At 42.5% G+C, this 144,179-nt stretch overlaps 4 protein-coding genes and 2 pseudogenes across 11 annotated transcripts; 3 read left to right on the top strand and 3 right to left on the bottom strand.

Annotated features, from left to right (window-relative positions):
• Positions 1-13,886: 13,886 nt before the first annotated feature.
• Positions 13,887-14,538, bottom strand: LOC110534877 (protein MIS12 homolog; annotated as a pseudogene).
• A 19,538-nt stretch (positions 14,539-34,076) lies between these two features.
• On the top strand, positions 34,077-55,499 carry LOC110533569 (derlin-2). 2 transcript variants are annotated; one of them, XM_021617911.3, is made up of 7 exons: positions 34,077-34,261; positions 39,174-39,239; positions 39,413-39,486; positions 39,713-39,806; positions 40,201-40,396; positions 40,786-40,876; positions 54,839-55,499. In XM_021617911.3, the coding sequence occupies exons 1-7, from the start codon at positions 34,169-34,171 to the stop codon at positions 54,942-54,944; spliced, it is 720 nt and encodes a 239-aa protein (XP_021473586.1). In that variant the 5' UTR covers positions 34,077-34,168; the 3' UTR covers positions 54,945-55,499. The 2 variants fall into 2 exon arrangements, with proteins under 2 accessions (XP_021473586.1, XP_090042382.1); XM_090186256.1 differs by lacking the exon at positions 54,839-55,499 and adding an exon at positions 53,639-53,689 and having other exon boundaries at positions 34,106-34,261.
• LOC110533568 (uncharacterized) lies at positions 55,473-63,127 on the bottom strand. 2 transcript variants are annotated; one of them, XM_021617908.3, is made up of 8 exons: positions 61,801-63,127; positions 59,843-59,966; positions 57,686-57,743; positions 57,333-57,415; positions 56,997-57,158; positions 56,816-56,873; positions 56,483-56,565; positions 55,473-56,306 (listed from the first exon to the last, which is right to left on the bottom strand). In XM_021617908.3, exons 1-8 carry the CDS (start codon positions 61,927-61,929, stop codon positions 56,116-56,118), a joined length of 888 nt encoding a protein of 295 aa, XP_021473583.3. In that variant the 5' UTR covers positions 61,930-63,127; the 3' UTR covers positions 55,473-56,115. The 2 variants fall into 2 exon arrangements, with proteins under 2 accessions (XP_021473583.3, XP_021473584.3); XM_021617909.3 differs by having other exon boundaries at positions 61,796-62,686.
• On the top strand, positions 62,900-85,516 carry LOC110533566 (rab GTPase-binding effector protein 1). Of its 4 annotated transcripts, none has more exons than XR_016483632.1 (19): positions 62,900-63,317; positions 69,237-69,365; positions 69,523-69,726; positions 70,105-70,268; positions 70,437-70,556; positions 71,130-71,265; positions 71,865-72,043; positions 72,280-72,387; positions 73,249-73,551; positions 73,650-73,802; positions 74,137-74,241; positions 74,531-74,647; positions 76,535-76,633; positions 76,925-77,164; positions 78,146-78,335; positions 80,282-80,337; positions 81,155-81,253; positions 81,558-81,674; positions 82,243-85,516. XR_016483632.1 is itself a non-coding variant. In XM_021617905.3 (19 exons), exons 1-19 carry the CDS (start codon positions 63,272-63,274, stop codon positions 82,342-82,344), a joined length of 2,568 nt encoding a protein of 855 aa, XP_021473580.2. In that variant the 5' UTR covers positions 62,900-63,271; the 3' UTR covers positions 82,345-85,516. The 4 variants fall into 4 exon arrangements, 2 of the variants coding, with proteins under 2 accessions (XP_021473580.2, XP_090042380.1); XM_021617905.3 differs by having other exon boundaries at positions 77,024-77,164; XM_090186254.1 differs by having other exon boundaries at positions 63,195-64,182; positions 77,024-77,164.
• Positions 85,517-86,341: 825 nt separating this feature from the next.
• LOC110534876 (nucleoporin 88-like) lies at positions 86,342-96,822 on the bottom strand (annotated as a pseudogene). Its single transcript, XR_016484024.1, has 13 exons — positions 96,797-96,822; positions 93,157-93,325; positions 92,811-92,961; positions 92,520-92,618; positions 92,320-92,410; positions 92,041-92,136; positions 88,861-89,049; positions 88,626-88,706; positions 87,992-88,057; positions 87,351-87,447; positions 87,067-87,186; positions 86,861-86,976; positions 86,342-86,689 (listed from the first exon to the last, which is right to left on the bottom strand). The product of XR_016484024.1 is annotated as a nucleoporin 88-like (transcript).
• LOC110533567 (VPS37D subunit of ESCRT-I) lies at positions 96,518-139,394 on the top strand. Of its 2 annotated transcripts, XM_021617907.3 has the most exons (4): positions 96,518-97,631; positions 106,500-106,671; positions 132,591-132,673; positions 138,063-139,394. In XM_021617907.3, exons 1-4 carry the CDS (start codon positions 97,500-97,502, stop codon positions 138,591-138,593), a joined length of 918 nt encoding a protein of 305 aa, XP_021473582.2. In that variant the 5' UTR covers positions 96,518-97,499; the 3' UTR covers positions 138,594-139,394. The 2 variants fall into 2 exon arrangements, with proteins under 2 accessions (XP_021473582.2, XP_090042381.1); XM_090186255.1 differs by lacking the exons at positions 96,518-97,631; positions 106,500-106,671 and adding an exon at positions 130,809-131,198.
• The last annotated feature ends 4,785 nt before the right edge of the window (positions 139,395-144,179 follow it).

The raw sequence follows: 144,179 nt of genomic DNA, 5'->3' as shown, positions 1-144,179 counted from the left end.
TTGCCTTTAAATTGTTTAACTTGGGTCAAACATTTCAGGTAGCCTTCCACAAGCTTCCCACAATAAGTTGGGTGAATTTTGGCCCATTCCTCCTGACAGAGCTGGTGTAACTGAGTCAGGTTTGTAGGCCTCCTTGCTCACTCACACTTTTTCAGTTCAGCCCACAAATGTTCTATAGGATTGAGGTCAGGGCTTTGTGATGGCCACTCCAATACCTTGACTTTGTTGTCCTTCAGCTATTTTGCCAAAACTTTGGAAGTATGCTTGGGGTCATTGCCCATTTGGAAGACCCATTTGCAACCAAGCTTTAACTTCTTGACGGATGTCTTGAGATGTGGCTTCAATATATCCACATATTTTTTCTTCCTCATGATGCCATCTATTTTGTGAAGTGCACCAGTCCCTCCTGCAGCAAATCACCCCCACAACATGATGCTGCCACCCCCGTGCTTCACGGTTGGGATGGTGTTCATTGGCTTGCAAGCCTCCCCTTTAACCTCCAAACATAACAACATAACAATAACATTATGGCCAAACAGTTCTATTTTTGTTTCATCAGACCAGAGGAGATTTCTCCAAAAAGTACGATCTTTGTCCCCATGTGCATTTGCAAACCGTAGTCTGGCTTTTTATATGGCGGTTTAGGAGCAGTGGCTTCTTCCTTGCTGAGCGGCCTTTCAGGTTATGTCGATATAGGACTCGTTTTACTGTGGATATGGATCATTTTGTATCTGTTTCCTCCAGCATCTTCACAAGGTCCTTTGCTGTTGTTCTGAGATTGATTTGCACTTTTCGCACCAAAGAGCGTTCATCTCTAGGAGACAGAATGCGTCTCTTTCCTGAGTAGTATGACAGCTGCGTGGTCCCATGGTTTTTATACTTGTGTACTATTGTTTGTACCTTCAGGCGTTTAAAGGCACAGTCAACTTAGTGCATGTAAACTTCTGACCCACTGGAATTGTGATACAGTGAATTATAAGTGAAATAATCTGTCTGTAAACAATTGTTGGAAAAATTACTTGCACAAAGTAGATGTCCTAACCGACTTGCCAAAACTATAGTTTGTTAACAAGAAATTTGTGGAGTGGTTGAAAAACTCCAAGCTAAGTGTTTGTAAACTTCCGACTTCAACTGTGTGTGTGTGTATATATATATATATATATATATATATATATATATATATATATATATATATTAGACAATAAAATGTCTTTAATTTTGCGACTACATTAGTAACACTGCATCATACCTTTATTTGTCACACACTGGTGAGTAAGCAAAACTGAAATGTTAAATTAAACACTTTCACCACACATTAACCATAACCTATTTTTGCAAACGAAAAATAAATATGTTAATAATGCAATTTTAAGTGGTTAGTTGTTTTGGTAGTCATGTTCCCTCTATGAGCTCTGATTTGTCATTGTGTCATTTTAAATGGTACTGAGAGACTGGTGTGTACAATAGATGTGCTTTTTCACCTGCACCCCTGTCAATTCTTTGCTGTATGAAGAACAGTAGTTTAAAAAAGTTTAAAGCCAATACCAACTTATCTATCAACTAGTATGAAGCAGTACAACATTTATGATTGATTGACTGCCAAGCCTGAATTCAGGATTGGCCAGAGTAAGTTCTCACTGCCACCCACACTCATTACTAACCCTGTATTTTCATCAAAAAACCATTGGGGAATTAAATTCAAGCTTTATATTTTTCTCTTTCAGCACGAGAGAAGGGACATGGGGGGACAGCAGTAGTGGAAAAGGCCCCTTCCTTAGTGGGACGTCCTGCTCTTGAGGCTGGGGAGTGGCCCTGTCCTGCCCTTCTCTGGGCTAGCTGTTGTTCCCCTCCTGGCATTGGGCCAGCAGAGCTGCCATTATGGCGGGTTTGTTGGTTCTGGGAGGATAATTGGCCAGCAGGAGCCATCTCTGCACCCTCTAGGCTTAGTGACAGCCAGGAGAAAGACCCAACTCCCCGTGTCTGCTGTGACAGCTGCCTCACCCAGCCAATCAGGCCTCGCCCATTGTCTGAGGTGTCCTAATAGCTGCCTATGTATAATAAAGAAAAAAACATGCATGTCTTTTCATAATGAGGCATGTTTTTGGAGGGTTTTGCTGTGAGGTGCAAATTTTACATTCTCATTGAAAGGTTGAGGTGCTGTTGAAAATTGAAGTCCCATCAGTCATGCCGACCTCAAAATTGCTAACAGAACATTTTCTTCATCATTTTCTATCGCCCCATTGGACAGTATAATCAAATTAGACCTCCTCAGAGGCTGTATTCTATGTCCATCTCTAGCTGTCCATTGCCTGTCCACAATGTCAAGTGTTGCAAGTTGTGGTAACCATGGAGCTCCACATAGCCCGAGAGAAGCTCGGGGGGGAGGGTTCCTCCTCCACTCCCAGACTGCGGGCCAGGCAGAGCGGGTGGGTGGGTAGGAGGGCTTGTCCTCTCTTCTCCCTGAATCTAATGGACTGCCAGCCAGGAACACTCAATCTGTCACCAGCTGTCTGCCAGTCCCTCCCTGTCACTGCCCACACTCTCTGGCTGAGTCAGGTCACACCCCAAAGGCCAGGGGATGAGCCTCTGTCTACTGGGAAGCCCTACTCCAGGCTAGCTGCCATTACATGGTGGGAAATACACTCTGATCCCACCCAACTAGGATCAGTCATGCCTACTTACTATAGTTAGGGACAGTTTGCTACTCTTTGTTTGTTTACAAGCACGGTGCATTATGGAGTAGAAGTGCTACCTCTTTATTGAAACTGTTGTAATTTAGGCAGTATGTTGAAATGTGTAGTTGCTCCAATAACTCAAATCTAATGAGAATGTTAATGTATCACTTAATCATGCTTGATACTTTATGTGTAAAGTTGTGGTACAGGTATCAGATTTGACTTATTCACCCCCAAAAAATTATGAAAAATAAGAGGCATATTTGAGAGGAAAACATGTCTGAAATGTTCCCTTTTGCCAAATAATTACATGCTTGAAATTGGGGTTTTACAGTTGAGAACAGCAGTCTGTTTTAATGAGGCAAAAGTCTAAAAAGTGATGGTTTTGTAAGCTTTCCAGAATCCCTTAGATGCTGCTAGGAAATGACAAGTCTGCTTGTATTTATGCCAGTCTTCAAATCAAACTTTGTCACATAGGGGCCCTTCCCAACAATGCAGAGAGAAACTTAAAACGAATAGAAAGATAATAAAATTATGAATAAATACACAATGAGTAAAGATAACTTGGCTGTATACACAGGGTACCAGTTCTGAGTCAATGGGCAGGGGTACGAGGTAATTGAGGTAGACATGTACAGATAAAGTGACTAGGCAACAGGATACAGTTGAAGTCGGAAGTTTATATACACATAAGTTGGAGTCATTAAAACTCATTTTTCAACCACTCCACAAATTTCTTGTTAACAAACTATAGTTTTGGCAAGTCGGTTAGGACATCTACTTTGCGCATGACACAAGTAATTTTTCCAACAATTGTTTACAGACAGATTATTTCACTTATAATTCACTGTATCACAATTCCAGTGGGTCAGAAGTTTACATGCACTAAGTTGACTGTGCCTTTAAACAGCTTGGAAAATTCCAGAAAATAATGTAATGACTTTAGAAGCTTCTGATAGGATAATTGACATCAATTGGAGGTGTACCTGTGGATGTATTTCAAGGCCTACCTTCCAACTCAGTGCCTCTTTGCTTGACATCATGGGAAAATGAAAATAAATCAGCCAAGACCTCCGAAAAGAAATTGTAGACCTCCACACGTCTGGTTCATCCTGTTGGAGCAATTTCCAAATGCCTGAAGGTACAAACAATAGTACGCAAGTATAAAAACCATGGGACCACGCAGCTGTCATACTACTCAGGAAGGAGATGCATTCTGTCTCCTAGAGATGAAGTTGACTGTGCCTTTAAACATATTGGAAAATTCCAGAAAATTATGTCATGGCTTTAGAAGCTTCTGATAGGCTAATTGACATCAATTGGAGGTGTACCTGTGGATGTATTTCAAGGCCTACCTTCCAACTCAGTGCCTCTTCATGGGAAAATGAAAAGAAATCAGCCAAGACCTCAGAAAAACAATTGTTGACCTCCACACGTCTGGTTCATCCTGTTGGAGCAATTTTCAAACGCCTGAAGGTACCACGTTCATCTGTACAAACAACAGTACGCAAATATAAACACCATGGGACCACGCAGCCGTCATACCGCTCAGGAAGGAGATGCATTCTGTGTCCTAGAGATGAACATATTTTGGTGCGAAAGTGCAAATCAATCCAAGAAAAACAGCAAACGACCTTGTGAAGATGCTGGAGGTACAAACAGGTATAAGAGTATCTATATCCACAGTAGAGTCCTATATCGACATAACCTGAAAGGCCGCTCAGCAAGGAAGAAGCCACTGCTCCTAAACCGCCATATAAAAAGCCAGACTACGGTTTGCAAATTCACATGGGGACAAAGATTGTACTTTTTTCCTCTGGTCTGATGAAACAAAAATAGAACTGTTTGGCGATAATGACCATCGTCATGCTTGGAGGTTAAAGGGAGAGGCTTGCAAGCCGAAGAACACCATCCCAACCGTGAAGCACGGGGGTGGCAGCATCATGTTGTGGGGGTGCTTTGCTGCAGGAGGGTCTGGTGAAATTCACAAAATAGATGGAATCAAGAGGAAGGAAACGTATGTGGCTATATTGAAGCAACATCTCAAGACATCAGTCAGGAAGTTAAAGCTTGGTTGCAAATGGGTCTTCCAAATGGACAATGACCCCAAGCATACTTCCAAAGTTGTGGCAAAATGGATGAAGGATAACAAAGTCAAGGTATTGGAGTGGCCATCACAAAGCCCTGACCTCAATCCTATAGAACATTTGTGGGCAGTACTGAAAAAGTGTGTGCGAGCAAAGAGGCCTACAAACCTGACTCAGTTACACCAGCTCTGTCAGGAGGAATGGGCCAAAATTCATCAACTTATTGTGGGAAGCTTGTGGAAGGCTAAACAATATAAAGGCAATGCTACCAAATACTAATGGAGTGTATGTAAACTTCTGACCCACTGGGAATGTGATGAAAGAAATAAAAGCTGAAATAAATCGTTCTCTCTACTATTATTCTGACATTTACATTCTTAAAATAAAGTGGTGATCCTAACTGACCTAAGACAGGGTATTTTTACTAGGATTAAATGTTAGTAATTGTGAAAAACTGAGTTCAAATGTATTTGGCTAAGGTGTATGTAAACATCCGACTCAACTGTACTGTAGATAATAAGCAGTAGCAGCAATGTACGTGATGAGTCAAAAGAGTTAGTGCAAAGGGGGGTGAATGCAGATAGTCTGGGAAGCTTTTTGGTTAACTATTTAGCAGTCTTATGGCTTGGGGGTAGAAGCTGTTTAGGGTCCTGTTGGTTCCAGAGCGCTAGCCATACGGTAGCAGAGAGAACAGTTTATGACTTGGGTGGCTGGAGTCTGACAACTTTTAGGGCATTCCTCTGGCCTTTCTCGGTATAGAGGTCCTGGATTGCAGGGAGCTCGGCCCCAGTGATGCGCCTTGCGATCAGATGCCAAGCAGTTGCCATACCAAGCTGTGATGCAGCCAGTGAAGATGCTCTCAACGCTGCAACTGTAGACCTTTTAGAGGATCTGAGGGCCCATGCCAAATCTTTATAGCCTCCTGAGGGGGAAGAGGCATTGTTGTGCCTTCTTCACGACTGTGTTGGTGAGTGTGGATTATGTTAATTCCTTAGTGATGTGGACACCGAGGAACTTCAAGCTCTCGACCCGCTCCACTACAGCTCCGATGGAGGGACCTTACAATTATCTGTATGTGTGTGCTACAGAGACAAGGTTGTCCATTCAAAAATCATGTTAAACACCATTATTCCAAAGACTGAGTCTATTCAATTTAGTGACTTAAGCGCATTTTTACCCCTGAACTTATTCAAGCTTGCCATAACAAAAGGGTTGAATACTTATTGACTCAAGACATTTCAGCTTTTCATTTGTAATTATTTTGTTTAAAAAAATCTAATAACATAATTCCACTTTGACATTATGAGGTATTATGTGTAGGCCAGTTAAACAAAATGACAATTTAATCCATTTTAAATTCAGGCTGTAAGACAACGTTTGGAAAAGGTCAAGGGGTGTGAATACTTTCTGAAGGCACTGTAGATGTTCCTCTTATACAGGTGGGAGAGCGAAATGTGGATTGCAATAGAGATGTGTCATCTGTGGATCTGTTGGGGCGGTATGCGAATTGGAGTGGTTCCAGGGTGTCTGGTACAATGGTATTGATGTGATATGACCAGCCTTTCAAAGCTACAGATGTGAGTGCTGCAGAGCGATAGTCATTTAGACAGGTTACCTTGGCGTTCTTGGGCATAGGGACTTTTGGTGGACTGCTTGAAACATGTAGGTATAACAGACAGGGTCAGTGAGTGGTTGAAAATGTCAGTGAAGCCACTTGCCAGCTGAGCAGCGCATGCTCCGAGTACGTGTTTTGTTATACCATCTGGCACCGTGGCCTTGTGAATGTTGACTTGTTTAAAGGTCTTACTTACGTTGGCTACGGAGAACAAGATCACACAGTTGTCTGGAACAGCTGGTGCTCTCATGCATGGTTCAGTGGTGCTTGCCTCAAAGCAAGCATAGAATGCATTTAGCTTGCCTGGATTTCTTATAAGAGTCTGGATTAGTGTCTTTCAACAGAGACGTTTGAGAGACAAATCAAATTGGATAATTAATCTAATGCATCAACACAATTCTCCCTAAGATGTAAACTGGACATACAGTATAATGGTAGACAGAGACCACCTTGTCTCTACTGTCCTAGCAGTCTCTATTGCTTCAAAAGCAGAAAACCCAGATCATCCAACTAGAACATCAGCGTAATTACAAACTCAAGCTCAATAACAGGCCAGTAAAAACAAATAGTAATGTTATGAGAACGATGATGTATTGTTTACAGTATATGAGGTTAAAGGTTAACCAGTAGCCTTGTTCCATTAGGTGCAGCAGTAGGAAAGCAATGGCCTTTTAGCACCCTGGAGAGCATCCCAGGGTCACGCCAATCCAATGACAGTCTGTCCTCAAATGGCAGCTGCGGATTAACAAAGGCCTCTGATGAACAAAGGCTGGGAGGCTGTTGGGAGGGACAGCCTGGTCTCATAGACTAGACGTAACATAGTACACTTAAATCTGGATAATCTGAAATGAGTATTATATGTTACATTTGGTATGGTTACATAAGACAGATGGTTGCAAGTTTGAATCATATCATGGACAACTTTAGCATTTTAGCAACTTTTCAACTACTTACTACTTTTTAGCTACTTTGCAATGGGATGCACAGGAAAAGAACATAAGGAGCACTGGATTTAATAAATGAGTTTTGCGGCCAACAGAAATTCCCAATACAGTTCTGTAGTTGTAGGCATTTAGTACATTCGGAAAATATTCAGACCCCTTCTTTTTTCCACATTTTGTTACGTTACAACCTAAAAATAGAAAATCCAATTGATTGAAGATGGTTTTGAAAGGCACACATCTGTCTATATAAAAGGTCTCACAGTTGACAGTGCATATCAGAGCAAAAACCAAGGCATGAGGTCGAAGAAATTGTCCATAGAGCTCCGAGACAGGATTGTGTCGAGGCACAGATCTGGGGAAGGGTACCAAAAAATGTCTGCAGCATTGAAGGTGGAACCACCAAGACTCTTACTAGAGCAGGCTGCCCGACCAAACTGAGCAATTGGGGGAGAAGGGCCTTGGTCAGGGAGGTGACCAAGAACCCGATGGCAACTCTAACAAAGCTCCAGAGTACCTCTGTGGAGATGGGAGAACCTTCCAGAAGGACAACCTTCTCTGCTGCACTCCACCAATCAGGCCTTTATGGTAAAGTGGCCAGACAGAAGCCACTCCCCTCAGTAAAAGGCAGTAAAAGGCAAAAGCCCACTTGGAGTTTGCCAAAAGGCACCTAAAGGACTCTCAGACCATGACAAACAAGATTCTCTAGTCTAATGAAACCAAGATTGAACTCTTTGGCCTGAATGCCAAGCATCACGTCTGGAGGAAATCTGGCACCACCCCTACGGTGAAGCATGGTGGTGGCAGGATGATGCTGTGGGGATGTTTTTCAGCGGTAGGGACTGGGAGACTAGTCAGGATCAAGGTAAAGATTAACTGAGTAAAGAGATCTGAGATCCTCGATGAAAACCTGCTCCAGAGCACGTAGGACCTCAGACTGTGGCAAAGGTTCACCTTCCAACAGGACAACGACCCTATGTACACAGCAAAGACAACGCAGGAGTGGCTTCGGGAAATGTTTCTGAATGTCTTTGAGTGACCCAGCCAGAGCCCGGACGTGAACCCGATCGAACATCTCTGGAGAGACTTGAAAATAGTTGTGCAGCGACGCTCCACATCCAACCTGACAGAGCTTGAGAGGATCTGCAGAGAAGAATGGGAGAAACTCCCTAAATACAGGTGTACCAAGCTTGTACCATCATACCCAAGAAGACTCGAGGCTGTAATCACTGCCAAAGGTGCTTCAACAAAGTACTGAGTTAAGGGTCTGAATACTTATGTAAATGTGATATTTCCGGTTTTTATAATTGTAATAAACTTGAAAAAAAAATCTAAACATGTTTTTGCTTTGTCATTATGGGGTAGTGTGTGTGTGTGTGTGTGTAGATTGATGGAAAAACGATTTAATCAATTTTAGAATAAGGATGTAACGTAACAAAATGTGGAAAAAGTCACGGGGTCGGAATACTTTCTGAATGCACTGTATATGTGATTTCTTTATGTTACAACTTCTACAATGGTGAGTGGAGGAGTCAAGCGCAGAGAGCAGGTAATCCAGTTCGTGGATATTTTATTCCATAGACTGTGGAGCGACGACGCGCAAAACACCAGGGCGCATGAAACAACCCGTCCCAAAATAAAACGGACTAAACTGTCCGGAAAAAATACTCTTTACACTCATACACCAGATAACAGAAAACAAGCCAGCACAAATACCCAGCGGGCCTAGTGCCCTTAAATAGCCTACACACAAACACTAACTCAAAACAGGTGTACCCAATTACCCAATAAACAGAAACAAACGGAAAGGGAATCGATGGCAGCTAATAGGCCGGCGACGACGACCGCCGAGCGCCGCCCGAACAGGAAGAGGCACCATCTTCGGCGAGATTCGTGACACTTGAGAATACATTAAAACTATGGTATTCTTCATTTCAGTTCGGGGATCTTATAACAAATGTTTGTTTCAACTCCACCAAAAATGGCACATAGCTGATTAGAGCATGCTACACTTGGCTACTTCAGAATGCAGTTTGAGTGTCTGTAATAAACTAAAATAACCTAAGGTGGATAACAAGCATAGTTTCTGCTGCCTGAATTTTCTGGTTGCTATAGGACCATGCATGTAGTGGAAACCACTGAAAACCTGAACTTGTAATCATTGTGGGGAACTCTTGCCAGGGTTGTTCCCCAAGTGCCATGCTGAATAAAGATTAAATCTCTTTTTACTTCATGTTCTGCAGGTCGCAAGCGTACTGACTTGTTTTTATCAAATCAAATTTATTTATATAGCCCTTCGTACATCAGCTGATATCTCAAAGTGCTGTACAGAAACCCAGCCTAAAACCCCAAACAGCAAGCAATGCAGGTGTAGAAGCACGGTGGCTAGGAAAAACTCCCTAGAAAGGCCAAAACCTAGGAAGAAACCTAGAGAGGAACCAGGCTATGTGGGGTGGCCAGTCCTCTTCTGGCTGTGCCGGGTGGAGATTATAACAGAACATGGCCAAGATGTTCAAATGTTCATAAATGACCAGCATGGTCGAATAATAATAAGGCAGAACAGTTGAAACTGGAGCAGCAGCACGGTCAGGTGGACTGGGGACAGCAAGGAGTCATCATGTCAGGTATTCCTGGGGCATGGTCCTAGGGCTCAGGTCTTCCGAGAGAGAGATGTGCCTTTTATGTTCATATAAGAATAGGACAGAATATATATTTTTATATACATTTATATAAATATAAACTTATAAAATTGTAAGTTTCTCAATGAGGAAAGAAGTTGCTAAAAAAGTAGCAACGCTCAATGAAAATCTCAATCTTATTGATCTGCATGTAAGGACATATGACCATGAAAGGATCACAATTTAGCCTGTTTTGTTTAACCATCTACAAAGTGGAATATGTACGCATAATTGATCAGCTACTTTCTGTTGATTGGCTGCATAATCTGTCCATGTAGGTTTAGCCCAAGGAGAACTTTCCACAAGCCCTATTGATCGTCCACATATGGCCAACCCCTTCTATCGACCATCACTCCCACACTTCTGATTTAATCTCAACATCAAATCAAAATCAAATCAAATGTATTTATATAGCCCTTCGTACATCAGCTGATATCTCAAAGTGCTGTACAGAAACCCAGCCTAAAACCCCAAACAGCAAGCAATGCAGGTGTAGAATTTTCTAAAGGACTTACCAATAGATGGAAACACAATGGAAACGGACAAGATCATAACAGAACTGGTACCACTTAAAAAATTTAATGTTTGCATAATCCACATGACGTTCCTCCTGTAATCACAATTCTACATTGTTTAAAATGCTATTGAGGTCAAATTCTTCCCCTTTATTGCCACGCCCTGACCTTAGAGATCCTTTTTATGTCTCTATTTTGGTTTGGTGAGGGCGTGAGTTGGGGTGGGCAGTCTATGTTTTGTGTTCTATGTTTTCTATTTCTTTGTGTTTGGCTGAGTATGGTTCTCAATCAGGGACAGCTGTCTATCGTTGACTCTGATTGGGAACCATACTTAGGTGCCCTTTTTTACCACTTGTATTTGTGGGAGGTTGACTCTGTTTAGAGCACTTTGCTTTTGAGCTTCACGGTTTGGTTTTGTAGTGTTAAGTTTGGCGTCATTTTGATTCAAATAAAGAAAATGTACGCTCACCACGCTGCACCTTGGTCTTCTCCTTTGTACAGCTGTGACATTTATTTGATCTCCGAATCACATCTTCTAGTTACATTAACACATCTGTATTTACAATATTATGCAATTTAACTGCACATAAAGCCTTAATATCAGTAGCTACTTCAGCATACTACCCACCAGCCTTAGAGAAACCTGACTAGACCCAAAGTATTGATCATACTACCTTCCTTGCATATAATGATTTTCAAGACCAATCGTAGCTGAGTGGCAATATAGATTGGGATGTTAAAATTTCACCCCTAAAGAGTGAATCTCTTTTCACTGACCTACCTGTGCATAACCACACATAGCAAACCTGCATATACTCACATCAGCATTCTCTCTGTATCCCCCATATATGGAGAAAGAGCTCTCTCATTCTATCACTAAACTAATGGGGTCGGTCTCTTCCCCCTCACCCTTCTTAATCACCTCATCCCAGATTGAACCTAATTAATGCTGCCCTCCTGCATCACTCACTGGCTCTCTATCTGACAGAAACACTATTTCAGGCCCATTCATGGATAGCTGCTACTCTACAGCCCTGTCGGGAATGTGTCCTGGCTGAGTGAGAAGGTGGAGAGAGAGATAAGAGTTATTTATCAGTGGAGTTGAGCCCCAGAGTGATCCCAGTGGCAGGGTAAGGAGAGAGGTGGATTGGGGAGAGGAGAAGAGGGATTGGGAAAGTGGATTGAGGAATAAGCAAAGAGAGGGAAAAGGGGCTTACGGGAGACAGCCTGTCCAGTCTTCCTATTCCACCCTCCTGATGGGAGGCTCCATCCCTGCATCCTTGGGCTCATTTGGGCAGCCCCCGCTGCTTTGGCTTTAATGAGAGCGAGAGACAGATGAAAGAGACAGAGCGGTTGAGGCTGCTAACCCAGTCCCCCCTCCCCACTCCGACCCCTCACTGCGCTCCTCATCCCTTTTATTATGCTCAGGCTCACAGTGCTAGCCCTCCAGCAGCACTACATCCAAGAATGTCACTTTTTTAGGGAGCAAAACTACTGTACAGTATACAGTATTGTGCCATAACATTCACAATAGTGCTATGTGAATTAAGCAAAATGGAATGGAATTCATTTTTTCAGACAGTACCAATCATTTGTGCTCTCTCATAAAATGTCAATTTCTATTGTGCTTCCATCTATTGCATTGACAAAATGTTGTGCCTTTTTCCATCATAAACCACAAAAATGGTATGCTTCTACTTGTGAAAAGAAAGGCAGAGTATACCAAGATTTGTAATAGTACTCCCAAGCTCCAGAAAGTAAAAAAGGAATCGGGACATACATGTCTCAGGTTTAATTATGAGCATGAAAAGGTTTGAACCTGGCTTCACAGACATGTTATGCTACTTTGAGATTACCTGACTAGATCCACCACAACAGGCTAAAAACAGTAGGAACAAAAAAAAAAAAAAAAACCTTTGGGAGCAGAAAAACCCTGTTCTTACAAACATGTCCCTTGTTTGGGAGAAAATCTTTACACTTATTTAAATGATCTGCTGGTAAAATGTAGGTCAACATTAAATTAAATGTATTTTTATTAAACATAAATACATTCCCGGTATCCATTAACAGGAAGGACCCTTGTGAAGAGGTAGTCTGGGGTTCCAGCCATGGACATCACACAACAGTCTAATCACTGCAGGATCTCCCACTGAGACCACGGTGTCAGAGCAGCCTACTGTCAAATGAGCTGCTTATCAGTCAGTCAACATCATACAGCATTAAACATCACAGTCCTCACAGACAATCACAGACTGTATCTGACAGACAGACCATGATTGGCAAGGGAAATTATTTACATTTTATCAGATGCAATTGCACAATCACACCTTTATTCATTCAAAATTAGGCAAGTGTTAAATGTTTATAATGATAGTGCCTAAAAGATATTACGGAACAAAGAATCCAAATCATTCACACCGTACAAACGCACTGCTTGGTCAATTGATTTTTGAGATGAAATAACAAAGCAATGGTTCCCCCTTGTGGTGACTATGGCTCCAAAAAAATGCTTTTCATAGATCCAGGGTTAAAGGGGAAGTTCACCCATTTAAACATGTTATTTTCACTCTTTGTGAGCTTGTAGTTGATCCCCCAAACAGTTTTTTGATATTTTGTTTCAGAGAAAATTGTTTGTCACAATTTCATGGGTCATGACTTGCCATTGACTACAATGCACTATATAAATCTGTCTACAATTTGTTATAAAATGCTCCATAACACTTCAAGCCAACTCCTATTACATCAGAATCTCATTATGGATGATGTCCCTGCACAATTGTATTTTCTTTTTTTCTCCCACTGTAGTATAAATGCATGTTTGAATGATGCGGTTTACAACAAAACAATGCAAATATGGATTTATAGGACAAAGGAATGTTTTTCACAACATTTTACAGACATTATCCAGAATAAGATTCTGAAATTAGTTAGTTAAGTGTTTCATAACGCAACGTAGTCTATGGCAAGTGATGACTTACAAAGCGTGTTTTTTTTTTTTTTTTTTACAACTACAAGCACAGAAAGAGTGAAAATAAGGCCCCATGTAAAAATGGGTGAACTTCCTCATTAAGACTGGGAGATTCAAAAAATACTAACAGCTTGAGTCTCTGTTACTATTCAAATGTTGTGGATAATATATTTACAATGTATAGAAAGCCATCAAAAAGGAAATACATCAAAACAAAGATGATTTTTTTTGTTTAAAAAGTGCTCACATTCTTGCCGATAATACTTGGGTCTGACGAATTGTATAATTGTTCATACATCCAAAGGCATAGAATTCTATTTGTATCTTATGTTGAACAGGGGGAGCTATTCCAAGTCAGAATGTAATTACACCTGTGACCCACCCTTCTCAAACAACCACTAAGTATTTTACACCATGTGGGTCCATCCCACTGACGAGTCCTCATCCAGTGCTTTTCTTATTGACCTCTCCAATGACAGCCTGCATTTTCTTGACTGATTACATCATCACATGGAAGCTGTCGTGGAAGCTGGCCATTCCCTCCTGCATCCAAGCTGCCTGTAGTTCTACACTCCACCTCAGGATTCCATCCAGCTGCTCTTGGACTTCTCTTTGCTCCTCCAGTTCAGCCAGCAAGGCCTGCCTGCCACACACCTCTGCCTGGTACACCAGATGCAGCTCCGCCAGGGAAGACTCCAGATTAAGAACCTCCTCTAAACGTTGAAAGTACTTTTTGTGTGGCTGGTCATCAGGTAACAACACATTAGGCGGGACTGAGAGGACATTGTTGACTAAAACAGTTTCCATGAGACAAGTCAGACGTTTGAAGCGTTCCTAAAGGAATATCTGCAACTTTTGGGAGCATTCTCTTGCCCTTGAACATAGTTGCTCTCCATTGGGCTCAGTCCCGCTTAGTTTTCTCATGAACACCGCTTCTACAACAAGCAGTAATTCGTTCAGGAAGTCCTGAAAGGCGCTGTATACCCTCACCATGCAGGTCTGAGGGGTGAAGCCAAAGAACTGTGCCTCGTACAGCTTGAGGGAGAAGGGAGACATTGCTTCCTCTAGAAAAAAGGCAGAATATTCTGTTTACATTCGGATAGCTCTACTCTGTATGTATATTGGTTAATACTGCTGTCTGTCTATTCCTTCAAGGACCACATTGGAAATGTGCTCAGGATGTTAGTGTAGCCTACCCGTAAAAATTCACCCAAAATGAGAAACACATATTATTAGCGTTAATGGATAGGCAACGATTTATACAAATATTTCAAATAAACGAGTTTATACATATACTGGAATTTCTCTTTGTAAACAATGAATAATTGTGTTATAACTTTGCTACTTACCCTCAAATATTCTGTACTCCGCCATTTCCAAATTTCCTGTGCTCTTTTTCTCTTATTTTTGTCTTATTTATATATTTTTTAAAAATGGTCGTCTTCTTCAATGCTGTTTGGATTCCAATAAATTTTGTATTATTGCCACCTACTAGACTGGAGTATTACTTTGATTTATTTTTTTATGTGTGTGTGTGTCTGTGTGTGTGTGTCGTATGTATGTATGTATGTATGTATGTATGTATGTATGTATGTATGTGTGTATGTATGTATGTATGTGTGTGTGTGTGTGTGTGTGTGTGTGTGTGTGTGTGTGTATATACTGTATATACAGTTGAAGTCGGAAGTTTACATACACCTTAGCCAAATACATTTGAACTCAGTTTTTCACAATTCCTGACATTAATCCTAGTAAAACTTCCCTGTCTTAGGTCAGTTAGGATCACCACTTTATTTTAATAATGTGAAATGTCAGAATAATAGTAGAGAGAATGATTTATTTCAGCTTTTATTTCTTTCATCACATTCCCAGTGGGTCAGAAGTTTAAATACACTCAATTAGTATTTGGTAGCATTGCCTTTAAATTGTTTAACTTGGGTCAAACGTTTCAGGAAGTTAAAGCTTGGTTGCAAATGGGTCTTCCTAATGGACAATGACCCCAAGCATACTTCCACAGAAAATGGCTGAATGACAACAAGGTCAAGGTATTGGAGTGGCCATCAAAGCCCTGACCTCAATCCTAAAGAAAATTTGTGGGCAGAACTGAAAAGGCGTGTGCGAGTAAGGATTCCTACAAACCTGCCTCAGTTACACCAGCTCTGTCAGGGGGAATGGGGCAGAATTCACCAACTTATTGTGGGAAGCGTGTGGAAGGCTTTCCAAAATGTTTGACCCAAGTTAGACAATTTAAAGGCAATGCTACCAAATACTAATTGAGTGTATGTGTCACGTTCTGACCATAGTTCTGTTATTTTATTCTTTGTTTTAGTATGGTCAGGTCGTGAGTTGGGGTGGGCAGTCTATGTTTGTTTTTCTATGTTGGTTTTTGAGTTCAGCCTAGTATGGTTCTCAATCAGAGGCAGCTGTCAATTGTTGTCCCTGATTGAGAATCATACTTAGGTAGCCTGGGTTGTGGGTGTTTGTCTTCCGTGTCAGTGTTTGTCGCCACACGGGACTGTTTCGTTGATGCACGTTATTTTGTTTTGTTCCAGTGTTCTGTTGTTTTTATTAAACATTATGGACACTTAGCACGATCCTTCTCGCTACTCCTCCTCAGAGGAGGACGAGATCCATTACAGTATGTAAACTTCTGACCCACTGGGAATGTAATGAAAGAAATAATAGCTGAAATAAATCCTTCTCTCTACTATTAATCTGACATTTCACTTTCTTAAAATAAAGTGGTGATCTTAACTGACCTAAGACAGGGAATTTTTACTAGGATTAAATGTTAGGAATTGTGAAAAACTGAGTTTAAATGTATTTGGTTAAGGTGTATGTAAACCTACCAACTTCAACTGTATATATACAGTGCCTTGCGAAAGTATTCGGCCCCCTTGAACTTTGCGACCTTTTGCCACATTTCAGGCTTCAAACATAAAGATATAAAACTGTATTTTTTTGTGAAGAATCAACAACAAGTGGGACACAATCATGAAGTGGAACGACATTTATTGGATATTTCAAACTTTTTTAACAAATCAAAAACTGAAAAATTGGGCGTGCAAAATTATTCAGCCCCCTTAAGTTAATACTTTGTAGCCCCACCTTTTGCTGCGATTACAGCTGTAAGTCGCTTGGGGTATGTCTCTATTAGTTTTGCACATCGAGAGACTGAATTTTTTTCCCATTCCTCCTTGCAAAACAGCTCGAGCTCAGTGAGGTTGGATGGAGAGCATTTGTGAACAGCAGTTTTCAGTTCTTTCCACAGATTCTCGATTGGATTCAGGTCTGGACTTTGACTTGGCCATTCTAACACCTGGATATGTTTATTTTTGAACCATTCCATTGTAGATTTTGCTTTATGTTTTGGATCATTGTCTTGTTGGAAGACAAATCTCCGTCCCAGTCTCAGGTCTTTTGCAGACTCCATCAGGTTTTCTTCCAGAATGGTCCTGTATTTGGCTCCATCCATCTTCCCATCAATTTTAACCATCTTCCCTGTCCCTGCTGAAGAAAAGCAGGCCCAAACCATGATGCTGCCACCACCATGTTTGACAGTGGGGATGGTGTGTTCAGGCTGATGAGCTGTGTTGCTTTTACGCCAAACATAACATTTTGCATTGTTGCCAAAAAGTTCAATTTTGGTTTCATCTGACCAGAGCACCTTCTTCCACATGTTTGGTGTGTCTCCCAGGTGGCTTGTGGCAAACTTTAAACAACACTTTTTATGGATATCTTTAAGAAATGGCTTTCTTCTTGCCACTCTTCCATAAAGGCCAGATTTGTGCAATATACAACTGATTGTTGTCCTATGGACAGAGTCTCCCATCTCAGCTGTAGATCTCTGCAGTTCATCCAGAGTGATCATGGGCCTCTTGGCTGCATCTCTGATCAGTCTTCTCCTTGTATGAGCTGAAAGTTTAGAGGGACGGCCAGGTCTTGGTATATTTGCAGTGGTCTGATACTCCTTCCATTTCAATATTATCGCTTGCACAGTGCTCCTTGGGATGTTTAAAGCTTGGGAAATCTTTTTGTATCCAAATCCGGCTTTAAACTTCTTCACAACAGTATCTCGGTGCCTGGTGTGTTCCTTGTTCTTCATGATGCTCTCTGCGCTTTTAACGGACCTCTGAGACTATCACAGTGCAGGTGCATTTATACGGAGACTTGATTACACACAGGTGGATTGTATTTATCATCATTAGTCATTTAGGTCAACATTGGATCATTCAGAGATCCTCACTGAACTTCTGGAGAGAGTTTGCTGCACTGAAAGTAAAGGGGCTGAATAATTTTGCACGCCCAATTTTTCAGTTTTTGATTTGTTAAAAAAGTTTGAAATATCAAATAAATGTCGTTCCACTTCATGATTGTGTCCCACTTGTTGTTGATTCTTCACAAAAAAATACAGTTTTATATCTTTATGTTTGAAGCCTGAAATGTGGCAAAAGGTCGCAAAGTTCAAGGGGGCCGAATACTTTCGCAAGGCACTGTATATACACTACACTCAAAAGAATTCAACATACTCCACTATTTAAATATATTTAGTCCTACTTCAGGCAAACAGCCTGAAAGTATGGGACACCACCACTTAACACACCTTGTAACTCTTCTGACGTCAAATCTCGCACACCCAAATACCTTTATTTTCTGCGACTTATGTTCCATCCCTGCAGTACTGGTGATAAGCCTTGCTATAAATGCCAAAAATACAATCTTACTGAAACATACATCACTTGTTGGTTTATCCCTCTGTACTGGTACAGATCTACTACTCACACCACTCCTCTCAGGATCCCTTCCCCTTGACCCATCTTCCTCTACTTTCTTCACTGCCTCAGCATATGACAACTTCTGCACTACTCTAACCCTGAAAACCTCAACCTGCCTCTTTCGCACGGGACATTTCTGATCCCCAGCCCCATGGGCACCCATACAATTAACACATACCACTACTTTCCCCAGTGCTGCACATTCCTTTGTCTCATGCCCTTCTGCACACTTCTCACACATAGGAACCACCCTGCTACACACTGTTGCCACATGTCCGTAAGCTTGACACCTGTAACATCGTAATGTATTCGTACAGGATAACTTATATATCCTAACATCACTTTGTCTGGCAAAGACTAAACATCAAAACTCAAAAGAACATACAAGCTCTTTTTGTCAGTGGTCGTTTTCTTCTTCTATGGTATATTGGCTTTCACACAATTTAGTGTGAATGTTGCCACCTTCTGAAGTCCCAAACACTTTTCTGCCTCAGCCACAATAATTTCCAGTTTCTTTAAGTTCTTTGACACTTGAGCCGTACAGTTTATAACTGTGGCAATGAATGCCACAAAATCTACCTCTAATCTTTTGACTTGCAGCAAACATTTACTACTGGCTGTGGTGCATCCACTACCATATCTTCAAAAGGGTCACTTGTTTTCTCAACTCTTTTAATAGCCTCGGCATAGAAGATTCGATTGACCTCTAACTTTTGCCACCTTTATATTCTTCACCATTACAGGACACTCCAGGAACTCGGGATCATGTTCCCCACCACAATTGCAACACCATTGTCATTCTACACACCGTTCTTCAGTTTCTTTGTCCATTTGTACACACTTGAAACATGTCCAAATCCGTAACAATTTTTACACTGCCGTAGTTTGGAAAAAGTTCTTACAGTGTATTTTACATAACCAAGCTTCACATGCACAGCTAGCTGTTCATTGCCAAAATATAACAGGACTGACAGACTTTCTTATTTTTCTCCATTCACCCAGCGTGTCAGACACCGAGTACCAACCACACGAGGAATTATCTTCAGGTATTCAACCTGAACATCCATCGCCACCCCTGAGATGACTCCTTTGACGGGCGTTCTGTTCCGAATTAGGGCTGTTGCTGTGACCGTATTACCACCACACCGATGGTCACGAGTCATGAAGGCAGTCAAATTCCACGTGACCATTTAGTTACCGTAATTAGGCTTCTCCAAGCTCTGAAGCTGCTGATTGTCATTAGTAGCCTACCAAACTTGCCTGATACTCAGCACTCTAGTTTCTCTAATCACTCTGACATCAATACAAATGTAATCGAAAATCTAATCAAACACTTCATGTGTCACGACTTCCACCGAAGTCGGTTCCTCTCCTTGTTCGGGCGGCGTTCGGCGGTCGGCGTCACCGGTCTTCTAGCCATCGTCGATTCACTTTTCATTTTCCATTTGTTTTGTCTTGTTTTCCTACACACTTTGTTTTAATTTCCCCCATTAATTGTTGTGTATTTAATCTTCTGTTCCCCCCATGTCTTTGTGTGGAATTGTTTGTTGTAAGTGCTTGTGCACATGTTTAATGGTGCATGTCGGGTTTTTGTACCCATGTTGGTTATTTCTTTATGTCGTTGGTTTTGCAATTAAACTGCTCCGGCTATTACCTAGTTCACATCTGACTTCCCTGCCACCAGTTACGTACCCCTTTACAGAATTCCACACCTCTAGATGGAGTCAGCAGGAGCAGGTGCCCCTGGTATAAGGGTCGAGGAGCGCATCCAGGAGCAAGCTGCAATGATCCACCATCTCGGCGCCGCCATGTACCACGTCGTCCAAACCATGGACCTCTGGGAGAGACAGGAAGTTCCTCCAGCGCCTCCACCAGCACAACCAGGGCCTCCACTACTCACCTTCACTTCACCCGGTCCCAGTGGGATTTGTTACGCCCTTCCCCAGGAGTACAATGGGATGCCTGCACGCTGCCAGGTTTTCCTATTGCAGCTAGATCTCTACCTGGCATCCGTCCACCCGGCTCCTTCGGGCCATGAGAGGGTGTCCGCCCTTGTCTCGTGCCTCTCAAGGAAATCCATGAAGTGGGCCAACACCGTGAGTGGAGAAGGAGACGCGGCGCTGGACCATTTCGAGGATTTCACCCGCCGTTACCGGGCAGTCTTCGACCACCTGCCCGAGGGTAGAGCAGCGGGTGAACATCTCTACCATCTGAGGCAGGGGACGAGGAGCGTCCAGGAGTTCGCCATGGACTTACGAACCCTGGCCGCCGGCGCAGGATGGAGCGACAGGGCCCTGATCGACCACTATCGGTGCTTTTTCCGCGAGGATGTCCATCGGGAGTTGGCCTGCAGGGACACCACCCTCACCTTCGACCAGCGGGTGGACCTGTTCCTTCGGTTGGATAACCTGCTGGACGTCCAGAGCGGGGTCTGACGATTCCCTCCCCCAGCACCACCGCTCCAAAGCCCATGGCGCTGGGAGGTTCTGTGCGCAGGGACACCGGAGGAGGTTCCGTCTCGTGCACCATCTGTGGCCGCAGAGGTCACACTGCCGGTCGGTGCCGGGTTGGTTCCTCTGGCGATGGAGGCAGCAGGCAGGGCACTCTGGTGTCACCCCAGGTGAGCCGGCACCATTCTCAGTGGGCCCTCTGTTGCACACGTGTTTTTGTATGTCACTTTTCCTGAATTTTCCCCGCATTCCCAGCATAAGGCGCTCGTCGATTCAGGCGTGGCTGGGAATTTTATAGACAGATCGTTCGCCCATAGTTTAGAGATCCCCATTGTTCCCGTGGCTGTGCCCTTCCCCGTTCATGCCTTAGACAGTCGAACATTAAGGTCAGGGTTGATTAGGGAGGCCACCGCTCCCCTGGGCATGGTGACACAGGGGGATCACAAGGAGAGAATCAGTCTCTTTCTTATTGACTCTCCTGCGTTTCCCGTGGTGCTAGGCCTACCCTGGTTAGCCTGTCATGACCCCACTGTTTCATGGCAACAGAGGGCTCTCATGGGGTGGTCGCGGGAGTGCTCGGGGACTTTTTTAGGGGTTTCCGTTGGTGCTACTACGGTGGAAAGTCCAGACCAGGTTTCCACCGTGCGCATCCCCCCTGAATATTCCGATTTGGCTCTCGCCTTCTCCAAAAAGAAGGCGACTCAATTACCACCTCATCGACGGGGAGATTGTGCGATAAATCTCCTGGTGGACGTCGCACTTCCCAGGAGTCACTTGTATCCCCTGTCACAGGCAGAGACAGCGGCTATGGAAACATATGTCTCCGAATCCCTGCGTCAGGGGTGAATTCGGTCCTCCACTTCACCCGCCTCCTCAAGTTTTTTTTTGTGAAGAAGAAGGAGGGAGGTCTGTGCCCATGTATTGACTATCGATGTCTAAACCAGATCACTGTGAGGTACAGTTACCCGCTATCTCTCATAGCCACATCGATTGAGTCAATGCACAGGATGCGCTTCTTCACCAAACTAGATCTCAGGAGCGCTTACAACCTGGTGCGTATCCAGGAGGGAGACGAGTGGAAGACGGCTTTTAGTACTATCTCAGGGCATTATGAGTACCTTGTCATGCCGTACGGGTTGATGAATGCTCCATCAGTCTTCCAAGCCTTTGTAGACAAGATTTTCAGTGACCTGCACGGGCAGGGTGTAGTGGTGTATATTGATGACATTCTGATATACTCCGCTACACGGGCCGAGCATGTGTCCCTGGTGCGCAGGGTGCTTGGTCGTCTGTTGGAGCATGACCTGTACGTCAAGGTTCTTCCAACAGTCCGTCTCCTTCCTAGGGTACTGCATTTCCACCTCAGGGGTGGAGATGGAGAGTGACCGCATTTCAGCCGTGAATAATTGGCCGACTCCCATCACGGTAAAGGAGGTGCAGCTGTTTCTAGGGCTTGCCAATTACTAACGGAGGTTTATCCGGGGTTTTGTTCAGGTAGTGGCTCCCATTACCTCACTGCTGAAGGGGGGACCGGTACGTTTGCAGTGGTCGGCTGAGGCGGACAGGTCTTTTGGTTACCTGAGGGCTCTGTTTACCTCAGCTCCCGTGCTGGCCCATCCGGTTCCCTCTTTGGCGTTCATAGTGGAGGTGGACGCGTCCGAGGCTGGGATAGGAGCCGTGCTCTCTAAGCGCTTGGGTACGCCACCAAAGCTCCTCCCCTGTGCCTTCTTCTCGAGGAAGCTCAACCCGGTGGAGCAAAACTATGACGTGGGGTACCGGGAGCTGTTGGCTATCATCAAGGCTTTGAAGGCGTGGAGACATTGGCTTGATGGGGCTAAACACCCTTTTCTCATCTGGACTGACCATCGCAATCTGGAGTACATCCGGGCGGCGAGGAGACTGAACCCTCACCAGGCAAAGTGGGCCATGTTTTTCACCCGTTTTGTTTTCACCCTTTCTTACAGACCAGGTTCCTAGAACGCTAAGGCCGACGCACTGTCCCGGCTGTATGACACAGAGGAGTGGCCCATGGATCCCACTGCCATACTCCCGGCCTCCTGCCTGGTGGCGCCGGTAGTGTGGGAGCTGGATGCGGACGTTGAGCAGGCGCTACGTGCAGAGCCCGCTTCACTGCAGTGTCCCGTTGGGTGTCTGTACGTTCCGTCTGCTGTCCATTACCGGCTGATCTCTTGGGCCCACACGTAACCCTCCTCTGGTCATCCAGGCATCGGTCGGACGGTGCGCTGTCTGAGTGGGAAGTACTGGTGGCCCACTTTGGCTAAGGACGTGAGGGTTTATATTTCCTCCTGCTCGGTGTGCGCCCAGTGTAAGGCTCCTAGGCACCTGCCCCTACACCCCTTACCTGTTCCACAGCGGCCGTGGTCGGACCTGTCGGTGGATTTCCTTACTGATCTTCCTCCCTCACAGGGTAACACCATGATCCTAGTCATTGTGGACCGTTTTTCTAAGTCTTGCCGTCTCCTCCCTCTGCCCGGTCTCCCTACGGCCCTACAGACTGTGGAGGCCTTGTTTACACACGTCTTCCGGCACTACGGGGTGCCTGAGGACATAGTGTCTGATCGTGGTCCCCTCAGGTTTTCACCCCGAGAGTAACGGGCAGGTGGAGAGAGTTAACCAGGATGTGGGTAGGTTCCTGAGGTCTTATTGCCAGGACCGGCCGGGGGAGTGGGCAGCGTTCGTGCCCTGGGCAGAGATAGCCCAGAACTCGCTCCGCCACTCCTCCACTAACCTCTCCCCCTTCCAGTGCGTACTGGGGTATCAGCTGGTTCTGGCTCCTTGGCATCAGAGTCAGACCAAGGCTCCTGCGGTGGACGACTGATTCCGACGCATGGAGGAGACATGGGACGCCGCTCATGTTCACCTTCAGCGCGCCGTGCTGCTACAGAAAGCCAATGCAGACCGTCACCGCAGTGATGCCCCGGTGTTTGCACCCGAAACCTGCCTGTATTAACCCCTCGTTCCATGTGTTTCTCCTCAGGCCAGTGGTGGCTGGCCGCTCCAGATGTCTGAGGTGTGGCACGTTCCTCCGCCCCCTCTGGTCATCGAAGGGGCTCCGGCGTACTTCGTTCGATCTGTACTCGATTCGAGGCGTCCGAAGGAGAGATGCTGGGTTCCGGTGGAGAACGTGTTGGACCCCTCAATGCTGCGGGAGTTCCACCATCTATCCTGGTCGTCCCCGAGGCCGGTGTCGGTGCGCTGCTGGAGCCACGCGTCAAGGGGGGGGTACTGTCACGACTTCCACCGAAGTCTGTTCCTCCCCTCTCTCAACTTTCTTAATATTAAGCACATTGCTTATCTTTACAACAGGAGTGTAGTGTACCTGGCTGGCATGAAAATGAACCATGGGAAAAGCGTCCTCCATTTGCTATTTAAGTGCATAGATGACGTGTATTATTTCCCGCTGCCCTTGTTTTGAGATGAGTGCATGATAATGGTTCATTCTAAATCACACATATATTATTTAGTATATGTAAAGACAAGATTAAATCCAAAACAGTCTGATGGGTGACAATATTAGCCTATCACTTGTGAATTATATATTATCATTTGTAAATGATGCCCAGCATAAGAAACAATGCCTTTTTTTGCGACTTTTTCAAATAGTGGCACACCTCATGTAGCCTAGCCCATAGGCATATACAGTGCCTTGCGAAAGTATTCGGCCCCCTTGAACTTTGCGACCTTTTGCCACATTTCAGGCTTCAAACATAAAGATATAAAACTGTATTTTTTTGTGAAGAATCAACAACAAGTGGGACACAATCATGAAGTGGAACGACATTTATTGGATATTTCAAACTTTTTTAACAAATCAAAAACTGAAAAATTGGGCGTGCAAAATTATTCAGCCCCCTTAAGTTAATACTTTGTAGCCCCACCTTTTGCTGCGATTACAGCTGTAAGTCGCTTGGGGTATGTCTCTATCAGTTTTGCACATTGAGAGACTGAAATTTTTTCCCATTCCTCCTTGCAAAACAGCTCGAGCTCAGTGAGGTTGGATGGAGAGCATTTGTGAACAGCAGTTTTCAGTTCTTTCCATAGATTCTCGATTGGATTCAGGTCTGGACTTTGACTTGGCCATTCTAACACCTGGATATGTTTATTTTTGAACCATTCCATTGTAGATTTTGCTTTATGTTTTGGATCATTGTCTTGTTGGAAGACAAATCTCCGTCCCAGTCTCAGGTCTTTTGCAGACTCCATCAGGTTTTCTTCCAGAATGGTCCTGTATTTGGCTCCATCCATCTTCCCATCAATTTTAACCATCTTCCCTGTCCCTGCTGAAGAAAAGCAGGCCCAAACCATGATGCTGCCACCACCATGTTTGACAGTGGGGATGGTGTGTTGCTTTTACGCCAAACTTACGTCTTGCATTGTTGCCAAAAAGTTCAATTTTGGTTTCATCTGACCAGAGCACTTTCTTCCACATGTTTGGTGTGTCTCCCAGGTGGCTTGTGGCAAACTTTAAACAACACTTTTTATGGATATCTTTAAGAAATGGCTTTCTTCTTGCCACTCTTCCATAAAGGCCAGATTTGTGCAATATACAACTGATTGTTGTCCTATGGACAGAGTCTCCCACCTCAGCTGTAGATCTCTGCAGTTCATCCAGAGTGATCATGGGCCTCTTGGCTGCATCTCTGATCAGTCTTCTCCTTGTATGAGCTGAAAGTTTAGAGGGACGGCCAGTTCTTGGTAGATTTGCAGTGGTCTGATACTCCTTCCATTTCAATATTATCGCTTGCACAGTGCTCCTTGGGATGTTTAAAGCTTGGGAAATCTTTTTGTATCCAAATCCGGCTTTAAACTTATTCACAACAGTATCTCGGACCTGCCTGGTGTGTTCCTTGTTCTTCATGATGCTCTCTGCGCTTTTAACGGAGCTCTGAGACTATCACAGTGCAGGTGCATTTATACAGAGACTTGATTACACACAGGTGGATTGTATTTATCATCATTAGTCATTTAGGTCAACATTGGATCATTCAGAGATCCTCACTGAACTTCTGGAGAGAGTTTGCTGCACTGAAAGTAAAGGGGCTGAATAATTTTGCACGCCCAATTTTTCAGTTTTTGATTTGTTAAAAAAGTTTGAAATATCCAATAAATGTCGTTCCAATTCATGATTGTGTCCCACTTGTTGTTGATTCTTCACAAAACAATACAGTTTTATATCTTTATGTTTGAAGCCTGAAATGTGGCAAAAGGTCTCAAAGTTCAAGGGGGCCGAATACTTTCGCAAGGCACTGTATGTTTTGATAAGGTTTGTATCAGAACCAAAGTGGCCAAATAACTTCTTAAAATTTTGCACATTAATCCACTTTACAAGGGGTGTAGAGCGTAACTGGCATACATGAGCAGCGTGTGAGTTTCAAGTTTGGGAAGATAATTTCATCATAAAAATGCACTTTTATAATAAAAGCATTACATGCATAATCACATTTGCGGTCATTTTTAATAATGGTGTTTTCCTGCTAACTGAACATTTGTGCTTATAGCCTACTGCCATGTGCACATTGCTGCGCTGATAGTGTGAAGAAATAGCCTAATAGTTTATCAACATTCAAAGCTAAAAGTTCTGATCTGTTGCATCAGCCACATTGAATAAGTTTTAGTTAATTTGAGATCTATCGCATCCCACAACTGTCTCAGACTATGTTTGGAATATTTATTTCTCACACAGAATAGGCCAACTTTTGTACTATTTGGGATAGTATATTGACATAGGTTTGTGTTTTTGCTGTTCGTTAGACCTACTCATCTTGTCGGCTGATGAAAAGTAAATATGGACAGTGCTTCCAATATCTTCAATATGCACCTTGGAATTGGATAAGTGCAGTTGCATCCCCGATGTGTCTGTCTTCACTTGTAGTCTGTAAGAAAGACCCGATCACATGATGGCATGGATTTTTTTTAGGGTGCATTATGGCTACACAAAGGGAATGCAGCTGTGAAAGTTGAGGCATTATTAAGTGCATGTCAAATTGTGAATGAGGGACTGATAAAGTGTATTCATTCGGTGCAAAAAAATCAAAGCAGAGCTCATGCCTTTCAAGGAACTTTTTTCAAATCATCATTAGAGTCACATCATGCAGCCTTACATTTGTAGAACAACTAAAGTTACATTAATAACTCTAAATTGAGTACATAGGAGTACGTATTTCTTTGTTAAGCGCTCAACACAGAATAGCCTCATGTGCGCACTCCCTCAAATCTTTGGAGAAAATATCCTTTCTGTTTTATTCAGCTTTATTCAATTGTATTCTTCATACTATAAAATAATAGAAAGTAATGCCATGGAATTCTAAGCAAATCTTGTCTGCTAAATGAACTAGTTGGCCCACAGCCATTTGGCACAGCCAGATCAGGGCCTAACATAAGGACAAAAGTATGATATTCTGTTCTTCTGAAATAGACTACATTTTCTTCATATCATGTTTCTTTAGACCTGTCTAAAATAAATAATGGATTTACTGTGAAGGTGTAGGCTATATTACATGGATTTGACTTTTTAAAATGTAGATGTTCCAAAGGTCTGCATCAGTGGCTTGTAGGCTATGTGTGGAAGCCAGGAGATGCTATTTACTTATAACATTTCTATTTAACCTTTATTTAACTAGGCAAGTCAGTTAAGAACAAATTCTTATTACAATGATGACCTACCAAAAGGCAAAAAGAAATAATATATATATAGGACACATTACGACAAGAGAGACAACATAACACTACATAAAAAGTGACCTAAGACAACAACATAGCAAGGCTGCAACACATGACAACACAGCATGGTAGCATCACAACATGACAACAACATGGTAGCAACACAACATGGTAGAAGCACAAAACACGGTACAAACATTATTGGGCATAGACAACAGCACAAAGGGCATTAAGGTAGAGACAACAATACATCACGCACAGCAGCCACAACTGTCAGTAAGACTGTCCATGATTGAGTCTTTGAATGAAGAGATTGAGATAAAACTGTCCAGTTTGAGTGTTTGTTGCAGCTCGTTCCAGTCTAAGCAGTCTAAATTCCAGCTAAGGCTGCAGCGAACTGAAAAGACGAGCAACCCAGGGATGTGTGTGCTTTTGGGACCTTTAACAGAATGTGACTGGCAGAACGGGTGTTGTATGTGGAGGATGAGGGCTGCAGTAGATATCTCAGATAGGGGGGAGTGAGGCCTAAGAGGGTTTTATAAATAAGCATCAACCAGTGGGTCTTGCGACGGGTATACAGAGATGACCAGTTTACAGAGGAGTATAGAGTACAGTGATGTGTCCTATAAGGAGCATTGGTGTTAAATCTGATGGCCGAATGGTAAAGAACATCTAGCCGCTCGAGAGCACCCTTACCTGCCGATCTATAAATGATGTCTCCGTAATCTAGCATGGGTAGGATGGTCATCTGAATCAGGGTTAGTTTGGCAGCTGGGGTGAAAGAGGAGCGATTACGATACAGGAACCCAAGTCTAGATTTAACTTTAGCCTGCAGCTTTGGTGTGTGCTGAGAGAAGGACAGTGTACCGCCTAGACATACTATCAAGCACTTGTATGAGGTGACTACCTCAAGCTCTAAACCCTCAGAGGTAGTAATCACATCTGTGGGGAGAGGGGCATTCTTCTTACCAAACCACATTACCTTTGTTTTGAAGGTGTTCAGAACAAGGAGAAGGGTTGGAGATGCTAAATGTGTTTATGTTAATTAACATAAATTACCGTGAGACCGACAGTTATTTGCTTGACAATCACTGGCTGACGGAATTTCGTGACTGCCACAGCCCAACTCCAAAGTTCAAAGCATTATTCTGGATTATTTTGAGGCCCACTGCAATCTGTCGGTGGTTGTCAACTGGCACTACAAAATGTTGTACGCACAGTATCGCCGCCTACAGATCTGGAGGCGCACATAAAGTGTTTGAACCTCTGGGTTAAACTAAGAAATCTGTGGTTGAACCAGGCTTTGGATCACAAGGCACAAGGACCACTGTGGAGACTGGAGACCCAAGAAGCCCAACAACAAACCATATGACCATTTTCGCACACAAAAAAACATTGAATTACTAACAAATGTCTTTTTTAAAATAAATTTCAAATAGACCACATTTCTTTGGCTGCAAATGTAAGATTTATATCTGAGAATTGAGACCACATCTATAGGCAGCTATAAAGACAAAAATTGAACTAATAAGTACCTATAGCTAGATTTTCTAAATAGAAGGCTAGGTATGACTTTTGTCTAGACATAACACAATTAAAGTCCAAATCAAACTGCCTCAACTCCCACCCTTTCACCCAAAGCCAAACAGAAACATTCAATCTCCATTTCAATATACATTTGTTGTTTGTTTTGCTTTTTATGCATTTTGAGATTAACTGTAATGAAAAGCGCTATTAAAGCTAAATAGATATTATTATTATTAAGAATTTTGTATTATTCTAAAATCTCCAGAATTCTGTGATTTTAGACCAGTAGGCCACATTTCTAATCTCATTACAATGCAACAAAAAGGCTAGAACTACAGAATGAAGAACCAAAGAAAGAACCACTAGCCTGGACCATAGTCATATATTTAGAAAATACATGGCTCTGACCTGGACCATACACATTATAAAACTACAGCATAATTTCTTAAGTGTGTACTTTTTTTAAACTCTTGACATCTGCATGTATACAACCAACAGGCGAGTCAGAAAATAATATGTAGCTAAAAGTGTTTCTGTATCACTTAGAAATGTAGGCCTACTCACTAGTATTAACTAGATTATACCAGATAGCCTGGGGGTAATAATAATATCTCAGATCATTGTCTAACATAAAGTGCATTCGGAAAGTATTCAGACTCCTTCCCCTTTTCCACATTTTGTTACGTTACAGCTTAATTCTAAAATGATTTGGAAAATGTTTAATTTAATCCATTCTACACACAATACCCTACAATGACAAAGCGAAAACAGAAATACCTTATTTACATAAGTATTCAGACCCTTTGCTATGAGACTCAACATTGAGCTCAGGTGCATCCTGTTTGCATTAATCATCCTTGATGTTTCTACACTCCAAAAAGAAAAGGTTCCTGGAGTATCCTTTAGGTGTCCTTCAAATTAAAACTGTGGGGGAACCCCTACATTCTTTGAATAACCCCTCAAAAGGGTTCTTCAAAGAGCTCAGTTGAATGGATCCTCGAATAACCTTTTGGGGTTCGTTTTTGTTATTATTATTATTATTATTATGAATAATAAAACGCATAACAATAACACAATATTTTAGTTCTTAGTGTTTATTATCATTTAGGTGGCAAAGCAGAATAAAATAATTCAAATATGAGGTAAACTCCCAACAGAACACCAAGTCCAACGCATGGGTATACTGTATCATCTGGTGTGTTGATGTTAATGTGTTGATGTTCTCTGTATCCATGGCCAGAATTATTTTGCAGTGCATGGTGATCGAACAGGTTTCCTGTTATATTCATCAGAGGTGTAGGGCAGCTGAAGTCTGTGGATCCAAAAAATAGTAATTATAACTGATGATTAATAAAGCATGCACACAACAGTATTCATACCTTGGTTTTTGTGGTGAATGTGAAACACAAAACGGTTTTGATAATACCTTGTCCATAATATAGAGGCCTATGGGATATTCATTGAATAGGTAAGGGAGGAGAATGGTAAATGTGATCTGCATAACATGCCAATACCAATTGACATACCTCTTGTATGCCTCCTTGTCTGTATACCTGCAGACACAGACACAAATGTGAGCAGTTCAGTCATCTGCACCCTATACAGCTAGACTTCAACACATTCTTATAGCCTCTTTGGTGATTGAAATCCATTGAATTGTGTCCATTTTAGAAAGATTTGCAAAATTATAAAAGATAGATGGTATCATAATAAAACAATATCAATTTAGATCATTCAAGGGACAAACCTTACCTTAAATTGAGGAGTGATTGCACCTGCTGTTCTTTCCTTATTCAAATCCAAATATTTCAGTTGGGCAGTTAGGTTCCTGCCAGAACCCCCACCAACTAAGGAGGTTTCTTGATGAACCTATAGTGTTCTTGGAAGAACCTTTTAGGGGTCATTTTCAGTGCCAAGAACCCTAAGGTTCTTCGAAGAACTTTGAGGATATTAAAAAAAACTTGATAAACCCCTAATTTTTAGTGTACCACTTGATTGGAGTCCACGTGTGGTAAATTCAATTGATTGGACATGATTTGGAAAGGCACACAGCTGTCAATATAAGGTCCTACAGTTGACAGTGCATGTTAGCGCAAAAACCAAGCCATGAGGTTGAAGGAATTGTCTGTAGAGCTTTGAGACAGGATTGTATTGAGGCAAAGATTGGGGGAAGGGGACCATTGTCGCAACCCCTATTACCAGCCTGTTCAACCTCTCTTTCATATCGTCTGAGATCCCCAAGGATTGGAAAGCTGCCGCAGTCATCCCCCTCTTCAAAGGGGGAGACACCCTGGACCCAAACTGTTACAGACCTATATCCATCGTGCCCTGCCTATCTAAGGTCTTCGAAAGCCAAGTCAACAAACAGATCACTGACCATCGAATCCCACCGTACCTTCTCCGCTGTGCAACCTGGTTTCCGAGCCGGTCACGGGTGCACCTCAGCCACGCTCAAGGTACTAAAAGATATCATAACCGCCATCGATAAAAGACTGTGCAGCAGTCTTCATCGACCTGGCCAAGGCTTTCGACTCTGTCAATCACCATATTCTTATCGGCAGACTCAGTAGCCTCTGTTTTTCTAATGACTACCTTGCCTGGTTCACCAACTACTTTGCAGGCAGAGTTCAGTGTGTCAAATCGGAGGGCATGTTGTCCGGTCCTCTGGCAGTCTCTATGGGGGTGCCACAGGGTTCAATTCTCTATAAGTACCTAGGTGTCTGGCTAGACTGTAAACTCTCCTTCCAGACTCATATCAAACATCTCCAATCTAAAATCAAATCTAGAGTCGGGTGTTCTATTCCGCAACAAAGCCTCCTTCACTCACGCCGCCAAACTTACCCTAGTAAAACTGACTATCCTACCGATCCTCGACTTCGGCGATGTCATCTACAAAATAGCTTCCAATACTCTACTCAATAAACTGGATGCAGTTTATCACAGTGCCATCAGTTTTGTTACTAAAGCACCTTATACCACCCACCACTGTGACCTGTATGCTCGTCGGCTGGCCCTCGCTACATATTCGTCGCCAGACCCACTGGCTCCAGGTCATCTACAAGTCCATGCTAGGTAAAGCTCCGCCTTATCTCAGTTCACTGGTCACGATGGCAACACTCACCCGTAGCACGCGCTCCAGCAGGTGTATCTCACTGATCATCCCTAAAGCCAACACCTCATTTGGCCGCCTTTCGTTCCAGTCCTCTGCTGCCTGTGACTGGAACAAATTGCAAAAATTGCTGAAGTTGGAGACTTTTATCTCCCTCACCAACTTCAAACATCTGCTATCTGAGCAGCTAACCGATCGCTGCAGCTGTACATAGTCCATCGGTAAATAGCCCACCCAATTTACCTACCTCATCCCCATACAGTTTTTATTTATTTACTTTTCTGCTCTTTTGCACACCAGTATCTCTACCTGCACATGACCATCTGATCATTTATCACTCCAGTGTTAATCTGCAAAATTGTAATTATTCGCCTCCCTCCTCATGCCTTTTGCACACAATGTATTTAGACTCTTTTTTCTTTTTTTTCTACTGTGTTATTGACTTGTTTATTGTTTACTCCATGTGTAACTCTGTGTTGTTGTCTGTTCACACTGCTATGCTTTGTCTTGGCCAGGTCACAGTTGTAAATGAGAACTTGTTCTCAACTAGCCTACCTGGTTAAATAAAGGTGAAATTAAAAAATTTTAAAAAGAAAAAGAATGTCTGCAGCATTGAAGATACCCAAGAACACAGTGGTCTTCATCAATCTTAAATGGAAGAAGTTTGGAACCACCAAGACTCTTCCTAGAGGCGGCTGTCCGGCCAAACTGAGCAATCGAGGGAGAAGGGCCTTGGTCAGGCAGGTGACCAAGAACCCGATGGTCAGTCTGACAGAGCTCCAGAGTAACTCTGTGGAGATGGGAGAACCTTCCAGAAGGACAACCATCTATGCAGCACTCCACCGATCAAGCCTTCATGGAAGCCACTCCTCAGTAAAAGACACATGACAGCCTGCTTGGAGTTTGACAAAAAAGCATCTAAAGGGCTCTCAGACCATGAGAAACAAGATTCTCTCGTCTGATGAAACCAAGATGGAACTCTTTGGCCTGAATGCCAAGTGTCACGTCTGGAGGAAACGTGGCACCATCCCTACGGTGAAGCATGGTGGTGGCAGCATCATGCTGTGGGGATGTTTTTTCACGGCAGGGAGACTAGTCAGGATCGAGGGAAAGAGGAACGGAGCGAAGTACAGAGAGATCTTTTATGAAAACCTGCTCCAGAGCGCTCAGGACCTCAGACTGGGGCGATGGTTCACCTTCCAACAGGACAACAACTCTAAGCACACAGCCAAGACAATGCAGGAGTTGCTTCGGGACAAGTCTCTGAATGTCCTTGAGTGGCCCAGCCAGAGCCCAGACTTGAACCCGATCAAACATCTCTGGAGAGAACTTTAAAATAGCTGTGCAGCGATGCTCCACATCCAACCTGACAGAGCATTAGAGGATCAACAGAGAAGAATGGGAGAAACACTCCAAATACAGGTGTGCCAAGCTTGTAGTGTCATACCTAAGAAGACTTGAGGCTGTAATCACTGCCAAATGTGCTTCAACAGAGTACTGAGTAAAGGGTCTGAATATTTACCTAAATGTAATTTTTTTTATTGTTATCATTATTTATTTATTTAAACTATTTTTGCTTTGTCATTATGGGGTATTGTGTGTAGATTGATGGGGGGGGGGGGGGGTGATCCATCAATGTAAAGGTATGGAAACTAGAAGTGCCCAGAGAGACAGGGCAAAGCAGGAGAAAAAGGAGAGGAAAGAAAGATGGAGAGATGTTGGATAAGAACAAAGTAAAAGAGCCACTCAGAGCTAAAACAGCAGAGAGAATGGTAGAAGTGAGGAAAAATAAGGAGAGGGTGAAAGCCCACCTTGTGGGTGTGGCGATGAAATATAACGAAAGGAAACAGAGAAAGAAACAGAAAAGGTGTTGAAAAAGACAACAACGAACTTCTTCATGGATGAAAATACATGAAAGAAAAGGCGGTCTTATGTATACAAAATCTCACTCCCCCTTCATCCTATTCGCTGTAGAGACATACGCGGACCAATCAAATATTGCCATTGTTTGTTCTACCATATGATTGACAGGTTTGTGGTTCGCTCAAACAAAATAAACAAACCAATGACAGATAACAGAAACTCCCCTTTATCACACCCTGTGATGACGTGTCAAGAAAGTGCCGGAAGCGTTCAGTTGTGCCAAAATGGCTTATCAGACTGTTCAACAGGAATATTTACAGATTCCTTTTGTGACTCGGGCATACACAACTGCCTGTGTCCTGACTACCGCTGCTGTGGTAAGATATTTTAATTTAATCTGAAACACGTTCTTGTTGGCAATGTAGATGTGGTAAGAGCTTGGCCGTGGATGTCAGTCTGCTAAGGTTAGCTGGTAGCTAACGCCGTCTCGTTGGCAAAACACTAGGAACCAAACGGGGAGGGACCTACCTGGATTTGTCCAATAGAAACTTTAGTTTTCGTTGCCAAATTAAACGTTTGATACCTGCTTGGACTAATGATTACATCCCAACAGTGTACGTCAATTAGCTACTGTAGACAGCTGTGTTAGTGTCGCCAAATTAACGTTCTTGTTTGGACTGTAGTTAGGCTGTCACCGAACTTGATAGAATTGATCAAATTTGCAAGGGTCAGTAACTAGCACAGGTCTGCAACCTTTTTCTAGCATTAATTATACTTTTAAAAAATTAAACACGTCGTGAGCTACTCATTTATTTTCTATCTTTCAAAAGGCATATTGTTCTCTTCACTCCCCTGCAACTCTTCATGTCTTTAGTGTACAAGAGAAAGGAGTGCACTGTTTGTCAATATACCTGGTAAAATAATGGTTAATGAAACAACTATAATGGGGGCCATATAAAATCTGTAATTGTTTTCCCCCATTCTGTTATATTTTCCCAAATTGTTATCTTAGTTTTATTTGATCTGTTTTTAGATTTGAGGGGGGCTTCACTCTCAAAATTAGAATTGTTCATAATGAAACAATGAGGGGGTCAAATAAAATGAGCACATTTTCATTTGAGTGTAATTACTCTTTAATTGCACATCTTGTGTGCTTTCAAATGTGCCAGTCTAGTACTGCTTCTGCTCATTTCATGGCAAAGTTTGCAAATAATATATACAAATGATATACTTTCTCATCATAGACTAATGCCAGGTAAGCCTACTTTGCAGTTAACATTCAATTGAAGGTTTTTGTGAAAGTATTTCTGTCAACCCACCAGACTGTTATCCCGACCCGACAACTTGCTTCTAGTGATGAACATTCTGTCTTCTCTGTGAGGCGGATCATTTGGCTCTGTTCACATAAATGAAACCTTCATTTTGCTCCCAAACGGCTTAGTTCAGTAAATCTTAGAATTTGTTATTTTTATTTAACTAGGAAAGTCGGTTAAGAACAAATTCTTATTTACAATGACAGCCTGTCCCGACCAATCCCGGACGACGCTGGGCCAATTGTGTGCCACCCTATGGGACTCCCAGTCACAGCCAGATGTGATACAGTCTGGATTCGAACCAGGGACTCTTGCACTGAGATGCACTGCCTTAGACCGCTGCACCACTTGGGAGCCCGATTGACCTAAAACCATGAACAAAAAAAAGTAAATTCTAATTGAAAGCCTACAGTTGCCTACCATTGTCAGATCGTGAAATGTGAGTAAAAATACATTTGATGACCTGCAAAAAAAAGGACAATTTAACACACTGAAAAAAGTGACTGGACCAGAATGAGGCTCTCCTCACTACAGTGCAGTCGGGAACTATTAAAAATTAAAATGGGTAAAAATATATAAACACACATACACAGTGAGGGGAAAAAAGTATTTGATCCCCTGCTGATTTTGTACGTTTGCCCACTGACAAAGAAATGATCAGTCTATAATTTTAATGGTAGGTTTATTTGAACAGTGAGACAGAATAACAAAAGCATGTCAAATGTTATAAATTGATTTGCATTTTAATGAGGGAAATAAGTATTTGACCCCCTTCAAATAAACCTACCATTAAAATTATAGACGGATAAAATTAGACGGATTTCTTTGTCAGTGGGCAAACGTACAAAATCAGCAGGGGATCAAATAGTTTTCCCTCATAACAGCCTTGAGTCTTCTTGGGTATGACGTTACAAGCTTGGCACACCTGTATTTGGGGAGTTTCCCCCACTCTTTTCTGCAGATCCTCTTAAGGTTGGAAGGGAAGCGTCGCTGCACAGCGGTTTTCAGGTCTCTCCAGAGATGTTTGATCGGGTTCAAGTCCGAGCTCTGGCTGGGCCAGTCAAGAACATTCAGAGACTGGTCCTGAAGGCACTCCTGCGTTGTCTTGGCTGTGTGCTTATGGTTGTTGTCCTGTTGGAAGATGAACCGTCGCTCCAGTCTGAGGTCCTGAGCGCTCTGGAGCAGGTTTTCTTTAAGGATCTCTGTACTTTGTTCCGTTCATCTTTTCCTTGATCCTGACTAGTCTCCCAGTTCCTGCCGCTGAAAAACATCCCCACAGCATGATGCTGCCACCACCATGCTTCACTGTAGGGATAGTGCCAGGTTTCCTCCAGCTTGGTATTCAGGCCACTGAGTTCAATCTTGGTTTAATCAGTTTCATTCATTCTCCTGGTCTGAGAGTCCTCCAAGAGGGCTGTCGTGCCTTTTTACAGAGGAGTGGCTTCCGTCGGGCCACTCTACCATAAAGGCCTGATTTTGTGGAGAGCTGCAGAGAAGATTGTCCTTCTGGAAGATTCTCCCATCTCCACAGAGTAACTCTGGAGCTCTTTCAGAGTGACCATTGGGTTCTTGGTCACCTCCCTGACCAGGGCCCTTCTCCCCCGATTGCTCAGTTTGGCCGGGCGGCCAACTCTAGGACGAGTCTTGGTGGTTCCAAACTTCTTCCATTTCAGAACGATGGAGGCCACTGTGTTCTTGGGGACCTTCAATGCTGCAGACATTTTTTGGTCCCCTTTCCCAGATCTGTGCCTCGACACAATCCTGTCTGAACTCTACGGGAAATTCCTTCAACCTCATGGCTTGGTTTTTGCTCTGAGATGTACTGTCAACTGTGGGACCTTTTTGTATAGACAGGTGAGTGTCTTTCCAAATCATGTCCAATCAATTCAATTTACCACAGGTGGACTCCAATCAAGTTTTAAAAACCTCTCAAGGATCAATGGAAATGAGATACCTGAGCTCAATTTCAATTTGTCTTTATGGGGTATTGTGTGTAGATTGAGGATTTTTTAATTAATTCATTTTAGAATAAGGCTTGTAACATGACTGTGGGGAAGGGTTCTGAATATTTCTGAATGCACTGAACGTCCATTATCTTTTCTACATACTTTTATAGCTGGTTTTAAGTTAACACTGAAAGCGTTTTTCCATCTCCAATGCCTTAACATAATTGTTAAAAAATGATATTGTTATTTTAAATTTTTTGGCCCGCCCAACGATTTCAGTGGCATAAAAATCTGTTATTTTCTACCTAACTACCATTTTGTACGCCAGATATGTCTTAATTGTGCGTTACATGATAGGTCTATACGCTGCACTGGGGTCGAAGCGCCATCATGGTTAGATTAAGACACTGTGGAGCCGGCGCAAGATATGGGTTTGAAAACATTTAATTGAACAACAATTAAGACAATTGATTGGCTTACACTGCCATTCCAAAATGGCTGCGGTGTCTACTGCTAGCTGGCATGAGGATGAGAAGGGCATTTTTCCAGATACACTAGCAGTATTTCAATCTTCTCAATGTATCAGTTTGGATAAAGGTCAAATTTGGAGTACCGAGGCATATCCCATTGCTGCATCGAGGTACGTTTTCCGCCTCCTCCGTGGCGTATTAATTTAACCATGACGGCGTTCTGACCCCAGTGCAGCTCAGTAGCCCCGAGCTGACAAGGTACAAATCTGTCGATCTGTCGTTCTGCCCCTGAACAGGCAGTTAACCCACTGTTCCTAGGCCGTCATTGAAAATAAGAATTTGTTCTTAACTGACTTGCCTGGTTAAATAAAGGTCAAATAAAAATACATTTAAAAAAGTAAACAAATGTAACGAGTTGGAATTTGCTGGCTATTGTAAGTGCGAAGTATGCATATCATTCTACCAGGTAGGCATAGGCTACTTTGTAGTTAGCATTTATTGAAGGTTTTTGGGAAAGCCTTTCCATCTCTACCAGAAGGTTGTCATAAGCATAATCGCGAACAGCTACACGAAGTGTAGACATGCAGTACGCGCGCACCACACACAGACAAGGGCATTCCTGTGCCGAAAATACTGATGCATATCAAATAAACTTTTATTTGTCACAAGCCGAATTCAACATGAGTATACCTTACCGTGAAATGCTTACTACATGCCCTTAAACAATGACACTTTGTTCTTGTCTTATGATTAATTTGGGCAAGTTAATGCATTTTTTAAAAAGTTCAATACGTGTAATTGATTTCCTACTAAATTCAATAGCAATTAAAAATATATATTGTTGAATTCCGTTTTAATGTTTGGATTCCGTGATTCTGTCCGCGTTCTCTGCAACAGATTCTATAGGGCCCTACTATACAAAACGCCACCATAGATTTTTCAACTACCTTGTTCTTGGCAATTGACTTTCTTTATTCACAATTCCTCGAAAAAAAAGTGTCTTAGAAATGTCAGTGTGCAGGTGGGTCTACAAAAATCTGAAACCTCAAGAGATATTAAATCCATGTTTTGAGAGATGCCTCTTGAATGTGTGTAGATATTTGTTTTGGACGCACTGTGTGGTGCGCTGTCATCTACTGGCAGCTAAAATGACGAGGGAACTCCTCACTCTGAAACTTGGATTTAATATCTTTGAGTTTTTGTAGAGCCACCTACAACTTGAGACTTTTCTAAGATACTTTCTTAGTTCTAGATTCAGTAAAACATTTATCGGCGACTACGGGTTAGTAGAAAAATCTATGGCAGTTTTTGTATAGGGCTTTCCTGTAACACCAGGAAACATGGTTATCACATCAGGCGTACAAACTGGTAGCTACTTTTGACCTTAGTTAACCTCAGCATGCTAACCATAAAGTTGCAGTTTATTAACTGCTATTAAAAGGAATGTCAATAATTCCAAGATTGGTGGTTCATGGTTGACTTTACTTTGAATTTTCAGACGAGGTGTATAATCAGACCAGGTGAACTACTGATTGATGTTTTCTTTGCTCCCACCCTCAGCAATTAGAACTCATCACACCTTTCCAACTATACTTCAATCCTGATTTGATACTAAGGAATTATCAGGTGAGTACATGCAATCATCTGCTGTTTAGCTACTGTATCAGGTATGTTTTTTTGTTGTTGTTTTGTTGTTTAGAGTTTTTTTAATTTTAGGCCTTTTGTGTAAATGTAGCAGTTATTATGTTTTTTGAACTATGAGATGCAAGGTTGACTGATTTCTCTGTTCTGTCTTGTAGGTATGGAGACTCATAACCAACTTTTTATTTTTCGGTCCAGTTGGCTTCAACTTCCTTTTCAATATGATTTTTTTGTATCCTTTTTCCGCTGCACATGTCTTGCTCTGAGTTTACTTGTGAAATTGATGTTTGCATATTTTTTTTCATCCCCTTTGATTGGAAACACTATGCTACTCATAAAATGCTTGTCTTGAACAAGACTAGCCATGTTTCATCAATTTGTAATCATGATGCATCTGTCTAATTTATAGGTTGTGTTTGCTTTGCACTTGCCAGATTTCCTTAACTGTTGGCTTCCAGGTACCGATACTGTCGCATGCTGGAGGAGGGCTCTTTCAGGGGCCGCACCGCTGACTTTGTCTTTATGTTCCTCTTTGGTGGCCTTTTGATGACTGTATCCTTGTTCTGTTACTGTCATGGTCTTAGTTGATACTGCAGGAGTCAAGACATGTTCAATACCACAGACTTCATTTATTTGTCACATTCTTCGCAAGCTTCTGATTGAGCTCTTACTTGGGCCTACTGTTGTACAATGCTGTATGTGTGTACATTAAATATCTACAGGTGCCCTTATGAGAAGCTCTTGAGAAACAGTCACACCTTGCCCGCTGATTTCTTTTCAGCTGTGTTTAGGCTAGTTGTCATAATTATCATTAACTGGTTGGCTGCAGTTAATAGCAACATAACCTAAGTAAAGAGAAAATCAACTAAAATAATTCTGACTGTTTATGGACTGCAAAACACAATTCAATCCACCAATAACTTTTTTTTTCTCAGTAAGTTTATAGATATTTGGCACCTTTGTGAGTCTGGTGTTCTTGGGCCAAGCCTTCACCATCATGCTGGTGTACGTGTGGAGCAGGCGCAACCCCAATGTTCGCATGAACTTCTTTGGTCTGCTGAACTTTCAGGCGCCCTTTCTCCCGTGGGTGCTCATGGGGTTCTCTCTGCTGCTGGGGAACTCCATCATTGTGGATTTACTAGGTACCAGTCACCCTAACCACCATGAATCATTTCTGTAATGCATCAACGTTATTAATGGCTTTAAGATCCAAAAGGGCATTGCCTTATTGACCATTGAGGAGTGGGACCGGTACGATACCAGTATTGCGATACTCGTAAGTATCGTGGCAAGGAAAAAAAACACACAGTGGATTTCACTCCTTCAGGAAAACAGCCCTAATGTTGTCATCCAGAGTCACATTTATTTATTTCCCAAGCTATAGCACACAATATTTTACATACAGCAGTTTTTTAAAGCACCAAAGAGTTTGATTTGCTTTGTCTTCATTTTTGCCATGGAAAGAATATCGCGATACTGATGTTGTCACATCCCTAGTGAATTAACTGGTCAATGTACTCCCTTCCCTAAGGTATCGCTGTGGGTCATGTCTACTTCTTTCTTGAGGATGTATTCCCAAACCAGCCAGGTGGTGGCAGATGGCTCAAGACTCCTTTTTTTCTGTAAGTTTGGCCATTTATAAGTCTGATATGGTTCTAGTACAGTCCAGGAATGAATGTATTATTGTCTTACGTTTGAAACTGCAGTGTTTAGGCCATGAGTCTGCTGAGAGATGGTAATGTTGCTGGAGAGACAGGGGGCATGTTAGAGTAAGCAATAGTTATTCTTATATGGATATTGCCAACATTAACAATGCTTCTACACCTGCATTGCTTGCTGTTTGGGGTTTTAGGCTGGGTTTCTGTACAGCACTTTGAGATATCAGCTGATGTACAAAGGGCTATATAAATACATTTGATTTGATAATAACCAATGTTTTGGCATGGTCTTAAGGTAAGCTGTCCTTGGAAAAGGCCATAAAAATTGGTATGATTCTAGAAAAGGAAAGGCACATCAATAGCTAAAAGTAGAAATATACCATTCATTTATCAGATCAGCAATAGCGATGGGGGAAAAAAATTGATTGGTACATGTCGCAATATTATTTGGATGATTATTTTGGACGATTGGACAATGAAGTATTGATACTTTCACTCCAAGTATTGATTTGTAATAAATCTTATTTTTAAATAGTGAGCCAACATGTTTTCAGCCCTTTTATTTCCATGACTGATCAAAACTAATTTCTCATGATCTCTCTGCAGCAGACATGGTGAGCAAAATGTTTGGAATTTCAAAACACAACAAAATCACAGTATAGAATCGTGATACAAATTGTATTGGCACCTAAGTATCGTGATAATATCATATCGTGAGGTCCATGGCAATTTCCAGCCCTAATGAGCAACATACAGTGCATTTGGAAAGTATTCAGACCCCTTGACGTTTTCCACATTTTATGTTACAGCCTTATTCTGAAATTGATTAAATTGTTTTACTTCCTCATCAATCTACACACAATACCCTAAAATGACAAAGCAAAAACAGGTTTTTAGAAACTGAAATATCACATTTACGTAAGTATTCAGACCCTTTACGCAGTACTTTGTTGAAGCGTCTTTGACAGTGATTACAGCTTTGAGTCTCTTTGGGTATGACACTACAAGCTTGGCACACCTGTATTTGTGGAGTGTCTCCCATTCTTCTCTGCAGATCTTCTCAAGCTCTCTCAGGTTGGATGTGGAGCGACTCTGCACAGCTATTTTCGGGTCTCTCCAGAGATGTTCGATCGGGTTCAAGTCCGGGCTCTGGCTGGGCCACTCCATGACATTCAGACTTCTCCCGAAGCCACTTCTGCTTGTCCTGTTGGAAGGTGAACCCTCATCCCATTCTGAGAACCTGCCCCAGAGTGCTCAGGACTTCAAGGCTTTTACTGTAATTTGCTCTGTCCTGACTGCTTCACCGTAGGGATGGTGCCAGATTTCCTCTAGACGTGACGCTTGGCTTCATCAGACCAGAGAATCTTGTTTCTCATGGTCTGAGAGTCCTTTAGGTGCCTTTTGGCAAACTCCAAATGGGATGATATATGCCTTTTACTTAGGAGTGTCTTCTGTCTAACCACTCTACCATAAAGACCTGATTGGTGGAGTGCTGCAGAGATGATTGTCCTTCTGGGAGCTTCTCTGATCTCCACAGAGGAACTCTGGAACTCTGTCAGAGTGACCATTGGGTTCTTGGTCACCTTCCTGACCAGGGCCCTTCTGCACCGATTGCTCAGTTTGGCCAGGCGGCCAACTCTAGGACGAGTCTTGGTGGTTCCAAACGTCTTCCATTTCAGAATGATGGAGGCCACTGTGTTCTTGGGGACCTTCAATGCTGCAGACATTTTTTGGTACCCTTTCCCAGATCTGTGCCTCGACACAATCCTGTCTGAGCTCTACGGACTATTCCTTCGACCTCGTGGCTTAGTTTTTGCTCTGAGATGCACTGTCAACTGTGGGATCTTTTTGTATAGACAGGTGAGTGCCTTTCCAAATCATCTCCAATCAATTGAATTTACCACAGGTGGACTCCAAGTTGTAGAAACATCTCAAGGATGATCATTGGAAACGGGATGCACCTCGGCTCAATTTTGAATCTCATAGCAAAGGGTCTGAATACTTATGCAACTTATGTGACTTGTTAAGCAACATTTTACCCCTGTTTAGGCTTGCCATAAGGGTTGAATATTTATTGAATCAAGACATTTCAGCTGTTTATTTTGGATAAATTAGCAAACATGTCTAAACTTCATAATTGTGGTATTTTGTGTAAAATTATGTATTTAATATATTTGAGAATAAGAAACTTTTTTTTGTGTGGAAAAAGTCTAGGGAGACCACTTGATTTGTGTCCACATTTTGTCACAGCCTGAATTTAAAATGGATGAAATTGAGATTTTGTGGCATTATGTTTTTAGAAATGTTCACAAATTAATAAAAAATGAAAAGCTGAAATGTCTTGACTCAAGTATTCAACCCTTTTGTTATGGCAAGACTAAATACAGTTGTATGAAACAGTTTGGGCACCCCTGACAATTTCCATGATTTCCATTTATAAATAATTGGGTGTTTGGATCAGCAATTTCATTTTGATCTATCAAATAACTGATGGACACAGTAATATTTCAGTAGTGAAATGAGGTTTATTGGATTAACAGAAAGTGCAATATGCATCAAAACAAAATTAGATCGGTGCATAAATTGGGCACCCCAATAGAAAAATCACATATTTAGTAGAGCCTCCTTTTGCTAAAATAACAGCCTCTAGACGCTTCCCATAGCCTCTAATGAGTGTCTGGATTCTGGATGAAGGTATTTTGGACCATTCCTCCTTACAAAACATCTCCAGTTGAGTTCGGTTTGATGGTTGCCGAGCATGGACAGCCTGCTTCAAATCATCCCACAGATTCTCAATGATATTCAGATCTGGGGACTGGGATGGCCATTCCAGAACATTGTACTTGTTCCTCTGCATAAATGACCGGGTAGATTTTTGAGCAGTGTTTTGGGTCGTTGTCTTGTTGAAATGTCCAGCCCCGGCGTAACTTCAACTTTGTGACTGATTCTTCAACATTATTCCCAAGAATCTGCTGATATTGAGTGGAATCCATGCGACCCTCAACTTTAACAAGATTCCCAGTACTGGCACTGGCCACAGCCCCACAGCATGATGGAACCACCACCAAATTTTACTGTGGGTAGCAACTGTTTTTCTTGGAACGCTGTGTTCTTTTCCCACCATGCATAACGTTCTTTGTTATGACCAAATAACTCAATATTTGTTTCATCAGTCCACAGCACCTTATTCCAAAATGAAGCTGGCTTGTCCAAATGTGCGTTTGCATACCTCAAGCGACTGTTTGTGGCGTGTGTGCAGAAAAGGCTTCTTCCGCATCCCTCTCCCATACAGCTTCTCCTTGTGCAAAGTGCGCTGAATTGTTGAACGATGCACAGTGACACCATCTGCAGCAAGATGATGTTGTCGGTCTTTGGAGGTGGTCTGTGGGCTGTTTGACCGTTCTCACCATCCTTCGCCTTTGCCTCCGATATTTTACTTGGCCTGCCACTTCTGGCCTTAACAAGAACTGTGCCTGTGGTCTTCCATTTCCTCACAGTGGACACTGACAGCTTAAATCTCTGCGATAGCTTTTTGTAGCCTTCCTCTAAACTGTAATGTTGGACTATTTGTTTTCAGGTCATTTGAGAGTTGTTTTGAGGCCCCCATGTTGCCACCCTTCACAGGAGAGTCAAAGAGAACAACTTGCAATTGGCCACCTTAAATACCTTTTCTCGTGATTGGATGCACTTGTCTATGAAGTTCAAGGCTTAATGAGCTCACCAAACCAATTATGTGTTCCAATTAATCAGTGCTAAGTAGTTACAGGTATTCAAATCAACAGAATGACAAGGGTGCCCACATTTTTGCATAGCCTATTTTTCACATCTGATTTTAATTTCATACAACTTAATATTGCTACACTAAAAATCTTTGTCTGGACAATACCCCAGAACTCGGCTTTTATTAGAAAATGAATGGCATGCCACTGGTCATTTTCTGTGACGACAGAGTAAATTATTATGCAGCCTCGGGTGCCCAAACTTTTTCATACGACTAAGTTTAGGAGTGAAAATGTGCTTAAGTCACAAGTTGCATGGACTCACCGTGTGCAATAATGGTGTTTACCATGATTTGTAAATGAGTACCCCATCTCTGTACCCTACACATCAAATAAAATGGTATTTGTCACATGTTCCGAATAGAACGGGTGTAGACCTTACTGTGAAATGCTTACTTACAAGCCCTTAACCAACAATGCAGTTCAAGAAAGAGTTAAGAAAAGATTTCCTAAATAAAGTAACACAATAACGAGGCTATATACAGGGGGTACTGGTACCGAATCAATGTGAGGGGGTACAGGTTAGTCAAGTTATTTTGTACATATAGGTAGGAGTAAAGTGACTATGCATAGATGATAACCAGCGACTAGCAGCTGGGTAAAATCAAAGGGAGGGAGGGCATGTCAATGTAAATATTCCAGGTGGCCATTAGATTAATTGTTCAGCAGTCATATGGCTTGGGGGTAGAAGCTGTTGAGGAGCCTTTTGGTCCTAGACTTGGCGCTCTGGTACCACTTGCCATGCGATAGCATAGAGAACTGCCTATGACTTGGGAAACTGGAGTCTTTGACAACTTTTGGGCCTTCCTCTGACACTGCCTAGTATATAGGTCCTGGATTAGAGGTCGACCGATTATGATTTTAACGCCGATACCGATTATTGGAGGACCAAAAAAGCAATTTGGTTTAAATAATGCAAAAACAAAGTGTGGGAGAAGAAAGTAGAAGTGCAATATGTGCCATGTAAGAAAGCTAACGTTTCAGTTCCTTGTTCAGAACATGAGAACATATGAAAGCTGGTGGTTCCTTTTTAACATGAGACTTCAATATTCCAAGGTAAGAAGTTTTAGGTTGTAGTTATTATAGGAATTATAGGACTATTTGTCTCTATACTGTTTATTTCATATACCTTTGACTATTGGATGTTCTTATAGGCACTTTAGTATTGCCAGTGTAACAGTATAGATTCCGTCCCTCTCCTCGGTCCTACCTGGGCTCGAACCAGGAACACATCAACAACAGCCTACCTCGAAGCAGCGTTACCCATGCAGAGCAAGGGGAACAACTACTCCAAGTCTCAGAGCGAGTGACGTTTGAAACGCTATTAGTGCGCACCCCGCTAACTAGCTAGCCATTTCACATTGGTTACACGAGCCTAATCTCGGGAGTTGATAGGCTTTAAGTCAAAAACCGCTACTAGCAAACGCACGAAAGTGCTGTTTGAATGAATGCTTACGAGCCTGCTGGTGCCTACCATCGCTCAGTCAGATTGCTCTATCAAATCATAGTCTTAATTATAACATAACACACAGAAATACGAGCTTTAGGTCATTAATATGGTAGGATCCAGAAACTATAATCTCGAAAACAAAACGTTTATTCTTTCAGTGAAATACGGAACCGTTCCATATTTTATCTAACAGGTGGCATCCATAAGTCTAAATATTCCTGTTACATTGCACAACCTTCAATGTTATGTCATAATTACGTAAAATTCTGGCAAATTAGGCGTCCCAAACTGTTGCATGTACACTGACTCTGCGTGAAATGAACGCAAGAGAAGTGACACAATTTCACCTGGTTAATATTGCCTGCTAACCTGGATTTCTTTTAGCTAAATATGCTATGCAGGTTTAAAAATATATACTACTGTGTATTGATTTTAAGAAAGGCAATGATGTTTATGGTTAGGTACACATTGGAGCAACGATACGCACCACATCGATTATATGCAACGCAGGACACGCTAGATTAACTAGTAATATCATCAACCATGTGTAGTTAACTAGTGATTATGATTGTTTTTTACAAGATACGTTTAATGCTAGCTAGCAACTTACCTTGGCGTAGTGCATTCGCATAACAGGCAGTCTCCTCGTGGAGTGCAATGTAATCAGGTGGTTAGAGCATTGGACTAGTTAACTGTAAGGTTGCAAGATTGAATCCCCCGAGCTTACAAGGCAGTTAACCCACCGTTCCTAGGCCGTCATTGAAAATAAGAATGTGTTCTTAACTGATTTGCCTAGTTAAATAAAGATTAAATAAACGTGTTTAAAATTTAAAAAAAATCTGTGTCCAAAAATACAGATTTCCGATTGTTATGAAAAGTTGAAATCGGCCCTGATTAATCAGTCGACCTCTATCCTGGATTGTAGGACTCTTGGCCCCAGTGATGTACTGGGCTGTACGCACTACCCTCTGTAGCGCCTTACGGTCAGATGCCGAGCAGTTGCCATACCAGGCGGTGCTGCAACCATGCTCTTGATGGTGCTGCTAGGTGTAGAACCTTTTGAGGATCTGGGGACCCATGCCAAATCTCCTGAGGGTGGAAAAGGTGTGGTCGTGCCCTCTTCACGACTGTCTTGGTGTGTTTGGACCATGATAGTTTGGTGATGTGGACACCAAGGAACTGACCTCTCAACCCACTCCACTACAGCTCCGACACTTAATGGGGGCCTGTTTGGCCCACCTTTTCCTGTAGTCCACGATCAGTTCCCTTTGTCTTGCTCACATTGAGGGAGGGGTTGTTGTCCCGGCACCACACTGCCAGGTCTCTGACGACCTCCCTGTAGGCTGTCTCAATTTGTTGGTGATCAGGCCTACCACTGTTGTCGTAAGCAAACTTAATGATGGTGTTGGAGTCGTGCTTGGCCACGCAGTCGTGGGTGAACAAGGAGTACAGGAGGGGACTAAGCACACACCCCTGAGGGGGCCCCAGTGTTGAGGATCAGCGTAGCAGATGTGTTGTTGCCTACCCTTACCACCTGATGGCGGCCCGTCCGGAGTCCAGGATCCAGTTGCAGAGGGAGGTGTTTAGTCCCAGGATCCTTAGCTTAGTGATGAGCTTTGAGGATACTGTGTTGTTCAACATTGAGCTGTAGTCAATGAACAGCATTCTCTCACATAGGTGTTCCTTTTGTCCAGGTGGGAAAGGGCAGTGTGGAGTGTTTTACACACATCGGCTACGGAGAGCGTGATCACACAAACCAACTCTCTTTCCACCCATGCATTTCCAGGGTCGTTGCGCCATCACCTCGGCTGTTTTACACCTAGGCCTATATCATTAGGATCAAGAATTTAAAAGGTAGCATAAATAGCTTATAATATACCTTTCTCTCGCTTAGAGAAGTGCTTCCGTAAATTTTAATCACTTTCTCCCAGTGTCAACCAGCCTGCGACACACTAGACAACCCTGTGCCAACACCTAATCCATCCATTTTCCGGTGTGTATCGGAAGAATAATCATCCTTTTACATTTTTTATATTGAGATGAATTTTTTTAAATGTAAAAGGTTAATAACACCAATTATTTTAGGATCATATAGGCCTGTTCCAATAGAGAACCTAGGCAGGTATTTAATTATATAATTGTTTATCCTAGCCCCATAAATCTATTAAGTTTTATCTTAAAAGGTAATCGTTCCGATTCACATCGGCGAAAAAGGGCTGCATTTGAACAGCTTTTAAGTCAAAATATACCCGACCTCTACAATTAGGCTATATCATATTAAACAAAAAAAACTACCTTGGTACATTATAAATACCATCTTCAAATTAAATAAAGAAAAAGGGTCAGCCGTACCTATCTTTTCCTTCCCCTAAATCAAAACATATTACGTCCATATAGTCCAAAGTTCCATATTGCCTAAAAAGTATACGTTCATCATACCCATTCTGCATTACCATAAGTCTAACCTCTACCATAAGTCTAACGACATGAATATAAAATGTAAAAGTTGTTAATGCAACAAAAAAATAAGTACAAAACAATGTTTTTGTAAAAAACAAATGGATCCATATTTGTAGTGCGGTGCACATATATATTTATATAGCCCTTCGTACATCAGCTGATATCTCAAAGTACTGTACAGAAACCCAGCCTAAAACCCCAAAAAGCAAGTAATGCAGGTGTTGAAGCACGGTGGCTAGGAAAAACTCCCCAGAAAGGCCAAAACCTAGGAAGAAACCTAGAGAGGAACCAGGCTATGAGGGGTGGCCAGTCCTCTTCTGGCTGTGCCAGGTGGATATTATAACAGAACATGGCCAAGATGTTGAAATGTTCATAAATGACCAGCATGGTCAAATAATAGGTCTGGGACAGGTAGCACGTCCGGTGAACAGGTCAGGATTCCATAGCCGCAGACAGAACAGTTGAAACTGGAGCAGCAGCACGGCCAGGTGGACTGGGGACAGCAAGGAGTCATCATGCCAGGTAGTCCTGAGGCATGCTCCTAGGGCTCCGGTCCTCCTAGAAAGAGAGAATTAGAGAGGGCATACTTAAATTCACACAGGACACTGGATAAGACAGGAGAAGTACTCCATATTTAACAAACTGACCCTAGCCCCCCCTACACAAACTACTGCAGCATAAATACTGGAGGCTGAGATGGGAGGGGTCAGGAGACACTGTGGCCCCATCCGATGATACCCCCGGACAGGGCCAAACAGGAAGGATTACCCCACCCACTTTGCCAAAGCACAGCCTCCACACCACTAGAGGGATATCTTCAACCACCAACTTACCATCCTGAGACAAGGCCGAGTATAGCCCACAAAGATCTCCGCCACAGCACAACACAAGGGGGGGCGCCAACCCAAACAGGAAGATCACATCAATGACTCAACCCACTCAAGTGACGCACCCCTCCTAGGGACGGCATGAAAGAGCACCAGCAAGCCAGTGACTCAGCCCCTGTAATGGGGTTAGAGGCAGAAAATCCCAGTGGAAATAGGGGAACCGGCCAGGCAGAGGCAGCAAGGGCGGTTCATTGCTCCAGAGCCTTTCCGTTCACCTTCACACTCCTGGGCCAGACTACACTCAATCATATGACCCACTGAAGAGATGCGTCTTGAGTAAAGACTTAAAGGTTGAGACCAAGTTTGCGTCTCTCACATGGGTAGGCAGACCATTCCATAAAAATGGAGCTCTATAGGAGAAAGCCCTGCCTCCAGCAATTCTAGGGACAATTAGGAGCCCTGCGTCTTGTGACCGTAGCGTACGTGTAGGTATGTATGGCAGGACCAAATCAGAGAGAGAGGTAGGAGCAAGCCCATGTAATGCTTTGTAGGTTAGCAGTAAAACCTTGAGATCAGCCCTTGCCTTGACAGGAAGCCAGTGTAGGGAGGCTAGCACTGGAGTAATATGATCAAATATTTTGGTTCTAGTCAGGATTCTAGCAGCTGTATTTAGCACTAACTGAAGTTTATTTAGTGCTTTATCCGGGTAGCCGGAAAGTAGAGCATTGCAGTAGTCTAACCCAGAAGTGACAAAAGCATGGATTCATTTTTCTACATCATTTTTGGACAAAGTTTCTGATTTTTGTTACATAGATGGAAAAAAGCGGTCCTTGAAACAGTCTTGATATGTACGTCAAAAGAGACCAGGGTCCAGAGTAACGCCGAGGTCCTTCAGTTTTATTTGAGACGACCATTAAGATTAATTGTCAGATTCAACAGAAGATCTCTTTGTTTCTTGGGACCTAGAACTAGCATCAATGTTTTGTCCGAGTTTAAAAGTAGAATGTTTGCAGCCATCCACTTCCTTATGTCTGAAACACAGGCTTCTAGCGAGGGCAATTTTGGGGCTTCACCATGTTTCATTGAAATGTACAGCTGTGTGTCATCCGCAAAGTAGTAGAAGTTAACATGTTTTTGAATCACATCCCCAAGAGGTAAAATATATAGTGAAAACAATAGTGGTCCTAAAACGGAACCTTGAGGAACACCGAAATTTACAGTTGATCAGAGAACAAACCATACACAGAGGCAAACGGATATCTTTCCGACGGATAAGCTCTAAACCAGGCCAGAACTTGTCCGTGTAGACCAATTTGGGTTTCCAATCTCTCCAAAAGAATGTGGTGATCGATGGTATCAAAAGCAGCACTAAGGTCTAGGAGCACGAGGACAGATGCAGAGCCTTGGTCTGATGCCAATAAAAGGTAATTTACCATCTTCACAAGTGCAGTCTCAGTGCTATGATGGGGTCTAAAACGAGACTGAAGCATTTAGCGTATAAATTGTTTGTCTTAAGGAAGACAGTGAGTTGCTGCGCAACAGCCTTTTCTAAAATTGAGAGGAATGGAAGATTCGATATAGGCCGATAGTTTTTTACATTTTCTGGGTCAAGGTTTGGCTTTTTCAAGAGAGGCTTTATTACTGCCACTTTTAGTACACATCCGGTGAATAGAGAGCCGTTTATTATGTTCAACATAGGAGGGCCAAGCACAGGAAGCAGCTCTTTCAGTAGTTTAGTTGGAATAGGGTCCAGTATGCAGCTTGACGGTTTAGAGGCCATGATTATTTTTATCATTGTGTCAAGAGATATAATCCTAAAACACTTGAGCGTCTCTCTTGATCCTAGGTCCTGGCAGAGTTGTGCATACTCGGGACAACTGAGCTTTGATGGAATACGCAGATTTAAAGAGGAGTCCGTAATTTGCTTTCTAATAAACATGATCTTTTCCTCAAAGAAGTTAATGAATTTATTACTGCTGAAGTGAAAGCCATCCTCACTTGGGGAATGCTGCTTTTTAGTTAGCCTTGCGACAGTATCAAAAATAAATTTCGGATTGTTCTTATTTTCCTCAATTAAGTTGGAAAATAGGATGATGGAGTAGCAGTAAGGGCTCTTCGATAGTACCGTGCAGTGTCTTTCCAAGCTAGTCGGAGGACTTCCAGTTTGGTGTGGCGCCATTTCCGTTCCAATTTTCTGGAGCTTGCTGCAGAGCTCTGGTTTTTTCTTTATACCAGGGAGCTAATTTCTTATGAGAAATGTTTTTAGGGGTGCAACTGCATCTAGGTTATTGCGCAAGGTTAAATTGAGTTCTTCAGTTAGGTGGTTAATTGATTTTTGTCCTCTGATGTCCTTGGGTAGGCATTGGGAGTCTGGAAGGGCATCAAGGAATCTTTGTTGTCTGTGAATTTATAGCATGACTTTTGATGCTCATTGGTTGGGGTCTGAGCAGATTATTTGTTGCTATTGCAAACGTAATAAAATGGTGGTCCGAGAGTCCAGGATTATGAGGAAAAACATTAAGATCCACAACATTTATTCCATGAGACAAAACTAGGTCCAGAGTATGACAGTGAGTAGGTCCAGAGACATGTTGGACAAAACCCACTGAGTCAATGATGGCTCCGAAAGACTTTTGGAGTGGGTCTGTGGACTTTTCCATGTGAATATTAGTCACCAAAAATTAGAATATTATCTGCTATGACTACAAGGTCCGATTAAGAATTCAGGGAACTCAAATGAGGAACGCTGTATATGGCCCAGGAGGCCTGTAAACAGTAGCTATAAAAAGTGATTGAGTAGGCTACATAGATTTCATGACTAAAAGCTCAAAAAACGAAAACGTCTTTTTTTTTTTTTTTTTTTTTAATTGAAATTTGCTATCGTAAATACCTCTGCCTTTGCAGGATGCACGGGGGATATGGTCACTAGTGTAACCAGGAGGTGAGGCCTCATTTAACACAGTAAATTCATTAGGCTTAAGCCATGTTTCAGTCAGGCCAATCACATCAAGATTATGATCATTTGATTAGTTAATTGACTATTATTGCCTTTGAAGTAAGGGATCTAACATTAAGTAGCCCTATTTTGAGATGTGAGGTATCACAATCTCTTTCAATAATGACATGAATGGAGGAGGTCTTTATCCTAGTGAGATTGCTAAGGCGAACACCGCCATGTTTAGTTTTGCCCAACCCAGGTCGAGGCACCGACACGGTCTCAATGGGGATAGCTGAGCTGACTACACTGACTGTGCTAGTGGCAAACTCCACTAAGCTGGCAGGCTGGCTAACAGCCTGCTGCCTGGCCTGCATTCTATTTCATTGTGGAGCTAGAGCCCTGTCTATGTTGGTAGATAAGATGAGAGCACCCCTCCAGCTAGGATGGAGTCCGTCACTCCTCAGCAGACCAGGCTTGGTCCGGTTTGTGGGTGAGTCCCAGAAAGAGGGCCAATTATCTACAAATTCTATCTTTTGGGAGGGGCAGAAAACGGTTTTCAACCAGCAATTGATTTGAGACTCTGCTGTAGAGCTCATCACTCCCCCTAACTGGGAGGGGGCCAGAGACAATTACTCGATGCCGACACATCTTTCTAGCTGATTTACACACTGAAGCTATGTTGCGCTTGGCGACCTCTGACTGTTTCATCCTAACATCGTTGGTGCCGACGTGGACAACAATATCTCTCTACACTCGCCAGTTTTAGCTTTAGCCAGCACCATCTTCAGATTAGCCTTAACGTTGGTAGCCCTGCCCCCTGGTAAACAGTGTGTGTTCGCTGGATGACTCGTTTTAAGTCTAATACTGCGGGTAATGGCGTCACCAATGACTAGGGTTTTCAATTTGTCAGAGCTAATGGTGGGAAGCTTCGGCGTCTCAGACCCCGTAACGGGAGGAGTAGAGACGAGAAGGCTCGGCCTCAGACTCCGACTCGCTGCTTAATGGGGAAAACCGGTTGAAAGTTTCTGTCGGCTGAATGAGCGACACCGGTTGAGCATTCCTACAGCATTTCCCTCCACAAACCATGAGAAAGTTGTCCGGCTGCGGGGACCATGCGAGTGGATTTATACTAACGTTACTATCTGTACTTACTGGTGGCACAGACACTGTTACAGCCGTTCCTACACTATTTCATGAGGAAATTGTTCATTAATAGAGAATGGGGTGTTCAATTCCCTACCCTGTTGTAACAAGGCAATTTTCATTTTGTAGTGGGTTAGCATAACTACGATCGGACGGGGCCATCCCTCTGCTCTGCCACCGAAACGGTGAGCTCTTTGAAAATCAATTGTTTCCACATGTTCGTCTGACATCTTGATTACGTTTCATGAACACCTTGACTTTTTCCCTCTGTTGACTGATAGTTTTTGTTCTCCTTTTATTCCCCTTTATAACATTTTTCATAATTATACATGTTAGATATAGTAATTCAGCTTTCATTGTTTTATCATCATACCGTAGCCTCTCTGAAGTGTCTTTAAGGGAGCCCACGGTAGTTTTCAATATCTTATTTTCAACTCGTATTTCTCCCATTTTATTCCTGTAATCCATTCCTGTTTTTGAGGCCTCAACCTCCCCCAGTACCCCAGGCAATAGATCCAGTTTAACTGCTCGCTCATGCTTGTAAGTAATGCTCTATCTTCTGGAGACTGTTATAAAAACATCCCCTCCAAAGTTAAATTTAGAATTTTAGACTGCGGCTTCCTTCCGGTTTCGCTCACAAAACTCGAGGAATGGTCTTCCCTTGTTCTCTTTGATGTATCTGTTTTCTTTTTTCGAGCAAATCAAAATTCTGATCAATAAATAGTTCCAGATTCTCTATATTATCCATAATGTTTGTTTTGTAGTTCTCAGCTAATCATTTTTTGTGTGATTAATTCATGGAACAAGCTGTGCTAGTTTACCACGCTGCCACGTTATCAACACCTGTTTTAGTACTTAAGCTTCCCCTCCTACCCGATAGTCTCCAGATTTCCATCCAACTAAAGGCAATTTTAAAGTAATGTATCATCTAACTTGGCATTTCAGAGGTGGCGCACACAACAATAAGGAGACATGCACTTAAATCCCATACATTAATCTGGAAATATAAACAACTTTATTCTCAATGTATTTTGTTTATTCTCAAAATATTGCCACTATTCACCAAATGTTATTTACTTTTCTCGAAATATTGACACTTTTTTTAAAAGTACTATCATGTAAAAAATAATAATCCAAGTACCACCACCCATGCTGTTTACAATTCAAGCCATTAATGTCACTTTGTTATGCAATAAAATTTGGAAAAAGTCCAGGGGTGTGAATACTTTCTGAAGGTACTGTATTATTAAAAGTATCTTAAGCATATTGTACCTCGTTTTGGTTTGTGTGTATATATAACCTGTCTCTGTTATTTTGTCTCTACCACAGTAAGATGCTGTTTGACACTCCAGAAGAAGATGCCAACTACAACCCCCTTCCCGAGGAGCGTCCAGGGGGGTTTGCATGGGGAGAGGGACAGCGCCTCGGGGGTTAACCTAGCCCCCCACCACAGGATCACTTTATTATGGACATTCCCTTAGCGAGACAGAGGGACAAACTTGGTCTTTTTTTCTTGACTTATTTCTCTAGTTCTGAATGGAGAACGCCAGTATCCAACCAGAGTTTTTCTGAGATTGGTGTGTGGCTTACATCTCCCTCAAACTATTCTATAAGCCAGACTGTCACTTTAAGACCACATGAGGACGTAACAACAGCAAGGGACTTTTGATGGGGAACCTTTGGCTGTGTTGATGTTTGGCTTTATCTCTGGGGGAATATTGTCAATATGGGAAACGGAGGCAAAAATCTGAATTAATTCAGATCTGGAGTTTTTTTTTCCATTTTACTTCAATAAATATATATAATTAACGTGTGGCATATATCGCTGGATATATTTTCTTTGTCAGTTTTTGTAAGGCGTTCCATATTTGATTTATTTCATTAATGTGATTTCAGTCCCAAAAGAGTGCTTGGCTGCACTAGGCATCAACAATGTGAACTCTTGCATAATTTACATATTGAATAAAAGCACACATTTAGTTTATTGCAACTGTAGAAACAATTATTACTGCAACTGTAGAAACAATTATTACTGTAACTGCAAACAAATCAAACTGCATACATTGCTTACCCTCCTCTGGTAGAAGACATTGCAGTGTATGGAAGGTTTCAGAACACTTCAGTTCAAAGGGGCAATCTGCAATTGGTACACCCATTTTGGACTTTATATTCTAATTGATTCTTAAAGAATATAACTTGTAAATCCCTCATGAGCATAGTTCAACTGTCAGAACCTAAAATATAGAGTATAAAATGTACACAATGGTCAATATTCATATTGAAACTACACAGCTTCTCTTTTTTTCTATACCTTCTAACTACAGCACAATAAGAGTTTCAATTACAAAGTATACCCTGAAACACAACTAAATTGTGTTGAATTCTTGGTTGTAAGAAAGTACACATTGTAACGAGATCTTCTTGGTAAATACCAGGCAGCTATACCAGTTGGCAGAGGACTGAAGTAAAGCATTACCAAATAAATTAGTAAACATTAAAGCTGTATCAGATGAGGATAGTTGTACAGAACATCTATTTTGGTCTAGCAGGAGTATACATTATGTGCCACCACAGTGTCTTTAAAATAGGCTCTGTTGCCTCTGGCCTTATCCCACATCATCATAGTCCTCCTCACTCTGACAGTCTGCTCCGATGTCATCATAGTCCTCTGAAATGCTGTCATGACACACGTCCTGACACACCTCTGTCTCTGTGTGATGGTACGGCGGAGGAGGGGCCTCGTTATCTACTTTCACATTGTAGGGTAGCTCTGCAAGGTTCTCACAGTTTTTGATCTCTGGAAAGCAAAGACACATTGACAGTTGAAGCTGCCCAAAATATGTTTTCTTACTGTGGGCTTAAAGGTTCCTATTGTGAATGTTATACACAACAGCTTTATCCTTGTGTAATATTACTCCCATTGTGTGCTCATGATTGCATTTCAATGCTCATCCCATGAAACCTGATGCTTACCGGGGTAAGATGTGAGAAACTGTGTCCTGGGTGGTAAAGAAGTCAAATCATCCTTCAGATCTTTGGGATGATATTTGCTGCTCCTGGATAAGGGAGAAACCCAATAAATGAGGTGTCCACCTTGGAAAATGCTTTTGACAAGCCCCCTTTCACGTCCCCGGACTACTGAAAATCCCTAAAACAAATGGCCCTATATTGTTGATTAAAAGGTTTGAGGGGAATACAGGACCAAAATGGTGGTTTTGTGTTAATGAATGATGAGTAAACAAAATCACTCTATAAATATCCATTGAAATGTTAAGTTACATCAACTGAATAGTGCAAGACACTTACTGGGCATAATACTCAGGCATTGTGTGACTTGGCAAATTTGTATTGTATTTTTCAGCAGCTGTAAAAAGATGATAGTTGAGACAATGTGCACAGACTTTGAAAAAGATAGTTCATATCAACAGTGTCTAGTATAGTCTCTGTTGCCTCTGGCCTTATCCCACATCATCATAGTCCTCCTCACTCTGACAGTCTGCTCCGATGTCATCATAGTCCTCTGAAATGCTGTCATGACACACGTCCTGACACACCTCTGTCTCTGTGTGATGGTACGGCGGAGGAGGGGCCTCGTTATCTACTTTCACATTGTAGGGTAGCTCTGCAAGGTTCTCATAGCTTTCGATCTCTGGAAAGCAGACACACACATTAACCATTGAAGCTGACATTGAACACCCAAAAGGTGTTTAAAGGTTCCTTTTGTGAATGTTATAACACAACAGCTTTATCCTTGTATAATATTACTCCCATTGTGTGCTCATGATTGCATTTCAATGCTCATCCCATGAAACCTGATGCTTACCGGGGTAGGATGTGAGAAACTGTGTCCTGGGTGGTAAAGGAGGCAAATCATTCTCCAGATCTTTGGGATGATATTTGCTGCTCCTGGATAAGGGAGAAAGCATTGGGAGAAACGTGAGAAATTAGGTGTCCACCTTGGAAAATGCTTTTGACAAGCACCCTCTCCCTCCTCCGGACTACTGAGAATTCCTAAAACAACTGGCCCTATATTGATTTAAAGGTTTGAGAGGAATGGAAGACCAAAGGTATGGTTTTAATTGTGTTAATGAACAACAAAACCAATCTCTATATAATGTCAATAAAATGTAGGTTACATTTTCATCAGCTGAAAACGGAATAGTGCAAGAGACTTACTGGGCATAAGACTCAGGGATTGTGTGACTTGGCCTATTTGTATTGTATTGTTCAGCAGCTGTAAAAAATATGATAGTTGTTGAGACAATGCACAGACTTTTAAATAGACTGTTCATATAAGTAGTGATGAAAATGGACCTGGAATTCTAACAATAGTGCTTTTAGTAATGTACACTGAACAAAAATATAAACCCAACATGCAACAATTTCAAGATTTTTACGAGTTACAGTTCATGTAAGGAAATCAGTCGATTGCAATAAATTGATTAGGCCCTAATCTATGGCTTTCACATGACGGGGAATACTGGTATGCATATGTTGGTCACAGATACCTTAAAGAAAAGGTAGCGGCATGGATCAGAAAACCAGTCAGTATCTGGTGTGACCACCATTTGCCTCAAGCAGCATGACACATCTCCTTCACATAGAGTTGATCAGGCTGTTGATTGTGGCCTGTGGAATGTTGTCCCACTCCTCTTCAATGGATGTGCGAAGTTGCTGGATATTGGCGTAAACTGGAACACGCAGTTGTGCGTGTCAATCCAGAGCATCCCAAACATGCTCAATTAGTGACATGTCTAGTGAGTATGCAGTCCATAGAAGAACTTGGACATTTTCAGCTTCCAGGAATTGTGTACAGATCCTTGCTACATGGGGCTGTGCATTATCATGCTGAAACATGAGTTGATGGAGGTGGATGAGTGGCATGACAATGGGTCTTATCACGATATCTCTGTGCATTCAAATTGTCATCGATAAAATGCAGTTGTGTTCGTTGTCCGTAGCTTATGCCTGCCCATACCATAACCCCACTCCCACCATGGGTCACTTTGTTCACAAAGTTGACATCAGCAGACTCCTCACCCACATGATGCCAGACACGCTGTCTGCCATCTGCCTGGTACAGCTGAAACAGGGATTCATCCATGGCCATCGAAGGTGAGCATTTGCCCACTGTAGTTGGTTACAACACCGAACTGCAGTCAGGTCAAGACCCTGAAGAGGATGACAAGCGCGCAGATGAGCTTCCCTGAGAGGGTTTCTGACAGTCTGACAGTCAGAAATTCTTAATTTGTGCAAACCCGGCCTCCCGGGTGGCGCAGTGGTTATGGGCGCTGTACTGACGCGCCAGCTGTGCCATCAGAGACTCTGGGTTCGCGCCCAGGCTCTGTCGTAACCGGCCGCGACCGGGAGGCCCGTGGGGTGACGCACAATTGGCCTAGCGTCGTCCGGGTTAGGGAGGGCTTGGTCGGTAGGGCATCGCGCACCAGCGACTCCTGTGGCGGGTCGGGCACAGTGCGCGCTAACCAAGGTTGCCAGGTGCACGGTGTTTCCTCCGACACATTGGAGCGGCTGGCTTCCAAGTTGGATAAGCGCTGTGTTAAGAAGCAGTGCGGCTTAGTTGGGTTGTGTATCGGAGGACGCATGACTTTCAACCTTCGTCTCTCCCGAGCCCGTACGGGAGTTGTAGCGATGAGACAAGATAGTAGTTACTAAAACAATTGGATCTCACGAAATTGGGGAGAAAAAGGGCTAAAAAAAAATGTTTAAAGAATAATTGTGCAAACCCACAATTTCATCAGCTGTCCGGGTGGCTGGTCTCAGACAATCATGCAGGTGAAGAAGCCAGGTGTGGAGGTCCTGGGCTGGTGTGGTTACACGTGGTCTGCAGTTGTGAGGCCGTTTGGACGTACTGACACATTTTCTAAAATGACGTTGGAGGAGGCTTATTGTAGTCAAATTAACATTAAATTATTGGTAACAGCTCTAGTGGACATTCCTGTCGTCAGCATGCCAATTGCGCTCCCCTCAACTTGAGACATCTGTGGTGGCATTGTGTTGTGTGACAAAACTGCACATTTTAAAGTAGCCTTTTATTGCCCACAGCACAAGGTGCACCTGGGTAATGAGCATGCTGTTTAATCAGCTTATTGATATGCCACACCTGTCAGGTGGATGGATTATCTTGGCAAAGGAGAAATGCTCACTAACAGGGATGTAAACAAATGTGTGCACAAAATTTGAGAGAAATAAACATTTTGTTTGTATGGAACATTTCTGGGATCTTTTATTTCAGCTCAAGAAAGATGGGACCAACACTTTACATGTTGCATTTATATTTTTGTTCAGTGTAATAGCATCATTGAAAAAACATACCTTTCTTGGAGATACACTTGTTGATAAAGACAAAGATGAGGCCTATTACCAAGGATACAAAAATCATTCCAAGAACCACCCACAGCAAGAACTCTCGTAAAAGTGCCATTGGTGATCTAGTCCACTGCAAACAAAAGTGCCAAAATATACATGTAAGTAACTGATTATGAACTTCAGATGAATTTGAGGACCTCATGAATTCCACAGAAATGGCTACTTGAAATATTTTGCAAGGAAAGTAAATCAACATTGTTCTGCATTTCAACTTTTCAATTCAGTGCTTTCAGTGCTTTATTGGAAACATGAGGACTTTGAACATTTAAGTTTTGTTCTGAATCTCCATGGCATGTCACTTCCCCTTTTCTGAGCTGACCAGGTCATGTGGTTATTTTAGACTGCACTGTATATGAGCAGACAATTGTACTACATCAAAGGTGTAAGGCAAAAAGTGATTAGATTTTTACATAATATATTGTTGTGACATCTCTGATTCTTCAGCTTTTTTGACTGTCAAACTCAATCCTGGGCACCCTTACATACCCCTTACATATACACTACCGTTAAAAAGTTTGAGGTCACTTAGAAATGTCCCTGTTTTTGAAAGAATAGCTTTTTTTTGTCCATTATAATAACAACAAATTGATCAGAAATACAGTGTAGACATTGTTAATGTTGTAAATGACTATTGTAACTTAAAACGGCATATTTTTTTATGGAATATCTACATAGGCGTACAGAGGCCCATTATCAGCAACCATCACTCATGTGTTCCAATTGCACGTTGTTAGCCAATCCAAGTGTGTTTAAAATGTTATCATTTTAAAAGGCTAATTGATCTGTCACGAGTCAGACCGAGGGTGGCTTCCCTTTCCCGGTCGGGTGGCGCTCGGCGATCGTCGTCGCCGGCCGATTAGCTACCACTGATTGTTTTTTCCTCCCCCTCCTTATATGTTTATTGTTAGCACCTGTTAGGGAGTCGTAAATTGGGCTTTATTAGACAGCCGGCCCGCCTGGTTCTTTGTGCGCGATTAATCATTGTGACCTTCGGTTATGTACTATAGGAACGTGTTTGTTCCCGGTCGTGTTTCTGTTGTACTGTTTTCGTCCCCGTGTTTGGGGCATTTGGTTTTGGAACACCTTGTGTTGCGTGAGTGCATTAAAGAGCACAGTATTGCAATCTCTGTTTCCTGCGTCTGACTCCACACCCACGACACCCGGAGCTTTACATTATCATTACAAAACCCTTTTGCGTCGTGCCTAAGAACAGTCCTAGTCGTGGTATATTGGCCATATACACAATCCTCGGGCCTTAATGCTTAATTATATAATTGACAAATAATTTACATAATTTACATATAATACAAATTGACATTTTAACTATAATGAATGTTAAGTTTTAAAATGTCTCATTAACCGTGTTTGCCACAGACACAGCTGGTAAATGGCACTAATTCACACTTATCTCTGTGACCAGAGCTTGATGTAAATTACCTCAGTTTATCAGACAACATCCTTTCACAGCTGCATATTATTTTATAGAACAATGTGTCTAAATAACTTTCAACAATATCATTTTTTATACACAATACAAATATGTTGCAGAGTAGGCTATTGTTAAATTTGTATGTATTTATTATACTTTAACAGTAGATCTCAGCATACATGATAAATTAGTCCTTTATTATCTTATTATAAACTACCATCACCAACAGTAATTATCATACAAAATAAACCTCAGCTTGCGTCTGTAGTGTATTCTTATGTAATTTCAGTTATTTTATCAACACTTTAATCAAATAATAACAATATCACCGATTGTATTTATTTTACAATAATGTTCTATGGTCAGCACAGTTTTTTAGTACGCTAGAATAAAATATTTTGAATACAAAATAAGCATTTTCTTGTTCTTATGACAATAGAATACACTCAAAATGATAGCATATGCCTTACCTTACAAGGAAAGTCGAACAGCTGAAAGCTAGGGTTGTGTGGGTCAATGATATTCTCACTTCTAAGCTGTGTACAGAAGATAGGGAAACTCTTATGGTGGCATAATGCATTTCTGAGATCTGCAGCCTACTCATTTCCTCTCAATCATATTTAAGGAACTCCCAGCTACTTCCCCCACCCATCATTCCGCTCCACTGGTTCAGATACTTTTATAGACCCTATTGAACTGTTGAGACCATGCAGAGTGTGAGGATGGGTGAGGGAGAATAATATTATCTAATTTGTTAGCTAGTTTGTATGGATAGTTCAACAAGTAGTTTGAGTCAAAGTAATATTGTCTTGGGTGAAAGCACCACATACTGAATGGCATCACGACATCTAGGATGTGATCTCTCGACTGGTGGTGCGTTCAAAACAACTCAGACTCGTTGTAGAAATGTCGCATTGACGTCAATTTGGCAACTCGTAAATACGACCTTCCTACTGGGAAACATGCATGTGAACGCCCCTCCAATCTGAAATTATGACTAGGAAAATTGGGAATGATCTCTTGACCCCGATCTTTCCCACATGCTGAACTTTGACATCATGCACCACTAAAAATGGCAACAAACACAGTGGTCAATGGTGAGAATGGTTATTTTGTTCCTTCCAAGCTTTGAGCATGTGAATGCCCAAATCGTTCCTCTGAAGTAGGCAAGACGTTCCTCCGATCACTCCGACATGATATGAATGCGGAAAAATAGTTTCCCCACTTGGAAATGATCAGAAGCAGCCAATAGGAAGCTCTATGCCAGGGGTGTCAAATGCATTCGGTCTTCAATATATGGTTTATTTGATAAAATAGAAGTTTCGTAAGGGTTTGATTGTTAAGAGTGTACTGATACGAGTAGGACACGTGACATCCTAGCAAAATTGAGAAAGTCATAAACCCCGCCTATTTCTACATTGTATCTTCTTAAAATGTGATTTTAAACCTAACCACACGGTTAACCTTATGCCTAACCCTAATCTTGAATTTTTTTAAAGTACATTTTTGTTTTCGGGAATTTTTACTATAGCTAAATGTCAATTTTGTGGCTATGGTAACTAGTGGAACCCATTGTGTGTGTGTGTGTGTGTGTGTGTGTGTGTTGTTCACACGCGTATCTGCCCTCATGATCCCACTTGATCTTGCCTCCTACCGACTGCCTTCCATTTTTGAATGAATGCATTTTCGTTGTTAGAGCGGCCACTAGAGTATATTGTCAATATAATGGATAATCTGGGATATAGCCATTTGTGACTGCGGTAACTAGTGGAAACCCCCGATATTTATGTGGTAGTGTTCACACATGCGTAGTGTGCTGTTTCCCCCAATGACGTTGTCTTCCATGTAGCAAGCACTTTCAAGCAGGCTGTTTTCTTGGACACGCCTAGCTAGCTAGCTTTCCTCCAACACGGCGCCGGTTATTGCAATTCCATCCCCTGGAAACCATGGCCGACCAGGCCTCGGGATCCGCCCGGCAGCCCCAGCATGACGGTAAAGATTTGTTCTTTTTTGATAGTCTTTATGTGGTATAGTCTCGATTTAATACAGATAATTAAACGGCCTGTGAATAATCGGGCTCAGCAAGCACCATCACCCGACGTGTCACTCCCTCTCCCTGGACATTATTTCAATGTTCTCACTGCTGGATATATTATAGCGAGCTACACAGGCCCAAAACTTGATTTCCATACGTTGTTGGGAAATAAATACACCCATCTTGGCGTTAGCTAGCTAGTCGAACGGTGTTGATGTTACCTAACTAGCTAAGTTAGCTACCACTATACCTGTCATTGTTGTTTTGAAGCCATTGACAGTAGGCGAGACGATCGACGCAGTGGAAACTGGAAAGGGATAATGCTGGCAGTCACATTTGTACAAGTATCAAACGTTTTCGAACAGTGTTTATTTAAACATGAATATTGTAACATTTAGTTAACGTTAGTTTTCCATCCCCTTGTTTGCTAAATGTAGTTAGCTGCATAGCTTTTGTCTACTCTAACTAACAGGGGACTATCCCATTCATAGATCTAACTGCTATAGCTCCTATTGCCCGGGGGAGTTTTCATTAGAGCCCGACGCTTGCTTTTTAACGTTAACGCACATCGCTTGCGGTAAGTTTTTGGAAACGCAGTGAGAAATAATTGTCAAAAAACACAAAAGGTTAAATTATCTCACACCTTTTTGTTAGGGTTAGTGTTCCTATGTCAACAATAGACTAACGAAACAAATACCAAAATATAGTTTTCGGATGGAATTTTCCTTTAACAACGTTTGATTATGGAAGAAACTGGGGAGGAAGTGTGTTTCCATCAACTGGAGGCACACACAACTTGTTGATCTGTGCAAAACGGCTACAGTAAGTGTTTTTTACTTTTTAAATTTTAAATATTTCTCGCAGATATGAAAGATAAGGGGCATATGTTTTAAAAAACGGTTTGAGGATCGACTATTATACATGTTAAGAGACCTCGTCTGAATTTGTAGTTAACATGGAGCCAAATGCGGGCGAATGTACATGGAGAAGGGTTTTCGAGAGCTAGCAGGGGACATGGACCAATTTTGAGTTTCAGACCCTAGCTAATTTGCTAGTAGTAGCCACGCAGATACATCGTTGGCCAAAATGTATTGATAAATTCAGCCTATGACTGAATTCAATTTACAGGATTCTTGCAGATTTTGTCGAACTATCTACACCAGATCTTACAATGGAGATAATGAGTTGTGTCAATGGTTGTAATGTTACTGATGTCATCCCACTCTGAAATATGTCATGCTCTGCAATATGCACAAGCTGACATTTTCACACCTCTGTTCATTTTAATGGCCTCTGACTTGTTAGGAGTTGTCCAAAGTAGAGGTGCTCCATATCCGTCCTCAGTTTAGCACAATGTTTTTGGTTTAGTGTGTGTTTATAGCGACTTTGAGATTCTACCTCTAATGAAAAGTGCTATCTATATATAATACTATTATTATTGAGGCTACATTCACCAGGTGCTAAATGAGTGCAATAACACATTTAATTGACTAAAGACAGGCTTTGCAAAAGGCAACACTGATCTGATGATTTTACCGCTTAGTATGGCAAATGCGCCTCTATAGACCGCAAAGCGCTACAGATGGTTATGCGGATGGCCCAGTACATCACTGGGGCAGAGCTCCGTGCCATCCAGGACCTCTATATCAGGCGGTGTCAGGAAGGCCTGAAAAATTGCCAAAGACTTCAGCCGCCCATGCCATAGACTGTTCTCTCTGCTATCGTCCGGCAAACGGTACTGGAGCATCGGCTTTCGAACCAACAGGCTCCGAGATAGCTTCTACCCCAGGCCATAAGACTGCTAAATAGTTAATTACCTGGACAATCTGCATTGACCTTATCTTGCACTGATTCTATGCACTCACAAGACTATATTCTGTTTATACACATTTACATACACTACTGTACAGACACACACACGCATACACACATGCAGACACATTCACACTCATCCTATGCTGCTACGCTATTCTTTATTTTAATTTTACTATTATCTATCCTGATGCCTTGTCACTTGACCCTGCCATTATGTACATAGCTACCTCAAGTACCCCAGCACATTGTTATGGTACTGGTACTCCCTGCATATAGCTTAATTCTTGTCTATTTTATTCCTCTTGTGTTTCTATTTGTCTTATTAACTCTGCCTCATAGCAAGAATTTCAATGTAAAGTCTACACCCGTTGTATTCGGTGCATGTGACATACATTTTTATTTGAATGGGAAAAGCTGTACACTATGTAGCCTAAAGCTAGTGGAGAGATATTCCCAGAGTAGGCCAAAAAACCCAAAATCAAAGACTGGAACTGGCAACTAGTGTACTTTTTGAGCTGGAGATTGACTCTAAAAAGTAAATTTATATTACTGTGCCATTTATATAACCATTATGTTGGACACAAGGGATATCAGGCAACTCATGCTGTTTTATATGTAATGAAGTTGAATATTTTACCAACTTGGACATCCCCTGGAGTTTGTTGATGATCAGGCCTATGTCAAAGTCTTTGTTTAGTTCATTTGAGCATGTCTTTCTGGTCAAACATCTTGCTAACACAGTCACTATGCTAATACAGTCATTAAATACTCATTTGATTCTAGCCCCAGAATGCTGCTTGGTATTTTGTACGGCATAGGTATTGTCCTTTTGGATTGGCTATCAATTAGATTGATTTGTTTCTGAGCTGGTCATGGGTGCACCTCAGCCACGCTCAAGGTCCTAAACAATATCATAATTGCCATTGACAAAATACTATACTGTGCAGCCGTATTCATCGGCCTGGCCAAGGTTTTCGACTCTGTCAATCACCGCATCGGCAGACTCAAAAGCCTTGGTTTCTCTAATGACTGCCTCACCTGGTTCACCAACTACTGTGTCAAATCGGAGGGCCTGTTGTCCGGACCTCTGGCAGTCTCTATGGGGGTGCCACAGGGTTCAAATACTCTTTTCTCTGTGTACATCAATGATGTCGCTCTTGCGGCTGGTGATTCTCTGATCCACCTTTACGCAGACGACACCATTCTGTATACTTCTGGCCCTTCTTTGGACACTGTGTGAACAAACCTCAGACGAGCTTCAATGCCATACAACTATCCTTCAGTGGCCTCCAACTGCTCTTTAATGCTAAATGCTCTTCAACCGATCGCTGCCCCACCTGCCCGCCCGCCTAGCATCACTACTCTGGACGTTTCTGACTAAGAATATGTGAACAACTACAAATACCTAGGTGTCTGGTTAGACTGTAAACTCTCCTTCCAGACTCATTAAGCATCTCCAATCCAAAATGAAATCTAGAATCGGCTTCCTATTTCGAAACAAAGCATCCTTCACTCATGCTGCTAAACATACCCTCGTAAAACTGACTATCCTACTGATCCTTGACTTCGGCGATATCATTTACAAAATAGACTGCATCCAATTTGCTGAGTAGCGTGTTGGAGGCTATCACAGTGCCATCCGTTTTGTCACCAAAGCCCCATATACCACCCACCATTGCGACCTGTATACTCTCGTTGGCTGGCCCTCGCTTCATATTTGTCACCAAACCCACTGGCTCCAGGTCATCTATAAGGTAAAGCCCCGCCTTATGTCAGCTCACTGGTCACCATAGCGGCACCCACCCGTAGCACACGCTCCAGCAGGTACAGTTGAAGTCTGAAGTTTACATACACTTATGTTGGAGTCATTTAAAACTAGTTTTTAAACCACTCCACAGATATATTGTTAACAAACTATAGTTTTGGCAAGTCTGTTAGGACACCTACTTTGTGCATGAAAGTAATTTTTCCTACAATTGTTTACAGACAGATTATTTCACTTATAATTCACTGTATCACAATTTTACTTGGTCAGAAGTTTATATACAGTAAGTTGACTGTGCCTTTTAAACAGCTTGAAAAATTCCATTAAATGATATCATGGCTTTAGAAGCTTCTGTTAAGCTAATTGACATCATTTGAGTCAATTGGAGGTGTAAATCCTTGGGAGCAATTTCCAAACGCTTGAAGGTACCATGTTCATCTGTGTTGAACAATTGAACACAAGTATATACACCATGGGACCACACAGCTGTCATACCACTCAGGAAAGAGACGCGTTCTGCCTCCTAGAGATGAAAGTACTTTGGTGCAAAAAGTGCAAATCAATCCCAGAACAACAGCAAAGGACCTTGTGAAGATGCTGGAGGAAACAGGTACAAAAGTATCTATATTCACAGTAAAACGAGTCCTATATCGACACAACCTGAAAGGCCGGGGGGGCTTTGCATGTTGTGGGGGTGCTTTGCTGCAGGAGGGACTGGTGCACTTCACAAAATAGATGGCATCATGAGGCAGAAATTATTTGGATATATTGAAGCAACATCTCAGGACATCAGTCAGGAAGTTAAAGCTTGGTCCAAATGGGTCTTCCAACTGGACAATGACCCCAAGCATACTTCCAAAGTTGTGGCAAAATGGCTTAAGGACAACAAGGTCAAGGTATTAGAGTGGCCATCACAAAGCCCTGACCTCAATCCTATAGAACATTTGTGGGCAGAACTGAAAAAGCGTGTGCGAGCGTGTGCGAGCAAGGCGGCCTACAATCCTTACACCAGCTCTGTCAGGAGGAATGGGCCAAAATTCACCAACTTACTGTGGGAAGCATGTGGAAGGCTACCAAAGTATGTTTGACCCAAGTTAAACAATTTAAAGGCAATGCTACCGAATACTAATTGAGTGTATGTAAACTTCTGACCCACTGGGAATGTGATGAAAGACATAAAATAGTGATTTATTTCAGCTCTACTATTATTCTGACATTTCACATTCTTAAAATAAAGTGGTGATCCTAACTGACCTAAGACAGGGAATTTTTACAAGGATTAAATGTCAGGAATTGTGAAAAATTGAGTTTAAATGTATTTGGCTAAGGTGTATGCAAACTTCCGTCTTCAACTGTACATTTCACTGGTCCACCCCAAAAGATAATTCCTCCTTTGGCTGCCTTTCCTTCAAGTTTTCTGCTGCCAGTGACTGGAACGAATTGCAAAAATCACTGAAGCTAGAGTTATATCTCCCTCACTAACTTTAAGCATCAGTTATCAGAGCAGCTTACAGATCATTGAACCTGTACATAGCCCATCTGTAAATAGCCCATCCAACTACCTCATTCCCATATTTTTATTTATTTTTATTTAAATATATATTTTTGCTCCTTTGCATCTCTACTTGTGCAGAAGATTAATGCACATCTATCACTCGTGTTTATTTGCGAAATTGTAATTATTTTGCCACTATGGCCTATTTATTGCCTTACCTCCCTAATCTTACTTCATTTGCACACACTGTATATAGACTTTTCTATTGTGTTATTGACTGTACGTTTGTTTAATCCATGTGTAACTCTGTTTGTTTATCTTGGCCAGGTCGCAGTTGTAAATGAGAACTTTTTCTCAACTGGCCAACCTGGTGAAATAATAATCTGTCCACCAGTTAGACCTCCATTTATTGTATTATAAACAACACCAACAGGGATTATTGTTGAAGTGAAGACCAAGTGACCATCCCACTGAGTCCTGCCTTGGCAATACCAAAAATGTAGTTATGGATTGCCCTTCGCAAAAGCTCTGACGAAGGCCTTGAGGCCGATCCGTAAAGCTTATTAAAGAGCAGTGATACTATCAAGAACAGTGCAGGTTTCTTCTTTTTTCTTATCTTATTCAACTGTTACCATGCACCTGCAACAAAGATAGCTCAGATGTGCTAGTGCCTTTTGAATTTTCCCTTTAAATAAATGAAATCACTGCTTTCAGGCTGGTTGTATTGCAGTGTGTAGACAAATACCATTTTTTTTCTTCCTGGAAGTTTCTTTAGTGTTCTTGTTTTGTAATTTCCCTTAGCGGTGCTCCAGCAGCGAGTGGCAGCCCTGGAGCAGGAGAGAGCTGAGTTTGTCAAGCGCAAACAGCAACTGGAGTCTGAGTTCAACCAGAAACGGGCCAAGTTCAAAGAGCTCTACCTGTCCAAAGAAGGTGACTGTTCAATCTGCTGTCCACATTATGCCATGTTGCTAATGGTAAACTTCTGTAGTTAGCTTCATGAATATGGACCCTGGTCTCCTGGAACATATCCAACCTTATCATGGGTTACCTCCTATATTTTCCTCACCGTTCCTCTCTTTCCTCCCAGAGGAACTGAAGTGCCAGGCAACGTCTTTGGAGGGGGCCCAGTCGGAGCTGAGTCGTGTACAGGCCCAGCTGGAACAGGCCCAAGCTGACATGGAGAACATCAAGGCGGTGGCCACTGTGTCAGAGAGCACCAAGCAGGAGGCCATTGACCAGGTCAAGGGACAGTGGCAGGAGGAGGTGGCCTCCCTACAGGCCATCATGAAAGGTACTGTAGCTAGGCTAACTCTACATTGCCTCCTCTGGCCCTAATTTTGCCATTCAGTATCTAGTTGGTGACTCTGTTGGAAGGATTCCAGTAGCTGTAAATAACCCATGTAACATTTCCTCTAGACTAGGCCTGCATGAAAGGCAGTCATTTTGATCCCATGTCATTGCCATGCTTCTGTTACAGAAGTAGCATCTTAGCTTGATACGCAGAAATTAACATAGAATAAAAAATTGTCAGCAAATAAAGTTTGTTAAATTGAGTTGAGTAGGTATCTAGTAATGAGCCTGATTTGAAAATCCACTGCTACTCTTTACACTGAGGATCAGTTATGAGCACATTGACTGGTACTGTGTTATATCTCCCCTCCCCCCTCAGACACAGTGCGTGAGTATGAGGTGCAGTTCCACCAGCGCCTTGAGCAGGAGCGTGCCCAATGGAACCAGTACAGGGAGGTGGTGGAGAGGGAGATGGGCGAGCTGAGACACCGCCTCTCTGAGGGCGGCCAGGAGGAGGAGAACCTGGAGAACGACATGAAGAAGGTTGGCTGGTTTCACACTGGGGGGTGTCATCAAAGTACATTAATCCTTTCATCAGTGTTGGGGTCAATTCCATTGCAATTCAATCAATTTAATAAAAACAGAAAATCTCCATAGAGAAGCCTTGAAGAGAATTGGAATGTGACTCGATTTGAATGTGTTTCCCCCCAGGCCCAGGAAGATGCAGAGAAGCTACGGTCAGTGGTAATGCCTATGGAGCAGGAGATAGCAGCTCTGAAAGTCAAACTGACTGTGGCAGAGGACAGGGTGAAGGAGCTGGAGGCCTCAAAGGTTAGTCAATAGGGTCTGGAAAGGAAAACAGACTTTTACAACACAGACAAGATCTCCATGCTTATTTTATTAACAAAACAATCTTATCCATCCAAGATGTCAATTGCAGTATGGGTTATATCTAGACGACGGTAGGCTAGATTCAGCCGTGGGTCGATTTGACGGAGTGGATGGTCAGGGGGCCGGAACCTAATGATAATTTGTACACTGCAAATTGACCACAACTAAGCCTAAAAAGAGATTTGTATTTGAAAATTACAATGAGACACGATCACATGTGTCTCTAGGGAACAGATTTCCTAAATTAAACACATTTTGTGCTGAATTCCTGGTTATTTTTTTATTTTTTTTTTGCCCAAAACTAAAATAATAAAAATATCCCTTGCGGGCCGGTTTTGGCACGCAGGCCGCCTTTTGCTGACCCCTAATTTAGACCATTTGCAGAGGACTATGAATTTAGGATCATTATTTATGACATTTATAGACAAATAATCTAGGCAAAACTGTCTGAAGTGATACAGTGGAAAATATGTCATTTGAGTTACTGATAAATGACTTGTTTTTGTTCTGTAGGTAAAGGAGCTCAATCATGTCCTGGAAGCAGAGAAATCCTGCCGCACAGACCTGGAGATGTACGTGGCGGTGCTCAACACTCAGAAGTCAGTCCTTCAGGAGGACGCAGAGAAACTACGAAAAGAGCTCCATGAAGGTGACACACTCGTAAAGCTTTTTTTTTTAAGCAAGCTGTTAGCAGTTGATGTTATTCTTTTAATAACACAGACCCCAAAGCAAATCAAGGGGAGGAAAATAGGTTTATTCAAGTAGGACAAATCATGTTTGGAAGTAGATGGTCATTCTCCCCTGTCCTCAGTGATGCTCTCCAGTGATTCTCCCCACAGAACAAAGGGACAGCATGTAGTTTTATAACCCAGCCCTAGCCTGTGGTTGACCAATTAGAATTCCTTGCAATAAAACTGGGCCAATGGCCAAATACAAGTATCCTATTTCAGGCTCACTGTATAGACAAATTCCTCCCATTAATCCCCTATTACAGAAAAAACACTTTCCATTCATCTTTAGTACGCCATTGACTTTTAATCCTCTGTCTCTTGTACTCTAATGACCTCTTGTCCTCTCTCTGCATTGTGTATTTATCTTTCAAATTTTCTTATACTGTCAAACATAAGGATAAGAGATGTAAGACATTTCAATACAGAAGTACAGCACAGTATTGTCCTTTTTTTCCCCCGCTATCTCTATCTCTCACTATATATATCTGTCTGTCATGTTTTTTTCTTCCATGGTCAGTGTGTCACCTCTTGGAGCTGGAGCGGCAGCAGCACAACCAGCTGAAGCACACTTGGCAGCGGGCCAACGACCAGTTCCTGGAGTCACAGAGGCTGCTGATGAGGGACATGCAGAGGATCGAGAACGTGCTCTCTTCTGAGCAGCTCCGGCAGGTGGAAGAGATTAAGAAGAGGGACCAGGTACGCACACCTGGAGTCAGAAGGGGTGTGGGGGGGGTTAGTGGCCTGGGGTGTGTCTGGCCGTGCAAGATTGAATCAGACAATATATGAGGAATAGAGTAAATACTGACAGTGTAATGACAGACAATTTGACGTGATATTGTGTGTGCATGTGCTCTTATGGGAATGCCAGTCAGTTAAAATGGCGTAAATACCCTGTCAAAGTGTAGTCCATTTATTGACGTTGTTTCCCTCAGGAGGAGGATGAGAAGGAAAGGATCAGCCAGGCCAAGGAGCAGAACGAGGAAGACAGGACAGAAACCGAACCTTTAGAAGACTCATTCCTTGGGCTCAGTATTGAAGAGGTATGGATATGATGTCACCAACACCTTACAGAGAGCACATGCCTCAGACACATGTGATCTTCTCTCTTTAAAACATTATCTCTTCAGTTCATATTGAATATGAAGTCCATAAAATCTGGACATTAACTCCACATCTTTACAATGACTTTGGGTCTCGTTGAATGTTTAAGGTAACCTCTCCACCTAATCCGCTGTGACAAGCATGGTCAATTGTGGTCTAAAATGCCATCTCCTTAAATATCTTGGAGAATTTCTTTAATGACACTAACATAAGTATTCCAGAAATTGGTCAAAAGCATGTGATTTTGTTCAAAGCACTATTTTCTGACAATGTACCTCGCATTTCTAGTTTTGACATCGCACTCACAACAAAAGCACATCCCCACCCATTTTCTTTCTTTTGCTTTCTGTCATTCTGAGTCTCTGAGGCTGTGTTTATACAGCCACCCTAAGAACCCAAATCTGATTTTCTTTCTATATCAATTTTTCTTTTCTGACCCACACTGTTTTACATGTGACCCATAATAGATTTGCACATTCACACTGATGCGATGCTTATTATGGTTGTCATGGTAACGTCACGACATGAAAAATATATATCAGACAGGTCGCATATGGAGGATTGGGTTTCTATCAGGATTCAGATCCACATGTGGAGGTGGTATAAATGGGAAGTCAAAAGATAAAAGTTCCATGTGTTTTTTTAGCTGTTTACACATTAGGGAAAAGATCCGATGGGAATGGGATATGTAAATAATTGGCAAAAGATCTGAATGGGCTGACTGTGAACGCAGCCTGAAGTGCTACTCATCTACTTCTGATCATTACAACCATTCTATCCCTCCCTCTTCTCTCCTCCAGCCCCACAGTGCCCACGGCTCCATGCACTCCTTAGACTCTGACCTGGTGGCAGGGGCCCCTCTGGACCTCTACAAAGACGGCCTTCGGAGGGTCCAGTCCACAGACAGCCTGGGTTCCTCTCCTGGTCTCCAGGGCCTGGGGGGCTACAACCATAAGGCCAAGTCGGCCAGCCACCTAGATGAGTCCGACTTCGGACCCCTGGTGGGGGCGGACTGCGGGGCCCCTGAGGGCTTGTTGGGCTTTGGGGACACGCTATCGGTCAGCTCCATCCAGCTGACGGCCGGCCACTTCCTGCTCACCAAGGTCTTAAATCAACTTTTTATTAGACTTTCATGTATTGTGTCTGTAAAACGATTGATCTTTTTAAATGCAGTTTTAAATAATGATTTGTTATGATCCAGGACCAGGAGAAGGCTATAAAGGCCATGACGCCGGAGCAGGAGGAGACGGCCTCGCTGATGTCCAGCATCTCCCACGCACACGACACCACCTTCCTGACCCCGTCAGGCTACCGCCTGGTCAGTGACCAGGAGTGGAACCTGCTTCAGCAAGAGGTCAGACAGTTTCATACAGTGTTTTGGTTCATTTAAATTGTTTGATGTTTTGGTTGGGCTTTGTTTTGCAGTACAATATTGTCCGCTATACGTCCCTTAACCACTTTGGTTCAAAAGCACCAATAAGTATAATTTAGTACTAAGTACTGTATTTGTTACTATTAGGAAAATACAATGTAGCGTAGGTGTTGAAATAAAGTAAACATTCTTTACACTGCTATGAATTGTGTAAAGTTTAGTCTGCACACATGGACAGCCTGGGGTTTCCATATAAATATTTTGTATTTACCATGTGGTATTCCTCCTAACTTCATTCTTGGCTGTCTGTCACTAGGTGAAGAACGCAGGAAGGAAGTTGGGACGGCGGTGTGACATGTGCTCTAACTACGAAAAACAGCTGCAGGTCATCCAGGGCCAGGAGGCAGAGACACGCGATCAGGTAACGCCCTCTCTCTCATTCCCTGTGACACTATTACAGCTTAACTTTCTGTGATGTATACACCTATGTCAAGGATACTTAAAGGGAAAGTTCCTCCCAAGATCAAAGTCATCTTTAGTGATATTTAGTATTTCTGTATTCCTTGTCATATGTTTGGCTCCCACTAAGCTACATGCATTAGAAGAAATCTGACCACAAGAAACCTAAATTAATGGGGGGAAAGAAAAAGTGCAAGTTAGCTGGTGCCAATCTTTCTCATGAATTTGTCTCCGTCTCTTTGGTCTCTCAGGTAAAGAAGCTCCAGGTGATGCTGCGGCAGGCCAACGACCAGCTAGAGAGAACCATGAGTGAAAAACAGGAGTTGGAGGACTCTGTAAAACAGGGCAACGAGGAAACCACTGCAAAGGTCTGTCCTCCTTCAGCGCCAGCTGTACCACCAGAGACTCTGGGTTCGCGCCCAGGCTCTGTCGTAACCCGCCGCGACCGGGAGGTCCGTGGGGTGACGCACAATTGGCCTAGCGTCGCCCGGGTTAGGGAGGGTTAGGCCGGTAGGGAAATCCTTGTCTCATCGCGCACCAGCGACTCCTGTGGCGGGCCGGGCGAAGTGCGTGCTAACCAAGGTTGCCAGGTGCACGGTGTTTCCTCCGATACATTGGTGCGGCTGGCTTCCGGGTTGGATGGCGCTGTGTTAAGAAGCAGTGCGGTTGGGTTGTGTATCGGAGGACGCATGACTCTCGACCTTCGTCTCTCACGAGCCCGTACGGGAGTTGTAGCGATGAGACAAGATAGTAGCTACTAAACAATTGGGTACCACGAAATTGGGGAGAAAGAGGGGGGAAAAAAATAAGAAGTCTGTCCTCCTTCCACACATTAACACACTTCAGAATCCAAAAAGTGTCAAGGATAGTAAAGCGTCAGGTAATCTTTATGCTCTTTTGTTGTTTGAGGAGTTATTTCTAATCTTCAAAGAATGCACAGTTGTGGCCAAAATTTGAGAATGACACAAATATTAATTTCCACAAAGTTTGCTGCTTCAGTGTCTTTAGATATTTTTGTCAGATGTTACTATGGAATACTGAAGTATAATTACAATAATTTCAGAAGTGTCAAAGGCTTTTATTGAAGTTGATGCAAAGAGTCAATATTTCCAGTGTTGACCCTTCTTTTTCAAGACCTCTGCAATCCTCCCTGGCATGCTGTAAATTAACTTCTGGGCCATATGATGGCAGCCCATTCTTGCATAATCAATGTTTGGAGTTTGTCAGAATTTGTGTGGTTTTTTTTGTCCCCCCGGACTGATGGTAGCTGATGGTAGCGCACATCAGGACTGATGGTAGCGCACACTTTGTCTTCTCCAGACAAGCTTTTTTCCGGATGCCCCAAACAATTGGAAAGGGGATTCATCAGAGAAAATTACTTTACCCCTATCCCTTTTGCAGAATATCAGTCTGTCCCTGATGTTTTTCCTGGAGAGAAGTGGCTTCTTTGCTGCCCTTCTTGACACCAGGCTGTCCTCCAAAAGTCTTCGCCTCACTGTGCATGCAGATGCACTCACACCTGCCTGCTGCCATTCCTGAGCAAGCTCTGTACTGGTGGTGACCCGATCCCGCAGCTGAATCAACTTTAGGAGACAGTCCTGGCACTTGCTGGACTTTCTTGGGTGCCCTGAAGCCTTCTTCACATAATTTGAACTGTTCTCCTTGAAGTTCTTGATGATCCGATAAATGGTAGATTTAGGTGCAATCTTACTGGCAGCAATTTCCTTGCCTGTGAAGCCCTTTTTGTGCAAAGCAATTATGACTGCATGTGTTTCCTTGCATGTAACCATGTTTGACAGAGGAAGCACAATGATTCCAAGCACCACCCTCCTTTTGAAGCTTTCAGTCTGTTATTCAAAGTCAATCGGCATGACAGAGTGCTCTCCAGCCTTGTCCTCGTCAGCACTCGCACCTGTGTTGAGAGAATCACTGACATGATGTCAGCTGGTCGTTTTGTGGCAGGGCTGAAATGCAGTGGAAATGTTTTTGGGGGGGGATTCAGTTCATTTGCATGGCAAAGAGGGACATTGCAATTCATCTGATTACTCTTCATAACATTCTGGAGTATATGCAAATTGCCATCATACAAACTGAGGCAGCATACTTAATTAATATTTGTGTCATTCTCAACTTTTGGCCACGACTATACAATGCTTACGGTTGGAATGTGGATAAATCAGGATACGTCATTCTTTTTCTGTGGATTGTATGTTCAGTTATCCTCTGGAGCATGTGGATTTCTTGCTTTTTCCCAGGTCGCTGCTCTCATGCACAGAGTCCAGGAGTCCGAGTCACTGCTTAAAACACTACAAGAGGCCTTCAGTCAGGCCAAGAGGAACACACAGGAACAGATGGTGAGCAGCACTTTTCTGCTACAGCCTCTCAATACAGCCTCTGTTTGGGCCACCGGTGTCTCAATAGTGTCAGTCTGTGCCAGAAGGCCTGTGTAAATAAAGTTAGCAGCAAAAGCATTTGAACATGCCATCGCTGCGTGTGCCTTTTTTGATTTGGTGATTCAACCAGCTTCTTACTGTAATTAAGAAGGATGTTTATCTTGCTGAAGAGAGAGCTAGTGGAAATGTGATGGAATGTTCTGCCTGATAGACGTTTGACCTCTAATCACACTTGTGGTCTCTTTCCTTCAGTCTGTGTCCCGCAGTTCCATTTGACAGTACATTGAAACACCAGGAGGAAACAGGATGATGCCACATGATTTGACTGAGTGCTGTTTTTGCCAAAATCAGGCTGTGCTGATGCAGTCCAGGGAGCAGGTTGCGGAGGAACTGAGCAGACTGCAGAGGGACAACGACAGCCTAACAGGCAAACACCGACTCCACTTATCTCTCCAGCAGCAGGAGGACTTCAAACTACCCACCATGGTGCAAGTACGAGACAATCATTCACAGCCACCGTTTTGAGAATTGCTCTCGGGCGCATCTCAATAGTCTAAAGGACAGCCCTCTTCTTATTTTCACACTAATTCATAGATTTACAGAAGAATGTCTCTTGACATCTGAATAATAAACAAGAGTTCATTGCAAGGACCATCCAGGCTCTTCATTTTTTCCCCCTGTGCTTACATGGCATTGACAAAGATGAAAACATCAGTAATATTCCACATTTAAATCCAAGGGGGATAATGTGATATGTATTTTATTCCTAGATTTAGTCAAGTCATTTTCTAAGACTTTGTGTTCCAAATACATAGATTCTGCACAAATGATAGGAGTGTTATGTCATGTTAATGTTGTAAAAAAACAAAACACCTGGAATTGTAAAGATCTAGTAATGTTAGCAGACCTGCACAGAATCTGTCATTCAGAACTGAAACCATCACCTTGACCACGTACTATTTCACTGACTGGTTAATGAACTGGCAGGGAGAACATACTAGGGCCCTTCAGGGTGTTAATGATTCTATAGTGTACTTGTTGACTGCTTTAACATGAACAAGTCTTTAGAGTGAAACCAAAACTTGATGAAAATGCAGTATCTAAACTCTCGTAACCACCATAATGGTTATTGGCGTCTTTTCCTTCCATATAAACTCATATCTCAGTATTCAATTACATTTAATTTTTTTTAAATGAGGGATTGAAATAGGAATACGTTGGAGTAAATGAAGAAAACAATTAGATCTTGGAAGAACTGGTAGTAACAAGTATGAAAGGGATGGAACAACTTGGTCTGAAATGTATGAGTAAGTCACCATACACATCTCCAAGTGCACGGTCCCCAGAAGCAGACGGCCGTCTGGTTCACACCATCGAGCTATTTACATGTTCATCAGGTACTTCTTTCACCATTCATATACCCATTGTGACTCACTTAAATTGGTACGTGCAACTATTTCTGCTCCCCTCTAGGAACTACAATCCCTGGTGCTGCAGTTGCGGGAGGACATAGTTGTGGTGCGCACGGCTGCAGACCACCTGGAAGAGAAGCTGAAGGCGGAGATCCTGTTCCTGAAGGAGCAGCTCCAGGCAGAGCAGTGCCTCAAAGAGAACCTGGAGGACACACTACAGCTGGAGATAGATGGCTGCAAGGAGGAGATAGGTGAGGCTCACCTTCTCATTCCTTAGGCTTGACACACAAGGAGAGATAGAGAAGAACCATAGATGGATATTTGACATACAGCTCTGGGAAAGATTAAGAGACCACTGCAAAATTATTTGTTTTTCTGGTTTTACAATTTATGGTATGTGTTTGGGTAAAAATGTTAATTATAGTTTTATTCTACAAACTACTGACATTTCTCCCAAATTCTAAATAAAAATATTGTTAATATTGTGAAGAAAATAAAGTTAATATTCATTTTTAAACATCAATTCTAATGTTTTAACAGTGTTCAGAAATCAATATTTGGCAAAACTCTGGGTTATTCCAATCGCGGTTTTCATGCGTCTTGGCACAATCTCCACCAGTCTTTCACATTGATGTTGGCTGACTTTATGCCACCCCTGGCACAAAAAAAAACATTTGTTTGATGGCTCGTGACCATCCATCTTCCTCATGATCACATTCCAGAGGTTTTCAATGGGGTTCAGGTCTGGAGATTGGGCTGACCATGACAGGGTCTTGATCTGGTGGTCTTCCATCCACACCTAGATTGTTTTGGCTGTGTGGCATGGAGCATTGTCCTGCTCAAAAAAAACAATCCTCAGAGTTGGGGAACATTGTCAGAGCAGAAGGAAGCAGGTTTTCTTTCAGGATAATCTTATACGTGGCTTGATTCATGCATCCTTCACAAAGACAAATCTGCCTGATTCCAGCCTTGCTGAAGCACCCCCAGATCATCACCAATCCTGCACAAAATTTCACAAGACCTGGAGAGCCCTACAAGCTACAGTGTCTCACACCCACTGTGTGAGACACTCACTTTGTTGTGCTATAATCCTCATGCTCATTAATCAAGATATCTGTTGATTAATGTACCAGATTTACCGAAAGTTTACATTTCATCTGTATGTCCTGGGCAGGTGTAGATGTTTATCTATGGCTCTGAGTTGAGCTATCTGGATACCTGTTGATGAACTGCTGGTGTAGAGTGAATGTGAGCAATAAAGAATCTTGAGTTGCATTTAATAAGAGCCAGAGATGCTAAATATGATGCTTAGCCGTCAGCTCAAACTTGTATGGCTTACAGTAGTTTCAGCGGTACAAATTACAGTAGAGTTAAGGGATAAAACATGTGCTGAGCAAGTGTTCAGCTTCACGGTCATATACTGAACCCATCAGCGCAACTGAACTCAGCTTCTCCACCATGAAATTGCCTGTCTTTTCCTTTGAATTTCATCCAATACCCTCGTTCTCTGAAGATTTCCCCTGTACCCTCAACATTTTTCTCCTTTCCTTTTTTCTTGGTTGGTGACTGTTCAGACATCTTGGAAATTACGAAACACACTGACGAATCTTCTTTAGGCTGTTTGTGTGTTAATTCTGTACATGTTGGATTAATGACCGTATGACACGGAAACTCACTCACTGCAGTAAGGTTTCTGGAAATGTGGCATGCCAGATTGGTATGGGATTGAGAGGATTAGCACCTGTTATATGCTAGCATAGTCCAGTCATAACCATGCTAACTGAAGTGAATGGTTATGACTAACCATGTAATACCATTAATATGGCATAGCATCATAGCTTTCTTTTTTGTTTCTTTGTCTTCAGAAATGTTAATCAAACACACTGCTTAAAGTGCGGAAAAGTTGTTGAATTCTGGCCCAAGTTATGAACACTTGATTGCTCTGTGTGTCATTCTAATAGCATGGAGGAGTATTTTGTTTGCGTGCTTAGTAACACACACACCTCACACACCACTCTCCTTGGCAGAGGAGATTCGCCCCCTTTAAGACTAGCCACACAGCACTAATGCATTATTCATGAATTGACAACTCATTTTCCAGGACCTGCATTAGAATTCTAGAACGCATGTCTTGGGTTGATGTTCTGATTACCATCATAATGACACTTTATGTATCTGTTTTTTTTATTTTCCCCAGCGTCATTATCCAGTCTGAAAACTGAGCTGGAGCGAGTGAAAGCTGAGAAAGAACAGGTACATGAACTGTAGGGAGACTGCATGAGTCACGACTCTGAATGTGAAGTCAGATTGTCTTGAGTGGCTGCCTTCAATAATGTAATCCCAGCTAAGGCCTAAAACCACTGGCTTGTTAGATTAGTAGTTGCTGTTTGTACATTTGTACAAATGTAGGTGTGAATGATTTATTTACCATCACCAATGTGTTATTTGAAAGCTGTTGTAAATTAATGAGGTTATCAGTTTTCACCAACCATTGTTCCGGAGAGCTACAGTGGGTGCAGGCTTTTGCTCAAGCCTTGCACGTACACACCTGAATTAACCAAGGTCTTGATGTTTAGTTGATTATTGAATTGGGTGTTTGAGTACTGAGCTGGAACAAAGGCCTGTGCATCTAACTTTCTATCAGGACCAGGGTAGGAGACCATTGGCTTAACCTCATTGTTTTGCTCTGCATTGTAGTCTGTCTGTAGCCTAGCTGACGCACAGATCACGTGAAACAGCGAGAGCTGAGTCCCACTGGTCTGGGCAGAAGGCTGTTATAATTCCATATTCCGCTCTTATCAAGAGCTGACACATTGATTGTTTTTTTCCCCCCATGGGGGTTTGAGACCTCTCGTTTGGATTTGTAAATCAAACAGTTGTAATGGAAGGAGGTGACACTCTGTGTGTGTGGGTGTTTGAGTGAGAAAGACAACCTACCAGTAAGGCACAGCCCCCTTCATTATCAACACATTGTCCCAACAACATCAGACTGTGAAATCAGGACTTTGAGTTTGGTAGTAGACTGTTTATGCCAGTAGTTGATAATAACTGTGATGTGCTCATTTCCCAGCTGGAGAGCAGCCTGGCAGAAAAGAGGAAGACATTAGTGAGTGTCCAGGGTCTGAAGAGCAGTCTGGAGGAGCAGCTCAGAGAGCTCACCACAACCAAGGTCAGAGGTCATTCACTGCTCAGACATATCACAGGAGGTTGGTGGCACTTTAATTGGGGAGGACGGGCTTGTGGTAATGGAGTGGAATAGGTGGAATGGTATTAAATACACAAACACGTTTCCGTGTGTTTAATGCCATTCCATTGGCTCTGTTCCAGCAATTATTAGTCATCCTCCCCACAGCAGACTCCACTGGCCTGTATGTTACAACTGGCCACTGCTGCTGTTTCTTTCTCAACTATCTGTGATAAGTCTCAGCATCGAGTGGGAGTAGTGATACTCAGTGTGCTGTGTGTGGTGACAGACGGCCCTGGAGGCTCAGGCATTGGATGAGAAGGACAAAGCCCTGCGGTTGCAGACGGAGCTGGATGTTAGTGAGCAGGTGCAGAGGGACTTTGTCAAGCTCTCCCAGACACTCCAGGTATGGACAGTACTGCTGCTGGGTTACCATGGCCACTAGGCTCTCTGAGATCACAAACGGTGGTTACTCGTCAGCTTGCGGTGTTTAACATTCATAGAAAATGCGCCTCCAAAATATGTGTCCTAGGTTATGTATGACCGTGCCTCTATCTATTGGTAGGCAATGCATGCCTTCCCCTAGAATTGGAGGAACACTTACTTGCTTGTAAAATGCATAATAGTATTCAATCAACATTTGTGATGTAGATCTTAGCCATACCTTTCTCTTTGACAAATGGATCTGTACCTTGTCTGACCCATAGAAATAGAGTGAATTCCTTCTATTTCTATAGTCTGACCTTACACTTGATAGGTGAGTCCGCATGATAGTGGTGTTACTATGGCAACATTACTCCAACTCTTATAGTATACCTCTTACCATGGAAACCATATACAGCACCTCATCAGTGCTCATTACACTATTTGATAGTGACTTATTTTACTGTATCTGATGTGCGTCATCTACATGGCTGTATGTGTATTTCTAGATCTAGTGAATTCAATATAAATAATTCACTCTTCCCCCTCAGGTCCAGTTGGAGCGGATCAGACAGGCTGACTCTTTAGACCGTATCCGAGCCATCCTCAACAACACCAACTTGACTGACATCAGCCAGCTCCCAGAGACATGATACCCTTGGCTGAAACTCCATTCTCCCTCCTGCCCCTCATTTCCCTCTATCTCACTGGCCTAATGACATTCTCCCACCTTTCCAGGCCACTCCCCCACTTCTACCACCCAATGGAAGGGATCCGGAGGGATAAGAGGGGTGTGGGTGTTTTTAAATGAAGTCTAAATCCAAGATGGAGGATATCTATCATTACAGGAGAAAGGGCCTTTTCTGTATAGGATTTGAAGCACACAAGGCAGGAGTGAAGGTGAACACTACTACTAAGAGGTTGTAAATAACTAAATGACTGTTTCCTGCAGAGTGGCAATTCTTGTATCTTTCCTGTGGTTCTACTGTAGACATTGGACTGGCCATATTAGCCCAACCAAAGGAGGAGTTTGTAGTCTTCTTCTAAGTCACTTTCATCTACAACTTCTCTTTCAGGTAAAGGGAACAAATGGATCCATACAATTTCTGCAAGTGGTTAATAAAATGTTCTCGCTCCCACTTAGTTTCTTACTTAGTCTTGCCCCCTTATGTTTACTGTTAATCTCCTTTTCTCTCTCCATGCAAGGGTTTTTCTGTATTTTTACTATTTTTCTACATTGTAGAATAATAGTGAAGACTTCAATTTTCCGATTGACTGACCTTCATGTCTTAAAGTAATAATGGACTGTCATTTCTTTTTGCTTATTTGAGCTGTTCTTGCCATAATATGGACTTGGTCTTTTTCCAAATAGGGCTATCTTCTGTATACCACCCCTACCTTGTCACAACACAACTGATTGGCTCAAACACATTAAGGAAAGAAAGACATTCTACAAATGAACTTCTAACAAGGGAAAGGGGGATACCTAGTCAGTTGTACATCTGAAGGCACACCTGTTAATTGAAAGGCATTCCAGGTGACTATCTCAATTGAATGGATAATCTATAGAACTAACTAATTGACTAATTCTTCTGAAGGGTGGATTTCATGGTCTGGGATCACCGTTGACAATAGTTCCTTTGATTAGATTTTCAGTGTCATGCCTGAATGTTAATGGTAACTCATTGATCAAAAGTTTATCTGACTTTTGTCCCTCTCTTGCTGAGAAAATGCACTCTTGTCTCTACTTTTTCCTATGTATTTCATATTTCACTCGTATAGTTTTGTTTCTGGCTGCACCACAAATACTATTTTGAAATGAGGGGGCTTTGACCAGGATATGTCATTTGTAAAGTATGTCCACATTGAACACTACCTGATTCGTCAACTCTGTCCCTAGTGTCATGGAGTTTCTGGCACAACTTCTTGAGCACATTCTGAAGTTGCTTAAAGGCCCAGTGCTGTCAAATGTGATTTCTACCCTGTTTTTATCATATTGTACAACAGCTGATGAAACTGACACTGTGAAAAGTGTTATTTCCTGATAGTTGCTGTTTGAAAATACAATCTACACAGGACCTTCTAATCAGCAGGTTTGCATGGGCGGGGGTTATGGCTTTCTGTAGATAGACAAATAAAGAGTTGCAAACCTCTGTCAATTACAGCTGGTATTCAGTTTTCCCCTCCCCACTCAGACCACTGCCAGACAGTCCTAACAATTTTTGCTTGAGTTTTTCCTAAAAAGTCATTTTTACCAATTTGAATGGAAATCTGTTATAGTAAGATACCTTATTGTTACCCAGAAATGATTTGATATTAATATAAAAATGGTTAATTTGAGCCTTAAGTGTAGGTGTCATGTCTCATTGGAAATTATGAATAATGTGAAATCTGACGGTCAGGTTTTACTAGGTTTCCATGGAACTGGTTGAGTACTCTTCCTGTTAAATTAGATCCATGTTGGTTTCATGTCCCTTTTTCTTGGACAGAACTGTCAAATCATCCTGACAGATAATCACTGAACCCTAAGTGGGCACTAGGAGATGGAATAATTGAATAAGAATGAATATGGTTTTGGCAATGGAGGCTATGATCATTACTAATAGCAAGAGCTGTACAAAATAGAGGTCTCTAGCATCAGAAAAGTTCACCAATATAATAACACACATTTTCAATATGGTTTGTCACTCAAGCAATCCCATCAGGCAGTTCACCCGAAAGAGAATGGTTGGCTTTGGGGAGAAACTTTCCACATTTGAATAATCTACTTAATACAGCCTTTTAGAAACACGTAATGCACCGTGAAGTATTTGCCTTTTAATTTCTCTAAAGGAATGAACCTCTAGGCAAGGAATTTAAATGGTGGTAGTGATGGACTTAACAGTTTGTGGATTTAATTGTGTGTGGTGGGTAAAATGCGTTTTCATTCATTAGCTGAGGTGACCGCGGTGCTTACAGCACTTAGGGTTGCTCTATGGAAAATGTTTAGACATGACCGCATGATTTATTGCTTTTAACTGTTGTAAAACAATCATCCTTATAGAAAATGTTTCCCTTCACTGAACATAATTCAACAATGTGATTTTTAAGGATACATTGAGATCATTGAATCTTTGACTTGCATGTACTACATCTGTATCAATTGGATAAATCTGTAAATGTCTTGAGTTTATCAGAATCTTGCTATGTTTTGAGAGGATATGAGTAAGGAAGTCAGATGAACTTGTGCTGAAAGAAATGAATGTTTATGGCTTGTAAAATGATTGATTCTGTGTAATATTGTGAATTCGGTTTAGACCTGGGTTCAAATACATGTGTATTTTAAGTATCAAAGCTCTATCATTATAGTGATAATCACTAGTCACTACAACATGTTCACAGTACCCCATTCATTTCGAAGGAGTTGAATATCTGTCTATTTCAAATTGAATTCGTAACAGTCAGCATTAACAAGGCTTTTTGGTTCTATCATTTCTATGGAATAACTTGTCTACCCTTCCCTTGAATAGTGCTGCTGTGTGTAATTGTCTTAAGGTCCTCAAACAACCCCTTTATTTGGGCTTTGCATAAACAAATTTCTTGTGCTCCTACAGTTACTGAAATTCCAATGAAAAATGACAGTGGCTTTCAGTTAAGACGTTTTAATTTAGGATTTCACTGTGGCGTAATGTTTCCTGCAGAACAGTCATTCTGATAATGGTGGGAGGAAGCTTTGCAAAAAAGTTATTTTTGCATGCTTTGATTCTTCTGCTAGGGCCTCTTGCAAATGTATATACAGTACTGTGTACATTTCTGTATATACCTAATAAACCAAATTGTACTTTATAGAATGTGTGACTGTCTCTCAAACACAATGGCCCATAAACCCATAAAAAAACACTGGACAGCACAGCCTGTGAATTCCAGATACTTAGTGACTAAAATAAAATGGGAAATGCATCTTGTTCAGAAAGCTCTTCCAACCGAGGATTGAAGATGTTTGCTATGGAAAACTATTACTTGCAATAAATGAAATTACCTTTTTTATAAAAATTTCCCAACTTTTATTGCCCAGGTACCTGACTGTCAAGATTTTATTTAGTTATTTCTCAGCTGGGATTAAATATTTTCAGCATGCTTTCTGGTTTTTGTTGAAGTCGAAACCAAAGCACTTTTTCCAACCTGAAAATTACCACTACCAGAAAAAAAACAGCTCCAATGACTAATTTCCCCGATTTTGGCAAAGAAGCCATTTGCCTACTTCCCCAGTCTGAACAGGAACAGCTGGCATGCTAACCTCCTGTCAATGTCATTGCGCTAAAGTTAATTAGCATTGGCTCGTGAAACTACCTCAAACTTTCTTCATACTGAATGCAGAGACAATGGTATCCACGATGGTATTGTTGCAAAAATACCCCAAAATATGTTAATTGTGTACCCCCAATTTTAAAAGATCATGAGTAGAGTTTGCTACAGTTGATGTAAACTCAATGCATCAGAACATGTATGGAGATTAAAAACTGCTGTCACACTTGAACCATGAGACCAACTCCCCTCCAAGGTGAAAGCCCTGTAAATAGGCGAAGCTGAAGAAAAGCTCTCCACCCAGACAAGTATGTGGGGCTAACTGTTCAGGCAGAGTTAAAATGAACATATGTGAAAAATAGGTAGTACTGTACATGCATTACTTTTATTCTCCAGATACCATTCATGTATATTTGTCTGTGTATAAAACCTTATGAAGACTCATGTATACAACATTTTCCCATTTCAATGACTGGTTCCAAAATCTGACATTATGGCTGACAATGCTTTATGAGTCAGAGTTGACATGTCATGAGACAGACTATTTTAGCAAGTGTTGACTAAGTATTCACAATAGCGCTCCATTTTTATTTTGGTTGTTTGGAAAGCAGTGGGATAGCTGTATATGAAGGATGGCTCCCTTAACGGTCTCAGAAACTGGAATGGTTCTTGATGTCCTTGATCTGTTTCATAATTTCTCCTATGTGCTCTCCCCTGGAAGAGAGGGAAACAACACTGCTAGATCATATTAAACAAGACTGAGGACCAACATTAAACAGTAGGGACAACGTAAAACATTTGGGACCATATCCAAACAACGGGTCAATGGGTATCATACAGCCAGCAGGCTGGCATAACACCCAGGGAAGAGCTGCTCATACTCACTGTTCTTTTATAACCCCCTGGACACACTTCCTCTGGTGCAAGTTGAGGGCGACAGTAGCCCTGGCTGGAGACATCCCTTTGTCCATCTGTTTCTTCTGGTACTCCTTCATATTTACCTGGGAGAAGATAAGACACTAGCCCAGTTATTACTGTGAACCAGTACGAGGCTCCATGAGGATGACGGAGACCCCAAGAGGGCAGCTCACCTGTTTGATGCTGTTGCCCAGGTGACGCAGCTGGTCGTTGATAGTCTGGAGCTCTTTCTTCATGTCTTTCTCACTGTCAGACAGAACAGGCAGCTGACCGCGCAGACTGCCCAGAACCTGCTCTGAAGCAGATAGCTTTTTTTGAGAGAGAGTTAATCAGTTCTTATGTTGCATGGGTGTCTGACTGTTTTGAAGGCTTTAAAAACAAAATGTATAAACAAATGTAGACTTCTGAAACAAGCCATGAAGATTAGATTAGATTTGAAAGAGGAGCGTAGAGTGACGGGTGTATCTAGCTACCTGTTCATGGTGGCCTCCTGGCGATACTTGGCATCCCCGTACTTATCAGCCAGACGCTCTGCAGACTCTCGCAGTCTTTTCCTATTGATAGAAAAAGAAACACAAGATGAAGAATAGCTCCAAAGTATATGAAATGCATGGTAAAGCTCATGAAGCCTCAGTACTTCCATCACTGTAATTCAAAGAGTTATGTTTGGCCTCTAATTGCATTATCAACCCCAGACTGCCGGTCAAACCAAATCAGTCACATCACATTCAATTACATATGAATGTGACCTCATTGAATAATCATATTATATGTACACTGGGAGCAAACAGGATAACAAATACACATGAGCACATTTCTACCAATGCTGATATCTGATGCACTGTAAGACGCACTGTAAGAAGCCTTTTCCAAATCTGCAGCTACCACTACCTATTCTTCATGCAATACATGTCCCTGTCTTTACCTCATCCTGTAAATAGAAAAAGCATAGCATAAGTAAAAATGCATTAGTAATACAATGTTTCATTATTATTTTAAGTGCTTTCATTGTTATAGCACAATTCTGAGTTGCTGTAAGCCTTGGGAGTGCATAGCTATGGCCATCAAGCACTAAGTTTATTGGGAAACTCTATTTACCTCTCCCCTCTGCACAAGGCCAGGTCCTCAAGCTGCTTGTTCCTCTGTCCTGTCAGCAATTTCACCCTGAAGAAGAAAAACCCATCAACAACATGCTTCATGACATGGCCGTGTCCATGGCCGTGTCCAATTACCCATACTTGAGTTCTAAATAGTACGCTTTTTGGGTATGCCTGAAATGTTTAATTGTATGTGACATTTTGAAAGTTTTGTATGCTTTAAATGACAGGATGTCATACTCAGCATACTTTTCATCAAGTAGAATTCACTGAACACATTGAGGAAGAGAATAGTCTTTTCACATTCACGTGTTTGACACAGCTGATAGTGTTTGACACTGAAATGTACGATTGGCGGGGAACTAACACGATTGAAATTTAGATGACGCCTTCTCAGTATGGATGAGTAGTATGTTGATATGTGTTGCTTACTGCAAACGTTTTTACACAAAGTGCGTTATAAATAGTATGTAATAATATTAGTACACAGTATTGAGTTTTAGTAAAAAAGTAAGCAAGAAAGATTTTGTACACGGCCTGTGTGTGTGTGTCTGTATCAGAACTACAACTACAAGTGATCATGTGTGTTGTTGATTAAATGTGTGTGTATTTATCTGTTAATGAGTGACATTGACCTTCTCTGCATCTCCTCGCGAGCCATATCCTGTTTGAGGATGTACTCCTCTCTGAACACTGGGCATTCTGTAAAATGTGATCTAACCGTTATCAAGCCAGTTCATTGAGAATAAATTGTCATTCCAAAAACAGCCACAAGGGAGGATACTAAATGTCAAAATGGCTCAGCATGATGCCAAAGCATGTTGCTATGGAGTCTAAATAAGCATCTGTACAAATCCAAGATCATCCTACATGGGTGTTTTCAATGTACTGTGGTGAGTGTGTTACCTCAGCATGAGAGGATTGGTGGAGCTTCGGGCTAGGATGTTTCAAATGTGCTGCTCAAAGTAGTCATTGTGCAATCCACGCAGAGGAGAGCTAGCTGAGCCTACCCCTGGGTAGGATCACAGCAGGAGAGGAGAGGAAGGCCGGATGGAACTCCTAGGACACACATAGACATGCACCATCAGCCTGTGACACACTTTCCTATCTATATATTTTTTTAAATGTTTGGACTGATAATGCTCCCTATATAGGGTTGCACATTTTGGGGAATATTCAGAGGCGGAAACTTTCTGTGGGAATTAACGGGAATATATGCAAATGAACATGAATACCATTTAAACGTAGATGTTTTTTGCATTGGATATATTTACCATATTATATGGACAGAAACAAACCTTTTACCTTATCATAAGTATACATAATTGCAAATGATTAAATCCTTCCAATAGAATTTAAAAAAATTTTTAGTTATGAATTGAACTTGAATTAAATGAGTTGACTCTTCACATGGGATGATTTCACTGAACAACAAAAGGGAATATTGAATGATCCATCGCATCTCCCAAAAACATTTTTAACATACATCAGTAAAATTATAGTCTAGAAACAAAAGCTTTGGTTATCTTCCTCTCAGGCTTCAATGTCTTATCCCTGGACATCCTCAATGTCCACCCCTTGAACATCAGACTCTGAGGCCTCATCTTCACTGTCACTTTCCAACCTTGTTGAGGATGGCTCGTTGTCAGGCTCAAAAAGCCTCAAATTTGCCCAGATGGCCACCAATTTTTCAACCCTTGGTCAACCTGTTGCATGCTTTTGTGAGTGTGCTCCCAAACAAGGACAAGTTGCGCTCTGATGTGGCGAGATTTTGAGGATGATGGAGGCAACAGGGGAAAGAGCCTCAGATCCACAAAGTCCCTTCCACCAGGTGGCTGATGAGATATGTTGGCACGACTGCCATATTGCATCTCCATCCCAAAGCCCTTGCTTGGAAGTGTACTTCGCCAGACTGCCAAGAACCATGCATTCATCCAGGCCAAGGTGGCGAGACATGGTAGTGACAACACCATAGGCCTTGTTGATCTCTACACTAGACAGGATGCTCTTGCCAGCATACTTGGGGTCCAACACGTACGTTGCGGCATGTATGGGCTTCAGGCAGAAGTCTTCACGCTTTTTTGATGCATTTCAGAACTGCAGTTTCCTCTGCTTGGAGCAACAGTGAAGTTGGCAGGGCAGTTCGGATTTCTTCTCTGTCATCTGTAAGCAGAGTCTGAACATCAGACAGGATGGCATTGTCTCCCTCAATCTGTGCAATGGCTACTGCTATAGGTTTCAGGAGTTTCAGGCTGCTTACCACTCTCCCAAAATACATAATCCAGGAGGATCCTCTTGATGGGGCTGTCCATATCGGCAGACTGTGATATGGTAATTTCTTGGAAAGACTCCTTCCCCTACAGGAGACTGTCAAACATGTCAACACTGCTGGGCAGCTTCATTGTGGTGCTCTTATTCTTTTCACTTTGCTTGGTGAGGTAGATTGCTGCTATAACTTGATGACCCTTCACATACATAACCATTTCCTTGGCTCTCTTGTAGAGTATATCCATTGTTTTCAGTGCCATGATGTCCTTGAGGAGCAGATTCAAGGCATGAGCAGCACAGCCAATGGGTGTGATGTGAGGGTAGGACTCCCCCACTTTAGATCAAGCAGCCTTCATGTTCACAACATTGTCTGTCACCAGTGCAAATACCTTCTGTGGTCCAAGGTCATTGATGACTGCCTTCAGCTCATCTGCAATGTAGAGACCGGTGTGTCTGTGCTCTTGTAGAATACTGGTTGAGGGGTGGAGATGATGTAGTTAATTATTCCTTGCCCACAAACATTCGACCACCCATCAGAGATGCTTGCAATACAGTCTGCTTTCTCTATGAATTGCTTGACCTTCACTTGAACTCTGCATCCAGCAAATGAGTAGATAAAGCATGCTGGTTGGAGGGGTATATGCTGCGTGAAGAACATTCAGAAATCTCTTCCAATACACATTGCCTGTGAACATCAGAGGTGAACCAGCTGCATTCACAGCTCGAGCAAGACATTCATCCGTATTTCTCTGACTACGTTCCTCCATTGAGTCAAAAACACTTCCGATTCCAGGAGGACCATGAGCTGTTGCTATCGATAAGGTGTCCGATTCATCATTTTCACCTTGAATAGAAGTAGAGGGACTTTTGTCAGAGGTTGCTTGTTGTGAGCACGGAAAAAACATTATGCACTTGGCCAGATGATTCTGCATCTTTGTTGCATTCTTCACATATGATTTGGCACAGTATTTGCAAATGTACACAGCTTTTCCTTCTACATTAGCTGCACTGAAATGTCTCCACACATCATAGTGCCCGTGGCATTTTCCTGTAAAGATGAGGAAAAAATGAGTAAAAAAACAACAAATACAATTCCATGTACAGATAGATAGTTAAACAGTTAGATTAAACAACTCTTTTGTAAGATACATGTTTTTAAATGAAACATGTATGGAAACAGGTGAATTAACACTCCTCAGTTAGCAGGCTCAGGCAAGCTAAAACCCACATGGTAGCAAAACTAACTAGCAGAAAGTGTTAACAAGTTAGAAATGATTAAACACACTTTGCTGTAGGCTACTAGGATTTACTAGTTAACAAAAAATAATGTATGTCATATAAAATATATTCACCCCACCCAGTATTGTAATCAAAACTTCCCAGAAAGCATGTAGTCCTTGGCTCAGACAGTGTAGTAGTGTGGGCTCAATAGCATCTCATTAGTGTGCAAGATCTTGAGAATCAGCTGTACATGGGATAGAGGAGTGCACTGCACATGTGATGGAAGAATGCACTGTACATGCAGAGGTTTGTAATTCCATTGAATTGAGGATAGTTTAACCAAAATATGCCACAAGACCTAGAAGTGCCTTATGTGTATCCCACAAAAAAGGTTCACTGTTATAAGCTAACTTTTTTGATTAATTTAAAAAAAGAATCTAGGCTTAACTTTCCATGGAAAACTTCCGGAAATTTAGCGGAAAGTTCCCGACCCTTTGCAACCCTACCCCTATATAATGAAATAAAAAAAGAATAGTCTTTTGAACCGTACAGGAACCGTACAGGAGAGGCAGTAGTAGACACTCATAGGTGCTTGTAATGCATATTATGGTGGCACCCAAAGACACAATCCAGAAGCCCCGTACTGGAGCTGACAAACTGTGGCCAAAGAGCGAGAGAGAGATGTTTTTTACATTTTGAGAAAACAACATTTACTGCCACGTTGACAATATATGACAACAGTCCCAAGTTGGTACTTATGACTAAGGAGTGCCAAGCAGAATCTCAATCTAGTCAATGACGTCATATTAATATCTGGTGCCTTGATAGTTGTAGTGCTACCTTCTACTAAGAGGCCTGGTACAGAGGATGTGCTCTACGACACAGCGGTGTGCAGCAGCCAGCTCCTGAAGACTATCCTTGTCCTCCTCATCTGTGGAGAGAGCATTATGGCATATCAGGCAAATTAATGCACTAACATGCACTAACCACCTCCGATTTATGTGGTAAACAACGCAATTGAATTGACACCCCATCTGGACATGAAGACTGGAGGAACTTGTGCAGTTTGTTGAACCAAGTGAGGCCTACACTGTGCACTGTCTCATGCCTGCAGTGGTATCTGTGCTGGCACAGGGGGTCTGCAATAGGGCATGAAGCAAGTTTCAATGAAACATAAAGAACACCACAGAAGAAAAAAGATCACATTCAAAGTACATTTGACAAACATGATGATGGGGTGTGGACTTTGATACATCGAGACCTGGTGAGAAGCATCAATGGATCCCATTATAGAATTCAACTATATCAACCAATCAGCATGACTCACTCACCACTGTGCAGTCTGATTGGGCAGGTGAAGTCAGACTCCACAGGCGCCTCATCATCCCCAGCGACCAGTTTGAGGGTGAGCTCCAGCTCCACACACTCAAACACATAGAGAGAGGGCACCACCTCCCAGCCCCGCATCCACCTCTCCACTGCCTGTCAATCACACACAGAGAAGAAAATTCCTCCATGGACATAGCGTGAGGTAAAATGTTCAGAATTGTACAGATATATGTAACGAATAGAGCCAACACGATTCCCTGTTCTACTGGATAGACAATCATGTCTGTTTATCACAGAACATTTCTATCTAAATATTCTGTAACGTTGTACTGTCTGTACAGTACTTACTCCTGTCTCCTCCTCCTCTGCTTCCAGCACCGCGCAGTGATACAGTGTGCCCGTTTCCGTGGCGATGACCAGGATGTTGGGCACGCAGGGCAGGCAGAGCACGGCACAGTTATCCTCTGCCGCGGGGAACATGGGTAAGGGCCCACTGGGCTTACTGAGGCTACTTGAACTGAAAGACAGAAAAATGGGGTCTAGGAATGAGATTCCTATTATGGATGATATTTTATTACATTTTCCTCAAACAGTAGCATAATATACTGAACAAAAATATAAATGCAACATTTAAAATCTCCCATCTGCACAACAGGCGTATTTCTCTCAAATGTGCACAAATTTGTTTACATCCCTGTTAGTGAGCATTTCTCCTTAATAATCCCTCCACCTGACAGGTGTGGCATATCAAGAAACTGATTAAACAGCATGATAATTACACAGTTGCACCTTGTGCTGGGGACAATAAAATGCCACTAAAATGTGCAGTTTTGTCACAACACAATGCCACAGATGTCTCAAGTTGAGGAAGCGTACAATTGGCATGCTCACTGCAAGAATGTCCACCAGAGCTGTTGCCAGAGAATTGAATGTGAATTTCTCTACCATAAGCCGCCTCCAACTTCGTTTTAGAGAATTTGGCAGTACGTCCAAACGGCCTCACAACCGCAGACCACGTGTAACCACGCCAGCCCAGGACTCCACATCCGGCTTCATCACCTGCCGGATCATCTGGGAACAGCCACCTGGACAGCTGATGAAACTGAGGAGTATTTATGTCTGTAATAAAGCCCTTTTGTGAGGAAAAACAAATTCTGATTGGCTGAGCCTGGCTCCCATGTGGGTGGGCCTAAGCCCTCCCAGGCCCAACCATGGCTGCGCCCCTGCCCAGTCATGTTGAAATCCATAGAATAGGGCCTAATTAATTTATTTAAATGGACTGATTTCCATATATGAACTGTAATTCAGTAAAATCGATGAAATTGTTGCATGTTGTGTTTATATTTTTGTTCAGTATATATTTATAAGGTCGACTGAATAAGCCTCACCGTGTTTTATTCATTGGAATTCAATCAGACCAAGCCAGACAACACAACTAATTGGAAGCCGACTCTGGCTTTCCCAGCCTCATACAAATCTTGGTCGACCGAGTCATCTGTTCTTTCCACCAATTGAGTGTTCAAAATGTTATAAACGTGCATATCTCCATACATACAGTGCACTTGGAAAGTTTTCAGACCCCTTGACTTTTTCCACATTTTGTTACTTTACAGCCTTACTCTAAAACCGATTAAACATTATTATTTTTTTTATAAACTTATACACAATACCCAATAACAACAAAGTGAAAACAGGTTTATACATTTTTGCAAACTGAAATAGCTTATTTACATAAGTATTCAGACCCTTTGCTATGAGACTCGAAATTGAGCTCAGGTGCATCCGGTTGATTGGAGTCCATCTGTGGTCAATTCAATTGAATGGAAATTATTTGGAAAGGCACTCACCTGTCTAAATAAGGTCCCACAGAGCAAAAACCAAGCCATAATGTCAAAGGAATTGTCCTTAGAGCTCCAAGACAGGATTGTGTCAAGGCACAGATCTGGGGAAGGGTACCAAAAAAAGTCTGTGTCCCCAAGAACACAGCCTCCATAATTTTAAAATGGAAGAAGTTTGGAACCACCAAGACTCTTCCTAGAGCTTGGGGGGAGAAGGGCCTTGGGGGGAGCAGGGCTTAGGTCAGGGAGGTGACCAAGAACCCAATGGTCACTCTGACAGAGCTCCAGAGTTCCTCTGTGGAGATGGGAGAACCATCCAGAAGGACAACCTTCTCTGTAGCACTCCAATCATGCCTTTATGGTAGAGTGGCCCGATGGAAAACACTCCTCACTAAAAGGCACATGACAGCCCGCTTGGAGTTTGCCAAAAGGCACCTAAAGGACTCTCAGACCATGAGAAACAAGACACTCTGGTCTGATGAAACCAAGATGGAACTCTTTGAATGACAAGTGTCACATCTGGAGGAAACCTGGCACCATCCCTACGGTGAAGCACTGTTGTGGCAGCATCATGCTGTGAGGATGTTTTTCCAAACACCAGGGACTGGGAGACTAGTCATGATTGAGGAAAGGAACGGTGCAAAGTACAGAGAGATCCTTGATGAAAACCTGCTCCAGAGTGCTCAGGACCTCAGACTGAGGTGAAAGTTCACCTTCCAACAGGACAACAATCCTAAGCACACAGCCAAGACAAAGCAGGAGTGCCTTCGGGACAAGTCTCTGAATGTACTTGAGTCGCCCAGCCAGAGACCGGTCTTGAACCCTATCGAAGACCTGCAAATAGATGTGCAGAAACGCTCCCCATCCAACCTGACAGCGCTTGAGAGGATCTGCAGAGAATAATGGGAGAAACTCCCCAAATATAGGTGTGCCACGCTTGTAGAGTGATACCCAAGACTCGAGACTGTAATCACTGCCAAAGGGGCTTTAACAAAGTACTAAGTAAAGGGTCTGAATACTTGTGTAAATGTCACAAAATTCTTAACCAGTTTTTGCTTTGGTATTATGGGGTATTGTGTAGATTGATGAGGGTAAAAAAGTTAACAATAATAATTTTATCCATTTTAGAATACGGCTTTAACGTAACAAAATGTGGAAATAGTCAAGGGATCTGAGTCCTATGGCCTATTTATTGCCTACCTCCTCATGTCTTTTGCACACACTGTATATAGACTTTATTTTTTCTACTGTGTCATTGACTAGTTTATTGTGTTATTGGCTTGTTTATTGTTTACTCCATGTGTAACTCTGTGTTGTTGTCTGTGTCACACTGCTTTGCTTTATCTTGGCCAGGTCGCAGTTGCAAATGAGAACTTGGTTCTCAACTAGCCTACCTGGTTGAATAAAGGTGAAATAAAAAAATAAAAAATCCTCTTTTGGACTGCTCATTGGCCAGCTCATCCTCCACGGGAGTAGGGCATCATACATTATGAATAAATGGTAAGTATTTTATAGTTTGAGGAGGAGTTTAAGTAGTTTTTCCCTATTTATGACTTGGCCACAAATACGAGTACAGGACGAGTCAACAGCATTATTTGGGTAGGAGTTAACGGAACATGAACATGAAGTTAGATTTTCACCGGACAGTTACTTTTTTTTAAAAATTCTCAGCTCTATGACAAAATGTGTAGAATTGCAACTCTAAACGCATTCTGATAACTTTGCCACCGCTGCTGGAAAAAATATGTAGGAAATATTGGGTTCAGACAAGACCAACGTGAATGCATATTGTGCCAGGAATTAATGGGAGTGGCAACTGACTGTAATTACAAAGACTATTATATCTAATATAATTCGTTTAAAAAAAACTTGTCAGAAAGTAGCTAGCTAGATGAACAACCAACCTTTAAACACGCTAGCTAGTAATTTAACGTTACTCACCTGGTATATCACAGTCTCAAAGCTGTCCTCTGAATTGAGCTGCCTCAGGTTTGTCGTGTAAAAAACACTGTCTGCGTCATCCGACAAGAATAAGTCGCCATTGAGGTAAAATGTAAGACTCTTTGCAGTTCTTCTGCAATTCGCTTTGGGTTCCAAATCGAGTTCCTCGTAATTTATAAAAAATATAATGATTTGGTAGCTCGCTTCACCATCGCTCTCCAGCAAGCGCAGCCATTTTTCCTGTCGTCTGAATATTACGATTTTAGAATCCTACCAATGAAAACCAACGAAAACTTCAGGATTCATTCAACTCAATAATCCAATCAGATCCAGAGGCAAGCTGAATATGTAAAACAAATGGGAATTTGAGTTTTTACAACCACTGATATTGAAACGAAAGTTAGCTCAAGAGTTGATACATAGTAACAGCATAGTTGCTACAAAATGATGCTATGTAACAAGGAAGTGAAAATGGTTGCAATATTCCATTTGCCAGACTCACACAGCATAACTGCACACTTGCCTACATACATTGAAAATGCTTTCAAATGTAAGGTACACAATGCATTTTTAGTATTATTATTACTACACATTTTGGGGTATTTGGGAAATACAGGACTTCAGTAGGCAATTATAAAATACTGCCAAACAAAATTGTGGTAGAGGTTTATTACTGTTTATAACATTTGCTTATAAACGACAATGCCTTCCTGTGGTTGTCAGTGGCATTACATTAGCTGCAGACGTGTTAAGTATGTGTCCCTGCATCTTGTATTGTCTCCGCCAACAGAAACGTTCCGTTCTCGCTACACGGTCTGCTTCAACACAACACGCGCGTGCGGCTGTGCTATTCACTGCGAACGACATGGAACCAAATGGGCTTACAAACGAACTCGTCTGAACTGCTTGTGAATGAATACAATGTCCAATTTTAAGGACACGAACTCTATCCCAGATGGGTACAGGGCTCTAAACACCAGTGAATTGCAGGAGCTTTTACAAGATGAAGAAAAAATGGACCAGATCGTCCGACTCAATGAGAAGGTATTTGGTTCTACAGTGTGATAACTATCGAATAAAACCACAGTTTTGCTAAATGTATATGTCAGTTACATGTGGTTGATATTACATTTTCCAGACTATTAGGCTACATTCAAACTCAAATAGGTCTCAACATTATGCTCTCTGCTGATTTCTATAAAGCGCGAAAAAATTGCTTTGATGCCTCATCGTATGGCACATCATGTATGCTATAGGCAATGCATGCTTTATTATCCTCCTATGACACTATAGTATTGTGCGTGGCTTCCAATGGGAAAATCCTTTAATGTTTTCCCCCACGTTCTCCTTCAATCCGATAGAGTTTACGTGAATGTAAATAGTATGTACAATTGACATTGTTCACATTCCATTCGTTTTTTACAGAATGTTTTTCCATACCAATCGACCTGAACAGGGAATTCCTGCTTGCCATACAGGACATGTTCAGTGAGCAGCAGGATCAACCTATTCAAAATGCTATAAAAGCACTAAAATGTTCATTTGAAAACATGTAATCGGTCTCTCTGTCCCACACACATGCACATTTAAATGCAAATGCACCTCATTCTGTCTTTCTGTCTTATTCCTCACTAGAACATCTATTCCTAAATATAATGTTAAATTACGAGGGCAGTTTGTTCTTGTTCTATTTGTCTTGAACAGTTAAAAAAAATGGTGATTCATGGTACATAGCCCTCTGCTTGAACTCATCAGGTGTGGCATTCATTCTTGGACAGAGAGAAAATCGTTATTCATTTGGGACTGGATGCGCATGTGTCCAATTCAGATCAAGACATGACATTTGAAACCTGCTTCACTGCTGCAGCGAATGAATTAGAGAGATGTTCCCAAAGTGGTTGCATCTCACTGAGAGAGGCCATGGAATGCTCCCAAGGGACTGGATAAGAATTACTTCGCTAGAGGCATGTTAGGGATTTCAGTAATGGTTGTAGTAGCAGCTGCATTCGACTTGACCAAGACATTTGATTGAACATACATTTACATGCAAGTGTTACATGCCAGTAATAAGCTAGGCAATATGATACTGTAGGTTAGTTGAGACATTCACACACAATTCTCATTTACAGTTTGTGTAACTAATCATCAGTAGGGTGTCTGGGTATGACCCCCTCCCATTGTTTTTCTTGCAGTTGCCATTGTTAGTTTAATAAAGCCCACATATGCATGGTTGGCTGACATGTGAGCATGTGTTAGTGGTAGTTGAACTTATTGTAGGGGCTGGCTCCACAGCCCCTACGATCCACTGGTGAGCAGCGCTCCAATTCATTAACACTTTGGGGTATCCAAGGGCAACTGCTCTGAAAGCATCATTAATGGCACAATAAGATGGACGCTTGTGTATATAGCCCACCTTTCACTAGCTACTGGCTAGCTCCCTCTAGAGAATGTTCTCAGCCTCCTGACTGGCATAATTGCTATCCTCTACTGGCTCCATGGGATTTGACATGGGTAGTAAGCACTAAATGGGAAAATTAAATTACAGTCATCTGGACACTGTAACTGCTCCATTTGAAGACACTCAGACGCTGAGCACCTCAGCTTACCACACATGGCAGTGAAGGAGCAGAGCAACACTCAAGCCCTTTTCCCCCAAGATAAATCTAGCTGGTAAATTCTTGCAGATTGTACAGACTTGATGGAAAAGGAGCCAGTATCCTCACGCTGGCATATTAAATCATAACACATTCATCATGTTTGTATAATATATTTCCCAATATCAAATGTCAAACAATAATATTTTTGTGTCTTCACAGAAACTGCCACATCAGTACATTTTCAGCTCGAGAAGTTCATACAACATTGTACTTCTTTCCAAATCTGAAGTGCCCTTCAAGTGTTTTTTGTCAGTGCCGGTGAATACTGTCTGGTGGTTTGCTTTACAACCAGTGCATCATCACAACCACAGTCCCAGGGGCTCCTGAACCTCCCGCTTGCTAAACAGGGGTAGGAGCAGCCACAGTAGGAAATGGAAGGTCTGATGCTATTCCTGTTTAGGGAAAAACGCTGGTGATTATGAATAGCCATGGATGACAGGGATTTGGAGTGAAATAAGCTGTACAGTGTCCTTGTAGTCACAGGAAATCCAACAGTGGAGCTGCAGTGTCTTTGTGTACACCGTGCTTATTTTGACTCTGGGCCAAATGCTCCGGATTCTACAGAACATGGGGCTCTGATTGCCTTGCAAATGATCATTATACAAACCACAAGTGTGAGAGAAATGAACAGCAAGACACTTGTGAAGGGACTGAAGTAGCCCAGTGTTGAGGGAGACTTTTGAAAAACACTTGGAGCTAAATTACACTTTAACAAAATCACAGGAACTGTTAGACACTGCTAGAATCTTTAGAGCACTTTGAAATGGGCTGCAAAGATTTGTGGTTTCTCTAAATTGCATGCGGGCCACACAGTGTGGCGTCATATAAGTAGTTTAATACCCTGTAGACTTTGCCATCTTGCCTGCTGTGATGTGACAATGCAGATATTTCAAGCTGTTCCGATGACAAGAATTAAGTATGCACAAAGAGGTGTGACAAGCATAAGAGACAGGATATTGGCCCAGATACAAAAACTAGAGGGGCTCAGTTTAGAAAGTTTGAATGCATTTGGGAATGGAAAATATACTCCATAAACCTTCAATGAATAACTAGACTAAATGTTAACATTCTTATTATTTTACTACATGGAATGAGTGTTTTAAATATTTAATTCTCAATTAAAATGAATACAGCAGTGGAATGCAAGAAGCAAATACCCCACATTTGGAGGATTCGTAACACAGAAAGGAAATCCAACCTCAAAGCAAACACACACAAGTCAAAATGTGTTTAAAAATCTTTTTAATGCTTATATATTTTAATTTTAACACATTTTAAAGTTACAATATTCTTAAAAGCAATCAACAAGTAATCCAAAAAAATTTAGCCTGTTGGGCATATACTTGTTCAGATTAAGTTGTCAATGAAAAGGTATTGAAATCATGTATCACTCCACTAGATAATCCACATAAAGTAAATCTTGACCTGGCAAAGAAAAATTGGTCAAGAAACAGTTCCAGGGAAAAGTGTTGGCACAGTATCTTGGGTAACATCTGTGGAATAAGTCACACATTTTCCTGATGACTTTCATGTCAACATGTCAGTGTCCACCGTCAATGGTTGCTTTGAAAATTGTCACCTTACCGGCAGTAAAACAGCAGATGAGATGTTTCTCGGGGTTGAATTCTAACCTCTCAGCATCAGATGGTCAAGGTAATCCCAGAGAGCTGTCTAAAACAAGATCACATATGCAGCTGTGATGTCCAGAGCCATGATCCAATTGAAGCCACAGTCTTTTATTCCCTGTGGCTTCCTAGTGGGCAAAAACTGGTTGAATCAACGTTGTTTCCACGTCTTTTCAATGTGATGACATTAAATCAATGTGGAAAACTGATTGGATTTGCAAAACGTAAGACAATATAAGGGCATTGTGTTTTGTTCACCCAACTTTAAACCTAAATCCAATAACATGGACAATTTGTTTGTTGATTTCACATTGAATTCACATTAGTTGACAACTCAACCAAATGTAAATCAAAACTAGACATTTAACTGACATCTATGCCCAGTTGGTTGTGACTGAGATCAGTGGAAATCATATTTCAAGCCATCACTACTTCATTAGATTATGCATTTATCATGTTGTACAGTACATCCTCCACAGCGTATTTTTAGTAATTGTAACACACAGACATACTTCTCATTTGTGTATACAGTCAGTCAGTTAGTGGTCTGAAACATTTGTATGTCCTTACATACCCAATCCTCCTGATGATGCTGAGGGAGAAGGCTGGGCCCTACGCAGTTCTGAGAAGGCCCCTTCATTCATTTGTGAATGATAGCCCTTGATAAAAAAGTCCCTATGACTTTTTGTTCTTTTCCTCGATTTGATTAATCATTTTAAAAAACACAGATTAAAGCCTTGCTTATACATTGCACACTCCCCTCTCCTTTCAGCCTATCATAGCTAAATGAAATACTTTTTTCAAAGTGATTCTTCAACCTCGAAGTCTGAGACGATTAGGGGTTTAAGTATCGAAGGGGAAATAAATGTATTTTGGACCCGCAAAGCTTCTTTGATTATTACAGTGCAAGGTTTGTAAAAAGCCTGATATGTCCAGCCAGACACATTCCACTGAACTGGATTCCCGGGAGCGATGACATAGTTTTGTAGTTGGCCAAAGTTAGAAACAGCCTTCTTCAGGCTGACTGCCAAGTGAAGCTTTTAATTAGCAATTGATTATCACCCTGAGCCAGAAGTCTTGAACTCAACCCTCTTCTCAGATAAGGTGAGCAATTTGAAATGTTCTCTCATTCCCTGTACATAGAACTTGCTCCAATTAAAGAAGAAGTCTTATCTAGCATCTTGCTCTGCAGTTTCAGCTTGCAGGAATGGAAATATTTAATCAGAAGAAGACTATATTCCCTCCATTTTGGGAGGTGTGAGGCATACAATGTGCCTTTGCTTGGAGACCACTATGATTGGATCAGTGGTTTCTGACTTTCTCTGGCAGGGGGGTGGCATTCACTTTGGTTTCCTGTTGCAAGAAACTCATGTGGTTTCAGTCGAGAAGTGAGGGTTATACGTAAACTCTGAAGTCGAAAGAAACCACTGTTGAGGAGCCATTGACTGAGCATTTCAAAACTGCTGCAAGGAAAGTCAGTGCTACCCAGCTGCATCAATAACAAAGATTACTATCAGTGATTGTGACTCAGTAACTTGGGAAACATGCCAATACAAGCTGTAGATAATAATCCTCCCACCTAATTCCCTTTGGCCATTCTGCAACAGTACGCCCTCTCAGTCTCATTAATTTTACCTCACTTAACTCCACTTTCTGATGTCACTGAGAAGCTCTTCCTCCTTGGCTCTTTTTCAGTCTAAAGCACTTTCAACTGACCCACTTTGTTGTGTGTTTGTTCATGATGCAATGAACATACATTCTCACATTCCTGTAAGCAAATTAATTTCAAGTGGAGGCATGCCCCATGAGGAGAGCCAAACTGTTTTTGGTCATGAGCAGAGTATTAAGTGAGGCAAAAATCTCATTATCATTTAACAAAGTAAACCATTTATCCTCGGTATACTTTGGTGAGCTCAGCCAGAGTTAACAATATCCCTGAGGTTTTAAACAGTGCAATTGGCAGCTAAAAAATTCATAATTTTACTTCAGGCAGAATAGCAAATCTCAATAAAAGCCTCCACGCTCTTTTGACTTCAGATAATTTGAGTTAACAGTGGGGTTTGTGGTTTGCCATGCTGTCTGTGCTATGCCAATGTCGTTTTAGGAACAAGATGGACGGAGCTACAGATGACAAGCCACAGAATCCCTTCATCATGCAACTGTGTTTTTCTCATTGGGTCTAAAGCGATGCATAGCAAAAATGCCACTGGACTCACCATTAGTCCTGACCGCTGGAATACTTTGCAATACATTTTCTAATTGTCCTTTAGTTTGGGGATTATTCCCATATATTGACACTTACTTAAATGCAAAATACATTTTTGTTTAATTGAAACCTTTCACCTCGATCAAACCGACAGCGCCATTGTGTTTTGGTTCACCAGAAGTACATACATTTCCAATGGAATGTTGCGTTTGCCTTGCACCATTGCATTGCAGGCAAACACAAGCACTATTTATCCAACTTATGCATCAAATTGTATGCGTAGACTTGACAGAAATAGAAGCAAAAGGTAAATGTTGAACTTTTGTTGTACATACATTACTAGTCAAATGTTTGGACTCACCTACTCATTCCAGGGTTTTTCTTTCTTTTTACTATTTTCTACATTGTAGAATAATAATGAAGACATCAAAACTATGAAATAGCACATATGGAAACATATAGTAACCAAAAAAAGTGTTAAACAAATCAAAATATATTTTATATTCTTCAAAGTAGCCACCCTTTGCCTTGATGACAGTTTTTCACATTATTGGCATTCTCTCAACCAGCTTCATGAGGTGGAATGTATTTCAATTAACAGTTGTGCCTTGTTAAAAGTTAATTCATGTGTTTGAGACAATCAGTTGTGTTGTGACAAGGTAGGGTGGGTATACAGAAGATAGCCCTATTTGGTAAACTACCAAGTCCATATTGTGGCAAGAACAACTCAAATAAGCAAAGAGTGTCAGATGTGTGCATACTGGTAGCGAAGTCAGGTGCAGGAGAGCAGAGATTTGTGAACAGGCGCACACTTTATTTAAGCAAAAGTGCAAAACGCGCAAAACAGTCACAAGAATTATGTTTCACAATAAACATCTTCGTGAAAAAATAACATGGAAAAAACAAGCCAGTCTGGCGCGTCAACAATACACACGTAACACAAACAATCTTACACAAAGACATGATGGGGAACAGAGGAATAAATACATGTAGGTTGATTGGGGAAGGAAAACCAGGTGTGCAGGGAACAAGACAATACAAATGAATACATGAAAAATGGAGCGGCGATGGCTAGAAAGCCGGTGACGTCGACCACCGAACGCCACCCGAACAAGGAGAGGAGCGATTTCGGCGGGAGTCGTGACAAAGAGAAACGACAGTCTATCATTATGTTAAGTCATGTAGGTCAGTCAATATGGAAAATTTGTGAACATTTATTTTTGCAATCGCAAAAACCATCCAGCACTATGATGAAACTGGCTCTCATGAGGACCACCACAGAAAAGGAAGACCCAGAGTTACCTCTGCTGCAGAGGATAAGTTAATTAGAGTTAACTGCACCTCAGATTGCAGCCCAAATAAATGCTTCACAGAGTTCAAGTCACAGACACATCTCAACATCAACTGTTCAGAGGAGACAGCGGGAATCAGGCCTTCATGGTCGAATTTCTGCAAAGAAACCACTACTAAAGACACCAATAATAAGAAGAGACTTGCTTGAGCCACAAGCAATGGACGTTAGACCGGTGGAAATCTGTCCTTTGGTCTGATGAGTCCAAATTTGAGTTTTTTGGTTCCAACTGGCTTGTCCTGGTGAGACAGTAGGGGAACGGAGGATCTCTGCATGTGTGGTTCCCACCGTGAAGCATGGATGAGGAGGCGTGATGGTGCTTTGCTGGTGGCACTGTCTGTGATGTATTTAGAATTCAAGGTACACTTAACCAGCATCGCTACCACAGCATTCTGCAGCGATACGCCATCCCATCTGGTTTGCACTTAGTGGAATTATCATTTGTTTTTCAACAGGACAATGACACCTCCAGGCTGTGTAAGGGCTATTTTGCCAAGCATCAAATGACCTGAGCTCCACAATCACCCGACCTCAACCTAAATGAGATGGTTTGGGTTGAGTTGGACTGCAGAGTGAAGGAAAAGCAGCCAACAAGTGCTCAGCATATGTGGGAACTCCTTCAAGACTGTTGGAAAAGCATGAAATACATTCCAGGTGACTACCTCATGAAGCTGGTTGAGAGAATGCCAATAGTGTGCAAAGCTGTCATCAAGGCAAAGGGTGGCTACTTTGAAGAATCTCAAATATAGAATATATTTTAATTTGTTGAACACTTTTTTGATTACAACATGATTCCTTCCATATGTGTTATTTCATAGTTTTGATGTCTTCACTACTATTCTACAGTGTAGAAAATAGTGAAAATTAAGAAAAACCCTTGAATGAGTAGATGTGTCAAAACTTTTGACTGGTACAATATATCCACAAAAATGTTGGATTAGATCATGGAAAAGTTTGACTGAAGAATTTATTACGCAGTACTGATGCAATGATGCTGTCGGTCTGATCGAGGCGTTAGTCTGTGGAACTGTCACTATTAATGACTCTACATGTATACATTTTCTTGCTGTGGTATGAAGATTCTTGAAAGTGTGAGCAATAGCCTGACTTTAGTCTTGAGTTTGGTTTTTGAACAACTTTAAAGGGCTGATATGTGAAGTAAGTAAAATGTTACTTCGCTAGTGCCAAGTCATCAACTGAATCCTCCCAGTGTGTATGCCAAAGCCACAAGCGTATCATGCGGTCCATGTGTAACATGAGTGAGGCTCTTGACTAGGAATTCAAAGTCCGCTATTTGCCAGAGGTGGAAAGTCACATTGGTTTGGGAATGTGGCCTGTAAGTTGTTTTTTTAACATACATTTTTATTGATCTTGTTTAACACACCTTGACTTAACCTTCACATGAAATTAAGTATCAAATGCCCTCAGTTGTATTAATTAATTTCCCTGACTGGGAAAGTCCTTTGATATATTCAATATTTAGTATAGACCTACTGGTTGAAGTTCACACCTTGGAACAGGTTTTTGTTCTTAAGTAACTCACCATCAAACATTCATGTATATACAGTACACCCTTGCTCCTTCCTGTGTTTTTGGCCCTCAATGACCCTGCTGTTTCTCACAGTTTCATACTTTCCACATTGACTAACCCCTTTGCTGTTGTTTTCTCTGCTCAAACCCTATGAGAAAACATTTTCCAGCTCAATACATTTCAAACTCAGTGTGTAGAGCATTTCCTGCAGAGTGAGGTTAACCTTGAATATCTATTGTAGCTTGACACATTTTTTTTTAACTATGAATTCTGTGAAGGCTCAGTTAAGCAGATTTGTAAACATCAATCTTTAAATAGCTAAATAAATATGTACATTTCCAACTGTTATGCCAACTTTAAACTCCTATTTATCAAGATGCTATAAGTAGGTTGATACACATACACCTCTATTACTGGAATAATATTTTAAACATGGCACCCTACCATCACAGTCTGCTATTGATTCAGTTAATCCATTTACCTTTTCTTTGTGTGTGCTGAGCTGTACATTCTCAGGGTTCTGACTCCATGCCTGTCTCCAGTTTCAGGAGCTGCAGGTGGACAGAGAGATTCTGCTGACCTCCAACCGGAGCTTGGCCGAGGAGAGCCTCGCCAGGCGACCCCGCCTCAACAACGGCAAACTCCAGCTGGCTGAGAAATATAGGGATCTGACCAATCTGGCAACCGCCTGCTGGGAAAAACAGAGTCGGCTCGGTGAGTCTACATGTGACCAAGAGAGGCAGAGGAGAAAGGAAGATTGTCTCTGTTTCTGGGTATACAGTGCCTTGCGAAAGTATTAGGCCCCCTTGAACTTTGCGACCTTTTGCCACATTTCAGGCTTCAAATATAAAGATATAAAACTGTATTTTTTTGTGAAGAATCAACAACAAGTGGGACACAATCATGAAGTGGAACAACATTTATTGGATATTTCAAACTTTTTTAACAAATCAAACTCTGAAAAATTGGGCGTGCAAAATTATTCAGCCCCTTTACTTTCAGTGCAGCAAACTCTCTCCAGAAGTTCAGTGAGGATCTCTGAATGATCCAATGTTGACCTAAATGACTAATGATGATAAATACAATCCACCTGTGTGTAATCAAGTCTCCGTATAAATGCACCTGCACTGTGATAGTCTCAGAGGTCCGTTAAAAGCGCAGAGAGCATCATGAAGAACAAGGAACACACCAGGCAGGTCCGAGATACTGTTGTGAAGAAGTTTAAAGCCGGATTTGGATACAAAAAGATTTCCCAAGCTTTAAACATCCCAAGGAGCACTGTGCAAGCGATAATATTGAAATGGAAGGAGTATCAGACCACTGCAAATCTACCAAGACCTGGCCGTCCCTCTAAACTTTCAGCTCATACAAGGAGAAGACTGATCAGAGATGCAGCCAAGAGGCCCATGATCACTCTGGATGAACTGCAGAGATCTACAGCTGAGGTGGGAGACTCTGTCCATAGGACAACAATCAGTTGTATATTGCACAAATCTGGCCTTTATGGAAGAGTGGCAAGAAGAAAGCCATTTCTTAAAGATATCCATAAAAAGTGTCGTTTAAAGTTTGCCACAAGCCACCTGGGAGACACACCAAACATGTGGAAGAAGGTGCTCTGGTCAGATGAAACCAAAATGTAACTTTTTGGCAACAATGCAAAACGTCATGTTTGGCGTAAAAGCAACACAGCTGAACACACCATCCCCACTGTCAAACATGGTGGTGGCAGCATCATGGTTTGGGCCTGCTTTTCTTCAGCAGGGACAGGGAAGATGGTTAAAATTGATGGGAAGATGGATGGAGCCAAATACAGGACCATTCTGGAAGAAAACCTGATGGAGTCTGCAAAAGACCTGAGACTGGGATGGAGATTTGTCTTCCAACAAGACAATGATCCAAAACATAAAGCAAAATCTACAATGGAATGGTTAAAAAATAAACATATCCAGGTGTTAGAATGGCCAAGTCAAAGTCCAGACCTGAATCCAATCAAGAATCTGTGGAAAGAACTGAAAACTGCTGTTCACAAATGCTCTCCATCCAACCTCACTGAGCTCGAGCTGTTTTGCAAGGAGCAATGGGAAAGAAATTCAGTCTCTCGATGTGCAAAACTGATAGAGACATACCCCAAGCGACTTACAGCTGTAATCGCAGCAAAAGGTGGCGCTACAAAGTATTAACTTAAGGGGGCTGAATAATTTTGCACGCCCAATTTTTCAGTTTTTGATTTGTTAAAAAAGTTTGAAATATCCAATAAATGTCGTTCCACTTCATGATTGTGTCCCACTTGTTGTTGATTCTTCACAAAAAAAATCTGTTTTATATCTTTATGTTTGAAGCCTGAAATGTGGCAAAAGGTCGCAAAGTTCAAGGGGGCCGAATATTTTCGCAAGGCACTGTACATGGAATATTGCTGTCAGCCATGAGTCAGGATTAAGAATATAAAAATACAGCTGGATAAGAATTTATGGAAATATAATGTCTGTGTGCGGAGTGATCATAGACCAGGGAACGAGATTTTGATGAGCTGTTGTAGCTGACTATTTTTGAGGTAAGCTGCAAAATCTACAATGGTTTATTAATAACATCTAAACAACCCCAGGGTGTGTGCCTTTGTGTCTGTGGAAACACATCACAGAGAAACACTGTTCCATAACAACGCCCTAATGTCGGCTGTTGAATTTATGAGGCCCGCGCTGATCAGTGTTGCGACCTCTTGTGTGGATTGTTATTACATTTGACAGGTTGGTGGGTGAAATCTGCTGGCACTGTTGGGATCCAAACTCTGGACTTGGTCCATGCCCCTCCCCTCCAGTCCCGCTCATGGGTGTGAGGGGTGGAGGTGGGGTCTTGCAGAACTATCGTGTCCCCATGGGTGAGCTCAGGCAAAGGGGTTCCCACCTGGCTGTTCCACCTCTCTTTCAACACTAGCCAAGAGTAACCACTGGAGCATGTATGAAATAGGACTCCTGCTCCACATGAGCCTGTTTCGTTTCCCAAACAGTTAACAGGGGCGCTCCTCTGCTAAGGGAGCTGTTTTTTAAAATGTTTATTCTATTTGGCCAAAATGACTGAATATTGTGTTTCTCCTGGTTTCCTTCTTGGCAGTGTAAGAAGCTGAATGTATTCTCACGGTCAGACAGACTCGCACATCTCAGGGTCATCTTTGACTCGCTGAATCAAAGAACATGTTATTTAAACAGACAAACAAATAAACAGAATACAGAATAACATAATTTTTCTTATGGTACTGTTCATGCAACTTGCTGAGCTACCCATAAGGCCAAAGTAAACTAGGCAGAAACCTCAGTACCCAAAGGAGCGCCATCACGCTAACCTCCTCGGGCTGAGTAATTGCATGGTTTAGTCTGCGGTGGCCCTCATTGCCTTACCTCGTGTTTTCTAAGAGACAAAGGGGCCCCTTTTTGGGGCAGTCCTTCCGAGACTTGAGAGAGAACTTCAGTCTCGCTGTCTTATCGTAGCCCTTTACACTCAGTTGAAAATGGCAGATTTGGGCACTAATACTGTAAGTGCTTAAATTGAAACATAGTGGCTGTACAGTAACATGCTATACATGACGCCAGAGTTCTGGCTCTGCACTTCACAGCACTGTATGGGTTTTGACTGACAGAACTGCGCCCGACAAGAAGTTGGCCCCATCCCTCCCAGTAATTGGAGAAATTTAGAAATGTTTTGGGTTGGCTGAGTGAGGGAAATGCTGTAAATTAAGTTTTGGAAAGACAAGACATTTAAGATTATAATAAAAAATACCACTTGGATGTCATAAAAGGAAGCCAAACACCCGTGAGTCCAAATGTACACTTCACATTTCCAAATCATAAAACTCATGTCATATACAGTGTCAAAGTTTATGATCACTATGTTTGATGTACAGCTACAAGATGACATGGCGTCATACCCTGGGTTGTTCTGAACAGAATGAGCCTATGTTTGTTTATTGTGAAGAAAATTTGCCGTGTCACACTTCACCTGAATGCATTCATGAACTATGTTCCCTCAAAAATGTTTATCACTGAGCAAATTTCAGGTCTGCTGAGCGCAAACATGAACGCTCTGAAAACTTCCGGGACACATTTACTGTGGACACAGGCTGTACCCGCTTTAAGTAACAGTTTTAAGTAGGCTACTATGGCTATTTGATCATAATGTAGGACTATCAGAGTGGGCCACAATCAAAAACAATGGAGAAAATGCATCCCATATCATTTTAACATGGAAATAGCTGTTCAATCTTCAGCCTACAGTAGCAGCCAATGTGTGTTCATTGTAGCTCTACATTCTATGAGACCTTTGAAAAAAACCATGCAGCGCTTGACGTTAACTTGTTTATAACCACTTGTCCTTCAGACAAGGAGGTGACTGAAAATGTTGTGTTGTTTGATGCAAGAAACCACTTTGCAAAATAAAATGCATCATTAGTCCCATGCCGTTATTACAGAGAATAAGGCAAATCATGCTACCCTCTGCCAATTGGCTACTTAGCTTATTCAAGTCTCAAAATACAACACTGCACCTTTAAGACAAAAAAGCTCTTTACCTGACTTGCTTTTGAAAGATGAAATGCACACGTTTTGTAGGAAGCAATCACTCACCCATTGCTGACTACAACTTATCTGTAACTGGGTTAATAACTCAGTAACTAGCAAAGGATATGAACAAATGCACAACTGTGCATACTTCACTACATGTAGCTCTGACTTTGATCTCAAAACAAGCCCATCCACTCAGGACCGCTCATGCTGTAAACACAGTCCAGTTCAACGTGAATGGCACAGATCCATATATGGCAATCGTCTATTTGTATATAGGCCTGCTGTAGCTCTGATTGGTTATGGCGTACCGGTCTGTGTAGAGTATGGGCCTGAGTCATGCCTGTCAATGCAATACAATCCTACTCGGATGCGTTTCTCCCTACAACAAAATCTCTTGCATAGTTAGTTTTGTATACTAAGTCTTGCATAGTTCATTTTGTTTCGGTATGTTGCATTGAAAGCGGCTAATATTGTGTTAATTTGATCACAATTCCCACAGTAAAGGGAAAAGTTGATAGTGTTAACCGACGGGAAAACTCTAGAAAGTTGAGTGAAGTTCAATCTCGTGTTTCTCTGTGCTTATATTTATTCTGCATAGCAGTCCCGGGGAGCTGCGTGCCCACACACAGTTTAGAGGGAACACTTCTCATGTCTCCATTCTATGCACACCAAAATTACGATCTGTTTCTCTGATTTGCCTTGTGAAACCTAACACTGTAAGATCATATTGTATAACATAGCTAGTTATGTTGGCAATAGAACAAGCTTTCAAATCATGCCTACCTGTCCCAGATTGCCATTTATAATGGACCATTTTTGGGATTATGTAAACAGTAAATGTGTGATGGTGGGTTGTGTTCCAAATGAAATGACTACAAGTGTGCTTGCTCTAGTTCCTCAACGGCACAGCTAGGAAAGCAAAAAAAAAGATTCTTCTTTGAGTCATAAAAGTGAATTGACATTGCTTAGGAACTGTGCGCATTTGGAGACACCAGTTCGTCCTCTCATTCAAACCCTTGTAATGTTTTTGTCTTATGTTGCACCTATATAGACCAATTCCCACGAGTGTAAAGGGTTAAATGGTAATCTTTGTTTGAACTCCACTCGGCTCTTCAACAACCCGGGCTCAGCGCATTGCGAATGAATTATTTAGATTATGGAAATTTAGGGGATCACAAAACAAAGTCTAGATTAGCTATAAGTCTCCCAGGTGCTCCAAGTCATGCAGTAGATATGAGGACAAGCATAGAAATGAGATTGCAACACCTTCTAACACTACGTCCATTCAATCCCACTCCCAACCTGCATTTCCCTACAGCCTCAGCCAGTGTTCTAGCATTCAAATCAAACAAGGAGATATGAATTATTTGTTGACTTTAACACCCCCCCCCCCCCTCAAATCTAAAATATATTTTGATTTATTTAACACTTTTTGGGTTACTACATGATTCCATGTGTCATTTCAGAGTTTTGACGTCTTCACTATTAGTCTACAATGTAGAAAATAGTTTAAAAAAACAACAACAAAAACTTTTGACCGGTAGTGTATATGAAAGGCTTTTGTCTGCTGCTCTCCCACTAGCTGGTAGTTCAAAGACAATGGCACATGACTGTGTAGATAGTTACTTCGAAAAGCCTCTTAAGACAGACGGCCCACCCCTCAGGCTGGGTTTCTGCTGCTGTAACTGTTTGCAAACTCACCAGCTAATGGTCATGGGAAAGATTGGGCACATCAATGCCAGCAGGAAACTGAGCAGTTGTCAGGGGATTTGGGGGTGGAAAGGGGCCTTCTCTTTGCTTAGCAGAGGCATGATGTTGACAGGACGACAGTAGAGCTGCACCAGTGGGGTATGTTAGAGCTCTTAAATGCTTTAGCAGAGCAGCAGCCGCTTGGTAGAGGAAGCCGTAAAACCCCTCTTCTCGAGCCTAATGGGTGAAACTCAGAAATATGTTACTTTTTCCTCAATTGGGGATAAAGCAGGTGTTGCTCAGATCCACAGATGTTTAAATCAGTTAAATTGCCGAACACCTATTTTGTTGTTTTGACGAATTTATCCATATTATTTACAGAGGAAATCTCAAAAGCACCCGATTTAAATGAACCCTCATGTACAACAGGCATGTTTTGAAGCCAATCGTCCCTCCCCTTTTACCCCCATCTACAGCCTTAGCAGCTGTCCAATGATGGAAGGAGGGTGGAATGTTCACCTTCTTGTCACCACACACATATACTGTACCAACACTCCAGCTGCACCAACAAAGCAGGATGGTTGGGAGTCCGTCCTTCCTCCACAAAACATCTGATTCTCATTTAGCCAGAGGAGAGGGAAAAAGGTTTTAAAAAAGGAAGAATTCCTGAGGCAAGAAATCGCAGAAGAGTTACACTGTGTTCTGGCTCAACGTATTGTGTGTATTGCGTAATGCAGCTTGCTTAGAGATGGAAGACATCAAGTGCGGAATGTGGTCAAGGTTGCTGTGGTCACAGGTGGACCTGCAGCCTTTGTCTGTTTGTCTGTCACTTGTCACATCAACTTCCCACCACCAGCTCACATTCTATTCTTTTCAGCTTGTTCCCACAATTGATAATTAGTAATGTAATAATCTTGTTAAAACCAGGTATAGAGTTTATTTGTTATAATTAATTGGTATTAGATTTAAAAAGTGATCGAATTGCTCCTAAATTGTAATGTTGTTAATGCATTTCTTCGGAATAAATATTTATTTAATGTACAAGTGAATAGATTGGTTTACTTTTAAGTTAAAATTTGGACCAATAAGGTAGATTGTTAAGCTGTGGCCAACGGGAGAGTTGACCTCGTTAACAGGAGGCCTGGGGGAAAGAGACATTATCAGTGTTGGTGAAGAAAAACGATAAAAGATGATGATAAAAGTATAACAAAACCCATATCTACTGAGTTTTGAAGGGAAATACTGATTTGATTTTATAATAGAGTTATTATTTTGTTAAGAAAGACTTAGTAGAGACTGAAGCTACCGACGTGCCGTCTCATCGCGGAGGTATTTGACAGCTCGAGGTTAGCCTAGCAACGTGCGAGACTTGGAGAGAATTGCTTGTGGAAGATTAACGAGTTCATGTTTCTATGGGATATCTGTTGCTGCTAAGGAGTACTGTCTGCATTGATAGCTGTGCTTGCTGTGGATCTTGTGAAACCTGCACGGAACTGCTATAAGTTACTTCACTGAGGAAATGTCTACAAGTAGTGAGTAACCACAACGGTGGGGTGCTTCGGGACTTTGTGTGTAGTCATTTTTTTTATAGCTCCAACATTACACAAGTAATTTGGACATGGGTTGTGCACGACTCATTGGGGTTCATTATTTGTATTTCTTTTGATGTGGTACATTGAAAATGTGGTAATATACATCTTGAACCTTATATCTGTTGCATTGGTGGAGTAATTTACTGTTTCAGTGTCATTTAATGCATGGGAAATCATATCCTTATATAATAACATAAATCTATAATCAGTCTATCTGAAGTTAATACCCTAATTGTCATCACCCTTGTCACGTGAGCTCCCTCTCCGGCCTCTAGGTCACCAGGCTGCTCGTTATGGCACACACCAGTCACCATCGTTACTCGCACCTGCGCGACATCAGACTTACCTAGACTCCACCACCTTCCTGATTACCGTCCTTATATATATGAAGAATCAACAACAAGTGGGACACAATCATGAAGTGGAACAACATTTATTGGATATTTCAAACTTTTTTAACAAATCAAAAACTGAAAAATTGGGCGTGCAAAATTATTCAGCCCCTTTACTTCCAGTGCAGCAAACTCTCTCCAGAAGTTCAGTGAGGATCTCTGAATGATCCAATGTTGACCTAAATGACTAATGATGATAAATACAATCCACCTGTGTGTAATCAAGTCTCCGTATAAATGCACCTGCACTGTGATAGTCTCAGAGGTCCGTTAAAAGCGCAGAGAGCATCATGAAGAACAAGGAACACACCAGGCAGGTCCGAGATACTGTTGTGAAGAAGTTTAAAGCCGGATTTGGATACAAAAAGATTTCCCAAGCTTTAAACATCCCAAGGAGCACTGTGCAAGCGATAATATTGAAATGGAAGGAGTATCAGACCACTGCAAATCTACCAAGACCTGGCCGTCCCTCTAAACTTTCAGCTCATACAAGGAGAAGACTGATCAGAGATGCAGCCAAGAGGCCCATGGTCACTCTGGATGAACTGCAGAGATCTACAGCTGAGGTGGGAGACTCTGTCCATAGGACAACAATCAGTTGTATATTGCACAAATCTGGCCTTTATGGAAGAGTGGCAAGAAGAAAGCCATTTCTTAAAGATATCCATAAAAAGTGTCGTTTAAAGTTTGCCACAAGCCACCTGGGAGACACACCAAACATGTGGAAGAAGGTGCTCTGGTCAGATGAAACCAAAATTGAACTTTTTGGCAACAATGCAAAACGTTATGTTTGGCGTAAAAGCAACACAGCTGAACACACCATCCCCACTGTCAAACATGGTGGTGGCAGCATCATGGTTTGGGCCTGCTTTTCTTCAGCAGGGACAGGGAAGATGGTTAAAATTGATGGGAAGATGGATGGAGCCAAATACAGGACCATTCTGGAAGAAAACCTGATGGAGTCTGCAAAAGACCTGAGACTGGGACGGAGATTTGTCTTCCAACAAGACAATGATCCAAAACATAAAGCAAAATCTACAATGGAATGGTTAAAAAATAAACATATCCAGGTGTTAGAATGGCCAAGTCAAAGTCCAGACCTGAATCCAATCGAGAATCTGTGGAAAGAACTGAAAACTGCTGTTCACAAATGCTCTCCATCCAACCTCACTGCGCTCGAGCTGTTTTGCAAGGAGGAATGGGAAAAAATGTCAGTCTCTCAATGTGCAAAACTGATAGAGACATACCCCAAGCGACTTACAGCTGTAATCGCAGCAAAAGGTGGCGCTACAAAGTATTAACTTAAGGGGGCTGAATAATTTTGCACGCCCAATTTTTCAGTTTTTGATTGGTTAAAAAAGTTTGAAATATCCAATAAATGTCGTTCCACTTCATGATTGTGTCCCACTTGTTGTTGATTCTTCACAAAAAAATACAGTTTTATATCTTTATGTTTGAAGCCTGAAATGTGGCAAAAGGTCGCAAAGTTCAAGGGGGCCGAATACTTTCGCAAGGCACTGTATATATATGTCACTCCCTTTACAACCCTGGCGAGTTTACAATCGGGATTCTTATTGGAGATGTCCTTCTCACCTAATGTCCCATGCTGTTTAGATATTCTAAGTAATGCCGTGAGAGTCAAATTCGAGCTTGGTGAGAGGGTAACAGTAGTATTGACTTCCAAGTTTAGATATATTTCTCCCCCTCGTTTCAAATTACTGTCAGCACTGAGGCTTATGCTTATTTGTGGGATTCAAAATACCCAGAAGGTGAATTCAGAGCTGTTTTCCTTTGAGTTGTGAATTTTGTTTGCACACGTTTGGGCTCTAACTTCTGACAGAAAGTAGGCAACAAATCTGATCTATGTATTTAGAGTATCTTATTTTTCATGTGTTTCCGACGTCACCTCCTCTCTTCAGAACACACAGAAAGAAACCTGTGGTCGATGCTTCCGCCCACATTGAATGTACACAGAATGGGACTGCTGCAGAAAAGTATGCCCCCCTGATCTATCTACAACGTGGGCTCTTCCCACCCACAGATATCTTTCAGTGTGACTTGAGATACATCTGGAACTATTACAATAAATCAGGTCATTATACATGCAAACGTGAAAAGAAGCACCAAGACAAACAAAGCCCACTTCTCTGAGTGACCATGAAGCGCAAGGATTTTATTGGCCGCTTACACTCCCACGGCTTCAGACTGATTGGAAGCCAGCCACTTTAGTGCTAGGGTGTGAGATTGCACTGTGACTGGTGGGAGTCAGTAATTAAGTCAGTTTCATTTCGGTATGTGTGTTGGTGGGGGTAGTTATCAAAGCTGGATTAAGACTACTGAACTCCCCTTACACAGACCTTACCACATGGGGGGAGAATGGGGCCCTTTGCAGGCTTTTGTACTCAATCCCCCTGGGAATCAAACCACAACTACCAGATAGACAAAGACAGCCCTCGCTTATGTGTAACAAATGATACATAAAGTAGTTATGTAACAAATGGAAAACAGTTTCTCAACATTGCACATTCCAATGGGAATTGTGTACCCATAGTTTCACACACACACACACACACAGCATTGTACAAGAGAGAGAGTAATCTCTGCAGCATGAGGAGACCTTCAGTGGTCTGAACAAGGATTTTTTTTTGCCCGCAACCATATTTAACTAAATTCTTCCCATAGGGGGGGGGGGGGGGCTAATTAAACATGTTAGCATTAGCCTAATTAAACATGTTAGCATTGGCCTAATTAAACATGTTAGCATTGGCCTATGTAAGGAGCTTTACCTCCATTACCTCACAGTGTAAGCCTGCTGTATTGTTGTCATAAAGAGATTGTGAAATAATTTGCTCGATGTCTAATTATTTGGGGAGCTGTAAGGAGAAAATAAAAATGCCCAACAAATGTGATAGAGTGGTGAGCTGTGAAAGCACACATTGTTGGAAGATATCTAGAGAAAATATCCTTCACCTTTCAACTCGCCTGAAGTTGTAATCAATCTTGCTAGATTTGTGTTTTGAATTCTCATGTTATTTTTTGCTGATGTAGAGAAACAGTTATCGTTAGCTGCTGAAGGCACTAGAAGATGCTAACTGTGTTGCTATTGTCAGACTGTGGTAAAGTAAAGATGAAGCCACTCGGCTCCAATCCGGAGTGCTAGCACTGTATATTGAGATGTATAAACTTGGCGCATGCCATACATAGGCTACGCATGTTTTCCGTTACAGACCTGTTGTAAAACTGCTGTGCGTGTGTGTAACATGGTGGGTTATGTGTCCACTTGACACCTCAGAAATATGTATTTACAGTGGGGCAAAATAGTATTTAGTCAGCCACCAATTGTGCAAGTTCTCCCACTTTAAAAGATGACAGAGGCCTGTAATTTTCATCATAGGTACACTTCAACTATGACAGACAAAATGAGAAAAAAATCCAGAAAATCACATTGTAGGATTTTTTATGAATTTATTTGCAAATTATGGTGGAAAATAAGTATTTGGTCAATAACAAAAGTTTCTCAATACTTTGTTATATACCCTTTGTTGGCAATGACAGAGGTCAGACGTTTTCTGTAAGTCTTCACAATTAATTTCATCTATATTTCTGCTTTTTGTGACTCCTATCTTTGGCTGGAAAAATGGCTGTGTGTTTTTTTGACTTGGCTATGACCTAACATAAATCATATGTTGTGCTTTCGCTGTAAAGCATTTTTGAAATTGGACATGGGTAGATTAACAAGATGTTTATCTTTCATTTGCTGTATTGGACTTGTTAATGTGTGATGTGTGTTAAAGTTACATATTTCAAAAAAATATTTTTGAATTCTGTGTGCTGCCTTTTCACCTGAATGTTGTCGAGGGGTTCCTCTAGCCTGCCCTAGAAAGGTTAATAAAACCAAAATGTTACCTTTACTTGGAAGAGTTCTAGTGTTGAATGGCCATAACTGTAACGGTATTCTTGATGAGAAGGAGAGTCGGACCAAAATGCGGCGTGTCTATTGCAATCCATGTTTAAGTAACACACTAAACACAAACACTACCAAAACAATAAACTTAACGAAAACCGAAACAGCCTATACTTGTGTAACCTAACACAGAACAATGACATCAGGACACTAAGGACAATCACCCACGACAAACTCAAAGAATATGGCTGCCTAAATATGGTTCCCAATCAGAGACAACGATAAACACCTGCCTCTGATTGAGAACCACTTCAGACAGCCATAGACTTAGCTAGAACACCCCACTAGCTACAATCCCCATACATACACACCACATACAAAAACCCATGCCACACCCTGGCCTGACCAAATAAATAAAGATAAACACAAAATACTTTGACCAGGGTGTGACAGAACCCCCCCCCTAAGGTGCGGACTCCCGAACGCACCTCAAAACAATAGGGAGGGTCCGGGTGGGCGTCTGTCCATGGTGGCGGCTCCGGCGCGGGACGTGGACCCCACTCAATCAATGTCTTAGTCCCTTCTCCTCGCGTCCCTGGATAGTCCACCCTCGCCGCCGACCATGGCCTAGTAGTCCTCACCCAGAACCCCACTGGACTGAGGAGCAGATCGGGACTGAGGGGCAGCTCGGGACGAGAGGAAGCTCAGGCAGGTTGATGAATCTACCAGATCCTGGCTGACTGGCAGATCCTGGCTGAATGGCAGATCTGGAAGAGTCTGGTCGACTGGCAGATCTGGAAGAGTCCGGTCGACTGGCAGATCTGGAAGAGTCTGGTCGACTGGCAGATCTGGAAGAGTCTGGTCGACTGGCAGATCTGGAAGAGTCTGGTCGACTGGCAGATCTGGAAGAGTCTGGTCGACTGGCAGATCTGGAAGAGTCTGGTCGACTGGCAGATCTGGAAGAGTCTGGTCGACTGGCAGATCTGGAAGAGTCTGGTCGACTGGCAGCTCTGGCTGCTCCATGCTGACTGGCTGCTCCATGATGACTGGCAGCTCTGGCTGCTCCATGCTGACTGGCTGCTCCATGCTGACTGGCTGACTGGCTGCTCCATGCTGACTGGCTGCTCTGGCTGCTCCATGCTGACTGGCTGCTCCATGCTGACTGGCTGCTCCATGCTGACTGGCGGCCCTGGCTGCTCCATGCTGACTGGCGGCCCTGGCTGCTCCATGCTGACTGGCGGCCCTGGCTGCTCCATGCTGACTGGCGGCCCTGGCTGCTCCATGCTGACTGGCGGCCCTGGCTGCTCCATGCAGACTGGCAGCTCTGGCGGCTCCTTGCAGACTGGCAGCTCTGGCGGCTCCTTGCAGACTGGCAGCTTTGGCGGCATCCTGCAGACAGGCAGCTCTGGCGGCTCCTTGCAGACTGGCAGCTCCTTGCAGACTGGCAGCTCCTTGCAGACTGGCAGCTCCTTGCAGACTGGCAGCTCCTTGCAGACTGGCAGCTCCTTGCAGACTGGCAGCTCCTTGCAGACTGGCAGCTCCATGCAGACTGGCAGCTCTATGCTAACTGGCAGCTCTATGCTAACTGGCAGTTCTGAACAGGCGGGAGACTCCGGCAGCGCTGTAGAGAAGGAAGGCTCTAACAGCGCTAAACAGGCGGGAGACTCCGACAGCGCTGGAGAGGAGGAGGGCTCCGACAGCGCTGGACAGGCGAGGCGCACTGTAGGCCTGATGCGTGGTGCTGGCACTGGTGGTACTGGGCCGAGGACCCGCACAGGAAGCCTGGTGCGGGGAGCTGCTACCGGAGGGCTGGGGTGTGGAGGTGGCACAGGATGGGTTAGACCGTGAAGGCGTACTGGAGATCTTGAGAGCGGTGCTGGCACAGGACGTGCAAGGCTAGGGAGGTGCACAGGAGGCCTGGTACATGAGACTGGCACCATCTTCACCAGCCGACTAACACGCACCTCAGGACGAGTATGGAGCGCTGACCCAGGTGCCATCAAATCCCCGACACGCTCCGTCGGGCGAATTCCATGTTTAAAACACCAACACAGCAACTCCCTCATTTCTCTCTCCTCCAATTTCCCCATTAACTCCTTCACAGTCTCTGTTTCGCTCACCTCCAACACCGGCTCTGGTCTCCTCCTTGGCTCCTCACGATAAACAGGGAGAGTTGGCTCAGGTCTGGCTCCTGACTCTGCCACACTCTCCCTGAGCCCCCCCCCCCAAGACATTTTTGGGGCTGACTATGGGGCCTCCGTCCACGCCGCCTTGCTTGCTTCGCAAACTCCATTCTCCTATATCCTTCCGCGCACTGCTCCATCGAATCCCAGGCGGGCTCCGGCACTCTCCCTGGGTCGACCGCCCACCTGTCTATCTCCTCCCAAGAAGTATAGTCCATACTGTACTCCACTTTGGGCTGTTCCTGCCTGTTGACACGCTGCTTGGTCCCTTTGTGGTGGGTGATTCTGTAACGGTATTCTTGATGAGAAGGAGAGTCGGACCAAAATGCAGCGTGTCTATTGCAATCCATGTTTAATGAAGTAACACACTAAACACAAACACTACCAAAACAATAAACTTAACAAAAACCGAAACAGCCTATACTTGTGTAACCTAACACAGAACAATGACATCAGGACACTAAGGACAATCACCCACGACAAACTCAAAGAATATGGCTGCCTAAATATGGTTCCCAATCAGAGACAACGATAAACACCTGCCTCTGATTGAGAACCACTTCAGACAGCCATAGACTTAGCTAGAACACCCCACTAGCTACAATCCCCATACATACACACCACATACAAAAACCCATGCCACACCCTGGCCTGACCAAATAAATAAAGATAAACACAAAATACTTTGACCAGGGTGTGACAATAACCACCTAGCAAACATAGCATCACTTTCTGTTTGAGCTGGGTGTTTGAGTAGGGTGAACTATTTAGCTGCATAGCTAAGTGAAAGTAAAAAAAACAACTAAATATAGCTAGCTCTCTCTCTCTGGCTTTTTCATTTTTAAACGAATACATTTGTTCAAAACTGTTCAACTATTAACTACTCCCCACTTTTTATGCACTGCATAAATGTACTAGATTAAATGTAAATGTACTTTAGTACTAGATTCATTCTCTGATTCTTTGATTGGGTGGACAACATTTCAGTTCATGCTGCAAGAACTCTGATAGGTTAGAGGACATCCTCCAGAAGTTGTCATAATTACTGTGTAAGTCTAAGGAAGGGGGTGAGAACCATGAGTCTCCTAGGTTTTGTAGTCAGTGTACCCAGAGGGGGATGGAAACTAGCTGTCCTCTGGCTACACCATGCTGCTACCCTACAGAGTGCTGTTGAGGCTACTGTAGACCTTCATTGCAAAACAGTGTGTTCTAATCAATTATTTGGTGACGTGAATATATTTAGTATAGTTTTATCTATAAAGGATAACTTTTGAAATGTTTCACTATTAAAAAATATATGAAATTCACTGAGGAGGATGGTCCTCCCCTTCCTCCTCTGAGGAGCTGTCAGAGTGTGCGCAACTGGTCAAAGGAAGTCAGGTGCAGGAGAGCAGAGATGAGTGAACAGGCACACTCTAATCAGGCAGAGGAAAACAGCCGGACGCAACTGCGTCAACACTCTGGCCCACAACATGGTACAAAATAACAAAACCACGGGTTAACAAAAACCCGGTGCAAAACCAGCCTGTAGCGTCACACACGTAACGAACAAACAAAACCACACACAGACATGGGGGAACAGAGGATAATATACACATAGAGTAATGAGGGGATGTAAATCAGGTGTAAATCAGAATGCCACCCGAACAAGGAGAGGGACCGACTTCGGCGGTAGTCGTGACAGGAGTCTCCACTGATTTGTTATGGTAAACCTAAACACGTTCAGGAGTAAAACATTTGCTTAACAATTCACATAATAAGTTGCATGGACTATGTGTTAAATAATAGTTTTTAACATGCTTTTTGAATGACTACCTTATCTCTGTACCCCACACATACAATTTTCTGTAAGGTCCCTCAGTCGAGCAGTGAATTTCAAACACAGATTCAACCACAAAGACCAGGGAGGTTTTCCAATCCCTTGCAAAGAAGGGCACCTATTGATAGATGGGTAAAATAAAAAAAAGCAGACATTGAATATCCCTTTGAGCATGGTGAAATTACACTTTGGATGGTGTATCAATACACCCAGTCACTGCAAAGATACAGGCGTCCCTCCTAACTCAGTTATCGGAGAGGAAGGAAACCGCTCAGGGATTTCACCATGAGGCCAATGGTGACTAAAACAGATACAGAGTTTAATGGCTGGAAAACCTGGTTCAGTTTGCTTTCCACTGGGAGATAAATTCACCTTTCAGCGGGACAATAACCTAAAACACAAGGCCAAATCTACACTGGAGTTGGTTACCAACTGAGTGACTAAGTTAACGTTTTGACTTAAATCTGATTGAAAATCTATGGCAAGACCTGAAAATAGTTTAGCAATGATCAACAAGCAAATTGACAGAGCATGAAAAAGTATAAAATGGGCAAATGTTGCGCAATCCAGGTGTGGAAAGCTCTTAGAGAGTTACCCAGAAAGACTCACAGCTGTAATCTCTGCCAATGTTGATTCTAACATGTATTCACTCGGGGTTAATCTAATCAAGATATAATAAATAAATAAAACATTTAAATAAATGTTAGAATTTTTCTTCCACTTTGACATGACTGAATATTTAGCTTGCATGCTCTAATTGTAATGGCCGCAATAACTCCCTGCTAATTCACAATGATTTTCACACTACATTTCATATATAGTCATTTAACAGACGCTCTTATCCACAACGACTTACAGGTGCAATTAGAGTTAAGTGCCTTGCTCAAGGGCACATTTTTCATTGAGTCTGCTCTGGGATTTGAACCAACAAACTTTTGGTTTTTGGCCCAACACCTTAACCGCTAGGCTACCTGCCAAATCAAGAATCTACAGCCATCAACATACTGTTCTCCTGCACATCTAATGTGCTTCCTTGTGTCCATCGTCAGAATAAACACCAATCAACTGGGATCGCTGGCTGGACAATCCTTTCTTTAAAAACATAACGCAAGAGTTACACTGGTGCCGAGACCAGTCTTCTTGTCTTTGCTGGACATCTGTTACATGTGAACAAGCATTAAAACTTTGCCTGGAAAACACCCTCCATTCACCTTTTATGGTGACAATAACACCGTCTATTTTCTGTATAATTTGGCACTATTGGAATTGGACCACTGCAGTTTGTAAAAGAAAGAGCAATGGCATATTTGATCACATTTCTGCAGAGGTTTGGGTGAACATTTAGATATTTTACTGTGAACTTTTCCAACTAAACATGCATGCTGCCTATAGTGAGTGCCTGTCCATGCATTCTGAAAGATTGATTGCATATTGGAAACAATTTAAAAGTAGGCTACAGCCCACACTTCTATGCAAGAGGACGAATTGTTGTTCAATATTTTGTTCATCAATAGATTGTTGTGTTTCTATATCCTGCTTTGGTATAGGCTCTGAGATAAAGTTGATGATGTTGCGCTCCTATTACACAACAATACTGTAGCCCACCCATAGGCATACTGTCACGTTCTGACCATCGTTCGTGTGTGTTTTCCTTGTTTTAGTGTTGGTCAGGACGTGAGCTGGGTGGGCATTCTATGTTGGATGTCTTGTTTGTCTATTTCTATGTCTGGCCTGATATGGTTCTCAATCAGAGGCAGGTGTTAGTCATTGTCTCTGATTGGGAACCATATTTAGGTAGCCTGTTTGGTGTTGGGTTTTGTGGGTGATTGTTCCTGTCTCTGTGTTTGCACCAGAAAGGACTGTTTAGGTTTTCGCCTTTCATTATTTTGTAGTTTATTCATGTATAGTTTTTCCTTTATTAAACAAACATGAATCATCACAACGCTGCATTTTGGTCCGACTCTCCTTCACCTAAAGAAAACCGTTACACATACTGTCAACTATATTGCATAAGCTACTGGTCTATTCACTGTGTTGTCAGAATTGTCTTTTTTTTGCAGTAATTGATGCTGTATTTGGCAAAGGTATGTGACAGTTAATGAAAGAGAACGTTTGAATTCAACAATGTTTTGCTTTGACTTTCCCCCCAACCTTTTCCCCCTGCGAATTATGAAACATTGTCTAGGCTAGTCAAAACAAATTTCAATTACAGTAAGCTACAGTAGTAACACACTACATTACCAAAAGTATGTATGTGGACACCTGCTCATCAAACAACTCATTCCAAAATCATAGGCATTAATATGGAGTTGGTCCCACCATTGCTGCTATAACAGCCTCAACTCTTCTGGGAAGGCTTTCCACTAGATGTTATAACATTGCTATGGGGACTTGCTTCTATTCAACCACAAGAGCATTAGTGAGGTCAGGCACTGATGTTGGGTGATTAGGCCTGGCTCGCAGTCTGTGTTCCAATTCATCCTAAAGGTGTTTCGTTGAGGTCAGGGCTCTGTGAAGGCCAGTCAAGTTCTTCCACAATGATCTCGACAAACCATTTCTGTATGGACCTCACTTGTGCACAGGGCATTGTGATGCTGAAACAGTAAACAGTAAAGACTGCGTGAATCATCACTCCAGAGAACGTGTTTCCACTGAGTCCAAAGGTTAAATAAAATAAAATGTTATTGATCACATACACATGGTTAGCAGATGTGGTGGTGAGCTTTACACCACTCCACCATGCGCAATGCCAAGCGTCGGCTGATATTGTCTAGGTAAATGTAGGTCTATGGTGGCCTGAATTGGTTCCCAATCAGGGACAGCAGTTTATCGTTGTCTCTGATTGGGTATCCTATTTAGGTTGCCATTTTCCATTTTGGTTTTGTGGGTTATTGTCTGTGTAGTTGCATGTCAGCACACGTTATTATTAGCATCACGTTCATTTTGTTAGTTTGTTTAGTGGTCTTCGTATATAAAAAAGAATGTATTCAAATCACGCTGCGCCTTGGTCTCATCGTTACGACGAACGTGACAATAGCGGATAGATTGTTGCTTCCATCAATGTAATTGTCTGCATCATTTCCAATCCCCCATATATTTTTGGGATAATTATATATATATATACAGTTGAAGTTGGAAGATTACATACACTTAGGTTGGAGTCATTAAAACTCGTTTTTCAACCACTCCACAAATTTCTTGTTAACAAACTATAGTTTTGGCAAGTCGGTTAGGACATCTACTTTCTGCATGACACAAGTAATTTTTCCAACAATTGTTTACAGACAAATTATTTCACTTATAATTCACTGTATCACAATTCTAGTGGGTCAGAAGTTTACATACACTAAGTTGACTGTGCCTGTAAACAACTTGTACAATTCCAGAAAATGATGTCATGGCTTTAGAAGCTTCTGATAGGCTAATTGACATAATTTGAGTCAAGTGGAGGTGTACCTGTGGATGTATTTCAAGGCCTACCTTCAAACATTGTGCCTCTTTGCTTGACATCATGGGAAAATCAAAAGAAATCAGCCAAGACCTCAGAAAATAATTGTAGACCTCCACAAGTATGGTTCATCCTTGGGAGCATTTTCCAAACACCTGAAGGTACCACGTTCATCTGTACAAACAATAGTACGCAAGAATAAACACCATGGGACCACAGAGCCGCCATACCGCTCAGGAAGGAGACGCGTTCTGTCCCCTAGAGATGAACGTACTTTGGTGCGAAAAGTGCAAATAAATTCCAGAACATAATCAAAGGACCTTGTGAAGATGCTGGAGGAAACAGGCCCAAAAGTATCTATATCCACAGTAAAACAAGTCCTATATCGACATAACCTGAAAGGCAAGGAAGAAGCCACAGCTCCAAAATCGGCATAAAAAAGCTAGACTACGGTTTGCAACTGCACATGGGTACAAAGATTGTACTCTTTGGAACCAGCTCTACGCTCCAGAACTCCAGTACGGAATCCTCCAGTGATGATCCATGGCACGAAGCCTCCAGTGATGATCCATGGCCCAGAGCCTGCAGTAAGGATCCATGGCACGGAGCCTCCAGCGACGGTCTCCAGTCCGGAGCCGCCAGCGACGGTCCCTAGTCCGGAGCCTCCAGCGATGGTCCCCAGTCCGGAGCCTGCAGCAACAGTCACTAGTCCGACGCCTGCAGCGACGGTCTCCAGTCCGGAGCCTGCAGCGACGGTCACTAGTCCGGAGCCTGCAGCGACGGTCTCCAGTCCGGAGCCTGCGGCGACGGTCACTAGTCCGGAGCCTGCGGCGACGGTCTCCAGTCCGGAGCCTGCGGCGATGGTCCCCAGTCCGGGGCCTGCGGCAAGGGTCCCCAGTCCGGGGCCTGCGGCAAGGGTCCCCAGTCCGGGGCCGGCGACGAGGGTCCCCGCATCAGAGGTGCCACCAAGTTGGGGGGAACCGGAACTGGGGACCCTCGCCCCGAACCGGAGCCCCCACCAAGGATAGATGCCCTACCGGAGCCTCCCCTATAGATTCAGGTTTGCGGCCGGGAGTCCGCACCTTTGGCGGGGAGGGGGGATACTGTCACGCCCTGACCTTAGAGAGCCGTTTCATTTCTCTATTTGATGAGGTCAGGGTGTGATGTGGGGTGGGCATTCTATGTTTTGTATTTCTTTGGTTTTGGCAGAGTGTGGTTCCCAATCAGAGGCAGCTGTCTATCGTTGTCTCTGATTGGGAATCATACTGAGGTAGCCTGTTGGTGGGATCTTGTTTTTTGTTAGCTCTGTGAAGCCGGCAGAACGTGACGTTCGTTATTCCTTTTGTTGTTTTTGTTTGGTGTTCTGAGTATTAAAGATCATGAACACTTACCACGCTGCACCTTGGTCTACTTCTTCAGACGATCGTCACACTGGGAATGTGATGAAAGAAATAAAAGCTGAAATAAATCATTCTCTCTATTATTATTATTATTTTTTTTACATTCTTAAAATTAAGTGGTGATCCTAACTGACCTAAGACAGGGAATTTTTACTAGGATTAAATGTCAGGAATTGTGAAAAACTGAGTTCACTTGTATTTGGCTAAGGTGTATGTAAACTTCTGACTTCAACTGTACGTACAGTTTATAAATGAGGCCCCAGGTATGCATTTTATCCGCCTCATCTACATCCTAAAAGATTTCTGGGAACTCTACCAAACTTGTCAGAGGGAGGCATAGCAGATGTCAGCACAGTGCCTTTATGTTATAAAAAGCTTGAAACATTGCAAAGAGACAGGGTGACACATTCAGGAAACATCACTGTGTGTCTCTTTGTGTGAAGCCCATCAAGCTCATTTTATCATCCCCATTCAAGAGGAGCAGCATCAGACCGCAGTATTTACAGTATCTCCACATACCAAAGAGAACACCCACTGTTATGACAGGAAGAGTGTGTGCGTGTGTCTGGGGGAGAGGGCTTTCATTTCGCTGAATAAAATGGTCTAGGAGCTTGCGTGCTTTGTCTTTTTCATCCTGACCTAATTTGAGAGAGAAGACATGTTGTGCTATGTAGGCATCTAAACCAGGCCAGGGTCCTGCAGAGTTATAATTTACTGCTGACCCACTGGCTAATTTGAGGGCTCTAATACACCAAGCCCTGCGACACCCCATCTGTGATACTATGACCTATTTGCGTAGCATCAGTATACAACAGTATGAACTTCCACGTTAGACGTCTTAATATGAATTCCCATATTAATTTGATAGGACACTACCATTGGAAAAAGTTAATTGCTGTGGACACATGTCCTTTTATTTTTATTTAACTAGGCAAGAACACATTCTTATTTACAATGACGGCCTACCCCGGTCAAACCAGGACGATGCTGGGCAAATTGTGCACCGCACTATGGGCCCCCCAATTACAGTCAAATGTGATACAGCCTGGTCCTTGCATTGGTGTCTATATGCAGTGCTGCAGGCATACCAGTCAGCAGTAATGCTATCTAATAGCCATTGACAAGAGACAATGTCAGCTGCAGTTCAATCATAAAATCGGTCTTCTTTCTGTTGGCTTGCTTGGAGAACAGACCTTTATACTGTATGTTTTACTGAAGGAGTCCAAGGAAGTGTTTGGAATGTACTACATACTATTTTTCAAATGTGCAAAATCCTAAATCCTCTGCTGTGGGTGTCAGCACGCCAACCGCCACTCCCAGAGGATGGGGTGGTGTTGTCCCCCCCCCCCATTTTCCCCAGAGGTGGACCCGCTACCGCTAGTGCTATTGTGTTAGCCAGTTAGCCTTCAGGCCTGCTGAATTATTTCTGCCCTCAATGTAGGTCACATGCAGCTGCTCCTGTAGTGTTTGGATGTCTGTCTCCTCCCATTACACCCCAACATCTGTAGCACAGGTCATGCACGTGACACGCCTCACCATTTCCCACATGCATGGTTCTCTGGTTCGTATTTGAAGGTACATGTTCACACAGCTCTTGCCAGAAGAGGCTTTAATGTTGGTTTGGATTATTCATGTTCAGGCAATGGAGACATGAACGGAGGCGTAGGTGTAGAGTTGTCATGGGCTTGTTATTGGAATGTTTACTATGGTTTGTTGTTTTTGTGTGAACACTGCCTGTGGTGCTCTGTATAAATCATTAGCATGCTAAATCCATTATCATAGGTCAACTGAAGTGACATGTTAAAGGGAACATCTTGTGGAGACATGTTCAACTAAAACTATGCTGAAAACACCACTAATTGGCTGGACAAACAAGGAGATCTGTGTACAATTAGCTATTATGCATTTGTTGAATAATAGTAGGCCTGTTTGCCACAGCTGTTGGGCTGGTCTTTGCATATCCTGCATTTTTAGCTCCATCTGTCCAGATACAAGGGTGGGGGCTTCTCTCCGTGGTGCAGAAAGATAGTGTCATCACCGTGACCTTTCTTTGCTCCACGGTTACGCTGGCCAACTTGCCTGGGCGACTTACTACCCTGCGGCCGTAAACAAATGAGGGCACGTTAATATGATGACACGTTTCCATAGTAACAGCAAAGCTACACTTCAAGGGACAAGCCCCCATTTTTCATCAGCTGGGTTGAGCTAATAGATTGTGTTTGCCTTATTCCCCTGCCCCGGGGCCTACCGATGACACTGCAAACATTATTCAATGGTAGTGGAGCCTTGCTGTATGAGGATGCCTCTTTCTTGTGTTGACAGGCTGAGAGAGAAGAGCTAGAGGTTTTTCTTCATTTGAGAAAACCTCAATGTTTTTAAATGTTTAAAAACGGGACAACGGGACGTAGCGCAGTGTTGCAGTGTCGTTTTTCACCACAAAAGAGGCAGTTCCTTGTAATACCTGGAAATTGAGACCCGACGTATCATTCCTTGCGAATACTGAGGGGCAGTATTAAGTTAGTTTTGCAATGTAAGTCCCGTCCCTGTGTCTACGTCATATATTTTCCGGTATCCCTTCTGGTGTAAACACAGAAGAGATGGTCTGCTACCTCACTTCTACTACTTGCAAGCTTCCTTTTTTATGCTTTTTAATTTGAGATTTGCTAAGTGCAATTTTGTCTATGTCCAGTTTGGAGGAGCGTCTGTGCGAGTTGATGAGGCAATACGAGAACCTTTACAACCCTTAGATGCGGTTATATTCGGACAAGCCAGCAAAAGTCAACAGCTGGGGGGAGATATCACAGAATTTGAACACCGATACTGATATCAAAGAAACATGTAGAAAGATTCGGAACTGGTATGTTCACAATCTGAAAAGTGAATTTGGTAAGAGGAGTGGGGCTGCTGGTGGTGTATGTCCCACCGATTCTCAGACAACTAGATTGTGTTCATGTGAAACATCGTCAGACAGACACCGATATGCCAGATACAGTATAGTCGTTATGCAGCCGAGTCCTTTTGTACATTATGTGTGTGGGTGTTTGTGATCTTATGTTTAGCAGATCTAGTTAGAACATATGACATCAGCTCTTTTCTGGATGGGGGAAACTGTGAGTGGGATATATTCAATGCTTGTGTTATAATAATGATGGCAAGTTCAAACATCAGAAAACAGACGGTGTGTTGTGTGTGTTAATTAGATTGAGATGTTTATCAAATCAAATGTATTTATATAGCCCTTCAGCTGATATCTCAAAGTGCTGTACAGAAACTCAGCCTAAAACCCCAAACAACAAGCAATGCAGGTGTAGAAGCACGGTGGCTAGGAAAAACTTCCTAGAAAGGCCAAAACCTAGGAAGAAACCTAGAGAGGAACCAGACTATGTGGGGTGGCCAGTCCTCTTCTGGCAGTGTTGGGTGGAGATTATAACAAGATGTTCAAATGTTAATAAATGACCAGCATGGTCAAATAATAATAATCACAGGCAGAACAGTTGAAACTGGAGCAGCAGCACGGCCAGGTGGACTGGGGACAGCAAGGAGTCATCATGCTAGGTAGTCCTGAGGCATGGTCCTAGGGCTCAGGTCCTCCGAGAGAGAGAAAGAAAGAGAGAATTAGAGAGAGCATACTTAAATTCACACAGGACACCGGATAGGACAGGAGAAGTACTCCAGATATAACAAACTGACCCTAGCACCCCGACACATAAACTACTGCAGCATAAATACTGGAGGCTGAGACAGGAGGGGTCAGGAGAAATCAATTTTAACTCCATGGAGCCCATGGAGATATTTTAAGATTGTTTGCATTGTATTTTAATGTATTCACCATGTGCTTGTACTTGTTGGATGGCGGTGATGTTTTGGACAGTCCAGAGATGGAGATGGGGGCCCATCTACAGGTGGTTCATCGCCCCTTGATTCATCATCCCCCCAAGCGTGGTTCATCACCTGTCCGGCACCTCTCTCCAACACCTAGGCCCTTCTCACCAACACCCAACCCACTGTCCAGGTGCATCTGTGCCCTCTGCCATGCAACTCCATCAACCTCCACCCCATCTCCCCGACCCATCTCCCCGAGAAAGACAGCTGAGGATCCTTTGGACACTGACATTATGCAGTGGGTGGATGACTTAAAGAAACTGCACCAGGAGTTACAGAAACAACAACAGAGTCCAGCAAAGGCCATCTACGATGTCATGTTACAATGGATGTCATCTATTCCTGATCAACGTCTCCTGTTTGTCTCACCGCAAAAACGGTTTCTTTCTCATTCATACATACATTAGGGTGGTGGGTAATTTACTGGGGATTTTTGTGCAGTACAGAAAACTTGTACTGCTTTGTACATGAAATCAAATCCAGATCAATTTTATTGGTCACATACACATGGTTAGCAGATGTTAATGTGAGTGTAGCGTAATGCTTGTGCTTCTAGTTCCAACCGTGCAGTAAAATCTAACAAGTAATCTAACAATTTCACAACAACTACCTTATACACACGGGTGTAAAGGAATTAATAAGAATATGTACATATAAATATATGGATGAGCGGTGGCCGTACAGCATAGGCAATACGCAATAGATGGTATAGAGTACAGTATATACAGTTGAAGTTGGAAGTTTACATACACCTTATACGGAACCAAAACCGGTTGCGCCGGTCACATTAAAAATCCTACAATGTGATTTTCTGGATTTTTTTTCTCATTTTGTCTGTCATAGTTGAAGTGTACCTATGATGAAAATTACAGGCCTCTCTCATCTTTTTAAGTGGGAGAACTTGCACAATTGGTGGCTGACTAAATACGTTTTTGCCCCACTGTAAATGTGATTGATTGACTTTCTGTACAATAGAAGAGGTTTAAACACAGATAGCTTTTAGGGAATCACTTTTGACCTTCTCTCATTGGGTTAAGGTAGGCCTAACTTTTCAAAGTACCATTCCCAGATTCCTAATGATGTCTCAGATTTAATCAATCGACAGCCCATGCATCTCATAAAAAACCGGGGAGCCACAATGGAGCAGGAGTCATGTGACAGCCCTCAGTTGTCTCTCTCCAGAATGAAAGGCCTCCCCCAACCCCCCATAGCCTAGCCTATACTGTATGTCCACATCACATTCCATTAATAACGCTCTATATTCCACACAGCCTGCTCAAGGATCTTTACCATGAGCCACAACCTTCTGGCCTGCAGCCCTGTGTATCAGAATTCCTGCGTTGCCATATAATGCTTACAGTACGAAGTACAGTTTCTAAAACTGCATATTTAAGGCACTGGTCTGTCCAACAAGTGAGGGTAAACGGTAGACATGTTCTTTGCAATCCATTTTGTTTTAATTATTATTTTGGGGTATAAAGGAGGGTCACTTGTTTTTTTTTCAAGCATTCAGAGAGGGTTTAGGTCAAATATATTTTGCTGAAGGCAGGGCCAACCATTTTCATTTCAGAGGTCCGATTTTGAAATAATGTTCATTCCCTGAAAGCTTATTTGTTTTTAAATGATTTAATCTCTCCTGGTTTCTCAGTGACTAAACCACCCTCAGTCTTGAGCTAGTCATAAGTCACTCTTTTGGTAGGCTCTTTTTCTTAACTGTTCCCTCTGTCACTGTCATTCCCTGTGAATAAATTATGTTTCTTTGTCCTTGCAGAGGCCGACATACAGAAGCACAGCCTCCAGACAGCACAGAATCTTCTCCAGGAAGATGTGGCGCGTGCTGAGGAACAGTCCGAGGTAAATCCAAAGCCTGAACTCTAATGTTTAGTCTTAGCATAAACCACTGAGTGTGTTCTTTGCATTATCAGCACTAGTGTAGTATAATTGAAAAGCTCCCATGCCAGTCAACAGCCAGGCCACTTTTGTTCATTCTGCACTCCGGTAAAGACGGACAGATTAAGCTTGTTCTAGGAATAGTCCATGAAACTCATGCACACTTGAGTATTCAAGAATGCAGGAGTTATGATCCACACTGTACTGGTTGCCTTTTTCAAGTGAGATTAAAAAATAAAAAAAAATCTGTGCACTATACTACATCTATCTGGTCACGATTTCAATAGAAATGTCTACAGTCTGAAAGAGAGCATTTGCCTAGACCTTTATATTTCAAAAGAACAGGTTCTTTCAAATGTTAATTTGCGCATTAAACACACAATGTTATTGACAACCAGACAGTTAACAGAAATCCATACATGGGGATGATCCGCTCCATTTCCAAAAATGTCCACCTAGACTGCGCAATAGTGTAATCACTGTTCAAATCAATCGACAGCCCATGCATCCCAAGAGAAACTGGGTAGCCACAATGGAGCAGGAGTCATGTGACAGCCCTCAGTTGTCTCTCTCCAGAATGAAAGGCCTCCCCCAACCCCCATAGCCTAGCCTATACTGTATGTCCACATCACATTTCATTAATAGCACTCTGTATTCCACACAGCCTGCTCAAGGGTCTTTACCATGAGCCATAGCACAGAACCCCCCCTAACACTTCATCTTAGTACGTGTGATATTCCGCAAATACCTGTGCGTGAAGGAAGACAGGGAATATTGATAATGTTTACAGTGCTGGGAAATGTAACACTCAAACACTGACATGGTTGAGTGGATTTACAGATATAGGCCTACCTTTGATGAATTATAGCATGTGCCTACATTTACATAGATGTGTATATGTATATTCAGCTACTTTTTAATACGTACTGCAGGTTAACCGTCACGGTTTACTGAAAAATGTAAATACCTCAGTAACCTAAAGCTTCAATTTAATATAACTACACTTAAGACAAATATAAATGCAATATGTAAAGTGTTGGTCCCATGTTTCACAAGCTAAAATAACAGATCCCAGAAATATTCACTAAAAGCTTATTTCTCTCAAATTTTGTGCACTAAGTTGTTTACATCCCTGTTAGAGAGCTTTTCTCCTTTGCCAAGATAATCTATTCACTTGACAGGTGTGGCATATCAAGAATCTGATTAAACAGCATGATCATTACATAGATGCACCTTGTGCTGGGGACAATAAAGCACTATTCTAACATGTGCGGTTTTGTCACACAACACAGTGCCACAGATGTCTCAAGTTTTAAGGGAGCGTGCAATTGGCATGCTGACTGCTGGAACATTCCCCAGAACTTGCCAGAGAATTGAATGTTAATTTCTCTACCATAAACCACCTCCAACGTCGTTTTAGAGAATTTGGCAGTACGTCCAACCGGCCTCACAACCGCAGACCAAGTCCATAAACCGTCTTAGGGAAGCTCATCTGCGTGCTTGTCGTCCTCACCAGGGCCTTGACCTGACTGCAGTTCGGCGTCGTAACCAACTTCAGTGGGCAAATGCCCACCTTCGATGGCCACTGGCACACTTGAGAAAGGTGCTCTTCCCAGATTAAACCCGGATTCAACTGTACCGGGCAGATGGCAGACAGCGTAGCGTGTATGGCATCATGTGGGTGAGCGGTTTGCTGATGTCAAGGTTGTGAACAGAATGCCCCATGGTGGAGGTGGGGTTATGGTATGGGCAGGCATAAGCTACGGACAAGGAACACAATTTATAGATGGCAATTTGAATGCACAGAAATACCGTTATGAGATCCTGAGGCCCATTGTCATACCATTCATCTGCCGCCATCACCTCGTGTTTCAGCATGATAATGCATGGCCCCATGTCGGAAGGATCTGTACACAATTCCTGGAAGCTAAAAATGTCCCTGTTCTTCCATGGCCTGCATATTCACCAGACATGTCACATGTTTGGGATGCTCTGGATCAACGTGTATGACACCATGTTCCAGTTTCCAACAATATCCAGCAACTTCGCACAGCCATTGAAAGAGGAGTCAGACAACATTCCATAGGACACAATCAACAGCCTGATCAAGTCTGTGTGAAGATGTGTCACGCTGCATGAGGCAAATGGGGCAAATGGTGGTCACACCAGATACTAACTGGTTTTCTGATCCACGCCCCTACCTTTAAAAAAAAAAGAAGGTAGCTGTGATCAATAGATGCATATCTGTATTCCCATTCATGTGAAATCCATAGATTAGGGACTAATGAATGGGTGGATCTGTCTCTCAAGTGTAGGGGCCTATGCCCACCCATGGCTGCGACCCTGCCCAGGCCATAGATGATTGAATTGATTTCAATTGACTGATTTCCTTATGACTGTAACTGAGTAAAATCTTTTAAATTGTTGCATGTTGCGTTTATATTTTTGTTCAGTGTACTTTCAGCTCGATACTACAACCTATACACTACCCAGCAAACATGCCCACATTGGCACGACGTGGGCCCAATGCGGTCTGAAATGTATAGGCTGGCTACATTTGGCTGAGGCAAATTTGCTTATCGGCTCCACATTGGCTCCAATGCGCGTGTATTGCAATGATGTCCAAGGGGAAAAACGATGGCAATGTCTGAATACCCATATTTGCATCCTAAATAGGAGGCCGTTTGAGTATGTGGGAAAATAAAGTTTAATAGAATGTGACATTTCGAAAATCTAGTATACTTTAAAATGCACGGATGTCATAATACTTTTGGCTTTCACAACAGCTGATCAATTAGATATGGGGATGCGGTACCGAAATGAACGAATAGCAGGAAACAACGCCATCGCGCATGACGTATTTTCAGTATGCGAAAATAAAAATGTTGCATAGTATGTGAATTTTCTAAAAACGAGTATGCTTAAATGCCAGGATGTTATGCTAATTTCGGCTCTTCATCTGGCATATCGGCATTGGAAGAGGTGGGCTGCGAGTAATAGTCCCTAGTTCTCTTCAAGTAGCCAAACAATACAACTGGGCTACTTAAATGGTGCCGAATAGCGATGTTTCTGCGTGGTGTTCAATAGCAGGCCAAGTAGTTTTTGTTCTCCTTCAAATTAACAAGATAATTGCATCGTATGTTTTTTGTTTTCTCATTGAAAAGTGTTTCTTGTTAGCTTGGCCTTTGTCAGAGCTTTAACACTAAATAATAAACCATCTTTTGATTTCTGAATGTGACAGCTGCGGGGACTCGGGGTGTGGCTGCGTTATTGATGTTACCACCTAACAGAACAAACTCTGAAGCTAGATGGGGGGCGATCAATTCACAAATGGTGTCCAGGGCACAGCTGGGAGCTGAGGGGGGTCGGTAGCAGGCGGCAACAGTGAGAGACTTATTTCTGGAGAGAGTAATTTTCAAAATTAGTAGTTCGAACTGTTTGGGTATGGACCTGGAAAGTATGACATTACTTTGCAGGCTATCTCTGCAGTAGACTGCAACTCCTCCCCCTTTGGCAGTTCTATCTTGACGGAAGATGTTATAGTTGGGTATGGAAATCTCTGAATTTTTGGTGGCCTTCCTGAGCCAGGATTCAGACACGGCAAGGACATCAGGGTTAGCAGAGTGTGCTAAAGCAGTGAGTAAAACAAACTTAGGGAGGAGGCTTCTGATGTTGACATGCATGAAACCAAGGCTTTTTCGATCACAGAAGTCAACAAATGAGGGTGCCTGGGGACATGCAGGGCCTGGGTTTACCTCCACATCACCCGCGGAACAGAGAAGGAGTAGTATGAGGGTGCGGCTAAAGGCTATCAAAACTGGTTGCCTAGAGCGTTGGGGACAGAGAATAAGAGGAGCAGGTTTCTGGGCATGGTAGAATATATTCAGGGCATAATGCGCAGACAGGGGTATGGTGGGGTGCGGGTACAGCGGAGGTAAGCCCAGGCACTGGGTGATGATGAGAGAGGTTGTATCTCTGGACATGCTGGTTGTAATGGGTGAGGTCACCGCATGTGTGGGAGGTGGGACAAAGGAGGTATCAGGGGTATGAAGAGTGGAACTAGGGGCTCCATTGTGAACTAAAACAATGATAACTAACCTGTACAAGGCATATTGACATTTGAGAGAGACATATCGGTATGTTTTTACCCTTGTGAGTGAGGTTATTTTTTACCAGAAAATTTGTGCAACCTTGACACTGTCCTAGGTGATAAAACATTTTTATTTGGCGAGGAACACATGGCGCAACACATTTATTGAGCTTGATCCATTAGCAAGTGGTCCTTATAATCCTTAATTTCACAAACCCTTTAAGTAGGTGACCGAATGCATAACTGTGAACAGACTACAGTCCTATACAGCACGTTCCCATCAAGAGAAAGGCTTACTTCCAGAGACTACCCCCCCACACACAATCCTTCCTTCAGGTTTTGATTTATCCATGCAAGGCCGTCCAGCACAAAGACTTAAATAAACTGTGCTTCCTCCACCTCACACAACCCCGATTGATGGCTCCATGACTCAAAGTTGTTAGGGCAGCAGTCAGCCTGATTGATTGGGTGACCCTCATCATAATAGGACTGTGTTGAGTGATGGCTCTTAGCCAGCACTGAAAAAACATGGGTCTCTCAAAAATAGACGACCCTCAGGCCATTTGTTTATTAGATGGATTTCACATAATCTATTTCTCTAACGTATGGCATTAAGGGTGGGTCCTTTTGTGTGTTCCAGCCTTCTAACACCATTTGGTTTTATGTATCGCTACACTATCTTTAGCGGCTCCCTGTTGAAGACGCCAGATTTCAGCCACAGAGGCTGAAGGTAATATCATAGTGTTGATTATGTCAAGCCCTCTACAGCTGGCAACTGTGAAGAAAGAAACAGTGTCCAGGGCAATTGGGGGTACTGTGGGGACCATTTGCGCTGCTCCGATATGGAAGAGACACAGTAATGACCCAAGCCTTTTTTGTGTGCGTAGCCAGTAGCCTGTTAATTTAGTCATTTCCATTGGCTGTGCTCAGACAGAGGTTAGAGTGTTTGGGGAGGTGGGCTGTGCAGACTAGACTGTCATGAATTATTCACTCCCCCCATACTGGGCTAGACGGGTCTTCCATCTGCTCCCCATGACTGGGGGCACAGTTGCCAGTCAGACTGATTACAGACTGATTACAATCATTCTAGGGCTGTGCCAGTGCAAGTGTGGTGGACACTGTATTAATGGAAAAACATAAGTTAATGTGAAATCTACTTTTACATGTGGGGCTGTGTTTGAACTGTTCCCAGGGGTTGGGAATCCTTTTGTTTTGAATTCCTGTCTCCTGATACCCATTTATTTGTGGGCCTCTGCTTTGCAGGACCTCCTGGAGAAGTTCATGGAGGGGAACGTGCCCCTGGAGGGGTTTCTGGACTCCTTCCAAAGCTCCAGGAAGAGCTACCACATCCGCCGTGCTCAGGCAGAGAAAATCCAGGAGCTCAACCGAGCCAAACGGAATTCCAGCAAACCCAAAAAGCCAGAGGAGCGAGAGGACAAGATGCGGGATGAGAAGCCGGAACCCCAGCGGAACAACGGCTTCATGGCCCAGGGCCCGCCCCGGGTCTTCCAGCTCCGCTACGGCCTCACCCCCGCCATCCTGCTTCCCCACTTCCCCCTGCCATCCTCCTCCACCACCTCGCCATCTGCCCTGACCCACACCAGTCTACCTCCACTGGACTCCCAGCCGGGCCAGACCCAAATCCTGAGCCCCAGTGCCCCGCTCTCTGGACATGGGCATCCTGTGAACCTACGGGTCATTGGACAGTTACCCGGAGGCTGGTCAACCAGACCGATGCGGTTACAGCAGCTCTATAGGCCCGCCCCTCACCAGCCTGAGCCTCCATACCGATAACTGAGGCATGGGCCCTAGAGGTCTCTAGACATGGAACCAAACAGTGGCTACCAGACTCATGCACGCAAAGATGGCTTTTGAAGCTTTTGTGGAATTGATCTGAAACATATGTTCGCCATCCATGACACAAAACGTAAACATACCTAAAATGGGATATAACCAGAAGCCATAAAGCACGGAATAAGTTTAGTTGAAAGCAAGGGAGTAAATGAAGGAGAAACAGGGCATGGTTTTCATTTTTATTTGAATGTTACACTTCCAGGGCGTCACAGGGTTGTAAAGCACAGCTATAAGGAAGTGTCACAAATGGACTAGTGTCTCCAGCTTGTCATAAAGGACCCCATTGTCCATCCATCCGACTGAGAATTGCAAGGCTTCTATGAAATGGCCTGGTGTCATTTTGCTGATGATCAATAAAGTCCAAATCATGGTTTTTATTATTAACCTAAATCCTTGTTGTTACTTGTTTTATAGTTCGATCCAAGCAATAGTCATATTTATGCATCTTTGGAACCATTTCCAAGCCATCTTTCTGAAATTGCAACACAAAGATTAACCAAGAACACAATATGTGGCAGTGTTTATGCAGCTTCCCTTTTCAAATGCACATTTAGTGCAGATGGTCTTCAAAAAATGGTGTTGTCACATGGATTTGTTAGTATTAATAAGAGTGGATATGGGGAAACACAGTCATTGTTATCTTTGGCCCGGCTCCCAAATAGGGCTACATTTTCTAAAAGGTCACCAAGATTCTCAGCCGAAGTTGATTACCGTCACAAATAAACATTGAAGAGCACCAAACTCTTGTGTTATTTCACAAACAGTGTTGAAGCATTCACATCGGCAAATTATTTACTATTTGAAATGACCAGCAACAAAGGCTGTTTATTTATTCTGATAAATGAGAAACTGCATTTACATTTTAGTAATTTAGCAAATGTTTTTATCCAGAGTGTGTACAGACATTTTTTTGTACTTTTTTCCATGGGAATTGAACGCACAACCCTGGTGTTGTAAGCACCATGCTCTCCTCCCAACTGAGTAGGAGAGCATGTACATTTTATCTCAGTGAGAAAGCCAACCTTCTGCAGGCTGATCTTAGACAGCACATACTGTTATGATTTAATATGAAACTATTTATTTCCTTACTACCAGTCCAGCATATACTGTGCACTTTGGGGAAAATAGGATAATTAAGCAATAAGGCCAGATGGGGTGTGGTGTATGGCCAATATACCACGGCTAAGGGCTGTTCTTATTCACAACACAACGCTGAGTGCCTGGATACAGCCCTTAGCCGTGGTATATTGGCCATATACCACACCCCATCGGGCCTTATTGCTTAAGGCTCCAAGGTGAGGGTGAACATTATAGCTCAGATCTTGTGCCCTCTCATAGGAGAAGCCTGCCAGGGCAAGCCAGAGCGAAACCACCATGGCTTCACTGTGGTCACGAACAAGTCTTCCCCTATGTCCTCAATATGTTATTATGGCAATAAGATTGTACAGAGCTCATAAGTGACTTAAGGGCCTAGAATTAGAGGACTTTATTTAGTCCACATTAATTGTTTACCAGGCCTTTCAGCTCATGTTGGGAGTACTGAAGTTACTCGTGTTTTAACACTTGTGACAGTGTGGATTTGAATTCTAACCCAGATATTAGGCCTAATGATAATAAACAGAAGCTATCACAGAAAGTCTTTGTGAAAGGGAATGGTGTACATATCAATGTGGGGTTTCCATTTTGTTTCAGGATCACAACTAAAGCTTTTAGCATTTTGTCCAGTATAGTATCTTTCTCTTCCCTCCAAGGTAACTGAATACTCATGCATCTTTCCTGAAAATGGATGGGAATGTGAATTACAGTACATCAAATTGAATGTGGTGGTTATTCACTAGCCAAAAACAATACTATTGACATGAAAAGCCTACAAAATGCCCAGTGTATGTCAAAATGTATCCGTGTGTATTCCATTGAAAATGAGCACTATATAACACTCAAGTCAAGTCAATTTCTCCTTTCTGCCTGTTGTGTATTTCACTGCAATGTCTCAGTATGAATGCGTGTGGCGTATGAAAATATGAGTGGGGCAGGCCGCTCCGAATAAGATCATGGCGTCTCAGTAGGTAAATGTCTACTTGTATTGATGTCTGGACACTGAACTGCCAGTGACCTGATTGCGTGAGGAGAAAAAAACAGAGTCAGCGCTGTGTTTGGTGAAGCAAACTAAATGAGAGACAACAATGATTCGTTACAATACTTACATCACTTACTATGAATTCATTGATCTCATTATTTAAGCTTGGCCTACATCATTCAACATGATAAAATCTTAACACAAAGTAGAAATACACACAATGCTAAGCCTACAGTATATCGTAAATTAAAGACGTTGGCCTTACTTGTATTCCCTGCAGGCGACACGCAGAAAGCCTGGCCATCTCTCGGTTGACTCATCCCCCCATGGGTCATCTGGAGTCTCATCAGCCTCCTGTGCTCTCTCTAACAGGCCCCAGGGGCAACACAGTGACTGGACAGAGTGGGCAAGGCTTGACAATGGGTAGTAGAACCACAGGCCTTGTCAAAAAAAGGAATGTTTCCTGCGCTCTTCAGCAACATTTTATGTCAACAACAGCATTTGTCACTGGTGGTTTATCTGACAAAATTGCCCTCTGTCAATAGCTCATTTCTAACCTTTAGCTCTATGTCTTTGGGCAAGGAGTTTTATTTTATAAGTACCCATGCGCTGGGCCTCCCGAGTGGCACAGCGGTCTAAGGCATTGCATCGCAGTGCTAGGGACGTCACTACAGATCCGTGTGCAATCACAGGATGGGTCACGACCGGGAGAATCGGCGCTCAATTGGGCCAGCATTGTCCGGGTTAGGGGAGGGTTTGGCCGGCTAAGATGTCCTTGTACCATCGAGCTCTAGCAACTCCTTGTGGCAGCCGGGCGCATGCACGCTGACATCGGTTGGCAGCTGTACAGTGTTTCCTCTGACACAATGGTGTGGCTAGCTTCTGTGTTAAAAGAGCAGTGTGTCAAGAAGCACTGCGGCTTGGCGGGACGCAACATTTGCCTCTCCCAAGTCTGTACAGGAGTTGTAGCGATGGGACAAGACTGTAACTACCATTAGTGGAGAAAACGGGGGAAAAATAATAACATTTAAAAAAATCACTTTCTCCCACTGTTTTTTGTCCCTGCCAATTTCATCTAAACTCAGCAAAAAAAGAAACGTCCTCTCACTGTCAACTGCGTTTATTTTCAGCAGACTTAACGTGTAAATATTTGTATGAACATAACAGGATTCAACAACTAAGACATAAATTGAACAAGTTCCACAGACATGTCAAATCAAAAGTAATAGTCAGTATCTGGTGTGGCCACCAGCTGCATTAAGTACTGCAGTGCATCTCCTCATGGACTGCACCAGATTTGCCAGTTTTTACTGTTACTGTTACACCACTCTTCCACCAAGGGTAAGTTCCCTAACATTTCTGGGGGGAATGACCCTAGCCCTCACCCTCCGAGCCAACAGGTCCCAGAGGTGCTCAATGGGATTGAGATCCGGACTCGTCGCTGGCCATGGCAGAACAGTGAGATTCCGGTCTTGCAGGAAATCATGCACAGAACGAGCAGTATGGCATTGTCATGCTGGAGGGTCATGCCAAGATGAGCCTGCAGGAAGGGTAGCACTTGAGGGAGGAGGATGTCTTCCCTGTAATGCACAGCATTGAGATTGCCTGCAATGACAACAAGCTCAGGCCGACGATGCTGTGACACACCGCCCCAGACGATGACGGACCCTCCACCTCCAAATCAATCCCGCTCCAGAGTACAGGCCTCGGTGTAACGGTCAGTCCTTCGATGATAAAAGAGAATCTGACCATCTCCCCTGGTGAGACAAAACCGTGACTCGTCAGTAAAGAGCTCTTTCTGCCAAGACTGTCTGGTCCAGCGACTGTGGGTTTGTGCCCATAGACGGCGTTGTTGCTGGTGATGTCTGGTGAGGACCTTCCTTACAACAGGCCAACAAGCCCTCAGTCCAGCCTCTCTCAACCTATTGTGGACAGTCAGCACTGATGGAGGGATTGTGCGTTCCTGGTGTAACTCAGGCAGTTGTTGCCATCCTGTACCTGTTCCGCAGGTTTTTTTTATTTTATTTCACATTTATTTAACCAGGTAGGCCAGTTGAGAACAAGTTCTCATTTACAACTGCGACCTGGCCAAGATAAAGCAAAGCAGTGCAACAATAAACAACGCAAGTGGGATAAACAAGCGTACAGTCAATAACACAATAGAAAAATCTATATACAATGTGTGCAAATGGAGTAAGGAGGTAAGGTAATAAATAGGCCATAGTGCAAAGTAATTACAATTCAGCAAATTAACACTGCAGTGATAGATGTGCAGATGATGATGGGCAAGTAGAAATACTGGTGTGCAAAAGAGCAACAACAAAACAATATGGGGATAAGGTAGGTAGTTGGATGGGCTATTTACCGGTTGTCCTTTGTACAGCTGAAGCGATCGGTATAAGCTGCTCAGATAGCTGATACTTAAAGTTAGTGAGGGAGATATAAGTTTCCAGCTTCAGTGATTTTTGCAATTCGTTCCAGTCATTGGCAGCAGAGAATTGGACGGAAAGGCGGCCAAAGGGGGTGTTGGCTTTGGGGATGACCAGTGAGATATACCTGCTGGAGCGCGTGCTACGGGTGGGTGTTGTTATAGTGACCAGTGAGCTGAGATAAGGCAGAGCTTTATCTAGCAAAGACTTGTAGATGACCTGGAGCCAGTGGGTCTGGTGACGAATATGTAGTGAGGGCCTGCTAATGAGAGCATACATGTCGCAGTGGTGGGTGGTATATGGGGCTTTGGTGACAAAACGGATGACACTGTGATAGACTGCATCCAAATTGATGAGTAGAGTGTTGGAGGCTATTCTGTAAATGACATCGCTGAAGTCGAGGATCGGTAGGATAGTCAGTTTTACGAGAGTACGTTTGGCAGCGTGAGTGAAGGAGGCAATGTTGCGAAATAGGAAGCCGATTCTATATTTATTTTTGGATTGGAGATGCTTAATATGAGTCTGGAAGGAGAGTTTGCAATCTAGCCAGACACCTAGGTATTTGTAGTTGTCCACATATTGTAAGTCGTGCAGGCGTGTGCTGGCAGCGATCAGTTGAAGAGCATGCATTTAGTTTTACTAGCGTTTAAGAGCAGTTGGAGGCCACGGAGGGAGTGTTGTATTGCATTTAAGCTCGTTTGGAGGTTTGTTAACACAGTGTCCAAAGAAGGGCCAGATGTATACAGAATGGTGTTGTCTGCGTAGAGGTGGATCAAGGAATCACCCGCAGCAAGAGCGACATCATTGATATATACAGAGCAAAGAGTCTGCCCGAGAATTGAACCTTGTGGTACCCCCATAGAGACTGCCAGAGGTCCGGACAACAGACCCTCCAATTTGGCACACTGAACTCTGAGAAGTAGTTGGTGAACCAGGCGAGGCAGTCACTTGAGAAACCAAGGCTGTTGAGTCTGCCGATAAGAATACTGTGATTGACAGAGTTGAAAGCCTTGGCTAGGT

This window comes from Oncorhynchus mykiss, chromosome 10, assembly GCF_057628025.1.
Source record: "Oncorhynchus mykiss isolate SJ-2025 chromosome 10, ASM5762802v1, whole genome shotgun sequence".
Classification (NCBI taxonomy): domain Eukaryota; kingdom Metazoa; phylum Chordata; class Actinopteri; order Salmoniformes; family Salmonidae; genus Oncorhynchus; species Oncorhynchus mykiss.
This window is presented reverse-complemented; position numbering and strand designations above follow the sequence as displayed.

What these genes read in the sequence shown, in the direction of transcription:
- LOC110533569 (XM_021617911.3), top strand. Translation starts at nt 34,169, where the DNA reads ATGGCTTATCAGACTGTTCAACAGGAATATTTACAGATTCCTTTTGTG. An exon ending in CTTTTCAATATGATTTTTTT is followed by an intron (nt 39,487 to 39,712) that starts GTATCCTTTTTC and finishes GTTGGCTTCCAG; the next exon opens with GTACCGATACTGTCGCATGC. An exon ending in CATCATTGTGGATTTACTAG is followed by an intron (nt 40,397 to 40,785) that starts GTACCAGTCACC and finishes CCCTTCCCTAAG; the next exon opens with GTATCGCTGTGGGTCATGTC.
- LOC110533566 (XM_021617905.3), top strand. Translation starts at nt 63,272, where the DNA reads ATGGCCGACCAGGCCTCGGGATCCGCCCGGCAGCCCCAGCATGACG. An exon ending in CCGGCAGCCCCAGCATGACG is followed by an intron (nt 63,318 to 69,236) that starts GTAAAGATTTGT and finishes AATTTCCCTTAG; the next exon opens with CGGTGCTCCAGCAGCGAGTG. An exon ending in AGGAGCTGGAGGCCTCAAAG is followed by an intron (nt 70,557 to 71,129) that starts GTTAGTCAATAG and finishes TTTGTTCTGTAG; the next exon opens with GTAAAGGAGCTCAATCATGT.
- LOC110533567 (XM_021617907.3), top strand. Translation starts at nt 97,500, where the DNA reads ATGAATACAATGTCCAATTTTAAGGACACGAACTCTATCCCAGATGGG. An exon ending in GGAAAAACAGAGTCGGCTCG is followed by an intron (nt 106,672 to 132,590) that starts GTGAGTCTACAT and finishes TTGTCCTTGCAG; the next exon opens with AGGCCGACATACAGAAGCAC. An exon ending in GTGCTGAGGAACAGTCCGAG is followed by an intron (nt 132,674 to 138,062) that starts GTAAATCCAAAG and finishes TCTGCTTTGCAG; the next exon opens with GACCTCCTGGAGAAGTTCAT.
- LOC110533568 (XM_021617908.3), bottom strand. Translation starts at nt 61,929, where the DNA reads ATGAGTAGGCTGCAGATCTCAGAAATGCATTATGCCACCATAAGAGTT. An exon ending in GTTTCTCACATCCTACCCCG is followed by an intron (nt 57,159 to 57,332) that starts GTAAGCATCAGG and finishes TCTGCTTTCCAG; the next exon opens with AGATCGAAAGCTATGAGAAC. An exon ending in ATGCCTGAGTATTATGCCCA is followed by an intron (nt 56,566 to 56,815) that starts GTAAGTGTCTTG and finishes TCCCTTATCCAG; the next exon opens with GAGCAGCAAATATCATCCCA.